Here is a 144,179-nt window from a genome sequence, read left to right on the forward strand (position 1 = left end):
CATCTTGGGATGAGTTTAGTTGGGGGGAAACTAATACATACAGAAACAATTTAGTATCACCCAATTATATCTTATAATCACAATGAGAAAATTCAAATTCAAAAAGTATAACAGCAACAGAATATACCCAGAACTGAATATAAACAAAATTTCTTCTCTGACTTTCCCATATGAATGAACTAACCAAGATTTTGATGGAGTGTCAATTCATAAAATAGGTTATGTGCACAATCCGTACTTAGAACAAAATAGTGAAACGTATGAATCCCAAAAGCTACCTGGTAACAAAAATCAAATGCACAATCAAAATCTCGAGCTATATCAAAATACAAACCTTATAATCCATCAAAATACTCTCATTTATAACCATAGTTCCTGTTAAGAACAAATGAACAAATCAAAAACTGAGCTAAAGTTATACAAAAGCAGTCAAATTTTTTTTACATTCAATTTTTGTGCCAAAAGGATCAGATTCCAAAATCAAAGATTAAGCTATATATTTAATCTTCCTAAACTATCTTACAAACCACTTCTTCTTTACTTATGACATAAAAAACGACTTAACATAGAAAGTAAATGTGGATTTCCAAGTTAACTTCTAATAGTTAACAAATATTTTCCCTAATTTGGCATTATAGCATCATCTTTAGTGATTAGTTGGTCAACAAATCTTGCCAATCATTTGGTTTGGAAATATCCTCAGGTGTCAGGTCACAAGAACCATAGTTAATGGCATGAAATTACCAATACAAAAGCACAATTAACAAAGGTAAAGGGTGAAAACATTTTTCGAAGCATTTCAACAATCATGTTGTGTGCTAAAACAAACAAAAGATATTTTCCAACTTTGAACGGTCGAAAATCCATCAAGTGGACTTACAATACACATAAAGTAAAGGCAGTAGGTCAGATTGAAACCAACACGATTGAATAAAAACATCAGAAATCGATATAGATATAAAGGCGTTTACCAAATCATATCGATGTGTAGGAGAAACATATCTGGTGATGAAGGCGCAACGACAGAGGAAGAAGAGAGATCTTAATCGTAGTGGAATAGTCCGATGATGATACATAAACAAGGGAAAACAGATGTGCAATAATGGCGGGCAAACCGATTCAAAATCAAAGCATCTTTAGTGAAGGTTATTCTATGAACAATGTGAGATCAAGGAGTGTGGCAGTCGACAGAGGTAGAGGTGGTCGGTGAAGGGAGGAGGGAGGCGATAGACACCGGATGATTGAGGAGGTTAGAGGCTATTTGACGGAGCTGAGTTGTCAGAGGATGGATCGTACGTTTGAGCGAGAGAGGAAAACGGGAGTAGAAAGAGAGAGAGAGAGAGAGAGATAGAGAGAGAGATGGAAATTTATTTTATGAGATATTAGATTTAAGAAATCATATAATTATACTTTTATTCATGTAATACCCTTGACTGAATGAATTAAGATACCCCTCCTTCTTATTTTGTCTACTTATTTACAAAAACGCCACATTGCATCTCGACCATTCTTTTTTTTGATCCAATGTTCCACCTTTAGTTCTCGGGTTCTCGGGAAACTTGGAGTTTTCAAATGATCATTCTTTTCTCTCTGTCCCTCTCTCTCTCTCTCTCTCTCTATATATATATATATATATATATATATATATATATATATATATATATATATATATATATATATATATATATATATATATATATATATATAAATGAAGGGTTTTTTTGCCATATGTCACACTCTCATTCAATTTGCTAAATGTTATTTTGTGGTTATTTTGAATTAATTTCTTTTCCACATATCATTTTATGAGTTTTTTCTATTTTAATAAATTTCATATAATATTTTAATGTAATAATTACAATAATGTAGTAATAAATAAATATCAATTTCATTAATGAACTTACATTCTTATTTTAAAATTCTAAATTAAAGCTCATTAGTTTATTTTGTTTATTTATTTAAATACAAAAGATAAAAAAAAAATTCATTTTAATAATTCATTACTTTTCTTATTTTTTTATAAATTCAAAGTTCTTAAATATTTAGACATTTATATTTAATTTTTGTTAATTAATCAATGTAATACATGAGTCTTTCACCTTATATATATATATATATATATATATATATATATATATATATATATATATATATATATATATATATATATATATATATAGGTTCAGGTTCATTTCAGACCATTCTAATTTTGTGAGACCGTGAGACCAAATCTAAAAATAATTTTAAAATGCAAAATAAATGGAAAAATCCAAAAATTCTTTTGTTAAATATTATTTTCGGAAATTAAATTAACTAAAAAAAATTAAAAAAAAAAAAAACAAATCCCGTTTTTTTGTTGAAAAATACGTGAAATATTCTAAATAGAATATTACACTGACAGATTCTAAAAAATAATTTTAAAATGCAAAATAAATGGAAAAATCTAAAAATTCTTTTTTTAAATATTATTTTCAAAACTTGAATTAACTAAAAATAAATAAATAAAAAATCAATAAAAAAATTTCTATTTTCTTTTAAAAATACGTGAAATATTCTAAATAGAATATTACACTATACATATTCTAAAAATAATTTTAAAATGCAAAATAAATGGAAAAATCAAAAAATTCTTTTTTTAAATATTATTTTTGTAACTTGAATTAACTAAAAAAAATTAAATTTTTTTTTTTAAAATAAAAAAATGCGTCTCACGGTCTCACAAAATTAGGCCGTCTCACATGAACATAATCATATATATATATATATATATATATATATATATATATATATATATATATATATATATATATATATATATATTTTTTGTGAGACTGTGAGACGCATTTTTTTATTTTTTTTATTTATTTTTATTTATTTTATATTTTTTTTAGTTAATTCATGTTCCGAAAATAATATTTAAAAAAGAGTAAATTACACGAATGGTCCCTATGGTTTGCGGTAATTTGCGTGCTTGGTCCCTAACTTGTTTTATTAACTCGGAAGGTCCCTATGGTTTGTTTTTGTTACGCATTTGGTCCCTACTGTTTGATTTTGTTACGCGTTTGGTCCTTATCTTATCTAAAATGACTATTATTTAAAGAGGAAAAAATGATGGGGTAGGTGAGGTAAGGTGAGGGGGTGGGATTATGGGTGTGTTTATTTAAATGAATTAAAAAATCAAGGGAAAAATAGTCTTTTTAGGTAAGATAAGGACCAAGCGCGTAACAAAAACAAACAGTAAGGACCTTCCGAGTTAAAAGAATAAGTTAGGGACCAAACGCACAAATTACCCTAAACCATAGGGACCATTCGTGTAATTTACTCTTTAAAAAAAGAATTTTTTGATTTTTCCATTTATTTTGCATTTTAAAATTATTTTTAGAATATGTACAGTGTAATATTCTATTTAGAATATTTCACGTATTTTTCAAAAAAAATAGAATTTTTTATTTATTTATTTTTTATTTTTTTTAGTTAATTCAAGTTCCGAAAATAATATTTAAAAAAAGAATTTTTAGATTTTTCCATTTATTTTGCATTTTAAAATTATTTTTTAGAATATGTCAGTGTAATATTCTATTTAGGATATTTCACGTATTTTTCAAAAAAAAAAAAAAACGGAATTTATTTTTATTTTTTTATTTTTTTTATATATATTTTTATTTTTTTTAGTTAATTCAAGTTCCGAAAATAATATTTAAAAAAGAATTTTTGGATTTTTCCATTTTAAAATTATTTTTAAATTTGATCTCACGGTCTCACAAAATTAGAATGGTCTCAAATGAACCTGAACCTATATATATATATATATATATATATATATATATATATATATATATATATATATATATATATATATATATATATATATATATATATATATATATATATATATATATATATATGTTGGTTTGGATAATGATAACCCTTCTCTATTTTAAGGTTCGTCCATCCATTACTTTTCTATATTAGTCGTACACACGGTTTAATATATATTTAATTATTATAAATTGCATTCTTTATTAGTTGCAGGCACGCTTTAATATATTTTAAGTATTCAATAAATTATATTAAAACCGTGAATGTTCTTTTAATTGCATAATTCAAGATTACTCTTAAATTGCTCTATGTTTGTTTGAAACAAAACTTAAACTATTAATCTAGAGAAATTAAATATCTTTATATATTTTATTTTTAATTTTAATTATCTTTCTAACATATCAAATAACATATCAAATGATAACAAATGGACTCACATATTATCGATTTCATTAAATGTAACAAATGTTATTATTTGATAGGGTTGGAAAATAAATTAGAATAAAATGTAGGAACATATTTAATTTCTCATTAATCTATTAATCTTTGATGGGGTTATTTCTACAAACAATTGAATATATATATATATATATATATATATATATATATATATATATATATATATATATATATATATATATATATATATAGAGAGAGAGAGAGAGAGAGAGAGAGAGACATTCACTCGAGAACTATTCTTATTTCGAGAACAAGTGCGAAAAAAATCACCCTTTTGATTTTACAATGTGATATTTTTGTAATTAACTTCAAAATTGGATGCAAACGTATGACATTTTAAAAATGATGGAGGTATTATCGTAAAAAGTTAGAATAACTGCTAGAACGTGTGTATACATCATCCCAATACATGGATTGTCGATATTCAAAACTTCATTTCTCTCTAATCGAAAACCCTCTATTCTCTCTACCATTTCAACTATTTTCACTAAATCATTCACGAAATGGAACAAAATGTCGTCCAAAACAGAGAAATCTCGATCGAAAGCTTCATGAAAAGGTATCAAAATGAATATTCGACGCTTTTTGCTCAATATTACTCAATTTTCATCATTATCGAGTTTTTCTACCATTACACTCGATATTCAAAAGATTTTTTGAACTAAAACCCTAGTTTTCGATGTCGAACAAGTTATTGAAAGTTTTCTATTTAATAACACTCAATTTTACACGAAATTGAATATAATGTCATCCAAAATAGAAAAATCACCATTAAAAGCTCCATTAAAAGGTATCAAAATAAATATTCGACATTTTTTTTTCAATATCACTCGATTTTCATGATTATAGAGTTTTCTACTGTTATACTCGATATTCAAAATACTTTTTGAACTAAAACCCTAGTTTTCGATGTCGAACAAGTGTTGATGATTTTATATCACTAATGTAATTTAAGTGTAATTGTGTTAATTTGTTGATCAATGTCACTTTGACAATTATTGAACAAATCGGTATGGTGTGGAGTGCACATTTGTTTAATTTTGTCTTTGTTAAAAGTATACTGCTATTTAGGGGCGAAGCCCCTAAACCGATGGGGGTCCGGGGGCAGTGCCCCTGGGAGCGGGGTCTAAGGGGCGGCAGCCCCTGGCAGGGTCCAAGAGGCAGACCCCCCGGGCTAGGATCGATATATGTACCCAGTTTTTGTGATCTATGTTCTAGATCCGGATTTAAGGTTGTTTGTGACCGTTTGTGGACAGTTTTAGGACATAAAACTGTCATGTGGCAGTTTTAAGATAGGAAGTTTTCTGTTATATGATCATATCCGAATATGTGGTTGGTACGCTTCTTCTTCATAACATCAAAACATTCTCTCTTTTGTTTTCTTTCAATTATGAGTCTTATCCGATTAAAGATTGAGAGTACTACCCAAATACTTTAATCTGAAAGTGAAAGCCACAATTCTCAGAATTTCCAAGTTTTTTCTATACCCCAATTCTAACAACAAGTTATCAAAGGTTTTTTGTTTAATAACACTCAATTTTATGACTATCAACGTTTATTTTCTCCATTTAGTATTCTGACATTCATGTATTACGTAAATAAAATCGATGTGAACTTGCAAAAACTATTAAAATGCTTGAAGAAAAAGTATTCCATAAAGAAAAGAGATCTAAAAACAATGAATGAAGATCATAAATTATCTTTTATGAACAACGAATTCTTATTTATAATGATTGTGTCCGAGTTTCTAATAATATATCTATTAAGACGTATCATTAACTCATAAGGAACAACACTCTCAATAAGGACTTACATAAATTAAATCATATATGATTTACCTATGTTAATCTAAAAAGTTTTAGTCATATTTTATTATACACTCTATTTTAAACACATGTGATTAAAAATATAATTAACAATGTCTATAATAATAGATTTGATGGTAGTTAATCATATATGATTTTTTATGCGTAATAATATATGATTTTCTAGTAATATATGTTTATAATTGATGTAACCTGAAAAATCGCAATGGAGCTGATCGAGTCTAGGTATTAGATGAATTCTTCATTGCCGCTAGCAAGTTCCATTGTGATTCATGTTACACTCATAAACGAGATCATTAGAGCCGCCCCAGGACTTGTGTCCCGGGAGCTGCCTCTGATGGTCAATTTAGTATCGATACGAAACGAGTTCGGGTCCTTCGAGTGGAAGGAACTCGATTATATGTAGAGAGGGGTTGGAACTTACTTTCTTATGTGGGCTGAGAGGTATATATATTTATATATACATACATACATACATACATACATACATACATACATACATATATATATATATATATATATATATATATATGCGAATGTACCTCTTTCTTGGAGAGGAAGCTTTATATTTGTTCATGAGGAGGATGATGTGAATTGTGTACTTTTTGTCTTGGGAAGGAGCAAACTGAAAATGGCTGAACCATAGGAAATGGTCGAACCATCATGAAACGACCGAGCCGTCGAGAAATGGACGAACCGTCTGGAAATGGTCGAACCATTCTGAAATGGCTTAACCATAAGGAAATGAACGAACCGTCAAACAATGGGCGAACCTTCCGAAAATGGCCGAACCATAGAGAAATGGTCAAACCGTCCGGAAATGGCCGAATTGTCGAGATATGGTCGAACAATTTCTAAAAGGTCGATGAGATATACATATCAACAAGTCTCCCAAGTATAAAGTAAGAGCGAGTCGGTGTATGGTCTTGCTTTGGACTGATAGAAGCACAAATATGCAATCAAATGTCTTCATGTGCATGTGAACGAGATTAGATTTATAACAACTCTGTTCATGTTAACATTTATTCACTATGACTTTATATGGTCATTAAGGTTTAGTAAATCGAAGGTGTTATATATAATCGATATGTCAAGAAAAGTAACATTGATCAAATTTTCTTAAAATGGGTTTGTCCAATAAATCTCCCAAGTCTGAAGTAGGAGTGATTCGATGTTCGGTCCTACTTCGGACTTATATTACTGTGAAATATATCGTGACTCATGATTTTGGCTAGTTACGGTGCTAACCACGACTTTCGATTAACTACAAACATGTATGTTTTTATTGTATATGGGCCCATTCAGTGTTTACCTTTATCCATTTTAGGATGGACCTCATTTTGATAAGCGTCGTTTAATGTCGATTTGATAAGTGTTATTTCGATAAACATTGTTTTTTGCGTTTTTTATGAATGATGCAAAGCAAGAAATTGATGTTGGTTCACATACAATGTCAACATTCAGTTTCTATGGATTTTACGAAGCACAGTGTTCATTTATACATGTATAATTCATTGATATTCTTCATGTGTCATTTCAATAATTTCCACTTCGATAAATGTCGTTTTGGCAATTGTATGACATCAGATGTAGCCTGATATTATTCGATAGTTTTTTCGACTAGTTGCGGTACTAGTTGTTTTGATAATTGCCATCTCAGTAAATTTTGTTTCAATAAATATGACGTTGGCTTATGGTTCATAGGGCTAAGCTTTAACTTAGGCTTTATGTAGGTGATATTGAATTTGATTAACCTTAGAATCTGGTGGAATGGACTAAAATATGTAACCGATCGGAACATTAGTGCTTAATGAATTGTATCATCATTTTAAACTTAAAGATGGCCTATTAGGCCAATCTAAATTTGTGATTCATATGATGATTTGCATTATTTAATTAGCAAAGAAGTTTTCAAGTCAATCCAAATTTGTAATCAATTGTGATAAAACAAAATATCACATTTAAATGATAGGGTAAGTTATCAAATCATACGAGAGTGGTGAGTATGTGGCACATCTTGTACGTTATCCATGTACATTCCTATTCACTTATTATTAGTGACATATTAAGAATACGTAAATTTTACCTTATGATCCACATGTATGATTCAAAGTACGAGATCCTTCGCTGGAAAGTAGCTTTGCTCGACTCTTGTAAGGATATAGCATAGGTTTTGTGATTCGGTCGTTTGTTTTCAAGTAATTAAAATAGGTTGCTCGTGATGTGAATAAATGTGAGCCTTTGGGATACTAAAACAGGGCGGTCCTCGCATGATTAGTTTGGTATAAGGATCTCGAAGACCATTGGATTGATACAACATGTTGAAGTTGCTAGAGTGGTGAAATAACAATCGAGACCGAGATGTTGTGGAAAAAGATTCAAGGTAGATTGACACATTTGATTTAATGTGTACTTGATTCTTTTTTTGCAATTGATATATCTGGAGCTCCGATAATCGTCTGAAGCGATGATAAAGATTAGATCAGAAATAGTCTGGAAGCGATTTAAGCATTTGTATAGTGTGCTACTGCAAATGTGAATTGAATTTGGGGGATTTAAAATGTTTCTACATGTGGAGACGAGAAGGTATGAAAAGTGGTCATAGTGAATGTAATTGAAATTTCAGTTCTTGTTTGAAGCCAGATACATGCTTGATTCGATCTTTAATAACCTGTGCCTGAACCAAATTTGTTTTTTTACCATTGTTGGAATCATTGTTGCAGACTTACACTTTTCTTGTGTGACAACCCGATACTTACCTAGTCAACAAAAGTCAAAACTGATAAATAAAATTTGAGTTTTATTATTTATTATGTTAAGTTCATGTGGGTTAGAAAATAATCTAAAAAATATAAATAAAGATTATATAAGTTTTCGAAACCAAAAACCTTTGAAAAAACCAAGATTCTCCTCGGAATCAACGAAACTTGTTCAGCCATCCATTTTCGGATGAAAACCCTCAGACTGAAAACAGATCCCGGCTGAGAACTCCATTCCGGCAGAAAACCCAACCGGTATAAAGGTTTTTCCTCGGAAACTTGATCATTTTTCACTCATTTCACCCAAAATCTATCATTTTGCTCCCAATGATCATCCATGAACACTCATATCTTCAAGAGGAAACCTTCAAATCTTCATATTTTTCACCAAGAACACCAAGAATAAACTTTACATCTTCAAGTGGCCGAAAACAACTGCAGATTCGAGAACTTGATTTCGGTCAAGAACTTGTCTTCGGTCGAAAACTAGTTCCCAATGAAAACCCCTCTAGACCGAGAACCTGGTTCTCGGATTGAATGTTGACTGAGAACCCTCCCATTCACTTCAAACAATTCTCAGTAACATTTCCTAACACAAAACAAGTGTTTTCTAACACTTTAAATAAATGGTTCATTAATTTTAAATACAATTATATGTTTAATTATCATTAGGATACCATTAATTTCGCGTACATTAACTCGAGGGTCATCTTTCCAGTCTTGTTGTCTAACACGTGCACAAACAACTGTGAGTTTACACCCCTACATTTTCACTGTTTTTTTAATGTTTTCAGAGGGGGGGGGGGATACAAGTAAAACACAAGGATTTGTGTTTTTTTATACAAACGATTTCAAAGCAGATTAAAAACTTTTGCAATTGATTAAAATTGAGGAATGACTACATTTTATCAAAATACTAAGATATGTTTATCCTTTCTGTAACATGCTAAGCATAAGGACAGTTTCAACATACAAACATAATTGCAAAGTTTTCAGTACAATACATAACATACAATCAAACTATAGTCGATATAGTTCGGGAATAGTACACTACTTTTACATAAATCAATACATGAAACGAGAACATACATACAAACTATAATAGGTATAGTTTGGGATACATTACATGATTTTACTATTTCAAGAGCTTATACAGTAACGATGATATAAATTATGGTAGATATAGTTTACTGTATACAATACTATTTTCCGAATACAAGAGTTCAATAATAAATAATTATTTAAGTATAATTATCTTGCTCTACAAGTTTATACATACAGTTTCAACTACAAGAGAACACTATAACACTACATGTAAACTAGTTAATACAGGGCTGTGAGGCACTACTTCAATTGTACCCTCTAGGGTGCGAAACTAAATCGTACCACAGTATAACCAGAGTCTCCTGGAGGGCGAGCGTGAGATTTGTGTATAGATCTATACGGGACTGACAATCCCACACCTGAACTGCTAGCTACAGTTAGGCAGACATGCCTGGGTTGACAAATTTCATACCGTTCCGATGCCTAAAGAACATCGTAGATGCCACTAGGTCATATCAAGCATGGTTATACCAAACTCACAACAGTATAAACTAACCATTTGTTTACATGATTTCAATTCTTCAAATAGTTTTGTTTTAAATAATAGAACTACTATCTGGAGGATTCCAAGGAATATAAACACATGGTTGTATTTTAAGTAATAAAATACTATACATTACTGGTGGCAACCAGCGTTTACATACAGAACATACTATACATTACCCGTGGTAGCCATGGTTTCTTACAAAACAATACTATACATTACTGGTGGTAGCCAGGGTTTTCATACAGAACATACTATACATTGCTGGTGGTAGGCATGGTTTTCCTACAGAACAATACTATATATAACTGGTGGTAGCTACAGTTTTCATACAAATGTTTTCGTACAAAGGTTTCCATACAAAACAACACAATACAAGATAATAGCTGGTAACTAGGCATACATACTAATACTTTCATATACAACTACAGAATACAATAATGAACGTACATTTGGTCTTAGGGTTTAAGACTATTTTATACTACAAAAGAAAATTTTGGATTTTCTTGAGAAACATACAAACAGTTTCACATATTCAAAGACGGGTTTTCATTACAAAAACTTTCTTATGAACTCACCAACTTAAATGTTGATACACTTTCAAAACACTTGTATTCTCATGGAACCGGTAGACAGGTATACCCACAGGTTTTGAGAAGACGGAGCTTTTAGAGTCGCGTCTTTTACACTTTTGTTATACATTTTGTTATCCTACAAGCTATGTATCGAACATATGTAAATACCTTAATTATTCAATGTAATGTTTGTGTTTACTTTTATTACTATGATGCAATTGTTGTGATAATGTACATGACATCCTCCGCCCCCGAACGTTCAACGCCCGCTGATCCGGGCTAGTCAAATTAGAGACTATAAGCATTAAAAATGAGTTTTTGATGGAACATTATTTAGAAGGATTAATCTTAACCAAGTTATAGAATATGTCTCAAGGGTTCCGTACATATAAAGAACTCCGAAATCCGAGTTATAGTGAAGAAGTTATGACCCGTAAAAGTTTCGCAACGGAACCAGCACAACACCGGGAAGCATAAATAATGAATTTATGATAGAATGAATTTTAGCTTTAGCGATCCAAATAAAAGTTGTAGAATACATTAAACCAAGAGCATCCATAAAAAGAACGCCCAAATCTATCTTCGTATGAGGAAGTTATGATTTTTCAAAGTTTCGGCTTAGCAGTGTACAGTCCGGAGTTCGAATATTAGATCAAGCGGTATTTAGCCGACACAATCTAAACTAGAAACTAAGATCTCGTTAATAGTAGCATAACGGTAAAAAGACAGGCAAAAACAGACGTCAGATGAAGAAGTTATGGATTTTTAACAGACCAATCCTATCCTAGACTGTTAAAAACATATAATTTAAAATAAATCACAATTAGCCAAAGGAGTCTAAATGAAAGTTGTAGAGTACGTTCCCGCCTACGCGTGGATATAAAGAACATCGAAAATGAAGCTGCTATGCGAAAGTTAAGAATTTTTCGGGTCGGGAAGGAACATTGCGAAACCTAATGCAAACCGATGACGTGGCCGTATCTCGGCCGTTGCTTGTTGATCACGACCTGACCTTTGGATCTTGACACTTAGCATCTTGGATGCCAAGCTCTAGCATTAGATGCCCCGCATATGAGTACGCATCGCGTACGAAGTCCCTACACTGCGTGGTCTAGCTTTCCTCGGTCCACAAGCCTCCACGTCGCCCCACCGAAGTGCCGCCACCTGTCTGCCTTATATGAAGCTACGCCCTGCGTAGAGCTTCTAAACGCCCAACGTAGCGAGGCCTCTCGGCCTATAATAGGGAATCGAGGGCAACCTCATTTCTTGCACCTTTCCACCTTCTTTCTCTCACTAGTTTCTCTCTCTACCACCCCTAACTCCCCCTAATCCTAGGTAAACCCCCTAGCATCCAAAGGAAGCCCCAAGGCTCCTATAGTTTTGAGAAAAACGGTCTTTCGATTCGGAAACACTGCTCCAAATGAAGCTCGATTTTCTATAAAACCCGATGTAAGTGAGCTACGCCTACACTATTTTTAATATAGCTTCTAATTAATTATAGTAACATTATTAGGACCTTATGGTAATTATTTAGACTATTATTATGGGTTCTATATGTTGGATAAGGTGTCTAAGTCCATAACTTATTTGGTACATACTTGACCCGACCCGACATGGTCCATTTGGGTTGCATTTCATCCAAACGATTTATGGATAATTTTATGAGAATTGTATACTTACGATTTATTAATATATTATAAGTTATAATATATTAATATGAAGTCATGTTATTTAATTAGTTTTAGTCTTAAATTAATTATGAATTAATTTAGAGATTAAAAAGAAGACTGATTAAATTATGGGCTATTATATTTTATATAGTGTGGGCTAATCCTCATTTGTTAATGGGCTAAGCTAATATGCAAGTCCATGGATGATCCATGGATCCTTGGAAAGGAAAATACATGGATTATTGGGTTTCACCCTAACCATGCACACTATATAAAGAAGCATATGATGCAAGAAATATGGCTCGAAGGGTAGACACTAGTTGTGTGAGACTTAGTGGTGGCCGATTCCACAAGAAAGTATACTACTCTCTCAAATTTTTCCAAGTGTTTGTGGTGATTTGTGATTCCATTTGAGGCATTCACATTATTGGTGCTAGGCTCTCAAACTCCAAGCAATCAACCACCATCAAAAGGTATGTATTTCTACTAGTAGTTTTATGATTCATAATCCTTATGTATGCTAGTTAGGAAGAAACCTTGGAAATTATTATTTGCATGTATTTTAGAAGAAAACATAGATCCAAGGTTTATTAGGGTTGCATGCACACCATAGGAGTGTTAGAATGCTCAAAACCCAACAATATAAGCATTGTTTAAATGCTTATATGAAAGTAATTACTTTCATCTTACACAAAGATATGAAGTATTTTATAAAAACTACATGCTATGTGTGCATATTATCTGTATACTTGCTATCTTTTTTGGATGAACGATTTTATACATGTTTTAAATAGTTTAAACTGTATATGTATTTTATATATACAAAATGAGTTGGGTAAAATATGGGTAGATGAAATAGTTGTTGTGTGACAAAAATGAAATGATGAGAGGTGATATAGACCATGAGATAAGGGTGAGAGGTGAGCCATCAGAGAAGCCTTTTACCCAAGTGTTGGCCCCGTCATCTAGCAGAGTATGGATGACAACCACGGACTATTCTAGACAGTCCAGTGGACACGAGCAAGCTCGCAACCTGTAGGTGTTATTTGAACTGTGTGTTCACCATGTGTACTCTAGAAACCCGTTGACATGTATTGCAAGTGGATTCTCGGAAACGATACTATCGATAAACGAGATAATAACCCATTGGCATGTATTTCAAGTGGATTCTTGGAAATGATATTGTCGATAAACGAGATAACCCTGGCAGCTATGGATTTAGTGTCTGTTGAGCAAACCATGGCAACGATGGATTTCATGCCTATTCCTTAGGATAATCCTTAGGAAAGAATGAATGAGGTATAGCTAATTCTTAGGGTGAATCCTTAAGAGTAAAGAAGATAACGGGGATGGGTAATTAGGTTAATTTTTTGATGATTAAACATAATAATTATATTATTGTGGGATGAAAACCCTATGTACTCACCAAGTTTCCCAACCTAACCCACTCAGTTTATTTGTATTACATGTGTTGATATGAAGCCACATTACACTGAGATTAAGGAGATATAAATCACTAGTGATAATGATTGTATGTTTTGTTTATGCTAATGTTTCTGTAATGATGATGACATCCCAAATGTTTTAAAATGAATAAAAATACTTTTCTTCGGAAATGCTTTGATAAGGTATTTATGGTGTTTTACTGGGAACAAATTCCACAACATTTTTATTAAAAGAGGTACTCTGATTTTTATAAAGGATAAACAAAATCGGTCTTTTCCTGGCGGAGAAAATGAGGATGTTGTTGGATAAGGTGTCTAAGTCCATAACTTATTTGGTATATACTTGACTCGACCCGGTATAGTCCATTTGGGTTGCATCTCATCCAAACTATTTATGGATAATTTTATGAGAGTTATACACATATGATTATTAATATATTATAAGTTATAATATATTAATATGAAGTCATGTTATTTAATTAGTCTTAGTCTTAAATTAATTATGAATTAATTTAGAGATTAAAAGGAAGATTAATTAATTGTGGGCTATTATATTTTATATAGTGTGGGCTAATACTCATTTGTTAATGGGCTAAGCTAATATGGAAGTCCATGGATGATCCATGGAGCTTTTAACCCATGGATCCTTGTAAAGGAAAGGTCATGGGTTATTAGGGTTTCACCCTAACCATGCACACTATATAAGCATGCTTATGGAGCATGAAATGGTGCCTAAGTGTAACTAGTGAACTAGTGTGTGTAAGCTTGTGTGTAGCCGAAATTATACAAGTGTGTATACTCTCTCAAAGTTTTCCAAGAGTTTGTGGTGTTTTGTGATTCCATTTGAGGCATTCACACTATTGGTGCTTGGCCCTCAAACTCCTTAGAACCAAACTCATCAAAAAGGTATGTAATCTCTTCTAACTCTTTTATGTTGAAATGTTCCCCATGCCATGTTAGATAGGTTATAAACCTTGGAAAATTATCATTTTGCATGTATTTAGATAAACATAGATCCAAGGTTTATTAGGGTTGCATGCACACTTAGGAAGTGTTAGATTGCTCAAAACCCAACAGTGGTATCAAAGCCTAGGCTTGCTTGTTTGATACTTGATGCAAAATAGTGAAAAAAGTTGAAATCGTTGCTGTCTGCATGATGGACTTGCCGAGTCCATGGGGGGGGGGGACTCGACGAGTCCAAGGAAAACTTCAACCTACTCGTCGAGTAGGTTCATGCACTCGACGAGTAGGATCGAGAGAGTGCATATTTTCGACTTTTGCTGCTGGAAATGGACTAAAAACATTACCCTAAACTGTTTTGGAGTTATAAAACTTATTTTAGTTGGTGTAATGGTTTTTCTTATCCATTTACAATAGCATATATCAAAATTCCATGATTTTATGTGTTCATATGATTCTTGAAATTTTGAAGATCATGTTCATGTTCTTATGAATTTAGGAATTATTTGCTGAATTGTTTAGAATTAATTCTTGATCATTTATGTGTTTTAATGGAGTCCATAATTTGTCCTCAAGTTATGGATTTCCAAAGGTCACTCTTATTTAACACACACGTAAAACACATAAGTTACATGAAAATGAAGAGTCTTCATTTTTATGAACCTTTAATTCATAAGTTATGAAATGAAAAGTTTTGGATGGTTACAAAAGATGAAGAGTCTTGTCCTTAAGTTATGGAGGTTCAAGAGTTACTTCATTAATAAATATATAAATAAAGTGTAACCTTAATTAATTCGATAAGTTATAAAATAAAGAAAAGTAATTCTTTTATTAGTTTAAAGTCTTCCATAACTTGTCCTCAAGTTATGGAACTTGAAGAGTTTTTGGATTAAAACTACTTTAAACACATAAATCATGGAATTAATTAGTTTTGAATAGTTTCAAAATTTGCCCTCAAGTTTTGGAATTTGGAAAAGTTTCACACACTTTAATAAACTTTAATTCCAACACTTAGAATTTTAAAAGTTAAAATTCAACACTTATACTATTTATAACATTAATGGTTAATTATATATATATATATATATATATATATATATATATATATATATATATATATATATGTATGTATGTATAAGAACAAGTCGTTTTACCGTTAGTAGGCCTTATTCACGAAGCCGGTCTATAAGGTGGGTATAAGGTTGTTGCCTATAAAATGGCGACTTAATGGGTGTCCACTCTCACCCACCGCTTGCTTGATCGGTGGAGGGTCGTTAGCCGAACGGGTAGGACAATGACTTTAAATTCTCATTAAAAGTATAATGATTATTATAAAGTAACTAAATATTTTTATTTAATTCCCAATCTTAGTTACTTTAGGAAAAATGTGAATTTGGTGCTAGCCCATGGAATTCACACTTTGTACCTTACCAAGTCGTTGGTGGAGCGTGTGTGGTTAACAAGCACACTAACTTGGACTAGTAAGGACCACGAAGGGTGACTTAATGTTTGTCATAGATCAATGGAGCGTGTGTGGTTAACCGACACATTGATTAGGTGATAATATTAAGGGTACCAAGTGAATTGGTATGGTTATTCACACCTTGTTTTGTGATCCTTGGCATCCCAGTCACAAAATTTGAGAGGGCACACTCGAGATTGAAACATGCCGTTGAAAAGTTCAATGAATCTCAAAAGATCTAGGAATTTCAAATCCAATTAAAACCTAATAAATTTTTTCGTTTTTCATGGTGGAAATTGGTGAATCGTCATTTACCTACCTTCAAATATTTTATAGCTTGAATTACGGCATCCCTCTTCCAAGTTATAAAATATTGTGTTGGGTCCTAGCCTTAATACTTCATATTGGGTGTTATATTAAGGACTTTGAATCAACTAACTTGATTTTCTCCCATAATAGATGTCTGGTTCAGATAAATATGATCTTCCCAAATCTCTTGAAGATGGTGTCCCTCAACATCATGCTTCACTTCCTCCACCTCCTCCAATTATTCTCCCTCACCCACAAGTTCTTGAAAGTTTAAAGTCACTCAATCCCTATTGGCAAGCATAGTCTATGTGTGCTCACATCTTGGAGATAAAGTCACATGTTGACAAGCCGGGAGAGTTGGGTGTCAAAGTCTCGTGAAAGTTGGATGTTCAATCACTTTCTTAGTAACATAGTGAGTGTCTTTGGGACTACTATGAGACAGACTATGACACGAGCCTTAATGATCTTATCTATTTGCTCAGTGCTGCAGATTCAGCAATGATTCAGAACACTAGTAAAGTAAATTTTATTAGAAGATTAACTTACCAAACCTTAAATGGACATTGGCAATGGTAGCATTGGATATCTAGAAAAGCATTTCTCTTCCCAATGCAATGGGATCGGCCATAGTCAACTCGGTTGACCAAATGGTAAAGAGAAAGGCTGAGTCTGAGATAGTCTCATGTGCCATTACCAAAGGGTCTATATGTTTTATTGGCAAAGGAAGGGGCATTGGTTGCGAAGCTGCCATATTTACCTGAAAGGTCATAAGATTGATCAAGTCAAAAAGTTTGAATCTACTTCAGTTAAAGTCCACTGCCTAACTCTATTAAGTTCCTATTTGGAGATTATTATTACATAATGTGAATGGGTCACATGTTGATGTTTTTAAGAATCAAAGAAAGGATAGGAAGCTTAAAGAAGTATATGCTGATTCTGATTGCGAAGATGGGTTTCGATCGCATGGTTCGGTAATTAGAATTTTGAGCTGTTGCTTAAGAGTTATAATATATTGCTTATGAATAGATAACAACAAGGTTTTCATGTGGATTGTAAGGATAAGTTTTTCCGCAAAGTTTTAAAATAAAAGAAAAAAGGGTTTTAATTTTATTTATTTAAAAAATATCCTTACAATGGCATCTGTGGAAAATTATTGCTTATATGTTTCCAGTAATAGCAATATTGGAAAGTGGATTTGATTCTTTCATTTGTGGTAGTGTCTGAATTTACCAAATGAAGAAAGTTTTTCATCACCCAAGTCTCAATTGGACAGAAACTTGGAATCATACAAGTTGTATTGTATGATGAATGAGAATTTTCATCTTTGAAAAATTAAGACTAATTCTTTGATCACATGTCTATGTGATTCAATTGAAGGACTAAGGAATTAGGTACACTGGGTGTGCGCTGGTCAAGGTCCACCACAAAGATTGATTTGTCATGATTTACTAAAGATTAGTAAATATGATTATACTTATGAGGTTAAGTATAATTTTGTAACATTAGAAAGGTTACAATGTATGACAAAACAAATGAGAAGAATCAACTTAGGCAGAAAGATAAAAGTTTCTCAAATTTGAAAAGATGGGAGAGTACTTTAGTATCATACCTCATGATCATCTTAATGATTATGAAACCATATCACAAATTCATACTCTAAGGACGTCTTAGTGCATTGTTATGGCTAAGAAGAGAGGTCATGAATTGTTGGATTGGTTAAAATCAAGAAGATGAGTCATACTTCGTTCCAAAACAATTCTTAGAGTCATACTCCAAGATTGTAACCTTGAGTGACATAAAGGAAGATTTATTAACAGTAGTCAAATGTAAGAGTAAAATGTTTTCTACTCTTGAACATTTGAGATTGGTAAGTTGTGATGTCTTGGATGAGACAAAGACCAACTAAGACCAATTGTGTGAAGTGTTAGTCTTGATAAGAATCCGCACTATCCCTTGAATATTTGTTTTGTCAAGGAATGGTTCTTGACTGGGGAAACTTATATGTCAAGGGGACAGTGGGAGCCTTAAAGATCCTGAAAGAGTTTCAAGATTTAATCAAGAGTAAAACCTATACTTTATCACTAGCACACGACTTAAGGTTCGCAACCTATCGTTTTTACATAATTCTTATTTCTCTACCTACTTCAAATAAGTTGAATTTGCATGTGAGTTATCAGAGTTCAACTTGGAAGTATTGGTGGGCCTTGTGCTACCAAGGTGACAAGAAACTAAGATTGAACAAGTTTAATCCATGTAAGGCTAAATTTGTCACTAACCTTATCTTTTGATTATGGCTTTGACAAATTCACATAGATAGGAACTCATACACTATAAAATCTAAGTGTCATAAGGTTGCTCTCCGATTCATGAAAATGATGGTGAGGAAACGCTTTCACTAAGTAGATTTTACGTAGATATCAATTGTGTTATTTGCATTTTCAAAAGTCGTTAATGGAGCGTGTGTGGTTAACTGGCACACTAACATGGACTTTTGAGAAATGGAAAATGCCTAAGCAATTGAGACTATGATTACGACATCCCTTTTCATAGTTCTTGAAATTGCTTAGACACACATGTGAGCTATCTACGGAAAGGTGTATGAATCTAAATTTCAGAAGTCTAGCAGATTTCTGGAAATATGTCACAGCTAGTGGGAGCATAAGTGTTATGCTGATAATCATCATGTTAGTGGGAGCATGATTATTACGTTTAGTGTTGCAAGTTGGCAATGTTAATTATAGAAAACAAAGTTTCAATTCGTGAAGTTGTAGGGGTTGAAAAGTTGTTTTGCTATAATTAAGGGAGAGAAAATTATACTTCATTTCAATTCTAAAGCTTAGATTGAGATTTTAATCATCTTTAGTCAAGAATATATATATATATATATATATATATATATATATATATATATATATATATATATATATATATATATATATATATATATATATATATATATGAGTTTTATGTTGGAATGGTTCAACTTGAAGAAATTCTATATATATTGCGTTTTCAAAATTTGATTATGATTACGACATCCCTCTTCATAGTTAAATTTTTGAGAACATGGCAAATAAAAAATATTGTAGCAAAAGACTTGTCTAGTATCATGTCTTTATGTCAAACATCATGAATCGTGTCCCATATGCTTCGGATATAGGATCGATTGCATGTGCTATAATATTCATCTTTTCTAAATTTTCCAAATGCTTAAGGCATTGAGAAGGGAAAAGTATAGAACTGGATATGACTAAAGTGATTAAGCAATTGTCGAGGACAATCTGAGGTTTTCCAAAGATTGGTTGCTCAAGGACATTTGGAAGTGTAGTGTTAATTTTGGCAGGACCATATTGACATTTTCTGAAAAGAGGTAACTCTTGTTCAGAAGTGATAGTCAAAATGGGACTATGGAAATGTCTCCATTGGAGGAAGTTATTCAATCTATGTAAGATTAGAAAACCTTAATGCAAGAAGGATGTTCAAAGTAATGTACTTTGAATATGAGACTTCCGTTCCATAGAAGTTGACCTTCTTTGGAATACTCTGTAATTACTGGTGACAAGGTTTTGGTGACTTTGTGCATAATCATTACAAGAGGAACATTGCATAAAAGTTTAAAATCTAACAGATTTTTGGTAAATGGTAGAAATTAGAAATTCTCACATTTACAATAAGGATTTGGGATTGTGAAATGAGTATCATTGGAATCGTGTTCAATTGATCTACATCACATTGTAAGGATCATAGACAAACATAGTGTGCATACCTGGAGTATGGCATAACTATTGTTTAGAAAAACAAAGTGTACATGCTAGGAGCATGGGATGACTGTTTTTATTCAAGTCTTAAGTTGATTATTTGAAACATTGAATAATGTGTAATAAATATGGTGATAAATAAAAGGTGGTTTTATTTATATTCAAAAGGGTTCTGAGACCATATCGGATTCGATTATTATTGTGTTTCACTTTGCATGTTTTGACTTCCAAAATAGCTAGGTTATTCTTTCCGAATGACTAAGTTATTTAAACACTCCACAGTCGTTCATATGTTGGAAGTAGGTATGAATCAAGACTGTCACGAATCGGGTTTGTAGATGGCTAAATGGGTTTAGTCATAGCAATGGTTGCTACAACATTCATGAGTGCTCATAAATTATGAGTATTGGAATAAACCCACGCTCACTTGTATCACTTCATGGAATTTATCTCGAGTGATCGTGAGACGGTAATATCATATAAATCTTCAAACCTAGAGATATGAGCTGTTACCTATGAGTTGGTTGTGCATTGATTGCACGTAAACGCATCAGTAACTTGATGTTATAAAACATGCCTTTGTGTACAATTCAACAAGTAGTAGAACAAGTATATGAGTCGAAGTTTATCTGTTCCTTCTAGAAATAGAAGCGATATCTGGGCCCCTCGATGATTTTGTTGTGACCTATGTACCGGCCGGTCAGAACTAAATTGATGTGTTCGATTAAGTTCTTTGTCAAACAAATCGGGAAATCGGGAAACAAATCGCTGGACAATAAGTACGACATTGTTCCATGTATTTGTCCGGCTGATATCATGAGGACAGAGGATTATATGATCACTTATATAAAATGGCGCTTCATAGTTCAACAGAGTCTTCATAGTTCAACGGAGTTTTCGAGAGCTACGATTGCCGGTTGGTTACTGAAGTAACATACGCAAATACAGTTATTAGACTTATCCAAGTGGGAGTCTGTTGGATAAGGTGTCTAAGTCCATAACTTATTTGGTATATACTTGACCCGACCCGGCATGGTCCATTTGGGTTGCATCTCATCCAAACTATTTATGGATAATTTTATGAGAGTTATACACATATGATTATTAATATATAATAAGTTATAATATATTAATATGAAGTCATGTTATTTAATTAGTCTTAGTCTTAAATTAATTATGAATTAATTTAGAGATTAAAAGGAAGACTAATTAATTGTGGGCTATTATATTTTATATAGTGTGGGCTAAAACTCATATGTTAATGGGCTAAGCTAATATGGAAGTCCATGGAGCTTTTAACCCATGGATCCTTGGAAAGGAAAGGTCATGGGTTATTAGGGTTTCACCCTAACCATGCACACTATATAAGCATGCTTATGGAGCATGAAATGGTGCCTAAGTGTAACTAGTGAACTAGTGTGTGTAAGCTTGTGTGTAGCCGAAATTATACAAGTGTGTATACTCTCTCAAAGTTTTCCAAGAGTTTGTGGTGTTTTGTGATTCCATTTGAGGCATTCACACTATTGGTGCTTGGCCCTCAAACTCCTTAGAACCAAACTCATCAAAAAGGTATGTAATCTCTTCTAACTCTTTTATGTTGAAATGTTCCCCATGCCATGTTAGATAGGTTATAAACCTTGGAAAATTATCATTTTGCATGTATTTAGACAAACATAGATCCAAGGTTTATTAGGGTTGCATGCACACTTAGGAAGTGTTAGATTGCTCAAAACCCAACAGATGTAACAGTTGGTATCAGAGCATTAGTTTAAGCGAACTAAGAACAAGGATCTATTTATAGACTTAAACTTAGAATGCTAAGCAATTATTGTGAGGAGTGTTTCGTAGGTAATACACTTGAATAGACACAAGCACTAGCTTATTTAGGGAAAATGTCTATCATGCTTTTATGTGGTAAATAATTTATGATGCTCAATGTATGATCGGATCTATGGTCTGTTGTCGACTGGATCTGGACACTTTATGTGTTTAGATTTCTAAACGTTTAATTACGATATTAGAACTACCAGGTAACTTTTCGGAGTGATAGAGAAATTTACATGTCAAATCATAAATAAAATCTTTCCTATCTTAGTTCTCGTCATTACACACCGAACGTCTGAATTGGTGTATAGATCAAAATGGAAAGAACCCGAAGTAGAGTCGGGAACGCAAATGGAAATAGGAATCAACCGCCCCTAGTCATTGAGCAAATACGTGTTGTAGTAGAAGCTGCACCTGAATCAATCACAATGGTAGGAGTACAAGCAATGATACAGATGATGTTGGATCGGCAGATGGAAGAGACAAGGCGTTTATTTCAACAAAGTAAGGATGGACTTACTCTGCCAGTATGCTAGACACCCACTTTGGACGCATCCATTTGGGTTGAAGTTAGCAAGAAGAGGAAATTTGAAGGATCATCAAGGTCCAACAAGGAGAGCAAATTACCAAAGTTTGGAGGAGGAAGAGGAAGTAAAACAGCATGGTGCGGGAAGTGCAAAAAGAAACACTCTAGAAAGAGCAACAAGGATGTGACTTGTTTCAAGTGTGGAAAGTATGGGCATTACGCCGATGAGTGTACATTTAACACAAAGGTATGTTATGAATGTAATGAGGAAGGACACATCAAGCAAGGTTGCCCAACGAGGAAAGGAGTTACAAAGCCAAATGTACCGCTGAAGCACTGTGGGAGATGATACGAAGAGGTGACTTGTTTTATTGTGGAAAGAATAGACATTACACCAATGTCTCTACATCCAATAATAGGTTATGTTACGGATGCAAGGACAAGGGGCATATATCAAAAGATTTCCAGAAGAAAAATGAAGTAGTAAGAGCAAATGCACTTCCAAAGCCAAAAAGCATCCTAGATGAAGTAACTGACAATGTAAGGAATCAAGAGTAAGGATGGATAACTAAAGATCAAGTTATGAACTAGTCATATAAATAGTACCACGTGGTGTAGACTATTAGAGGCATAGCCTAGGGTAAACTTGAACACCTATGTAATTGTTTTAAGGAATAATATAAAACCTTCGTTTTATTATCTGATGTGCGAAGTTTTTATGTATGGTGACTTGGGTGAACTGCGAGACAATACTTGGGACGGGTATGAGTAGGTGTGAAATGTAGTAGAGGCCTATACTGCCGGAAGCAGATGACTCACACTTGGATCAGGGAAAGTCACAAGGTTACCAAGAAACTAGTAATTGATTTTGTTTTATTCAAGTATGTCATTACCATTGTTTCGGTAATGACTAAGAAGATGATTTTTATTCCGACCCTAGTGGTCATATCGAATTGAGTCCGACTACGATGAGTATGTTACGTGGTTCAGAGAACCAAGTATGATGTAACATCTGACTTAAGCCGGAAGATTGAAATAAAAGATAATCAAAGAGATCGGTAGAGGTATAGCGGTAATTACTTGTAGCTAGAAATGCTACCTTTTAAGATGAGATTAGAACATGAAGGAAAGTATAGTCTGTTCTAGAAGACTCTAAAAGACCTGATTCTAAGCGTTGCAAAATATGATGATAGGTCATTAGAATATGGCACATCGTTCCATTGTAGTAATAAAATAACTTATCTTAAGTTTGTATCAAGTGAGGATCGATATTGTGACTTGAAGGTTATAATTTGGGGTCTAACGTTAGATAGGGAGCAAGTGCAACATCGAGCACTGCCTGCCGTAAGGAAGTCTTGGAGTTAGATACTTGTTCGAAGAAACATCACAGTTACGGTTATTACCTAGGATGAAGAGATAATGTAGGAGTCATTATACTGCCTTGTTCGTTGATGATTCCAGGACGTAATGATCCCAAGGGGGATATAATTGTAACACCTGCAGATCCGGGCTAGTCAAATTAGACACAGTAATCATCAAAAATGAGTTTTTGATGGAAGATTATTTAGAAGGAGTAATCTTAACCAAGTATTAGAATATGTCTCAAGGGTTCCGTACATATAAAGAACACCGAAATCCGAGTTATAATGAAGAAGTTATAACCCGTCAAAGTTTCGCGACGGAACTGGCACAACATCGGGAAGCGTAAATAGTGAATTTCAATAGAACAAATTTTAGCTTTAGCGATCCAAATGAAAGTTTTAGAATATGTTAAACCAAGAGCATCCATAAAATGAATGCCTAAATCTGGCTTCATATAAGGAAGTTATGGTATTTCAAAGTTTCGGCTTAGCAGTGTACAACCCAAAGTTCGAATATTACATCGAGCAGTATTTAGCCAACACAAACTAAAATAGAATCAAAGATATCATTAATAGTAGCATAACGGTAAAAAGACAGATGAAAACGAACGTCGGATGAAGAAGTTATGGATTTTTAACGGACCGATCATGTCCTAGCCTGTTAAAAATATAAAATTTAAAATAAATCACAATTAGCCGACGGTGTCTAAACGAAAGTTGTAGAGTACATTCTCGACTACGCGTGGATATAAAGAATGATGAAAACGGAGCTCGTATGCGAAAGTTATGAATTTTTAGATTCGGGAAGGAAAATTGCGAAACTTGATGCGAACCGATGATGTCGTCGCATCTCGACCGTTGCTTGCTGATCACGGTCTGATCTTCGGATCTTGACACGTCACATCTCGGACGCCCAACGCTCACATTGGACGCCCTGCGTACGAAGTCCATACGCTACGCGGTCTAGCTTTTCTCGGTCCATAAGCCTCCACGTCGCCGCACCGAAGCGTCGCCACCTGTCCGCCTTATCTGAAGCTACGCCCTACGTAGAGCTTCTGAACGCCCAGCGTAGCGAGGCCGCTTGGCCTATAAAGGGAATCGAGGGAAGCCTCATTTCTTGCACCTTTCCACCTTCTTTTTCTCACTAGTTTCTCTCTCTACCACCCCTAACACCTCTTAAGCCTAGGTAAACCCCTAGCACCCGAAGGAAGCCCCAAGGCTCCTGGAGTCCTGAGAAAAGGGTCTTTCGGTTCGGAAATGCTGCTTCAAGCGAAGCCGATTTTTCTATAAAACCCGTTGTAAGTGAGCTACGCCTACGCTATTTTTAATATAGCTTCTAATTAATTGTAGTAACGCTATTAGGACCTTATGGGAATTATTTGGGCTATTATTATGGGTTATATAAGCATTGTTTAAACGCTTATATAGTAGTAATAATAGCTAGACTATTAATTAGTCTCAGTGAATATTAGACTAAATCCTAGTGGTAAAGATACTAGGTTTTGGCGAAGGAAATTGTTTCAAGATTAACGAAGCGCTGTCTAAGTTCGGAATCACCACCTTAATAGGTGAGTGCATAATTACTTTCATGTCACACAAAGATATGAAGTATTTTATAAAAACTACATAATATCTGTGCATATTATCTGTATACTTGCTATCTTTTTTGGATGAACGATTTTATACATGTATTAAATAGTTTAAACTGTATATGTATTTTATATCTACAAAATGAGTTGGGTAAAACATGGGTAGATGAAATAGTTGTTGTGTGACAAAAATGAAATGATGGGAGGTGATATAGACCATGAGATAAGGGTGAGAGGTGAACCATGAGAGAAGCCTTTTACCCAAGTGTTGGCCCCGTCATATAGCAGAGTAAGGATGACAACCACATACAATTCAAGACACTCCAGTGGAACACTAGCAGGCTCGCAACCTGTAGGTGTTATTTGAACTGTGTATTCACCATGTGTATTCTAGAAACCCATTGACATGTATTGCGAGTGGATTCTTTGAAACGATACTGTCGATAAACGAGATAAAAACCCATTGACATGTATTTCGAGTGGATTCTCAGAAACGATATTGTCGATAAACGAGATAACCCTGACAACTATGGATTTAGTGCCTGTTGAGCAAACCCTGAAAACGATGGATTTCGTGCCTATTCCTTAGGATAATCCTTCGGAAAGAATGAACGAGTAATAGCTAATTCTTAGTGTAAATCCTTAAGAGTAAGGAAGATAATGGGGATGGGGAATTGGGTTAATTTTTTGATGATTAAACATAATAATTATATTATTGTGGGTTGAAAACCCTATGTACTCACCAGGTTTCCCAACCTAACCCACTCAATTTATTTATATCCCAGGTGTTGATATGAAGTCACATTACACTGAGAGATTAAGGAGGTATAAATCACAAGTGATAATGATTGTATGTTTTGTTTATTCTTATGTTTCTGTATTGACGATGACATCCCAAATGTTTTAAAATGAATAAAAATACTTTTCTTCGGATATGCTTTGATAATGTATTTATCCTGTTTTACTGGGAACAAATTCCGCAACATTTTTATTAAAAGAGGTACTCTGATTTTTATAAAAAAAAAATTGGTCTTTTTTGACCGAGAAAACGGGGATGTCTCAGAACGTTTCCGTCGTTTCGGTTTGGGGGTGTGATAGATTGGTATCATAGCATTGTTTATAGTGAACTAAGTATATCAAACCTTACATGGTATACAAGTAAGGGGCCGAAGCGCTCTGAACTAAAAGTATATTTTTAAATTTAAGTATTTTATAAGAAGTATACTAACTCTACAGACATACCATAATAAATATCACAAGAAGAACAACACAAAAGTATTTAGATGTTGGACACTACGGTTAAACTTGGATAGTTATGTAATCATATCTGGGATAAATATAGTATGATCAACTATCTTTATTTGAGATACGACCAACATGTGTTTGGGAGTGATAGTGGTGTTCCAACAACTCTAAAACTTACCAAACTCTATACAAAAGGGAGCAATAGAACAAAGCATACAAACTAAAATACTATAGGAGTATTTTATAGCACTAGAATACTAGAGCCAAACACATTGTACATATTTTATTTCAAGTGTTACTATTAATTTCATGGCGATTGTTTACTTGTATTAAGTAGACTTCTGATGTGTGTGAAACGAACTAGTTTTAATCCTACTAACTTAGACACAAAATAAACACACGAAAGGCAGTGCACCTATCGATTAGTAATATAGTTCAAGCAAGTAGGGTATCGAACACAAGGAACGGTAAACAATTAAAATAAATGCTAATATTATCTAAATTAAACAAGTAATAAAAAGGGGTTTCTCTAGTTTTGCAAGACTAGAAACTTACCAACTAATACTTAGACTACTTAACTAAAAACTAGATAAGCAAAGATCCAACTAAATTCAATAACGAAGGGAACTTCTATTTAGTTGAACTCAATTGATCCTATGGTTGATATTATCGTAATAGTGCAATGGATTAATTCTTCTATTGGCTACCGATTCAAGAGATTAGATTCACGTTCGCTACACTAATCCTTAGAGAACAAACTAACTCAAACAGTGGCCAGTTGTCTAATTTAATTCAATTCACTAAGTTATTTATTCGTGTTAATTTAGACTTGTAATGGTTAACTAATTTGGTCCTTTAGTTAACGTCTTGTTGATGGTCATCACACAAGCTCACACATGATTTTACCTATTTTTGTATTAATTCTAGTTTTACAGTCGCTAATCCTAGTCATATAACAAAGTGGTCACATAAATTATATGAGGTAGCATTTAAGAGATGTTTATACAGCTTAATTAACTTCCTAATAACAGAAAAATAGTTTTCAATCACACATAAGGTTCTTTAACAAGCTAGAATCAACAAAATCACCAATATTAAATTAATCCTACCATAAAATAAACCATAATCACAAAATCATCTATCCTAAACAGAAGTTATGAGTTTTTAGCTCATATCTACATAAAATAACAAGCTAAAAACATAATCTAATGATTGAAACATGGTTTATGCAAAAGATTAAGATAAACGTAGTGTGTTATTGCCTTTGATCTTCTTCCAAATTGATATCTAAGTTGAAATCTTGAAAACCACAGCTTCTAAGAACCCTTTTGGCCTCCAAAAATCATCCTAAACTTTACCCATTCGTTAGGGTTCGAATGAGAAGCTTTTCTATATATATTTTATGAAAAAAAGGGCTACTCGGCGAGTACAGTGACCTACTCGGCAAGTCCGTCACTTAAAATCCCGTGTACGGCAAGGCAAAGTCAAGAATCGCAAAACTTCTGACCAACTCGTCGAGTTGATGGGCTACTCGCCGAGTCCATTTGGAATCAACATTTTCTCAAAATATAAAAGTCGTCCAAAAATTGTGTCTAGTTTTTAGGACATTTTGAATCTTGTCAATCGGAGTTACGGTTCATGAGATATGGCCAAAACACTGACGAGGGGTCAAGCTGTCCATCAACATCCTTCTTTCTTCAAAATCCGAGATCCAAGCTTCCAATTGCTAGTTCCGCTTCCTTTTCCGTCCAAGCATGTCATTGTTGCTGAAAAATGAAATTATAAACTAAGTAAGCACCTTTTGTTCATTAAATGAGACAAAAACAACATAAAGTATTAAGATAATGCATGAATTTTATAACTAAATATGCTCATATCAACTTCCATTGCAAATCGCTTGATAGAACACTATAACTATCAGGATAAGATATACATTGTTCAATATCACCTAACTCCTGACCACTATAAAGGACTTACCATCATTTTTCTCTTAAATTATTTTAGAGAAAGACACCTCTGAAGAAGTCCATCCGAAAGAACAACAATCCTCCAACAAATATGTCGCCACCAACTCTTCTATACGATCCTGCTGTATTCCAAGCAGAAGTAACAGATGGTATGTCTGTCACACTGTCACAGATTAATGCCAATGGCACAAGCGGGGCGGGTAGTGGTGCCAGCCCATCTAACCTTGGTGACAGTCATGGACACACGAAGGAGTGTTCATACAAGGACTTCACTAATGCGCAACCTCGATCCTTCGATGGCACTAGAGGAGTCCTTGCACTAACCCATTGGTTCGAGAAAACTGAATCTATATTCGAGATATGTGCATGCCCTGAATCCAACAAAGTGAAGTTTGCAACATGTACCTTCACTGATAGAGCACTAACTTGGTGGAATAGCCAAGTTAAATCCCTGACTCTGCCGATAGGAAATGCTATGAGTTGGGAAGATTTGAAAGAACTAATGCTCATTGAATACTGTCCACGAGGGGAGATACAAAAGCTAGAGTAGGAGCTCTGGAGTCTAAAGATGAAGGGCTCCGATATTGCTGCTTACACTGCGAGGTTCAGTGATCTTGCTCTTTTATGTCCCGGGATGGTCACCATGGAGAGCCAGAAAGTGGATAGATTCATATGGGGATTAACTCCCCTGACACAAGGAAATGTCCTAGCTACCAATCCACTCACGTTTAATAGTGCCAAACGACTAGCGCAGACATTGATAGACCACGGGGATCGTCAAGAGCCCATGCTAGCCGTTCACGAACCACCTAAAGAGGGTGATGGGAAGAAGTTCTGGAACAAACGAAAGGGCCAATCGTCGCAAGAGCCCTCCAAGAAACAGCAAACAATGGCAGTCCGCACTGCTACCATTCCTACTGTTGTTCCCACTGCCTAAGCATCTGCCAATAGATATGTTGCAACCCTCCCAAGGAGCGACGAATGTAACTTCCATCGTCATGGACCCTGTCGTGACATGCAATGCACCAACTATGGTAGGAAGGGGCAGACAACCCGCTTTTTCAAAGCACAAGTCCAACTAACCAATCAAGTTCCTGGAGCTGGAATAGGCCAAGCCTTCTATGGCTATGGTGAGACCAGGCATTACAAGAGGAATTTCCCTAAAGCAACAATTGCTAGCAACACAGGGAAAGTGCTAGCAATGGACCAGGAGGAGGCGGTTTCTGATCCCACCGTAGTCACATGTATGTTCCTCCTCAATAACTTTATGCATGCATTTTCTTTGATAGTGGTGCAGAGAGGAGTTTTGTTAGTCATACATTTAAACACCTTCTCAAACAGAAATCCCAACCTCTAACAGAAACATTCACCATCGAGATGGCTAACGGAAAGAAAGAGAGCACTAACGATGTATTCATAGGATGCACCCTCACTCTAAACGATTATTCCTTTCTAATCGACCTTATGTCGATTTTTCATAAAAAGATTTGATATCATCATCGACATAGATTGGTTGAGTCCCAATCGTGTTGATATTATTAGTTACGAAAATCCATTCGCCTCAATCTACCAAACAACGCAGCTCTCGTTATCTATGGCAATAAACTCAACACGAACCTTCGCATCATTTCGTGCATCAAAGCTCAAAAATACTCGGAAAAGGAGTGTCACGCGTTCCTGGAGCATGTAGTCAGTGAAAAAAAAAGAAGTTAAAGACCTCGAGAGCATCCCCGAAATTTGCAACTTCCCTGATATCTTCCCCGAAAACGGATGTCAGATGAAGAAGTTATGAGTTTATAACGGAATTTTCCTGTCCCGGCCTACTAAAAATAATATAATAAAAATAAAATCAATATTAGCCAACGGAGTCCAAACGAGATTTGGAGAGCATAATCTTGCCTACACGTAGATATAAAGAACGTCGAAAACGGAGATCGTATGCGAGAGTTATGATTTTTTGAAGTTCAAGTCACGCATCCCAAAGGCGGAACGCCCCGCGTTCATAGCTTGGCCCCAGATTAGCCACATCGATGCTGACTCAACCGGATAAGAGATAAGACTGGAACACTGCTCCTACGCGTCGCATTCGATGGGAACGCCAAGCGTTCAAGGAGCTCTGTGTTCCTCTAGGGAACGCCCTACGTTCGAGGACCATACCCCTCCTAAAAATAGAAGTCGAGTCCAGCCGATTTGGTTGCTCAATTTTTTCCTCTCACTCCAGATTGCCTCGTTTTACGTGCAAGTTATACCCCCGAAGCCCCAGTATCATCCCGACACCCGAAGTGAGTCCCGAAGCCCCGAATATCCCGAGAAGAAAAGATTTTCGAGCCGAGACTCTGCCCACGTGAAGCCCGGTTTTGAGAAGATATCCCGGTTCCATCGGATAATATTACTATAAAGAGTCGTACTGTTGTCTGAGCATCGTCTAATCAAGTGAGTGTGTAGTTACTTTCTTCTAACACATAAATACGAAGTATTTGCTATTAAATATGTGTTATGTGTTTATATATTGTTTGTTTATTTGAGATGGATGTTGAAATAATGTTTTATACAGATTTTAAAAGATTTAAACTGTATATGTGTTTGCATCTACAAATATGTTGGGTAGAACATGGGTAGATGAAATAGTTGATGTTAGACGAAATATTAAGTATTTTGAACTCAATGTGTTCATTAGGTATTTTTGAATTCTATGTGTTCACTTGGTGTTTTTGAACTCAATGTGTTCATTAAGTATTTTGAACTCTATGTGTTCACTTGGTGTTTGAACTCAACGTGTTCATTAAGTATATTTGAACTAAGTGTTCAATGGATGTTTTGAACTTATGTGTTCATTAGGTATTTTCGAACTGAGTGTTTATAAATGTTTTGAACTATGTGTTTATCAGGTGTTTTCGAACTATGTGTTCATTAGAGGATTGTGTTCATTAAGTATTTTTGAACTAGATGTGTTCACATGGTGTTTTTGAATTGAGTGTGTTCACTAGGTATTTTAGAACTAAGTATTCACCAGATGTTTTGAATCAAGTGTTCACTAGGAGTGTTAGAACTAGGTGTTCGTTAAGTATGTTGAACTAAGTGTTTACCGGTTGTAATTCGAGGACCCGAGCAGTGATGGACTTTGTGTTAATTCCTTAGGCCAATCTTTAGGAATTAAATGAATAAAGGATAGTTGATTCTTAGGGTAAATCCTTAAGAAATAAAGGAGATAATGGGGATGGGTAATTTGGATTGATTGATTGATTTATTGGTTGATGATTAAATATACTAATTATATTGTTGTGGGTCGAAAACCATATATGCTCACCAGGCTCCCAAGCCTGACCCACTCAGTTTTCTTTGCATTACAGGTAATGACACAAGAGTATAAGTTTATTGACTTGACGAGAGATTTTTGATTATAGACCGGTAGTTGTAAATAACTGATGTAAGGTTAAATTGTACTATTTATGCTTTTTGGTCTGTACTGGAACACATCATCCCGAGGTTTTATTATTTAATGAAAAGTACATTGTATATGAGAAATGTTTTGATAAAGTTTTATCATATTTTGTTTGGGAACAAATTCCGCAACTGTTTTCTTTGAAATATTACTCTGATTTTAAAACAAATCATAAACAAATCGGTCCTTTCTAGCCATGAAATTGGGGATGTCACACACACTTAATGGCTACCTGGTGTAGATCTAGTTTTAGGATGTGTTTTGGTCCTATGGCTTGGACATTGTGAGTAAAATTTACTCCAGAACCATTAAGCATCATTTCTAGTCATTTATAAGGTCATTAAGTCATAAGAATCGAATCTTGTTTGGTATAATTCTCCCATTCATGAGTTATTGGTCGTTTGGTGAAGTTATGGAACTAGGATTTAGTTGTTGGTCCCATTGAACCATGCAAAAGGTTAAAGTTGTCAACTTTATTAGTTAATACATTCCGAAGATTAAGATATTTGAGTTGGACATTTGGTCTATTATGCCAGGCATGCCTTGCAGGTACGTAGGGCATAATAGGTTTGGCCCATGTTCCCTTTCTATCAAAGCACAGTACGTTTGGCGTAATTGGTTGGTATATGTGGCGTACTCACTAGAAGGCTATTTGGGATATTTTTGGGCCTTGGGTCATTATGGGTTTGGGCCATGGCTAGATGGATCTATTAAGGGAAGGGTAAATGGTCTTTTTACCCTTAACATTATAAGAATATGATCTGGACCATTTATTATGGGTAATTACCCTGATTATTAATTAGGATTGATTGTAGATATATTCAGCCCGAGGAGCCATGGTTACATTAGCTCGGGTGCGTGGTTTGTTTATTATCAAATTGAGGCGAGTCTCATCGCTGAACTCATGGGTTGAAGGCAATAATGTTGGCTCACTGGAATTTGTTATACAAGATGCTAGTTGCCTTTGTGACTCACATTATATTTTGGGTTGGGCCTATTGACATACATGTAGAGTTGGGCCTAATTTCAAGAGGGGTTAGGCCCATTGTATAACGGGCTAGGCCCAATTGTATATTGGATTGGGCCTAAAGGTTAGGAAGGGTTAGGGCCTTTATTATGGGCTAGGCCCAATTTGAAGGCTAGGCCTAATGATATGTATGGTGTGTGGTATTTTAGGGGAACTCGCTAAGGTTTGTGCTTACGGTTCTGTGTTTATGATTTCAGGTACTTTCGATTGCAAAGGGAAGGGCCCTACGTGACTGTATAACATCCCCCAACGTTTTCCAAATTGGCTATTTATGATTTTTACTCGTATGTCAAAATGATTTGTTAGGTCAAGATTATGGTTTATATTTTGCTTTTCTAGGCAATTGTATTCTTCTGTAACGTTTTATGAGTTTACGGTCAGGTTTACAGCCAGGGAGGTGTTTACGATCGTAAACAGGTTTACGACCGTAAACCCATTTACGGCCATAAACAGGTTTACGGCCGTAAACGCATTTACGGCCCATGTTATATATATATATATATATATATATATATATATATATATATATATATATATATATATATATAGGGTGAGGGGTTTGAGGAAGGTACATAATAGTAGAGAGAGAAAGGAGCTTATGTGTGTGTGTGTGTACGAATGTCATGTAAAGGAGCATCATTCCAATATCTATTCAATACGTTAAGGATTCAAGTTATTCTTGTTCAGAAAAATCAAAAAATCCAAAAATATTTTTTTCTGTTTTATTTTTTAATTTTTCCAGAAAATATGAAAAATCCAAAAATATTGTGTGCTAATTTTTCTTTTAGTTTTGTTTTGTCTTGAAAAGTGAATTCAGGTGTAGATGAGACTCATGGATACTGTATCGAGATTTTCTGAGCCGAAGCTTCATCCGTGATCGTCGAAGAATTCTCATTCCAAGGAGCAAGAAATGAAGATTATTGTTTCAACATTCAATCCTTCTACCCTAGAAGCTAGGTGAAGCTGTAATTGAAGATCTTGTGGCAGATTGCATTGAAGCCTCCTCAATCAGTCTGCTGCTATCTATGAACCTATTGAAGTGATCCAGAAGATTTGTTATCTCTAATATTCTCTCTAAAGATTCTCAAACTAAAAGCGCTATCTTTCAGAATCTTTTCAAGAAGCCTCCTCTCCCAATGTGCGTTCAATTTCAAATTCTGAAGAAAATCCCAACTGCTCAAGATGAATCCATTCATTAAAGATTCATCAAGTTCATCTTGAAGTTGTGAAGAATTTAAAGATTAATGCCGAAGCCAAGCTCTCGATGAAGATTGACAAGAAAAGTCAACTACTTTTTAGGGGGAGCTTGTTGGGTCAATTAGAAAAGAAAGTTATAAACCAAGGGGGAGATTGTTGCATCAATATTATGGTTTATACTTTGCTTTTCTAGGCAATTGTATTTTTCTGTAATGTTTTATGAGTTTACAGTCAGGGAGGTGTTTACGGTCGTAAACCCATTTACGGCCATAAACAGGTTTACGGCCGTAAACCTATTTACGGCCCATTTTTCTCATGTATATATAGGGTGAGGGGTGTGAGGAAGGTACGAAATAGTAGAGAGAGAAAGGAGCTTATGTGTGTATGTGTGCGAATCTCATGTAAAGGAGCATGATTCCAATCTATTCAATAATTTAAGATTCAAGTTATTCTTCTCTTCATCTCTTCTCTTTTGATATGGCATCATCTGTTTGATTGGTATTCCGCACCATCAAACGGATCTGATTGATACACAAGCAGATCAGGGACTTACAAGTGGTATCAGAGCTTGGATTGTATCAGTCAATTTTGTCAGATCTGGAGCTTATTTGATCTTATTTTGGAAGGATTTGTATAGATCTTGGCAAAATAAGGGGTGTTTGTTCTTTGTGTTTTTGATAAAAACGAGTTTTTGATCGAGTTTTGGAGCAAAAAGGGGTGAAAATTGATGTTTTTTTACGTAATCTACGAAGACTTTATGACCCGAAGATTTTACGGCCCACAGAGTTTACGGCCGGATTTTGCGGTCCTCAGTTTGCGGCCTGCATCGCACGTGTACAACTCAATTTACGCCCAACCTCGTACGTCATCGGCTCGGAGTTTCCGGTCGGCTTCGTTCTCGGCTTTACACCTCGTTCTCTGTCTTCGCTTCGGTCTCGGTCAGCGGCAGTCTTCACAAGCAGCATCCTCGCACGCATCATCAGCAAAAATAGGATTCGATTTTGGAGTTGCCAAGGATCGAAACCGGGATCTTTGGGAAATCAACTCAGCGCCTTAGCAACTCCTCTAGCATCCATGTTGTTCCATAATTCCCATTTTTTTATTCTTAAAGTCTCGCTTTCTCGGTTCATTTTTCGATCTTTGATACCTTTAACCCCAAAAATTCAATTTCTTTATTTTTAAATTACTTTTCACCCAAAATTATAGTTTTTAATTTTTGACTTTTTACTTTAAATTTTGAGTTTGACTTTTTAAATTTGACTTTTAAGGTTGACTTTTGAGGTTTGTAGTCAAAGGGTTTGACTTGTAAGTTTGATTTTGGCTTCTAGTTGTGCTTTTAATGGCTTTTGAGGTCAACCAGGGATATAGTTGAAAATGTTGAATAGTAGAGAGAGAGAAAGGAGCTTGTGTGTGTGTGTGTGCGAATGTCATGTAAAGGAGCATCATTCCAATCTATTCAATACATTGAATATTCAAGTTATTCTTCTCTTTTTCTCTTCTATAGTGATTTGTCATCATCCGTTTGATTGGATTCCGCACCATCAAACGGATCTGATTGATACACAAGCAGATTAGGGACTCACAAGTGGTATCAGAGTTTGGATTGTATGTAACGATCAAAAATTTCAACAAAATTTAAACTTTTCAAAAACAACCCATTTTAATAATGTTATTACAAAAAGGTTTTCAATACATTTATTATCAGAGTATTCCCAGAACCATGTCATAAACATTAAACACGAGGAGCGGTACGATCACGCCTTCGCCTTGCCTCGGTCTCTTGAAGAACCTGAAAAACATTAAACCACAACTGTAAGCCCGAAAGCTTAGTGAGATACCCCCAAAATACCAACCACATATACGCCCTTCCAGGCTACGACCTTCCGATCCAAATCATAATGCCTTCTGGCCCATAACATAGTGTCTTCCAGCCCATAACATAAATAGCATACATAACATAACAGAACATACAACAGCCATGCATATCGGGTCTACTGTGTGACTGGTCCGCCGTGTCGGGACTTCAGTCCACCGGGTCCATCCTACGAGTCTAATCATGTCCCTCGAGTCTGCAGTGTGGTTGGTCCACCCGCATCGGGCCTTCAACTCACCTGGTCCACTCTCTGAGTCTACAATATGACTGGTCCGCCCGCATTGGGCCTTTAGTCGGCCTGGTCCACTCTCCGAGCCTCGACACGTCTGGTCTGCCCTCGTGGGGCCTACAGCCTATCCGGACCGCTCGCTGGGCCTTCGGAACAACCGGTCCCCCTGGGTATCTTGGCCTACAGCAAAAAGCAGGACCCGTCTCAACCCAACTCCAGTCCAAACAACCATGTGCACATAAACATACAATCATATAATAGTCCACAGTCAACAAGCCGATCAAACAGTTCAAATAACATATCACCATCCTAACCAGGATACTGACCTAACCGGTCACTAGCATAGCATCACCCTACATATAAGGAAACCGACCTTAACCAGGTCTCTAACATATACCATCCTAACTACTTGGATGCAGACATATCAAAGCAATAACATAGCAACAAATACCTGGATCTCAATCCGATAGAGGCCTGACCTTGGTGCCTTAGACCCTGTTGATATAGTGAGGATAACTCACCTCGCGAATGCCGATACTCTGAACTGAAGAAGCAGACTCTCGAATCACCAACTCACCGCAAATCCTGAGCTAACCATCATAACAAATAAACATTAGGCCATTCATACATCCACTTATCGGGCCAAGACCAAGGTCCAAATCTCATACAAAGTCCAATATTGGCCCAATTTACCAAATTAGGCTCCCCTCACCAAATGGGCCTAGATCCAATGTCCATAACAATAATTGGGCCCAAAAATACTCTATCCATAATTTCCAGACTTGGCTAAAAAACCAACAACCCACAAACGACCCAAACTCAAAAGGCCCAATATTATAGTCTACACAGGGGGGAGTATGCTGGGCGTACCCACCTTGTTACGCGGGGCGTACACACTGAAACGCAATTCGGGATCGGGGCTCTGGCTCGCTACGCGGGGCGTAATCACGTGTTACGCGGGGCGTAACTGCTCTACTCATAAAATCAATATAACTTCTTAATGGCTTAAGCTATTAAGAGCAAACTTCAGATCCCTCGGCCAAATATGATTAGAATTCATAAAGTCTCAAACTTTATCACTTGGGACGTCCATAAGCTCTTAATCCAAGGTCTTAATCCATTAAGACCTATATATCTCACACATGGAACAACTACAACCCTTAGGACCTCATTTTTCTCACTCAAGACCTCTCCAAAGGTCTGAAAGGATAGGTAATCTCGGCCAACACAAAGCATGAATCAAGATGAGAACTTTGGGACAAGAAAGATGCTAAAAACTTCACAACACTTAGATCTATGCAAAATAAGTGGCAAGCAGGAAGCTTTATACCTCAAATAAGCTTCAAAGGATGATATCTCTTCAGATCTACAAGCTCCGATCGTTCCTCTTCTTCTTGGACAACTTCTCCTTTCTTCTTCTAGCTTTTCTTTTGCCAAAATGACCTTCCAAAGGCCAAACACACCCAACAATGGGGGGAATACGAGTTTCAAGGGTTTCTAAGGTTAAGGATGAGCTTATGGAGGCTAGGGTATGAACCAACATGTTCCTTATATAGTGGCTGAACCTAAATTAGGGTTTGGGGTTTCTGAGAGTACGCTGGGCGTACCTCTAGTACGCTGGGCGTACTCACCCGGCCACCCCGCACACTTTTCAGCATTACGCTGGGCGTACATCCAGCTTACATTGGGCGTACCCAGCCAAAACCCAAAACTCATGCATGCATGCCATGCATGCATGGGATTTTTCCCACTTATTTCACAAAGAGCTATAACAATGATCATCTTTAAAACACCGCAAATCCTCTACTCTAAACCCACTCCCAAATAACTTTACATTCATACGAGGGTGACGAGAAGCCCAATGCTTCTAACAACATACACCAACCCGAAACCTTCTCGGATGAAACCCATTTCCCAAAAAAGGACCAGAATTACCCCTCCTCTTAAATCTCAGGGACTCACAATTAAACATTTTAAGAATGGGTGTTACAATTCTCCCCCACTTAAATTAGGCTTTGTCCTCGAAGCCTGCGACAACTCTACTCCGAAACTACCCCTGCAATGCACCGCCTGGCATTCACCGGACCAGGCTACTCAAGACTCGACCATCGAAATCTGAAACCCAACTTTACCTTTCTTGCTGACAGGATTACACATGCTTCAGCCTCAGAGCAACTCCCACGAGTTCTCCACCGCAATCTTGTAACCACACTGAACTGGCTCTAGTGTCCTCTGATTAGGAAAAACTCGATACACTGGTGACACATCCACACATCCTTCCGGATAAATTTCCACCACATAAAACAAAGTCTAACTGGGAATCCGAAATTCCACCCATGCATTCCTGCCGAGCCTCAGCAACCATCCAAACCGAATGTGATCCCATACCACTACCGCAATCACGTTGCTCAATAACCATAGTTGGACCACTCCAATCATAACCCTGTGCTGCTACTTCCACTTCCGCAAATTTACACTCCCTTATTGCATAACCGCTATCCATGAAACACACATGTCCTGAATTTGCTCGCAAGGACTCTCGAGTCCATGCACTACCTCCACCAATCAAGATCAATACTCGGGGCCGGTCCTTCTAATGCTAACACATCACAACATACTCAACCCATTTCCTCGAACCGGTTCAATAATACCTGCAGAGTCTTCAGCATGGCTGGACCACCTTACCAGGCCTTCAGCCAATCTAGACCAGTCTCACAACCTTCAGCCAATCTGGACCGCCCTCCAGGGCCTTCAGTCTGGCGGGACCATCCCTCGAGCCTTCGGCCTGACTGGTACGCCTACCGGCCTTCAGTCTATCCAGACCGCTCGACTAGCATTCATCACTCTGAGTTATCTCTCCGGGAAATCCTCCCATGCACACTGTTCTAGCCCTTTAGGGGTTCCGAACTCTTTCCCCATCATACCTACTCGATCCCAGACGGATCCCAGGCCCTCCACAATTACTGCCATACGTCTATATCCCGCCCCTCACGCCTGCCACTCACCCATACTAGCCTGCTCTCGGCTGACAAAAATACCGCTGAAACCCAAGCAGCTAAACAATCTCACAAGCCTATCGACCATCCAGAGAATTTCCAATTCTCCCCCACTTAGGGCACTAACTATCAACCACCAGTCGCTATCACCGACCTCCCAAAACAACCTTGCACAAAAACCAACACTTACACGCGGACTGATTCCCACTAGCACTAGCAACCTTCACAAAATCACATTTCCACACTGATCACCCCGTTCGAAAGAAACTCAATCTTCAGCTAACCACTCCTCAAACTGCAGATGCTATCCGACATTCAAACCAACGCCATATTTCCACTAATAACCCTCACGAATGATAACCAACAAAATCCCGAAACACTAACCCATAACCATACCAGACCCTCAAGGAACAATGGATACCAAAACGAAAACCATACAAAAAGACTAGCATATAATAATACTCCACAATAATCACAAGATATCAAGATATCTAGAAAGGAACATACCCGCAGCTGCATTCGGCACTGCTCTGACCTCCTCTGCTGAAAGCTGAAAAGCACGACCTTGAGCCCTTGGGGGTTTCGCTCCACCCTGACCTCCACCTGTGATCCTCAAATTGGCCGGTGTTGGAGCCTGCACCGATCCTGCAGCAGGTTGTGGGCAGTTGACCCTCAAGTGCCCAACCTGATGACAATGATAACAAATCCTCAAATCTCGAACCGGCGCTGACTGCCGACAATCCCTCGCATAGTTCCCCTCCTTTCCGCACTTTCGGCATGCACCACCGGACTGACAAACTCCAGTGTGACCCCTCCCACACTTCCCACAAATGCGGCTGCCCTAATCTCCCACCCTGGAATCAACGGTCTTCGACCGTTTCGTCGCCGGCTGCGACTGCACCGAAGCTTGCCTCAGTTACGCAACTGCAACTCAATCTCTAACTCACGCCTCCTGGCGGCCTCCTGCAACTCCAACAAAGTCTCGCACCTCTGCGCGGACACAAACTATCTGATATCTCTCTTCAGCATACTCAGATATCGGGACATCTGAGCCTGCTCTGAAGCGAACTCAGAGCAAAACATCACCCTCTCAGTAAATATCCTGGTGATCTCCGTCACCGACTCCGAATCCTGCTTCAGCTCAAGGAACTCCTGACCCAACCTCTCCCTATCGACCTGCGGAACATAATGAGTGTTGAACATCTCTTTGAAATGATCCCATGAAACCGCAGCCCTTTGCGCATCCGAGTATGACCCCGTGGTCAATCTCCACCAATCCTTTGCCCCGAGCCTTAACATGTTCAAAGCACACCTCACCCTCTGATCAGTAGGGTAGAACACGTGAAGAAACACCCCTCCACGTCTGATAACCATCTCATAGCAATGATCGGGTCCTGAACTCCATCAAAGGTGGGAGGCTTTGTATTATCGAAGTCCCGATACTGAAAACCTCTACCCGCTCCTCCCCCTGCCACTGCTACAACCGTTGTAGTTGCCGCGGCAGGCGTCTCAGTGAGAGCCGCATAGCGCTCATCAAAATACTCCACCATGGCGGTCTTGATCGACCGAAAGAGTTCTGGCAGCTCGGCCCGGAACAACGCAGCAACCTCATCATGCAGGGTCTCACGAATCCTCGCATCCAACTCGCGCGTGCTCATCTGTCCGATAACCTCGAGCGGTACTAACCCGCCCGGAACTCCCTCTCCTGCTCCCGATCCTGACTCGGATCCACTCCCAGCATGCCTCGAAATCTCCATACTGAAAATAAACCACAAAATCTCAGACACTTCCCACTATCCTGGGAACCAACTCTCAACCCAACCCTAGAGGTCATGGTTTCCCTGATACGAGTATGGGTCATGTGCCTTCAGTAGTACGGGTCCATACTACCTTCCACACATACCCATATTTGTATGAAGTACTACCACAACACCCTAGTGACAAATATACATAGCAAGCGCTCAATCCTCACTCCTAGAGGAACACTGGAAATCTCATACAGAGGAAAACCCTAGGCTAGTAGGCATCATAAAATAGGCAACATTATCATGAAATCCTGAAGATCACTAGCCTAGTACTAGCATGCTGTTCTATCAAAGCTCGAAAACAAATATCATGTATGGTATTTTGGGGTTACTTACTGGCTCCGGTTGATCGTACCTCCGCATCCTCTTTTTACTTAATTTGAAAACCATTTTAAATTCTCTTTTAAAAACTCTCCTTGATTTGAGACTGGATTCACATGAATGTTCCTCTAATTCACTCAAACCAAGGCTCTGATACCAACTTGTAACGATCCAAAATTTCAACAAAATTTAAACTTTTCAAAAACAATCCATTTTAATAATGTTATTACAAAAAGGTTTTCAATACATTTATTATCAGAGTATTCCCAGAACCATGTCATAAACATTAAACACGAGGAGCAGTACGATCACGCCTTCGCCTTGCCACGATCTCCTGAAGAACCTGAAAAACATTAAACCACAATTGTAAGCCTGAAAGCTTAGTGAGATACCTCCAAAATACCAACCACATATACGCCCTTCCAGGCTACGACCTTCCGGTCCAAATCATAATGCCTTCCGGCCCATAACATAGTGCCTTCCGGCCCATAACATAAATTGCATACATAACATAACAGAACATAGAACAACCATGCATATCGGGTCTACTGTGTGACTGCTCCAATATGTTGGGCCTTCAGTCCACCGGGTCCATCCTCCGTGTCTAGTCATGTCCCTCGAGTCTGTGGTGTGGTTGGTCCGCCCGCATCGGGCCTTCAACTCACCTGGTCCACTCTCTGAGTCTACAGTATGACTGGTCCGCCCGCATCGGGCCTTCAGTCGGCCTGGTCCATTCTCCGAGCCTCGGCACGTCTGGTCCGCCCTCGTGGGGCCTACAGCCTATCCAGACCGCTCGCTGGACTTCAGAACAACCTGTCTGCCCTGGGTATCTTGGCCTACGTCACAAAGCAGGACCCGCCTCAACCCAAATCCAGTCCAAACAACCATGTGCACATAAACATACAATCATATAATAGTCCACAGTCAACAAGCCGATCAAACAGTTCAAATAATATATCACCATCCTAACCAGGATACCGACCTAACCGGTCACTAGCATAGCATCACCCTACATATAAGGAAACCGACCTTAACCAGGTCTCTAACATATACCATCATAACTACCAGGATGCAGACATATCAAAGAAATAACATATCAACGAATACCCGGATCTCAATCCGATAAAGGACCGACCTTGGTGCCTTAGACCCTGTTGATATAGTGAGGATAACTCACCTCGCGAATGCCGATACTCTGAACTGAAGAAGCAGACTCTCGAATCACCAACTCACCGCAAATCCTGAACTAACCATCATAACAAATAAACATTAGGCCAATCATACATCTGTTGGGTTTTGAGCATTCTAACACTCCTAAGTGTACATGCAACCCTAAATACCTTGGATCTATGTTTTCTCTATTATACATGTAAATAAGAACATCCAAGGTATTATCCTAATCTAGCATACAAAACAATGAGTGTAACAAGATAGAATACATACCTCTTTGATGTAGAAAGTCTTCATGAAGCTTGAGTGCCTAGCCCCAATAGTGTGGAAGCCTCAAATGGAATCACAATCATCAAAACGCTTAGAATAACTTGAGAGAGTTCTACACTTCATGAAATCGGCTAGCCCTTTTCTTCACTTTCTAATGTGATTCTAGTGTAATACTAGTGGCCGATTTTTGTCAAGAATAATATCTTTATATAGTGTTACAATTAGGGTAAATCCTTAATTGTCATGGCTTTCCATTTCCTTGGATCCATGGGTTCAAATACACCATGGAGCATCCATGGACCATCCTATGGGTTTTAGCCCAACTTGATTATCCATGGAGCATTAGCCCACTATATAAGTATGGATGATTTACACAATCAACCCATATATTTAATTAGTCTTCTTTTGATCACTTAATTAATCCTAGATTAATTCTTGATCAATACTAATTAAATAATCTTATTATTCTTATTATTAATACACTAGAACTTATAATATATTAATAACCATAAGTGTCTTATTTCTATCATTATAGTCTATCCAAGTGCATGATGGTATGCAACCCAAATGGACCATGCCGGGTCGGGTCAAGTCTTACCAATTATAGTTATGGACTTAGACATTAATCCAACAGTCTCCCACTTGGATAAGTCTAAAACTATTATTGCGTATGACTTCAGGAACCAACTGGCAATCGTAGCTCTCAAAAGCTTCTGTCGAACTCTGACCTTGTAGATGAACTCTGATCTTGTCAATGACTTGTCCATTAGATAAGGGATCATATAATCCTCTGTTCTCATGATATCAGCTAGACAAATACATGGAACAACGTCGTACTTATTGTCCAGTAGTTTGTTTCCCGATTTTCGATTTGTTTGACAAAGAACTTAATCGAACACATCAATTCAGTTCTGACCGGCCGGTACATAGGTCACAACAAAATCATCGAGGGGCCCAGATATCGCTTCTATTTCTAGAAGGAACATATAAACTTCGACTCATATGCTTGTTCTACTACTTGTTGAATTGTACACAAAGGCACGTTTTGTAACATTAAGTTACTGATGCGTTTACGTGCAATCAATGCACAACCAACTCATAGGTAACAACTCATATCTCTAGGTTTGAAGATTTATATGATATTATCGTCTCACGATCACTCGAGATAAATTCCATGAAGTGATACAAGTGAGCGTGGGTTTATTCCAATACTCATAATTTATGAGCACTCATGAATGTTGTAGCAACCATTGCTATGACTAAACCCATTTAGCCATCTACAAACCCGATTCGTGACAGTCTTGATTCATACCTACTTCCAACATATGAAAGACTGTGGAGTGTTTAAATAACTTAGTCATTCGGAAAGAATAACCTAACTATTTTGGAAGTCAAAACATGCAAAGTGAAGCACAATAATAATCGAATCTAATGTGGTCTCAGAACCCTTTTGAATATAAATAAGACCGCCTTTTATTTATCACCATATTGATTACACATTATTCAATGTTTCAAATAATCAACTTAAGACTTGAATAAAAACAACAGTCGTCCCATGCTCCTAGCATGTACACTTTGTTTTTCTAAACAATAGTTATGCCATACCCCAAGTATGCACACTATGTTTGTCTATGATCCTTACATTGTGATGTAGATCAATTGAACATGATTCCAATGATACTCATTTCACAATCCCAAATCCTTATTGTAAATGCAAGAATTCCAAATTCATGTCATTTACTGAAATTTGTTAGATTCTAAACTTATATGCATTGATCCTCTTGTAATGATTATGCACGAAGTCAGAAAGACTTGACAACAACCATTACAGAGCATTCCAAAGGAGATCAGCTCCTTGGGAACATCCTTCTTGCATTAAGTTTCCTAATCTTACATAGATTGAATAACTTCCACCTATGGAGACATTTCCATAGTCCCATTTGACTATCACTTCCGAACAAGAGTTACCTCTTTTCAGAAAATGTCAATATGGTCCTACCAAAATTAACACTAGACTTCCAAATGTCCCTGAGCAACCAATCTTTGGCGAACCTTAGATTGTCCTCGACAATTGTTTAATCACTTTAGTCATATCCAGTTCTAGACTTTTCCCTTCTATATGCCTTAAGCATTTGGAAAATTTAGAAAGGATGAATATTATAGCACGTGAAATCGATCCTATATCCGAAGCATATGGGACACGATTCATGATGTTTGACATAAAGACATGATACTAGACCAGTCTTTTGCTACAATATATTTCATTTGCCATGTTTTCAAAATTTAACTATGAAGAGGGATGCCGTAATCATAATCGAATTTTGAAAACGCAATATATATAGAATTTCCTTAAGTCGAACCATTCAGACATAAAATTCATATATATATATATATATATATATATATATATATATGTATATATATATATATATATATATATATATATATATATATATATTCTTGACTAAAGATGATTAAAATCTCAATCTAAGCTTTAGAATTGAAATGAAGTATAATTTCCTCTCCCTTAATTATAGCAAAACAAATTTTCAACCCCTGCAACTTCACGGATTGAAACTTTGTTTTCTATAATTAACATTGCTAGCTTGCAATACTAATCATAATAATCATGCTCCCACTAACATGATGATTATCAGCATAACACTTATGCTCCCACTAGCTCTGACATACTTTCAGAAATCTGCTGGACTTCTGAAATTTAGATTCATACACCCTTTCTTAGATAGCTCACATGTGTGTCTAAACAATTTTCAGAACTATGAAAAGGGATGCCGTAATCATAGTCTCAATTGCTTAGGCATTTTCCATTTATCACAAGTCCATGTTAGTGTGCCGGTTAACCACACGCGCTCCACCAACGACTTTTGAAAATGCAAATAACACAATTGCTATCTACGTAAAATCTACTTAGTGAAAGCGTTTCCTCACCATCATTTTCATGAATCGGAGAGAAACCTTATGACACTTAGATTTTATAGTGTATGAGTTCCTATCCATGCGAATTTGTCAAAACCATAATCACAAGATAAGGTTAGTGACAAATTCAAACTCATATGGATTGAACTTGTTCAATCTTAATTTCCTGTCACCTTGGTAGCATAAGGCCCACCAATGCTTCCAAGTTGAACTCTGATAACTCACATGCAAATTCAACTTATTTGAAGTAGGTACAGAAATAAGAATTATGTCAACACGATAGGTTGCAAACCTTAAGTCGTGTGCTAGTGATAAATTACAGGTTTCACTCTTGATTAAATCTTGAAACTCTTTCAGGATCTTTAAGGCTCCCACTGTCCCCTTGACATATAACTTTTCCTAGTCAAGAACCATTCCTTGACAAAACAAATATTCAAGGGATAGTGCGGATTCTTATCAAGACTAAGACTTCACACAATTGGTCTTAGTTGGTCTTTGTCTCATCCAAGACATCACAACTTACCAATCTCAAATGTACAAGAGTAGAAACATTTCACACTACATTTGATAAGTGTTTTAAACCTTACTTTATGTCACTCAATATTACAATCTTGGAGTATGACACTAAGAATTGTTTTGGAACGAAGTATGACTCATCTTCTTGATCTTAACCAATCCAACAATTCATGACCTCTATTCTTAGCCATAACAATGCACTAAGATGTCCTTAGAGTATGAATTTGTGATATGGTTTCTAAATCATTAAGATGATCATAAAACTGATACTAAAGTACTCTCCCATCTTTTCATATTTGAGAAACTTTTATCCTTTTGCCTAATTTGATTCTTCTTATTCGCTCTGCCATACATTGGAACCTTTCCAATGTTATTGAATTATACTTAACCTTATAAGTATAATCATATTTACTAATCTTTAGTAAATCATGACAAATCAATCTTTGTGGTGGACCTTGACCAGCGCACATCCAGTGTACCTAATTCCTTAGTCCTTCAAATGACTCACATATACATGAGATCAAAGAATTAGTCTTAATTTTTCAAAGATGAAAATTCTCATTCATCATACAATACAACTTGTATGATTCCAAGTTTCTGTCCAATTGAAACTTGGGTGATGAAAAACTTTCTTCATTTGGTAAATTCAGACACTACCACAAATGAAGTATCAAATCCACTTTCCAATATTGCTATTACTGGAAACATATAAGCAACAATTTTCCACAGATGCCATTGTAAGGATATTTTTAAAATAAATAAAATTAAAACCCTTTTTTTTCTTTTTTTTTTTTAAAACTTTGCGGAAAAACTTATCCTTACAATCCACATGAAAAACTTGTTGTTATCTATTCACAAGCAATATATTATAACTCCTAAAAAGTAGCTCAAGAATCCGATCTTCAAACTACACGATAGAAATCCATCTATGCGATCAGATTCAGCATATTCTTTCTTTAAGTTTCTTTACCTTTTCTTTAATTCTTAAAACATCACCATGTGACCCAGTCACATCATGTATCAAGAATCTCAGAATAGAAACTTAATAGAGTTAGACAGTGGACTTTACCTGAAGTAGAGTCAATCTTATCGACTTTAACATCCTTAGGTAAATTATGGCAGCTTTGAAACCAATGCCCCTTTCTTTGGCAATATAAACATATGGACCCTTTGATAATGGTACACGGGACTATCACAGACTTAGTTTTTCTCTTTACCATTTGGTCAACCGAGTTGACTATGGCCGGTCCCTTTCCATTAGGAAGAGAATGCTTTTCTGGATTTCCTGTGTCACTATTGTCAATGTCCATCAAGTTTTGAGGAAGTTGATCTTAACAAATAGATAAGATCATTAAGGGTCTTGTCATAGTCTGTTTCATAGGTGTTCCAAAAGAACTCACTATGTGACTTAGAAAGTGATTAAACCACCAACTTTCTCAAGACTTTGACACCCAACTCTCCCGGCTTGTCAATATGTGACTACATCTCCAAGATGTGACCACACCAAGACCTTTACTTGCCAATAGGGTTTGAGTGACTTTAAACTTTTCAAGAACTTATGGGTGAGGGAGAATAATTGGAGGAGATAGAGGAAGTGAAGCATGATGTTAAGGAACATCATCTTCAAGAGATTTGGGAAGATCATAAATGTCTAAACCAGACATGTTTTGGGAGATATTCAAGATAGTTGATTTAAAGTCCTTAATATGACACCCAATATGAAATATTAAGGCTAGGACCCAACACAATATTTTATAATTTGGAAGAGGGATGCCGTAATCCAAGCTATAAAATATTTGAAGGTAGGCGAATGACGATTCACCAATTTCCACCATGAAAAACGAAATAATTTATTAGGTTTTAATTGGATTTGAAATTCCTAGATCTTTTGAGATTCATTGAACTTTTCAATGGCATGTTTCAATCTCGAGTGTGCCCTCTCAAATTTTGTGACTGGGATGCCGAGGATCACAAAACAAGGTGTGAATAACCATACCAATTCACTTGGTACCCTTAATATTATCACCTAATCAATGTGCCGGTTAACCACACACGCTCCATTGATCTATGACAAACATTAAGTCACTCTTCATGGTCCTTACTAGTCCAAGTTAGTGTGCCGGTTAACCACACACGCTCCACCAACGACTTGGTAAGGTACAAAGTGTGAATTCCATGGACTAGCACCAAATTCACATTTTTCCTAAAGTAACTAAGATTGGGAATTATTAAGATTTTAGTTACTTAGTATTTATCATTAATACTTTTAATGAAGGGAGAATTTAAAGTCATTGTCATACCCGTTCGGCTAACGACCCTCCACCAGTCAAGCAAGCGGTGGGTGAGAGTGGACACCCATTAAGTTGCCATTTTATAGGCAACAACCTTATACCCACCTTATAGACCGGCTTCGTGAATGAGACCTACTAACAGTAAAACGACTTGTTCTTATACATATATATAATAATTAACCATTAATGTTATAAATAGTATAAGTATTGAATTTTAACTCTTTTAAAATTCTAAGGGCTAACTTGGAATTAAAGTATTCATAAGAGAAAACTTTTCAAATTCCAAAACTTGAGGGCAAGTTTTGAAACTATTCAAAACTAATTAATTCCATAACTTATGTGTTTAAAGTAGCTTTAATCCAAAAACTCTTCAAGTTCCATAACTTATGGAAGACTTTAAACAAATAAAAGAATTAACTTTTCTTTATTTTTATAACTTATGGAATTAATTAAGGTTACACTTTATTTATTTATTTATTTATTAATGAAGTGACTCTTGAATTTCCATAACTTGAGGACAAGTTATGGAGTCATAAAAAAAAATTCAATGACACAAGACTCTTCATTTTGTAACCATTACCAAATTTTATGAGTTTTATGAGTCTTTAATGTGACTCTTCATGTAACTTGAGGACAAGTTACACAAACACATTTTATACTCAACTCTTAGATTAAAATGGATTGAAAACAACTATTTCAATTAACTTTTTCTATTAATCTAAGCAACTCATAAGAACAAGATAATTCATATCAAACTTCTTCATGTAATTAGTCTAAACCTTAAACTAATACAAAACATGAATCTATTGACAATTATCTTTAAAAATGGATTAGCATGAACATTACCACATTAAAAAACAAGTTTATAAGTTCAAAAACAACGTAGGGTAATGTTCCTAGTCCATTTCTAGCCAAAAACCTCAAAAATATGTTGTCTGGGGTCCAACTCGTCGAGTGCATGAACAAAACTCGGCGAGTTGGATGCATTTTTCCTTGGACTCGTCGAGTCCCTTCATGGACTCGGTGAGTCTGCTGGGCTGACAGCATCAAAACTCGATTTTTCAGCTCTATTTGCAAGTATAACAAGAAAACAAGCCTAGGCTCTGATACCACTGTTGGGTTTTGAGCATTCTAACACTCCTAAGTGTACATGCAACCCTAAATACCTTGGATCTATGTTTTCTCTATTATACATGCAAATAAGAACATCCAAGGTATTATCCTAATCTAGCATACAAAACAATGAGTGTAACAAGATAGAATACATACCTCTTTGATGTAGAAAGTCTTCATGAAGCTTGAGTGCCTAGCCCCAATAGTGTGGAAGCCTCAAATGGAATCACAATCATCAAAACACTTAGAATAACTTGAGAGAGTTCTACACTTCATGAAATCGGCTAGCCCTTTTCTTCACTTTCTAATGTGATTCTAGTGTAATACTAGTGGCCGATTTTTGTCAAGAATAATATCTTTATATAGTGTTACAATTAGGGTAAATCCTTAATTGTCATGGCTTTCCATTTCCTTGGATCCATGGGTTCAAATACACCATGGACCATCCTATGGGTTTTAGCCCAACTTGATTATCCATGGAGCATTAGCCCACTATATAAGTATGGATGATTTACACAATCAACCCATATATTTAATTAGTCTTCTTTTGATCACTTAATTAATCTTAGATTAATTCTTGATCAATACTAATTAAATAATCTTATTATTCTTATTATTAATACACTAGAACTTATAATATATTAATAACAATAAGTGTCTTATTTCTCTCATTATAGTCTATCCAAGTGGATGATGGTATGCAACCCAAATGGACCATGCCGGGTCGGGTCAAGTCTTACCAATTATAGTTATGGACTTAGACATTAATCCAACAACATCCACTTATCGGGCCAAGACCAAAGTCCAAATCTCATACAAAGTCCAATATTGGCCCAATTTACCAAATTGGGCCCACCTCACCAAATGGGCCTAGATCCAATGTCTATAACAATAATTGAGCCCAAAAATACTCTATCCATAATTTCCAGACTTGGCCCAAAAACCAAAAACCCACAAACGGCCCAAACTCAAAAGGCCCAATATTAAAGTCTACATAGGGGGGAGTACGCTGGGCGTACCCAACTTGGTACACGGGGCGTACACACTGAAACGCAACTGGGGATCGGGGCTCTGGCCCGTTATGCGGGGCGTAATCATGTGTTACGCGGGGCGTAACTGCTCTACTCATAAAATCATTATAACTTCTTAATGGCTTAAGCTATTAAGCCCAAACTTCAGATCCATAGGCCAAATATGATTAGAATTCATAAAGTCTCAAACTTTATCACTTGGGATGTCCATAAGCTCTTAATCCATTAAGACCTATATATCTCACACATGGAACAACTACAGCCCTTGGGGCCTCATTTTTCTCACTCAAGACCACTCCAAAGGTCTGAAAGGACAAGTAATCTCGGCCAACACAAAGCAGGAATCAAGATGAGAACTTTGGGACAAGAAAGATGCTAAAAACTTCACAACACTTAGATCTATGCAAAATAAGTGGCAAGCAAGAAGCTTTATACCTCAAATAAGCTTCAAAGGATGATATCTCTTCAGATCTACAAGCTCCGATCATTCCTCTTCTTCTTGGACAACTTCTCCTTTCTTCTTCTAGCTTTTCTTTTGCCGAAATGAGCTTCTAAAGGCCAACCACACCCAACAATGGAGGGAATACGAGTTTCAAGGGTTTCTAAGGTTAAGGATGAGCTTATGGAGGCTAGGGTATGAACCAACATGTTCCTTATATAGTGGCTGACCGTAAATTAGGGTTTGGGGTTTCTTAGAGTACGTTAGGCATACCTCTAGTACGCTAGGCGTACTCACCCGGCCACCCCGCACACTTCTCGCCATTACGTGGGCGTACGTCCAGCTTACGCTGGTCGTACGTCCAGCTTACGCTGGCCTTACCCAGCCAGAACCCAAAACTCATGCATGCATGCCATGCATGCATGGGACCTTTCCCACTAATTTCACAAAGAGCTATAACAATGATCATCTTCAAAACGCCGCAACTCCTCTACTGTAAACCTGCCCCCAAATAACTTTACATTCATACGAGCGTGACGAGAAGCCCAATGCTTTTAACAACATACACCAGCCCGAAACCTTCTCTGATGAAACCCATTTCCCGAAAAAGGACCAGAATTACCCTTCCTCTTAAATCTCAGGAACGCACAATTAAACATTTTAAGAACGGGGTGTTACATTGTATCAGTCAATTTTGTCAGATTTGGAGCTTATTTGATCTTACTTTGGAAGGATTCTTGTGTTTTTGGATAAATCTTGGTAAAATAAGGATGGTTTGTTCTTCGTGGTTTTGATAAAAACGAGTTTTTGATCAAGTTTTGGAGCAAAAAGTTGTGAAAAACGCTGTGTTTTTACGTAATCTGCGAAGACTTTATGGCGCGAAGAGTTTACAGTCGGAGTTTACGACCCGCGTTTGCAGTCCTCGGTTTGCGGCATGCATCGCACGTGTACGGCTCGGGTTGTGGCCAGCCTCGCACGTGTTCGGCTCGTAGTTTCCGATCGGCTTCGTTCTTGATTTCGCACCTCGTTCTTAGTCTTCGCTTCGGTCTCGGTCAGCGGCATTCTTCTCAAGCAGCATCCTCACATGCAGCATCAGCAAAAATAGGATTCGATTTTGGAGTTGCCAAGGATCGAACCCGAGACCTCTGAAAAATCAAGTCACCGCCTTACCAACTCCTCTAGCATCCATGTTGTTCCACAATTCCCGTTTTTTTATTCTTAAAGTCTCGCTTTCTCGGTTCCTTTTTCAATCTCTGATAATTTTAACCCAAAAAATTCGATTTCTTTTATTTTTAAATTACTTTTTCACCCAAAAATTATAGTTTTTAATTTTTGAATTTTATTTTTGAGTTTTTACTTTAAATTTTAACTTTGATTCTTAAAATTTGACATTTGACTTTAAACTTTGACTTTCGCATTTAACTTTTAAATTTTCAAATTTATCTTTTCGGTTTGACTTTTAAGTTTGACTTTTGAGTTTGACTTTTTAAATTTGGCTTTTAAGGTTGACTTTTGAGGTTTGTAGTCGAATGGTTTGACTTTTAAGTTTGATTTTGGCTTCTAGTTGTGCTTTTAATGGCTTTTGAGGTCTACGAGGGAAATGAAGACATGAAAGAGAGTCAGGATATGTTAAGATAAAAATTCAACATGTTTAAATATATCCCTGGAGAAACCATGTAAGCTCAATTGCAATAATTTACTACACTTACTACTGAGATGAATATAGTTGGGCTCTTCTTAACTAAATCTGAGATACACAAAAACCTACTAAATTCACTTCTGAAATCGTGGGATATGAACATGGCTGTCATCAAGAAGACAAAAGATCTCAATCGTCTTAGTCTTGCTGTTGTAACTGAAGAACTTGACACTTTCAAGTTTGGAAAAACAATGTGTTCCACAAACAGCCCGGTAAATCAAGTTTCATGCTCTCGATCATGTGAAGCTACGATTAAACTTCTTTGTGAACATAATGATTTGCTAAAAAGGGAAGTCAAGGAACTAAAATACGAAGGATATCAACTCAGGAAATGACAGAAACCCCTAAAGGCTGAATTAGAAGCAAAAACCAAAGACTTTAGGAGGCTTCAGGAAGACTATAGCAACAAGTGTGAAAATTATGACTATGTTAAGAGACAACTTGCTGAATTAACTGCTGAGCTTGACAAATTAAAAAGCAAATTTGAAACAACAAATTTTGATTTTAAAAAATTTGATGTGTCAAGCGAAGTAGTTGCAAACGTGATAGACCATTCTCTGCAATTCAAAAATAACCATCAAAAAGGTCTAGGGTATGATAGTGTTCCTCCACCTTTCAATCATAACTACACATCCATCCCTATGACACAGGAAGAAATTCACAGGGAGCCACATCTTCAATATGGCAAACCAGCTGGATTTGTGTAAGGAGGTATTCATGTTGAAAATACAAATGCTTCTACTTCCTATGCATATCAACCACTATGCCAATCCAAGCAAGCAGCTGCAGAGAGTGTGGCTGATAGTAAAGTAGCAGAAGATGAGAACAAGGAGAAAACCATTGAACAACCCAACATCTCCTTGAGCTCTGAATATGTTGCTTCGAACTCAATTGCTTCTGATCAACCTACTGTTGAGAAATACAAGCCACCAATTCCAGTGAAACAGAGTGCCTGCAGCAATTGTGCTCGTGGGAAAAATAAGGGACAAGACAAGGATACGCCACCTGGGGCAAAAAGAAACAACTTCACAGTGAAGAAAAAGATATGTTTTCACTGTGGAACACCTGGGCACATTGCCATAAATTGTCCTAATCGCGCATACATTCCCTACTATGCACAATGGTGGCAGAACGCACCAAGATGGAGATACTCCAAAAGAAACCCCTCAAGGCCACATTCAAACAATGGCGACTGGAATGCCATGAAGGACAAGAACTCAATCTCCAAGGCCAAGAATCCAAATCCCAAAGGAAAGAAGGGAATGCCGGCCAAGAAGCCAAATCCAAGAGATGCTCCCGTGAAGCCAAAATCAAAGTCATCTCAACGGCCAACATCAAGATCAAAAGCAAATACTGAGCCACCCATCAGATTGAAAAAGAAACGGGTTAAACCCAACTACAAATGGATTCCGAAGGCTCAATATCCCAAATCAACAAATGACTCTAATATTTCTTCATCTTCTGTTTGTGATAAATAGGATATGTCACGGGAGAGAGTACCCTGCAATGATGACAAAGGTCGACCCGATTCAAAATGGATTGGTTTCCAAAGACCAACTGATCCCGATCTGTATCAGAGCAGCTGTGGAGGCATATCATCGGACTTCGGTTTGTTGATAGTGGCTATTCCAGGCACATGATAGGAGGTATCTCTCAACTGTATAACATTCAGAACTTTGTTTGAGAGTATGTATCCTTTTGCGGGAAAGGAGGAAAGGAAGAGATCACAAATGGGGTTAGTGCTTAATGACATGAAGAATTTTCGGATCTGTTCTGAGATCATGTGTGCTGTTCTCAGACCTTCTGAATGCAAATTCAATCGGTGAATTACGGTTTGCATTTTCTTCTCTATACTCCTTATCTTACTCTGATTCGTTTTAAAGACACTTTTTGATTTTCTTAAAAGTTTTTCGTTAGTAGTTATTACTAGGAAGTGATATCAAGAAAGTTATAACGGGCAGTCTAAAACATGTCTAAAGGACTAAATATGAATTGTCTAGACTCTGTGATCAATGTGTTGGTAGGCACAAAGGATTTGAAAGTGTGGATTTAGATAGGATTGTTTGGACTGACCATACGACGTTCGGGTAGACTGAGCAGTGAGATAAACACAAGAACCTACATGCTACACTAAATTAATAGGCATCTAGAACAGTGGTTCGAATTTTCCTTGATGTACGGACTTATGTCCTTAATTCTGGCTTTGATAGGGTGATTGGGTGGTTCTGATAAAGTAGATATGTAGGAAATTATTTTCTTTCTTTCTATATGTCAGTCATATGTTGCTTCCTCTACGTGATCGGAGGATCGGACCTGGAATGCAACATATGCAACTCTATTTCTACACGCCTTCTTATCTATGAAACTATTTCTATCTATTAGCCATATGTTGTCCCCTCTGCATGATCGGAAGATCCAACCTGGGACACACTATATGAAACATTATACCTCTCAATCCCTTTATCCCAGTTAGCCATATGTTGTCCCCTCTGCGTGATTGAAATATAGATGACTTGGGACACAACATATGCACCTATTTCGAAATCTAACTTCCTCCTTAATAATTTTTTACTCACATAAAGTAAGGAGTCCTTTGGAAGTTCTTGATAAGCAGGGTATATCGGGAAGTGGGGAACATGTTCTAGTGAAACTAAAATTGAACCATTTAGAGGTTGTCTATAGATCTCACTGCTAATTTAAGTGGACAACAATACTCGTGGTCGTCATCAGCTAAATGGTTTATTTAAAAAAGTTTGTCAATATCCTTCGTGTTTAAATGACCTACAATACCGGAAATTGACCAGATCTATTCATGAAGGTGAAGGTACAGATAAACAAGTTAAGACTGTCTCACAACTTTGATCCCAATATTTTTTTTGTTAAACTTGTTAATAGTTTTCCTCTATGCACAAATTTAGGGGAAGAATTAAAATTTTAAAACCAAACAAAAATAAAAAAAATTAAAATCAAAAATCAAACAAAAATCAAAAAAATTAAAAATCCAAAATTAGTTTTATTTCTTGTTCAGAAAAATCAGAAAATCCAAAAATATTTTTTTCTGTTTTATTTTTTAATTTTTCCAGATAATATGAAAAATCCGAAAATATTGTGTGCTAAGTTTTCTTTTAGTTTTGTTTTGTCTTGAAAAGTGAATTCAGGTGTAGATGAGACTCATGGAGACTGTATCGAGATTTTCTGAGCCGAAGCTTCATCCGTGATCATCGAAGAATTCTCATTCCAAGGAGCAAGAAATGAAGATTATTCTTTCAACATTCAATCCTTCTACCCCAGCAGGTAGGTGAAGCTGTAATTGAAGATTATGTGACGGATTGCATTGAAGCCTCCTCAATTAGTTTGTTTCTATCTATGAACCTGCTGAAGTGATCCAAAAGATCTGTTCTCTCTAATATTCTCTCTGAAGATTCTGAAACTAAAAGTGCTATGTTTCAGAATCTTTTCAAGAAGCCTCCTCACCCAATGTGCGTTCAATGTCAAATTCTGAAGAAAATCCAAACATCTCAAGATGAATTCATTCATTCAAGATTCATCAGGTTCATCTTGAAGTTGTGAAGAATTTGAAAATTAATGCTGAAGCCAAGCTCTCGATGAAGATTGACAAGAAAAGCCAACTACTTTTTACGGGGAGCTTGTTGGGTCAATTAGACAAGAAAGCTATAAACCAAGGGGGAGATTGTTGGGTCAAGATTATGGTTTATACTTTGCCTTTCTAGGCAATTGTATTTTTGTGTAATGTTTTATGAGTTTACGGTCAGTTTTACGTCTAGGGAGGTGTTTATGGCCATAAACCTATTTACGGCCATAAATAGGTTTACGACCGTAAACCCATTTACAGCCCATGTTTTTCATGTATATATAGGGTGAGGGGTGTGAGGAAGGTACAAAATAGTAGAGAGAGAAAGGAGCTTATGTGTGTGTGTGCGAATCTCATGTAAAGGATCATCATTCTAATCTACTCAATACATTGAAGTTTCAAGTTATTGTTCTCTTCTTCTATTCTATTTTGATATGGCATCATCCGTTTGATTGTGATTCCGCACCATCAAATGGATCTGATTGATACACAAGCAGATCAGGGACTTACATGATTCAATCACTGTAACCGGTTTTGGAACAACTCAATCATATGATTTAAGTTTTTTTAAATGAAAATTTTATTTGGAATTTTTAAGATGTTATAAGTTGGTATCAGAGTCTTGGTTTGAGGGATTTTGTGATGCTCTCGGGTGTGTCTGAACACAAACTAAGGAATTAGTAATCTTTTGGAAAGAAAATAACTTTTCTAAAGGAACTTTAATGAAGAATAAGGGTGTGATGCATGCAATCATATGATCTCAAGTGAGTGATTCCTAGAATACCCATACATGCTTGTTATGTTATATGTTATGAGAATTGCATGCTAGATTAGGGCTAAGGATCTTCTCAGGAATTCATGTTAGGAAAGATGCCTTTATAATCGTGTTGTTGAGCTTTTACAATTGCATGCTTGTATGGATAATTTGATACTGGGAAGAATGGGCTAATTAGGTGATGTGTCGGTTAGAATTTTCTGGTGCCCGAATGTTCCTTGATTTGGGCTTTGTGGGAATCATATTGATGTGAGCTATGTACTTCATGAATATGTTAATATACATGCATTAAAGGTTAAAGAATCTAATTGTGAATGCCATGACAGTATTGCACAACTCTTGTTTGAGTCAAACCATTGTAGGATTGAATATTTTAGTCGAAGGATTACCTAAGCTTTGTTGCATGTAAGTGTATTCATGAAGCTGTTAGTTGGAATTAGTAAGGGGCCTTCAGCAGCTGATGGAAGGATAGGGTGAGGAACCTAGGATAGCCTAGGAAGTGTTTTAGTGGGATTGGATGTGTTGTTTAGCAAGGTTCTTGGAGTGCTAGTTTGAGAAGATAACTAAGAAGATTCAGGATGATTCTAAAGGAAAGTATAGATAGGTGTGGAAGGTAGTATTGGGCTTGTACTAATGAAAATGTAGGATCCATACTCAAATCAAGGGAAGTCACGTAGAATCTAGGAAGTCTGTGGATGAGGATTCTTCGGGTATGTTCTGATCTTTGTATCTTTTCTTTTCAGAATGGTGATGAGCATGCGAGTAGTAGGTTTAGGTTCTGGTTCAGGCTTGGCCACTAGAGCTGAACAGTTTGAAGGGAAAATGTCGGAGTACATCCCGTCGGAGACCACCCATGGTATTTTGGAGGAGACCCCTATGATCTACGGTACCGAAAATGAGGGGATTATAGAGATTATAGATGAGAGTTTGGGTACTGTGAAATCCCCAAATTTATGGTCATCTTAAAAAATTATTTATGTTTATTTTAAAATAGAGTATTTCTATTCTTGCATAATTGCTCCCAAAACTCGGAATGTCATCGTCAATACAAAAACATACACATAAATAGAGATACAATGTCTCAATATTCTAATTTTCGTTAATCTCTCATACATCCTTATTTGAGTAGATTTATTTAATAACCTGTAATTCAAATAAACTACATGGGTGAAGTTGGAAAACCTGGTGAGACACACATGGTTTTCAAGCCATAATATTATAATCTTTAATTATATATTCTTCAACATTCAAATAACCCCATTACCCTATTCCTATTCTTACTTTCTAATCCTAGTATGGTGATCTCGAGAGATCTTCCCTAAAGGATCTCTATTGGCAGTATGATAACATTTTTGGTAAGCACGACAATACAAAAGTACTTGAATAGGAATGAGATTATAATAGTACTTGGATAAGCACGGCAGTACAAAAGTACTTCGATAGGCACGACAATACAATAGTACTTAGATAAGCATGATAGTATAAAAGTACTTGGATAGGCACGACAATATAATAGTATTTAGATAAGCACGATAGTGCAATAGTACTTGGCTAGGCATGGCAGTACAATAGTACTTGGCTAGACACAACAATATAATTATACTTTGGATAGGAACGCCAAGTCACGGCTTACTAATTTGCACAATTCTCACTTAACCTATCAACCAACTAAATTACACAGACCTAGCACCACCTCTCATTTATTATTATACACAACCCTTTACTACCCAATTATATTATTAAGTATATGATTAGATCAAGTAATAATATTATCATATTGTACAAATGTATTTAATCACAAAAAAAAATAGCGCACATAGAATTTAAGAAATTAGAATGCTTGTATCTTTGTGTAAGTTTGAAAGTAACTATGCAATCACTACATAAAGTGGATGACTGATGATTTTGGTTGAGCTTCATTTCACACTTTGAAAAGACCTAGACGCATCGAGTACTAAGCCTTAGTCTAGTTTCATAATCCTAGTGACCATAATAATTAGACTCTAGATTCCTCACTAATACCAATGTCTACATCAAGATTTATCAAGTATAGATCAGACAGGCAGGATAGTTGGGAGGCACCACCATTGCGGCATACTAGCTTTTCTGAAATCCAAGAACCAAGTCAACTTGATCATTCTAGAAACCTCTTCCGTAAGTAGATTAATCAATATAATGACATGCATTTACTGATAAATCTTATTTATAGGCTCATAATAACGACTTATGAATATAAATATAAGTTACACTCAAAAGACTAGAGTGTAGCTTAACTTACATAGGTTCTTCCTGAAAAAAGTTAGAAATTTGCACAGGCAGAGCTTCTACTCGCTAGCTACTACTACCTCAGGGGTTGCATGGCTTTTTTACTTATCTACCATGGATCTAGGGTCTACACATTTGAGCAGGATTTGCGGGGTTCAATGGGTTACTAGGTTCGCCTTATCTTATGGGGTCAATACTAGTGGGATGGTCCCTATGCCTATCCGGGAGCTGAGTACTACCGCTCTTGGTAAGATGCATGCGTTGGTTAGGGAGGTGGGGCAGCTGAAGAGGATATTATAGGATGACATTGTGTAAGGTCACACCTTATGATCTAATATGTCAAACACTCTACACATCTGTCAGTGTTAGTGTCTTCTCAACTATCAAAACCAGCATATCAAGCTTATCAGCATCAACGCATAGTATAGCTATTCTATTGTAATCTTTTGTATATTAGATAATGTATAAATAAGTATATAATAGATAGCAATTTCGGTATCTTTGTTATTAAGATCGGTTATTAGTATAGATAAGATACATTACCTTAAATCATGGGATTCACATGTATATATTAGTATATAATCTACATTAGGGTAAACCTTAATGTAGAGAGTTCAGCTTTGTGTCACTCGTCTTTATGACAACTGGTCTTCTTGGTGAAGACAAAAATCCTTTCTTGGTGAAAGAACAAATTGGAGAACTCACTATGTTATTTACTTTCTGTTCTTTATTTTCATAGATTATGTTTTACTTTTGTCTTTATACTTGTAGTGTATCGAATCGATACAAACCTTCAATTGGTATCAGATTGGGTTTTTGATATACTCAAGTAATTGTGTCAACCTTCCTCACTCCAAAATCAACCGACTGCAACAAGATCCCTCCGTTTGATAAACCAAACTTCTCTACATGGTAATCAAAGGCCACAGAAGCTCTCGAGTTCATGAACTTTGATATGCTCGATGTCACCAATAAAGGTCCTATTACCGCTATGCATCAATTATCTAATGATGGTGCCTCTGTCAGTAAGCTGAAAGGGAAATTTTTTCTTGGATAGAACATGGAGGAGAAAAGGATGTTGAATCTCGATGTAATGGTGAGAACTGTTATTGGAAACTCACCACCTTTTTTATCAATCGCTTGGTCCAAAACTGCTCTACACAAGAGATGATGACCACTCTATCATCTGCTTTTGAAAAGTAAAAATCCTCAGATGATGAAGGTAAGTATCTCATGGATAGGATTGTTGAATCTCCCACTGACATTTCACATGAAAGCGTTGAGATCCTTGACCGTGATCTTCCTCATGCTTCTAAAAACCTCAAGTTAGAATGAGACAACACCCCATAATATCAGGTAAAGATTTTTGAATCTCCCACTGACATTTCACATGAAAGCGTTGGGATCCTTGACCGTGATCTTCCTCATGCTTCTAAGAACCTCAAGTTAGAATGAGACGACACCCCAACATATCAGGTAAAGAATCTTGTTAATTTCTCCTCTGTTGAAATATCAAAAAAAAAATGAAACGATCGATCACCTATGTTTCGGTTTATAACTCTCAAATAAAGAAAAATCGACTATCAGTCTTGAGTTAAAGAAACTCAAAGAAGAAACTCTCTTTTCTTGAAAAATCTCTTTCTGTATAAAAAAGGGAAAACACTTGTATTTTTCTGACAAATAATTTTCTTCACAATGAAAAAGAAAAAGTTATTGATCATGCTAAATACATTCAAACTAATTTGAAAAATTGGGCCTCTTCTCACATCAATTTCACAAGAATTATAAATGTTTAGATCCCATATCAGTGTGAGAAAGTTTTTGGAGGTGATATAGAAGGTGCAGCTCCTTAACCAAAGTTATTAAAACTAAACAAACCTTCTATAAGGATGTCTGTTTAAAAGAATATTTTAAGAGTAGATTTGTAAGTTCTTATTTTATAAATCAAACTTTAATTTATACTCATTGCTTTATTGATTTAAACGTCATAACCAAATGTGTTTCAAAATTATCTACTCTTGATCCTTCTCACCAAACTTTTCATCGTGAGTATGTTCTTCCCTCCACTAAGATTTTGCTAAAGTTTCCTATATGTAATGGTGAAGTTCATCTTGTAAACAAAATTCTTAGCATGTTTCCTTAGTGCTCAGTTAGAAATTCTAAACCTGAAGATCAATCAAAGTCTTCACCTTATATGACTCTTCAATGCATCATGAGCCTCGTGACAAGATAATATCTGAGCATACCATCGATGGCATTCCTTGTTCTAGAACTAAAACAAGAAATATTAAATCAAATAATCAAAGTTCTTTGGATTTTTCAGATTAAAAGAAATCAAAATCTAATGTTAAACAAATGTTTGTCAAGTTATTAAGTTTAAAAAAAAAATAGTTGATATGTCGGATGCGATTGGTTTTGAAGAGCAAGGGGAGAGACATAGTTATTTATGAATTGTCTCTCGATCAACATTAAAGGAACGGATAATTTAGATAAGAGAACATGGGTGAGATCCTTGTGTCACAAGCATAAGGTGACCTTTTTTTCTATTCAGGAAACGAAATTAAAGAACTTTGATGACATCTAGGTTAGATCTTTTTGGGGTAATTTTTCTTTTGCGCATGTGTTTTCTCCCTTTCGTGGTTCGTCGGATGCTATTTTGGCCATTTGGAATCCTTATTGGATTAGAAATTCTAGAGTTATTACTTTTAATTATTTTGTTGCGGTCGAGGTGGTTTAGGTTTTGACAGGTTTAGATGTTATTTTTGTTACTATTTATACTCCACAAAGACTTGATGCCATGAGACAACTTCGATTGGATATTCTTTGTTTGATTGATTCTTTCATGGGGGAATGTATTTTAATGGGAGATTTTAGTGAAGTTCATGAAGAGTCCGGGAGACTGGGTTCTCATTTTTGTCCAACAACTGATATAATATTTAATCAGTTCATTGATGACGCAAATCTTATTGATTTTCCCTTGGGTGGCCCTTGTTTTATGTGGTGTTATAGATGGGGTTCTAAATTTAGTAAGCTCAATAGATTTTTGGTTTCGCATGGCATTCTTGATACGTTTTCTCATCTTTTGGGTTTGGTTCTTGAGAAGAAAATATTGGATTATTATCCCATACTTTTATTAGAGCATGTGGTGGATTATGAGCCTTTCCTGTTTTGTATGTTTGACTCTTGGTTTGAGATGGAGGGTTTTGATCAGATTATGATAAACTCTTGGGCGTCTACTTTGGAAGGGGTAGCTAGAGTCGACGTGGAAGGTAGAAAAAATAATATTCAAGTTTAAATTGATATTCTTGATTCACTCCTTATAGAGAGTAAGGGCGATTTGGTTAATAAAGAGCAACAAATTACTTTGTTTAAAGAAATTGTGGGGTTAGATCATCTCTCGCAGATGGTGTTAGCAAAAAAAAGCTAAGTTTCAGTGGAGTATCGATGGTGATGAAAACTCAGGTTTATTTCATGGTGTTTGGAAATGGAATAGATGACAGTTGGTTATCTGGGGTATTCAGGAAAACAGTATTTAGGTTGTTGATTGTGTCAGGGTAAAAGATGAGTTTTCTCTTTATTACCAAAACTTCCTCTCTCGCAAAGGTGATAGGAGGTCGGTGACAGACTCCAGGCTTTTTTTTTTCTCTTTCCGATTCTCATGTTTAGCATTTACAGGCTCTGATTACTGTTGATGAGATCTGGAATGTAGTTTGCGATTGTGGTTCCACAAAAGTGTCGGGTCCTGATGGTTTTTCCTTTGGTTTTTGAAGCATTACTAGGATCTTGTGGCTAATGATATTGATGCTTTTGTGTATTATTTTCATGGACACCCTTTATTCCCAAAGATTACAATGCTTCTTTCTTCACAATTATTCGTAAGCTGTGGGACCCGAAGACTATTTTTGATTTCCAACCTATTAGTTTAATTGGGTGCTAATATAAATTTATTTGTAAACTTTTAGCTAATAGGTTAACGGAGGTTATTGATAGTATCATTAGTTTGGAGCAACTAGCCTTCATTAAAGGTAGACATATTTTGAGTGGTCCATTCCTTTTGAACGAGGTGGTAGTTTGGAGTAGGGCTCATAAAAGCCCCTTATTATTTTCAAGGTAGATTTCCAGAAGGCTTATGACTCTCCTTCATGGGAAACTCTTCTTGAGATTATACAGATTATGGTTTTTGGGACAATATGGCATGGGTGGATTTTGGTTTTACTATAGTCAACTAGGGTTTCAGTTTTATTTAATGGGTCTCCTACAAACAAGCTCCCAATCTAGAGAGGTTTACGCTAGGGAGACTTGTTATCTCCTTTTCTTCTTATTATTTATATGGAAGGTTTGCATGTTATGATAGAACGTGATCATTTGGCAAATGATTTCAGCAGTTTTCCATTTGGTTGTATGGGGATTTGTCATCTTTTCTATGTAGATGATGCAATTTTACTATCTTATTGGTCTATTGAAAATTCCAAGAAGATTGTTTGTACTTTGAGATGCTTCCATATTATGTTCAACCTTAAAATCAATTTACTTAGAATTAAATTAATTGGGTGGGAGTTTTTTTTACTCACATGGAGGAGGTCGCTGGTATGATGAGGTATGAGCCAAAATACGACTTATGTTAGTGCTTGGTTGCATTTTTTTTGGAGTGTTTCAGGAGTAAGCTTTCAGTTTTGAAACCTAAAGCTTTGTCTATTGGTGGTCATCTTACCTCATTGAAGTGTGTTTAGGGTAGTTTTGGTAGCTATTGGATGTCGATGTTCCCAATTCCTTTTTCGGTGCTTTGGTATCTTGAATCTATGATAGCTATATTTTTTTGGGGCGTTGATTTGGATAAGAAGAAATTGCATTAGGTTAGGTGGGAGAGAGTTTTGGCGAGTAGAAATGAGGGTGGTTTGGGGGTCGGGAGTCTCTTTTCCTTTAATAGGTCTATGTTCGAAAGTTGCGGATGGCGGGTGCTCTTCTTTGATTCAGAAGACGACTTGGGGTTGTCCTTGGAATGGTATTATTTGATCCTTGCATAATATGAGATATCAAGGTTTTGATCTTCAGTCCTAGTGTCCTATTTGGGTTGGTAATGGGAGATTTACTTCCTTTTGTGTTGAAACAAAAGTGAGCCTCTTTATCTAAAAGGAACTGCATACGTTTTGCCTTGATGATATCATCGAGAACATCCTATCGGAGACTGTTCTAATCTATTGTGACCCGCAAAATTAAATATGAACCACAGAGAGGCGTTATGCATGAAGATAGTTTAATTTAATTTACTGACATTGCTTGTATTCTGTGTAATATTCGGTGTACCATTCATGATCACCGTAGTTAGTTCTTTTATGTTATTTTAATCTTCGTTGTAACTTTTGGGACTCCATAAATAGAGCCTCCCACTTCATGCATTCCTTACCAATTTACAAAGAATCAATCAATCATTGAAAGGTTATCAATATCGGATTGCTCATATATATCTAAAGTTATCTTAACTAATACTTAAACCAAGTCCCTCTTCACTTGTATTGTTCATCATGCACTAACTTATGTTTGCATACAAATCTTGTTACGATTCAACCTTATGTCTACTTGTTTATTGTTTATTGATATAAACTTGTTGCTATTTATTTTCCTTAGATTTCTGCAATCTAACTATTATTATTGTTGAGCTAATAAGATCCACTGAGATTAACTTTAATTCCCCAACTTATTATCTCATTTCTAATGTTTGTTCAAGTTTTTTCTCTCAATAATTGGTATCAGAGCCAAAGTGGTTTCCTTTTAAAAGGCCTTCTATACCACCGAAGCTCATAAAAAAATTCAAAACAAAAAAAGGAATATGGCACAAGCTTTTTCTTTAAACGTTTCAAACAGTGTTGGTGGTTCTAACAGAGCACCAATACTTGTTGCAAGTGAATATCAAAATTGGTCCCAACAAATGGAAGGATATCTAAAGAGGCTCGGTAGAGATGTGTGGAGATCTATAGTAGAAGGACCTCTTGTCCCTATTCTTACTCTAATTAAAGTAGATGGTACTCAAGCAAGACTTGGTGGAGGTCTAGTAGTCATGAATAGACTTACCAATGATGATCTAGAGAAAATGGAGAAAGATGCAATCGCTTTCTACAAAATCTCGAGTGGTGTTGCTCTTGACAACTTCGACATTATCATCAACTGTGAATCTATTAAAGAGATTTGGGATGTTCTAAAAAATCTCTATCAAGGGTCTGAACAAGCTCAAGACAAAAAGCTTACTATAACTCTCAATGAGTTCACCAACTTTAAAGCTTTAACCGGTGAAAGTCTTGATGAATCCTTCAAGAGATTCAACCTCATCATCACAAAACTTTCAAACGTTAACACTATAAGAAGCAATCATGAAACAAACCTGCAAGTGCTGAATGGTTTGGGTAGACATTGGACTACAACTAAGATAATAGTCCAAGGAGACAAAAAGATTCAAACTCTCTCATTATTCAAGCTATATGGTGAACTTCAAGCCCAAGAATCTACGGTATTAAAAGAATGTGTAGTCCTAGGTGGACCACTCATGTTGATGGCTCACACTCCAAAGTTTACTGTCAAAACTCCTCAATATCCCAACTTTGGAGAATCATCCTATCAACATTCATATCGCAGTTCACTGCAGTCATATGAAGCATATGTAGAGCTTGATGACGAATAAGAGTTTCAAAATGCCATTGCCCTGGTAAACAAATAGCTCAATAGACTCAAACCAACCTCGAATGAATTAAAAATTCATCAAACCACCTTTTAATCACAACTTTAACCCGTAGAAAAATCAACCAAAATATCCAAGAAATCCTCGTCACCAATCTTAGCCATAGAATGTTCCTCAGGCAACAGAAACCCTGTAGAATAAAAAACCTTTAGACTACGGTACCATTATCGAAGACAAAGACGTAGTTCTTGTTTGTCATCAGTGTCATAAAGAAAACCACTCTGCCAGAGACTACAAAGCAAATGTGGTAAAAGACAAAGCATTCTACCTCAGAATGGCTCAAGAAATGGAGGACAAAGAGAAAGAAAAGGCAAGATCTTATGTTGCGCATGTATGAAGGGATCATTAGGTATGGTCCTCGGGTGATGAAGATGAAGAGGTTCACAACAATCGGAAGAAATGGAAAATATGCATGGTGACAGCTAGTGAGGAAGACGGATCAACAAATATGTAGAGGAATTATTGCTACATAGCAAAGTATGGAACACTCAGCATCATTGAACAGGTAAAAATTATGATTCAATCTAATGATTACAACATGAATGATTGTGAACCATACATAGAAAGACTTAATGACACATGTGTTACCATCCTTAGAAACTACAACAAAGCCCTAGATGAAAAGAACATAGCAACCCAAGAGTTGTACCATGTAAGAGGATGACTAGAAGATAAGAAGCTTAAGGTCACTATGTTAGAAAAAATATCTGTTGTAAGGAAAAGATGCTAGAGTGTTAACTGAAACTAAATTAGATATTGCTTTGAATCAACGAGATCTTGCCCGAAAAGAAATTATACGTTTGAATCATTTAATAGAAAAACTATATAATGAAACTGAAGCTATTGACGACCTAGTTAACAATGGGACCGTAGACAACACTTATAATTGGGAATGGTCCCATGGGTACTCCACCGATGAGAACTCTCATCCACAGTTTGATGCCAATCGTCCCTATGTTCCACTAGACTGTACTTTTCATTATCCAGTCAATGACAATACTTTTCCTGAGGATATCCAATGTCACTTCGGTGGACTTCATAAACTTAGCAATAATTGTATCATTGAGGAAATTCTTCCAGAATCCTTGGGTAACTTAGTTAACTTCTTACCTATCATTAGGACGATTTGTCCCAGCTCTCAGTCCAGTTCAATTGTGGACGAAGAAATTGTTAAAGACTGTTCATCCTTGACTTCCAAGATATGTCACGAATAAAAGTCACCAGTGACTTACTATGCGGTACTACAATCTTCTCTAGCAGAGACCGCGGTCAAGTACACAATGACTCTTTAGCCTATATTGCATGAAGTTCCCATCGATAGTTTTGAATTTGGACAATATTCTCAAAGTCATGAACTCACTAGTGGTAATGACTCAAGTCATCAATTTTAACAACGAACAAAGAATTTCAAAAAACCTCAACTAAATGTTTCTGATGTTGTTCCACCAAAGTTTGAAGAAAAGTTGGCTCTGAAAAAAGAGACCGGATCCAACATGAAAAGTGGGAAGTTGATTCCAAAAACAAAACTTTCAAAAATCAAACCAAGTTTTCAAACAAAAAGAAATTTGAAAAACCCATCACGGCAAAAACCTTTCCAAAACACACTGTAGTTGATAGATCTCGCAAAAAATACATGTACAATGACAAAATCTATTGACACTAACAATTCTAAAAATTTTCAAAAAAATTCAAGTCACCATCACAAAATTCCTTAAAAGGCACAAAAATGAAGGGTATTTTACACACTTCACATTCCTCAAAGTCCCTTCCATCAGTCAAAAGCTCAAAACCTACGACAAAATCTTTTAACAAACCTTTTCAAAAACCAGTGGAAAATTCCAAGAAACCCATTCCTTGGACCAGTCCAAAACAAAATACCACACCCTCCAAACTGTCGACTAGGTATGGTCTCTGGACTAATGAAAAGACCGTATCTTTTTGTTTACATCCACTAACAACTAAGACTAGTCCAATCCCAACTCGAAAAACTCAAAAGCATTAAACACATCCTCATCCCAAACAAACATTAAAAAGGAAATCTGTTTCCAAATCTCATATGCATGCATATGTTAAACAGGTTTCCCACATTACCACAGGATCCAAACTTGTTTGGGTGCCCAAACTAACCAACTGGTTGTACAGGAAATGTGCGAGGACGAACATAAGGAAGAATGGTTAATCGATAGTGCTTGCTCCTTGCACATGACTGGAAGGTTAAAATACCTTCGCGATTTCAATCCAATCAGTGGTAGTGGACACGTCATCTACAGGAACAATGCAAATGGGATTATCAGGGGATACGGAGTATTGACTATTGGTAGTTTCTCTAATCAAGGAGTTGCGTGAGTAGTGGTTCTAAAACAAAATCTTATCAGTGTTGGTCAATTGTGCAAAGCTGGTCATTGGGTTGATTTCGACAGTGAGTATTGCTACATCATGATGAATGCAGAAACACATGCTTGATCAAGTATAAAGCCGAAGGGAAAATGCATCTATTGGATGTCTCTCTAATCATCGGCAAGTTGCAGTTGTGTTTTGTGTCAAAGGCAGTGTCTGAAGTGATTTGGTTATGGCATCAAAAACCTACTTACCTCAACTTCATATACATCAAAAACTTGGTTACTGGAGAGTTAGTCTGAGGACTACCAATTCTGAAGTTTAACAAAGATACTCTTTGCCCAGCATGTGAATGTGGTAAAAAAAAACAAGGGAAGCCATCCTCTGATTATTGATTATTCAAATTTTGAACCTCTAGAGATCCTTCATATAGATATCTGTTGTCCATCAATTATATCCCATCTTCATCATAAGAAATACATTCTGGTTATAGTTTATGATTTCACTCGCTTCACCTGGGTCTTCTTTCTAAGACTAAAATCAAATGCACTGCAGATCATGAGTAACTTTATCAAGGAGATAGAGCTTCAAATCAAACTAGTAGTCATATGGATAAGAAATGATAATGGCATTGATTTTACTAATCTGCTCTTAAATAGCTTTGTAGTCTCCAAGGGAATCAGCCACAACTTCTTGGCACCTTACACACCACAACAAAATGGAGTAGCGGAGAGAATGAATCGAACATTTGTCGAAGCATCTAGATCGATGCTTAATTTGGCCAACTTACCTCTCTACTTATAGGTGAAAGTAGCGGCAACTGCATGCTTTGTTTAGAATAGAAGCATCATTTGTAAACGCTTCAACAGGACTCCCTATGAAGGACCCAACAACCAAAAACCCAATGTACGTTTCCTTCATAATTTGGTTGTAGGTGTTTTGTGGTCAACAACAAGGGTCATCTTACCAAGTTTGCACTAAAGTGTGATGAAGGCATCATCCTGGGTTATTCTACAAACAAGGTTGCATACAGGGTCCTTATACGGATTACCAGACTAATAGTCGAAATCTTTGACATCAAATTCGATGACTATTATATCTGCAAGACTGCTCCTTCAACAGAAACAAAGTTCATTGTGGAAAGTGATATCCCCGCCTCCTCGGGTCTGTTAAACATAGTTCAAGTCAACTATGATGACCTCTTTAATCCTGCAGAGATAGCATATCTCTCAGAAATCTTTGTGTCTCTGGTAGCACAACAACAACATGCCGAACTATCTGGACCAACTGGATCTGAAAGAACTTCACTCAATACTTCCATCTCGCTAGTTGAGGGAGAAAGTTCAACTCCTTTTGAAGTTATAACCATCAAGGTTCCAGTGCTTGAAGATGCTACATCGACACCTACATACAACATGGTCAATCCATCAACCGTATCTGAAGACTCTGAGGATGAAGAAGTTGAAAATATTGATACAAGAACGGATCCAAGGATTATTAATCACTCGTCGGTCTAGGGGGAACCGACGTCACTGATTCAGGGAAACCGTCATTGGTTCAGGAAAAACTCCGATCTTTAATCCACGGGGACTCTTATTACCAATCGTAGGACCGATCCCAACAATTCAAGATTCATCTGCGTGCTGCTATCAAATTGACGGGGAACTACCTTCCTCAAATAGGACCGAAGACTCCTCTAACATAGAGGATATCCCGTCAAGTGCAGCTAAAGACCATCAACAATCCCATCTACACATTTGGACAAAAGATTACCCACTGGGTCAAATCATAGGCAATCCATATTCAGGTATTCAAACTTAATCCTCTTCTGATTTAAATAACCATTGTCATTATGCATCATTCATGTCTTCGGTCAAGCCCAGAACCACAAAGAAGCACTTATGGAGCCCGACTGGATCACTGCAATGCAAGAGGAGTTGGCTGAGTTTGAACGAAACAAATGTTGGAAATTGGTATCGAAGCCAAAAGGTCACACAGTTGTCAGTACAAGATGAGTTTACAAGAACACGTTTAATGAATCCGGTGTAGTGGTACAAAACAAAGCACACTTAGTTGTAAAGGGGTATAATCAACTCGAGTGTGTTAACTATGACGAAAGGTATGCACTAGTTGCAAGGATGGAAGCCATACATATTTTCGTAGTCTATGTAGCTCATAAAAACATCAAGGTCCATCAGATGGATGTGAAAAGTGTTTTTCTGAATGGAAAACTGATAGAGGAAGTATATCTGCAACAAACTCTAGGATTTAAAAGCTTAGAATTACCAAATAATTGTTACAAGCTGGAGAAAGTAGTCTACGGATTAAAGAAGGAACCTAGAGCCACTACTAGAAAAATCAGCCTTCTATAACGCGCAATGTGTGTCATAAAATGTTCAAACGACGCGCAAATGCGTGTCAAGGAAGGCATTATCATAATGAGAGATGACACGCTTTTGCACGTCGTCTATAGACGACGCATAGTTACGACACACATTTACGACACACTATGCGTATCAAGGAAGGCCCTGTCATAAAGGAAGACGACACACATTTGCGTTTCGTAACCTTACGACTCGCATTGTGCATCATTAAAGCCCTTGTCAAGAAAGGCCATGTAAAAAATGAAGATGACACACCTTTTTGCGTATCGTAATGTTAATTGTTTCAAAAGAATATTATTTATAGATTTAATAATTTTCAAATTAAATTTGCATTTAATGTCTCATAATAGGAAATAAAATATCATATACAAAAAGTGCTATCCATTACATAAAATTTAATGTTATACAAATAATTCTCCCATGGAAAGATAAAACAAATCAATAAAAGTTGTAACAAAAATTTACAAACTAATAGTTCTAATAACTTAATATATGCCTTAGTGTAAACATGATTTTTGCTGATTTTTTTAGTTGTGTGCCTTACTTGTCTCCACTCTTCCTTAATAACACCACTCAAGGACTCTAAATCTATGAACTTGCTCAAAGTATCTATATTGCCTGCAAACAAAACATAACTACAAAATAAGTGTGAAGATGGATTATTACAATGTAAGAGAAGTAAAGAACCTTGAGCTTCCTCCAATGAGACACATGGGTAGTCAGACTTGATACACTTTTCAACACATATATCTCCCAATGAAAGATCAACTTTATTTCAAAATTATTTTAATGTTGGAATTTTCTCTATACTTGGGGTAGTGTTTGATGGTTTTCATGTGACCATACTGATGAATCAAACCATAAAATCATCACATCACAACATATGTAGACCATACTTGACCTTTGTATTTTATGTTAAAAAGGAAAAAAGGCATGACATTTGTAGAGCATACCTGACCACAAGCTCCACATGTAAGAAGTGACCATTCTCTAAAATGCCACCCCCACTCTTCCTCATCGAAAGCTCAGAAAGCATGCAAGAGCAGGACATAATGAAGTTTATCCACTTCCATATCATTAACATTTTTTTCCTCTACCTGTGAACTGAAGTTCATAGGTTAAATGTTATACAAGAAAAAGAAAAAAAAAAGGTTGACTGGAAGTGAAGAGTAAAAGGAGACCCCTTCATCAATGATGACCAGCCAGGTACCTGGCCAGAAACAATGCAAGCTATTTGGTTGATGTGTCCCTTCACATAGCCAACAAAAAGTGTTAATTGTTCATAAATAACAAATATCAAGATTTCTAAGTGAAAAACATGTTCAAAAGAGATACTCCAGATTGAAGCTTGAAAAATATCACAACTTTTCCATCTATTCCTGCAATATTGATGAAAAACAATATCATCAAACTGATAACCAAACTGTGTTGTGTCCTTATTTATGCAACGAAGTTACACATTTTTATAAAAAAAATATGTAATGTTGTAGTTTTATAAATGCACAAAATAAAAAATTGGTAATATTGGCTTAATTTTTTCCCCTTATCTCAACAGTGTAGTTAGATTTCTATTTTGATGACTATTCCATAATTAGCAAGATATTTAATGTTGTAAATGGTTATTGGTTTAAAATAAGGGAATTGTGTTTACCTGAGGTGCTAAAGCTTGTCATTTTTTTTTACTCCATGATGATGTCTTGAAAGGCACAATGCAACTAGAAATGTCAGATACAAAAATTGATTAAACAAGAGTGAAAATGCCATTATGTCTTCACAACATTAAAATTAAGAATAATAAATTAAATTAGGAAAAAAAGTAAGAATGGTGATATATACTTGAGGCAGTTGTCATGAACACCACCACGAGATTTATCATTGTTGGTTCCCTGTTTTGAGCTTCCATAGAACTTCCCAAATGCTTCTGTTAGCTTCAAATCAAAAAAATGTTAATAAAGGGCTTTTGGTTGGTTTATATGAATGTAATCTATCAAAGGAATTGTAAAATACAGGGGACTTACAACAGCTTGATCAGCCTGTTTTAAGCTTCCATAGAACTTCCCAAATGCTTCTCTTTCTTTTAGGCAATCATCTTGTTTATTGAGTAGAACAATTTGTTTCAAATAGAACAAACCTAAAAAATGTAACATAAAACCTTAACCAATTTCACAGATCTGTACCTTATCAACTCGAAAATGTAAACATACAACTAAAAAACAACTAAGATGGTCCCTATGGTATTCACATTTTTAGTCCCTGATACCAGCACCCTGATTATATGCATGCAAACTGACTATTTTGCCCTCTATTTCATATTTTTCTTATTAATGATTCACAGGTGAAACAATTACACAAAAATTTTAAACTTTGTGGTCCGCCATCTAAAGAGTACTGGAGAAAATCAAAGTTGCCTCATGCCACTATTTTTAAACCACAATAACCTTACAAACGGTGTGTGGGTGAGACAATTACACAAAATTTTTAAACTTTGTGATTCCCACCATCGGCTTTAATGCTTTTGGATTGTCTCCTTGCAGTTGAACCTCATAACTGAGGATCTTCTTCTTCTGTACTACATAGTGAGGTACACTAAATGACCATCTTACCCTTACTTTCCGAAGGAAAATTTTCACAATACTCATCAATTTTGACTTGAAAGGATAAAAAAGAAGGGCAAAATAGGTCAAGGGTCAGTGTCTTGATACGTTAATCCATATTTTTTTTTGGGGGACAACAAAGCCTTTAGCTTGCCACCCTTCAAGTTTTCCCAAGTACCCACCAAGTAAGGAGTTTGATGCCAAAATATTGCAAGTTTTTGTGAAAATATTGAAAGTTTAAAGCTCATCCAAGGTCATATAAGTAGGCATATAAACAAAGTTGACTTTTTTCATCAAGAAAGGCGTAAATGATTTGAGTGTAAAAAGAACCTGTAAGCCATATCTTGTAGTAGAAGATGATGACTTTTTCATCAAGGAACCTCACAAAGCTCCTAATAACATAGATCAAAGAAAACAAATGAAATTTTATTTCTTTGTCTTGCAATTAACCGTGAAAACTAAAACTCAGAATTGTACCTTGATCATATTCCATCAGCTGCAAAAACCATGGGATTGCAGTCATACCCCACACCAATCACAAGTTTCTCAGAGACAAAAATAACCTGAAATAAAATGTTGTTTATCAACATTTTAATAAGAAGAAGTACAAAAACAATGCAGAATGATAGAGAGGATGCTGACCCACATCACGAAGAGGCAAATCACGCAGTACTACACTTTCAGCAGAAGGGGACGATCCAATTTGGTCAACAAAGTGTATCATTGAATTATGACCTGTTTTTTATGCCAACAAAAACATGGAAGATAACATTTTTTTTAGTTATTGTAGATTTAAATTGCCTATGAACACACCTTTATTTCTCCATCACAGAACAATCACCAAACATCATATCCCCGATTTGAATTTTTGCTGCTGATTCTTGTGCTCTGGACATGTAAGATATACCTTAAAGGGGAGAGTAAAAGAAAAGCAGGCTTAGATAGAAGCATGTTAATCAGAAATCAGACTGTTTTGAGGAGGAATAAGAGATAGGGGTTACCATCATATATACATATATTGAAGTCAAAAGCATCTTGAGCCATTGAAGCTAAATACGATGGTTGACATGAAAAACTATAACAGGGCATCCCTGCTTTCAGTTCATCCCTCGATAACAAATAGAACTTGATCCTACATATGAATTGAGAAAACAGTGTTGAGGTGAGAGGATGTCGCCAAAATATTGTAGAGAGCACTCCTTTATATTTTGAATGGTTCTTGAAAAAAGCCCTAGAATCGTCCCTTCAATTTTGTGTATGTGTGTTTGAGAGAGAGATAGAGATAGAGATAAAGATAGAGATAGCGATAAGTCTGTGTGTGTGTAAAGTCGGCAAATGTTTAATAGGGTTCTTGAAAAAAGAAGTAGAATCGTCCTTTCAATTGTCCCTTTCCTCTATTTCATGTATTTGGATTATGTATGCAGATCGTTATCATTGTCATTGTGAGGCATTTGATCATGAAAGCAAGAGCAATTCTACTATGAAGACGAAGTCCTTGGGTTTTTTCTTGCTAATTGGAAGAGGTGGGGGGTTTTAATTTTTGGGATCCAATATGCGGGTGAAATCCAGCCTTAAAACGCGTATTTCATTAAAAAATTATAGAGCGACACACACAGATGACACATTTTATGAAAGGTGCCCTCCACATTTTTTTTTGACACTAATTTTAGGGCATGCACAAATGTGTGTCCTCTATCCTTCAAATTTTGTAAAAATATCATTATTTTTTAGGGAACACACAAATGTGTGTCCCCTATCAACGCGTGTCATTGTTTGCATGTCATTAAAGGATTGTTTTCTAGTAGTGTGCATGGTATGAGACTCTCTCTAGTTTCTTGTCACATCCGAGTACAAAAGAGGCATGATTGATCCCACTCTATTTAGACGAGCAAATGGAAATCACTTGATGTTCGTTCAAATTTATATGGATGATATCATCTTCGGTTCAATGGATCAAGGAATGCTGGATGAATTTGCAAGTCTCATGACACACAAGTTTCAAATGAGCATGAATAGAGAGATTAACTTCTTTCGAGGTGTTCGGGTTAAACAGGTCCCTTAAGGGATATTCGTCCATCAGTAGAAATACAACACTGAATTGTTGAAGAATTTTTCAATGGATAATTGCTTTGTGGTAAAGGTCCCTATGGCCTTTCGGTATAAAATCTCATCAGACCCTACCGGAGAGTCAGTTGAACACAAGATTTACCAAGGAATGATTGGCTTACTAATGTACCTCACTGGTAGTCGATCGGATATAGTGTTTGCAATGAGTTAATGTTTTATATACTAGGATGATCTTAAAGTATCTCACTTGACCGTAGTTAAGCAGATCTTCATGTATCTAAAAAGGAGTAAATCCTTAGGTATTTGGTACCCTACGGGTATCGACTTCATTCTTCAAGCTTTTACAAATGTAGATCATGTCATGTGGAGTCTTGATCGAAAGATCACATTGGGTGGATGTCAGTTGTTAGGTGGAAGATTAGTTATTTGGTTTTCAAGAAAACAAAATTGTGTTTCATTGTACACCACAGAGGCCGAATATGAGGCCGCAAGTAGTTGCTATTCCCAGGTCCTTTGGATGAAGAAACAACTTTTGGACCACGGGTACACGATGCTGCGGGTACCCATATATTGTAATTCAGAGAGTGTAATAACGATTTCTCATAATCCTATTCATCACTCAAAAATGAAACACATAGAACTACGATATCACTTCATCAAAAAACACATCCTCAAAAGTACCATTGAACTTATTTATCTTCCAACTCATGAGGAAATAGCTGATGTTTTCACCAAGGCAGTCGATTCTACAAAATTGAATGGATTTTTGGAGGTGTTAGGGATGATGAACCCTGACCCGTAGTTTTTCTTGAAAGGATAGGCACTGTAGACCTCGGTATCACTGTAGACCTTGTTAGGTCTTCCATTGTGATTAAACTGCTTCTTTTCTTTTTCTAAATCAAAACTCGTGAAGCATTTTACTCATTGTGGTCTCTTTCTAGAATAAATGATATAGTATATACTTCATAATTGCTCCCCGGAACACTTTGTATAGTGAATTCACTTATGATATGTATACTCTTCGAGTTTATTTATTTCTTTTATTTCTAACCTTTATGATCTCGTTTGTTTTCCGCTTTCATCTACCGCAGACGCATTGAATGAACCCGTAAGCATCACTTCACAAATGCTTTAAATGACATTGTATGCTACTTAATGAAAATAAAACATTATTCAAACATTCATTTTTTCACACATGATTTTCCAGTCCATTTTCAAAAGATTTTCCTCTGTCAGGCCTATTTTTGGATAAAAATAAATAAAACAATTTGCCTTAAAAAAAATCTTTTTACTCATCCAATCACAACATGCAACCGCTGGGGTCTAATCCATTCCACTTCCCCATTTTTAAAATGGACAAAACCATTTCTCACCCGACGATTTAACGACGTATCATCATGGGTCTGCAACACATTAAATGCTCCTCTTTTCCAGAAATAAACATTTCTTTTTTATTTAATTTAATTTAATCTGATAAGGGTCAAAACCCAACGGTTTTTAACTTTAACAACTGTAATTAAATCAATATCAATAAATTTTTGAAATCCGAAGGTATAAAACCCTATTTTCTTCCCAAGATAGCTTTTATGCTTTCTAAACTTTCAACAAAAAAACTTCATATTCTTCACATTCTTGCAAAAATGCTATCAACAAACAAGTTCTACAAATCTTTTTCTCTTCAACCATGGTGAAATCCAGCGTATCAAAGAAACACTCAAAAGCTTATGGTTCTGCATGACCAACTTGGTCTAAATCAACGATCAAAGACCTAACTCCATCAATCGTAGCTAGTAATTATAGAGGAATCTTTGAAGATCACCAATCGTACAATGAAGCAATCAAACTTATGATCAAGTTTCTCCCAACTCACCCTCTGTTTGGACCCTTTGATTCCTTTACTGAAGCGGTGCCATAAGCAGTTCTTTTCAAGTGTGCATTCTCTACATTTAGACCTAATCGCAAGCCACAAGAAGTTCATCTCAATATCATCAATGATTCTTTGGTGGTTTTTGACAAAAGAGAAATTTCTTACTACAATCAACTTACGGGTGCTACCTTCAACAAAGTTCTACTCTCCAAGCACCTCAGATGTCTTTTCTGCACTTTACCAAATGGGGTACTAGTTTAAACTCAAAGGAGTTGGTGAATTCATGAAGAGAAAATTGCTCACTGTTTGGCAATTTGTGTGTCACTTTGTGATTCGTTGTCTCTCAGGAAGAAATGGAGGGATAGACAACATGGGAAAGAAACTACTGGACATAGTATGGAGTATTTTCACTAGCAATGCTTTCAACTATGGGCAAATCATATGGGATGATTTTTTGCAGTACAACTCTAAGGATGCACCGAAGGAAGGCATGATATAACTCACATTTGCTAGGCTCTGGTCATTATGCCTTGTGCATCTTCACAGAGATACTCATCTTAGCAAGGGAAACGAAACCAATATGTTTTCCTGCTCGCGATCTTAAAATGTAAATCTTCCAAGGATCAATCTATTTTTGGTCCCATTCGTCGTTTGCCTATGTATATTCTCGAGTCCATTGGACTTACTACGGTTGAGGTAGCTGATCACATTGTGGCTACGAGTGATATTGCCCATATCACTCTTCTTCGCCAAGGCCCATTCAGCTTACCAAAGACAAGGTCCCATAACCAAAACCAAAAAAGATTAAATCCCTATCCATATCAAGAAAAACTCTTGTGAATGTTGTTATCAAGGGAGTTGGTCCCTCAAATAAGATAAAGGCTAAGACCGCAGATCCTACTCCTACAACTCAACTTTCTCCTTCCAAGGTTCATGACCCACCTATAAATGTCATTAATGACATTCAAGATGAGCCTTTGAAATCCCAATATGTTTTCAGGAGGAAAAAGTTGAAGCTCACCCCCATTCCTACCCAAATTCAAACCACGACACATGTCGGAGTATCAGAAAAGACTCCCACGACCATTCGAATCACCACAGACTCATTAATAAGAGCCCTAACTCACCACCATGATACGTCAAGTGTATGAGTTAATCTAGAAATGGAGACAGACCGCTATCTGGATCCCAGGTGGATCCACATGTTAATACTTTCCCTAAGGTCTCTATGGCTGCACATCTTCACGCTTTCTCTCCCGAGGAGTTACACTCCATATTTCTTCGTGTCACACATACATATCAAGCATATGTTGCACCGCAAGGCCCTTCTTAAGAGGTTTAGTCATGGTGAGCATCAACCTGCAAGGATCCATGAACCCGAGGGACACCTCGGTGCGTAAAGGATTTGACAGTTATGCATCCGACGACTCATGGTCCCGATACCTCCCAAAAATTTAGTCTGGGATGAGGAATTTTGAAGCCTCCAATTCACTCAAACCAAGGCTCTAATACCAACTTGTAACATCCATAAAAAAACGTACCAAATTTATATTTTTCAAAACATTTAAAAATCATTAATCATTACAAAACTTGTTTTCAAAATAGTATAATGTCAGAGTATCCCATAATCAAATCATAGGAACATAAAAGATGAGGAGTTGTACGATCACGTCTTTGCCTTCCCACGATCATCAGAGGTACCTAAAACATAATCAAGAAATATAAGCCCGAAGCTTAGTGAGTTTTCCCAAAATACCAACGACATACAAATATAACCATATCATATAACTCATAAGCAAATAGTATGCATAATGAGCCATCAATCTGATCGGACCACCTCCCCAAACTCTCAGTCTATCTAAACCACTCTCCGAGCCTTTAACACGTTTGGACCGCCCACTTGGGTCCTTCAGCCTATTCGGACCGCTCGCTGGGCTTTCAGCCTGACTAGATTTGTCCGGCCCGGGATTGCAGTTTACCCAGTCCGCCTAGGGTGTCTTGGCCTACTGCACACATTAGGGTGTTCCTCAACGCTTCCCCCAAACCAATAAACATGTGAACATATATATAAACAAGTAAGCATGCAGATCAAACGAATCACTAATCATGGCAACCATCCTATTCCTAGGCTACCGATCTAACCGATCACTAACATAACAACCATCCTATAACTAGGATACTGATCTAACCGATTTCTAATATAGTAACCATCCTATAACCAGGATACATATCATAAAGCATGACGTGCAATAACCCAGATACAGATCCGAAAAGGGTCGACATTGGTGCCTTCGACCCTATTAGTATAGTGAGGACAACTCACCTCGCAAATGTCAACTCAATGTGATAAAATCAAACTCTCGAACCACGGCCACGAAATCCACCACATGTATTTACCATAAGGCCATTTCCATAAATTTCCAATTTACCAAAGTACCCGAGAAGTCAACTAGTCAACCCTTGGTCAAAGTCCAAGTCCATGGTCAAGGTTAACAGTCTATGTTGACCCGACTCATCAAGTTCAGTTCACCAACTCGTTGAGTCCTTCCTGGACTTGAGAAGTCGTGAAATACCCAGTTGACTTGTTGATTTTCCCCGCAACTCGCCGAGTTCATGCATGCTCAAATGTCGAGAAAACCCTAGCTGAATCACCGAGTCACCCTACTGACTCGTCGAGTTCGTGCAGAAATCCTTGCACGGCAATTTTCATCGGACTCTCCGAGTTGGCCATGCAACTTGTCGAGTCCCTTCAGTCCTTTCTCCATTCTGATGCTTTTTAAGCCACTCTAAAGCTCCATATTGTGGATCAAGCTTCCCAAGGCATGTTTATCACGTAAAGTTTGCAAGGCTCTAAAGGCTTAGAATGTCAAATCCAAGCTTATAATGGGGTTTAACTCAAAAGGGAAGGTCCATACTTGCTAAAGCTAGAGACTTTATAGCTATAGAGACCAAGATAAGCTCAGATATGAAGTTGTAACTACAGATCCTTCCATACCCAAAAATGGCTAATATATATGCTAGAAAATCCCTATTCTTCAACATAAAGAGATCTAGAAATAGGGAAGGTCAAGCTAACGAATTGTTACCTTAAAACTGATGCCAATAAGCAGAAGTGTCAGATCCACTAGCTCCTCTTGCACTACTCTTATACTTCAAGTCTTCTTCTTGCAAATCACCTTCCAAGCTTGAAAATCACACACGATTGGAGCCCACACATGAATTAGGGTTTTTGGACTCACAAGGGGCTGTAAGGGGAGGCTAAGGAGGCAAAGGATTTTTTAAATAGGGTGCAAAACCCCAAAATTTAGGGTTTCATCCTTCAGCTCCAACTCATCGAGTTATGTCCTCCGACTTGTCGTGTTGGTCAGTTAAACACATGGCCAAAAACGTTCCTACTCGACAAGTCATGGCATCCAACTCGTCGAGTAGACCTTTCAATATGAAAAATAAAACTGTAAAATTAATACTTGAGAGTTGGGGCGTTACAATTATCCCCCACTTGACCCGCATCTCAGCCTCCGGCTCCCATGTCCACTCAGACCCTCTATGGTGCTCCCACTGTACCTTTACCAAGGGTATCTCTTTGTTCCGCAGAACCTTCACCTTCCTCTCCAGGATGTCCACGAGCCTCTCCATATAATTCAGGTGCTCATCGACCTGAATGTCATCCAATGATACTACTGCCTCCTCATTCGAAATGCATTTCCACAATTTCAAAACGTGAAAAGTGTTGTGGATCTGACTGAGCTCCTCAGAAAGATCTAGTCTGTAAGCAACTTTTCAAACCCTGGAAATGATCCTAAATGGCCCAATGGAACGGGGCCCCAATTTCCCCTCCTCCTAAAGCGGATCACACCCTTCCAAGGTGAGACCTTCAGGAGTACCATGTCCCCGACCTGGAACTCTAACTCTAATCGACGTCGGTCGGCGTAGCTCTTCTACCTACTCTGTGCAGTCTGAAACTGTTGTCTAATCTGCTGAATCTTCTCAGTAGTTTATAAAACTACCTCTGTCCGCCCCATCACTCTGTGACCAACCTCACCCGAATAGACCGGGGTGAAACATCTCCGCCCGTACAACAGCTCAGAAAATAAGGCACCAATAATGCAATGATAGTTGATGTTGTAGGCAAACTCTGCAAGGGGTAGGTGGAAATCCCTTCTCCCACCAAAATCGATGACACAAGCACTCAACATGTACTCGATGGTCTGTATATTCCGCTCGCTTTTTCCGTCGGTCTGCAGATGATATGTTGTGCTAAAATGTTGTCACACCCCCAAACCAGAACGGCGGAATCGTTCGAGGGCAGATGATTTCATGTAGTATCGTAACAATTGAATACATAGTAAAGAAAGTAAATCAACCATCATATATATAATTTAAAAGTTACATTGTTGAATGATACTTGTTCAAAACAAATTACAATATGATGAAAAAAATGAGTTTAAACTGACGACTTAGCGTCACTTCTCCAAAAGTTGGGGTTTACCTATATTACTAAATCCCTGATAAATACAAGTAGTTTTGAAAGAGTGCCAACAATTAAGTTGGTGAGTTCATAAGCGTTTATGTATAAAATTTGTAAGTTTGGTATAAAATCACTGAGTTTATTTCCGAAAAATCCAATATTTTTCCATGAGTGTGTGGTAGTTTAAAATTTCCAAAACTGTAATGCATTAGTAGTTTTTCATGTCTAGAATAATAGATTTAAGTATGTATAAAATTACTAAGACATTTGTTAACCCCGTAAATCATCGTGTTTTTAATACTCCATGTGAGTTTTATTTCTATGCTATTGACCTAGACTTCTTGTAACAACATTCTTCAGGCGTTGGAATGTTACGACATTTGTCACCCCATACCTGTTGTTCTAACAGTAGCTAATAGTTTAGGTGCTGGATTGTCAATCCTGTATAGATCTATACGCAAATATCACGCTCTCCCTACAAGAGATTGCGGTATATAATATTGGACTTTAACTGCATACTTGAAAGTACGTGAAGTTGAATGTCTCACAAAACTTAGTATGAAATAGATTTATGTATGAAAACTCCATTTGTTCTTGTATATAAAAGTATTTCCTTGATATAGTACTTATAGTATGTAAAATCTCATGAATATCTGTCAAACTATACTTATTATAGTTTTTCCAAAAGTATGTTTCGTTTGTATGGTAAACCCTACTGTAGTGTCGACTTTGTATGTAAAGTATAACATTATTGAACATTTATACTCAAAATATAAATAAAGTGTTTTATATTTATATAACAACATGTTTCATTCCAAAAAGACAAAGTGTTATCATGATATGTTGTATGAGAATGTTTTCGTATGGTAGTTATAAGTCACATATGTTTGATTATAACAAAAAATATAGAAAGAGATTGATGTTTCTCACACAAGGATAATCGTGTGTTTACTTGTATTCCCCCCCCCCCCCCCTAAAAGGCTATAAAAGCATTTACAAAGCATTTGAAAATGTAGTTATAGGGGTATGAACTCACCTGATAGAGTGAAGATGGTGAGATGAAAACTGAACAAAACTTTGGTAGGAGAAAGCGGATTTCTAGGGATTTTCGGGAATCTCAGGAGCGTAAAACTTCCTTCGGGACTTGAGTATGAAAACCAAGGCTTCGGTATATTTATTTCACGCAAAACGGAGTGAAAACGTAAGAGAAGGAGAGAAAATGAGCAATTTTGCCCGGAACCCTCGCATCTCTTTTATAGGGGGGCTGAACCACCTCGGTACGCTGGGCATACGAGATTACGCAGGGCGTAGTGGGACGTCATTTCTTACGCACTTCGGATGGGTGGGCTTCTTTCCGATGTCGGGGGGTAATCCTTTACGCGGGGCGTAAATGGATTTTTCCAACTTCTAAATTGCATAACTTTTGCGTGCGAGCTTTGTTTTTTGCGTTCTTTATATCCACACATAGGTGAGAATGTACTCTACAACTTTCATTTAGTCTCTGTTGGCTAATTTTGACTTTATTTTAATTATATTATTTTTAACAGACCGGGACACGAAAGGTCCGTTAAAAATCCGTAACTTCTTTATCCGATGTCTGTTTTCGATAGAATTCTTACCGTTGTACTACCATTTTTGAGGTATTCGATTCTCATTTAGGTTGTTTCGGTCAAAAATCCATCGATCTCTATTTAGAGTTTTAGTTGTCTACTGCTACATCCGAAACTTCGAAAAAACATAAATTCCCAATACGAACTCAGATTTGGGCGTTCTTTTTATGTATGTTCACGGTTTAATGATATCTATGATTTTCATTTAGATACTTAAGGTTAAAAAGTATTTTATTAAAACTTCACGTTTTACTTTTAAACATATTGACGGTTTTATTGTGAATCTTAGGTTGGTCATAACTTCTTCGTTATAACTCGGATTTTAGTGTTCTTTATATTTCTGAAAACTTTGATATGATAACTATCATTTATGAAATCCAGTAGATGACTTTTAAACATTTTATTTTTGACAATAATTTCATTATATTAAAAGGGGTTACAATTCTTGACTTTTTAGGTCATTACATTGATTCGAAATATCGGGTTGTCACATCTGATGGGTTTTGAGCATTCTAACACTTCCTAAGTGTACATGCAACCCTAATAAACCTTGGATCTATGTTTGTCTAAATACATGCAAAATTTGGTTTCCAAGGTTCATAATCCTATCTAGCATACATGGGGAACTTTTATCTTAAAAGATGGCTAGAATTATATACCTTGAAGTTGATTTTGATTCCTTGAAAACTTGAGAGCCTAGCACCCCAAGTGTGATGCCTCAAATTCTTCACACAACACCAAATGCTTTTGGAATGAATTTTGAGAGAATATACACCCTAAAATTTAGCCTAGCCCTCTTCTTTCTTAGTGTAGCCAATTTTGGTTGATAGTATGTCCCTTATATAGTGTGACACATCTAGGGTTACACGATGTAAACCCTAATGTCTCATGACTCTTCATTTCCACGACCCATGGGTTTGTAATTCCCATGGAGCATCCATGGAGCATCCTACGGGTTTAACCCAACTTGATAATCCATGGAGCCTCTTAGCCCACTATACAAGTTATGGATGATTTACATAATCAACCCATATATTTAATTAGTTATCTTTTGATCACTTAATTAATTCTAAATTAATTATTGATCAAACTAATTAAATAATACTATTAATATATTAGAAATTATAATATATTAATAAACCACAAGTGTTATTTATCTCATTTAGTCTATCCAATTGCATGGTGCCATGCAACCCAAATAGACCATGCCGAGTCGGGTCAAGTACATACAAGAAATAGTTATGGACTTGGACATCTTATCCAACAATCTCCCACTTGGGTAAGTCTAATAAATATAACTGCAAGTATGACTTCACGAACCGATCAACAATCGTAGCTTTTTCAAGGTTTCTCGGAACTGAGAAGATGATGATACGCTATTTAAGATAAGTGATCATATAATCCTCTGTTCTAGATATCAGCCGGACAAATACATGGAACAATGTCTTACTTATTGTCCAGCAGTTTGTTTCCCGATTTTCGATTTGTTTGACAAAGAACTTAATTGAACACATCAACTTAGTTCTCACCGGGGCCGGTAAATGGGTCAAAACAAAATCATCGAGGGGCCAAGATATCAACTTCTAATCCAATAAGGAACAGATAAACTCCGAATTATATGTTTGTTCTACTAGTCATTGAATTATACACAAAGGCACGTTTTATAACATCGAGTAACCAATGCATTTACGTACAATCAATGCATAACCAACTCATAAGTAACAAATCATATCTCTACGTTTGAAGACTTATATGATATTACTGTCTCACGATCACTCAAGATAAATTCCATGAAGTGATTTCAGTGAGCGTGGGTTGAGTCCAATGTTCAGACCTTATGAGCATTCATGATTATTGTAGCCATGTCCAACACCTTAGACCTTTTCAACCAATCATGATAGTCTTGATTCATCCCTACTTCCGATATATGAACGACTGTGGAGGTTCGAGTAATATGATATATCAAACATAATTATTCTGGAAGTCAAAACATGCAAACGAAATATAGTAAACGATCGACAAAAGATAGCAACGCTTTACTAATAAATAAAACACCTTTTATTCATCATCTAATGTCAATTACACTTTACAAATTTCGAGGTTATCTAACTACTAAACCTAATATCATCCTTCAGCCCTATGCTCCAAGCATGCTGGAGATGCCTAACCCAAGTCAGTCCCTTCGTGAGGGGATCTGTTGGATTCTCATCTGATGATACCCTCTTTGCCACAAGGAGTTCTTCTTCTATTCGATGTCTGATGAAATGGTATTTTCTATCAATGTGTCTGGATCTCCCTTGATCCCTTGGTTCCTTGGATAAGGCAACAACACTTTCACTATCACATAAAATTTCCATTGGCTCCTTAATAGCTGGTACAACTCCAAGGTCTCCAATGAAGTTCTTCAGCCATATCGCCTCCTTTGCTGCCTCACTCGCTGCTCTTTACTCTGATTTGCAAGTTGAATTAGCCATTGTTTATTGCTTGGAACTCTTCCAAAAATTTGCTCCTCCATTTAAGGTAAAGTCCCAACCTGACTTAGAGCGGAAATTATCCCTATCTATCTCGAAGCTAGCATCACTATACCCTACAACTCTCAAGTCATCACTCCCACCAAGGGTAAGAACCCAGTCCTTAGTCCTCCGTAGGTACTTGAGGATGTTCTTTACCGTAGTCCAATGTTCCTTTCCAGGGTTCCCTTGATACCTGCTAACCATGCTCAAGGCACAAGCCATATCAGGTCGAGTACACATCATAGCGTACATGATCGATCCTACAGCCGAAGCATAAGGTATTCAACTCATTTCTGCTATCTCAGCGTCAGTACTAGGGCTTTATGTCTTACTCAATCTAGCGTTACTCTGGATGGGTAACTCTCCTTTCTTGGAGTCTTGCATGCTAAATCTCTTCAGCACCTTATCCAAGTAGGTACTCTGACTAAGTCCAATTAGTCTTTTACTCCGGTCTCTCAAGATCCTTATGCCTATAATATAGACAACTTCTCCTAGGTCCTTCATAGAGAAACACTTCCCAAGCAAGGAATTAACTTCCTGCAGAGTTGGGATGTCATTTCCTATGAGTAGTATGTCATCCACATACAATACCAAAAAGCTAACTATTTCATAATCATGAAATGCAGCTATGGCTAACAGAACCTAATAGACTTAATCTTGGCCACTGGAGAAAAGGTCTCATCATAATCAACTCCCAGAGTTTGTGAGAAACCCTTTGCAACCAGTCGTGCCTTATAAGTGTGTACATTACCATCCATGTTGGCTTCTTCTTGAAGATCCGTTTTCACCCTACATTCTTACGACCTGGTACATTCTCAACCAAGTTCCTAACTTGTTTGTCATACATGGATTGTATCTCGTTGTCCATTGCCTCTTTCCATTTGGCTGACTCAGGGCCTACCATGGCTTCCACGTAACTGATAAGTTCATCCAGACCTATCAGTGTCTCATCATTGATAAGTGTATCACCTTCCGCAGTAATATGGAATCCATAGTAATGCTCAGGTGCATTCCTAACCCTTGTGGATCGCCTTAGAGGTACAGACTTGTCAATTGGCTCAACAGGAGTTTCCTCCTCAAGTTGAGTGCTAGGGTTTGAAGTTCCTTCACCACTTTACTCTTGAATTTCTTCAAGGTCAACTTGCCTCCCACTGTTTCCTTGGGTTATGAACTCTCTCTCTCTCTCTCTCTCTCGACAGCCCTTCTTGCTACAAAGACCACATTTTCACTAGGTCTGTAGAAAAGGTAACCAAAGCATTGGTTCGAGCTTATCATGAGTCTCGTGTCTCACGAAAGCCTCACAACCCCGAATCTTGATGTGGTCTAGTTTGGGTACTTTACCAGTCCACATCTCATGAGGAGTTTTGGAAACTTTCTTTGTAGGGACCAGATTAAGGATATGGGCGGCAGTCTCTAAGGCATACCCCCAAAATGAGATTGGTAGCGAAGCTCGACTCGTCATGGAACGAACCATGTCTAACAAGGTTCGATTACGCCTCTTAGCCACACCATTCAATTGCGGTTTCCTGGGAGGTGTCAATTGTGAGACAATCCCACATTCCCTAAGATAGTCGAGGAACTCTAAACTAAGATACTCATCACCTCGATCGGATCGAAGCATCTTAATGTTCATGCCCAATTGATTCTCGATTTCCTATTTAAACTCATTAAACCTTTCGAAAGTCTCTTACTTATGCTTGATTAAGTAGACATATCCATATCTACTGTAATCATCAGTAAAATTCAAATAATAACGATTAGCATCCCCTGTGGCATGTTTGAAGGGTCCACACACATCCGTGTGTACGAGATCCAACAAACCTTCACCCCTCTCACACGAACCTGTGAAGGGTGACTTTGTCATTTTTCCAAGTAAGCATGATTCGCAACTATCATCTGACCTTAGATCAAATGACTCCAAGACTCCATCCTTTTGGAGTTGGCCTATGCGTTTCTTGCTTAAATGTCCAAGACGACAATGCCATAATGACGCTTTATCCAAGTTATTATCATTAACAGAATCAATACACAAAACATTATTTCATATGTTATCAACCACAAATATAGTTTCATACACACCATCACAAGGTAATGCTTTAAAATAAAGAACATTATTAAAGAAAGCATTAATCAAACCAACTTTATTATCAAATGAAAAGGTAAAACCTTGTTTATACAATGCATGAAAGGAAATAATATTTCTTGCCATTTCTGGCGAATAAGAACATTTATTCAAATCTAAACTAAACCCACTACTTAGCAATAAATTATAAACTCCAATCTTGGTGACAGGTAAAGTTTTTCTATTCCCCATGATTAAGTTTATTCTTCCTTGCTCCACATTTTCACTTCTTCTTAGTCCCTGCAAATCAGAACAGATATGAATACCACAATCGGTATCAAGGACCCAAGAGTTAGAATGGGGTGAGTTTTTAGATAAGATAGTGTAAATACCTGCATGGTTGGGTTTAACTTTCCCATCCTTCACATCTTGCTGGTATTTTGGGCAGTTCCACTTCCAATGTGACTTTTCAAGGCAATAGAAGCATTCAGCCTCCTTTGGGTCAGAAGAAGGAGTGACGAAACCTTTCTTGGTTCCACTTGAAGAAGATCCATCAAGGGTCCCAGCCTTGGTACCCTTCAAAGAGCTCTTTCTCTTCTTCCCTCGACCTTTCCGGATTGCCAAGACAGGGGCGGAGTTTGGAGTAGGAGTGTTAACAACCGACTTACCCTTAAGACCTATTTCTGCATCTTGAGGAGTCCCTGAAGTTTTCCGAGTGTGGCCTCTTCCTTATTCATGTGATATGTCATGTGGAATTGATCATAGCACGATGGTAAGGAGTGCAAAATGATATCTATTGCAAGATCCTCAAGGAAGTTCACATTAATCTTCAGCAACCGATCCATATACCTTTTCATTTCTGCATGTGGCTCGTGACGGACTCTTCGTCCTTCATCATGGTTGTTATCATGGAGAAAATGATTTCGTACATCTCTTCTCATGCACTTTGATGGTATCTTTCCATCAGATCTTGGTGCATTTCAAAAGGGTAGAAGTCCTCATAGGACTTTTGGAGTTCCACTGTCATGGTGGCCATCATGATGCATGCTACGTTGGTAGCATCCCTTTCATGTGCCAGGAAGTCAGCGATCTCCTGGGGAGTTGCAGTGGTCTCATCAATCTCATTAAGCTCCTTATCGAGGACATATTCTTTGTCCTCGTAGCGGGTAATCATCCTGATGTTTCTGATCCATTCATTGAAGTTGGATCCATCAAAAGTGACTTTCCCACATAAGTTCATAAGGGTAAAGGAGCTATTAGGATTAGAGCCAGAAGAAGCGTTGTTTGAAGACATCTGAATGAAAAGAACAAGATTAGTTTAAATATTAAGAGAGTCTTTAATAAAACACCCAAATGTAATATTAAGGTTAAGATCCAATCACAATATATTATAACTTAGAAGAGGTATGTCGTAATCCAAGTTATAACTTTGAAAGGTAGGTGAATGACGATTCACCAATTTCCACAATGAAAAATGAAATATTGATATTAGGTTTTTAATTGGTTATTAGGAATTCCTAGATTCTTTGAGATTCATTGAACTTTTCAATGGCATGTTTCAATCTCGAGTGTGCCCTCCAAGTTTTGTGATTAGGATACCGAGGATCACAAATCGAGGTGTGAAGTAACCATGCAAATCACTTGGTACCCTTAAAGTTTATCACTTAATCGATGTGCCGGTAAACCACAGGCGATCCACCGATACTATGATAAACCCTAAGTCACCCTTTACCTACCTTGTTAAGTCTAAGTTAGTGTGCCGATTAACCACACACGCTCCACCAATGACTTAAACGAAGTGTAAAGTGTAATTTCATAGATTAGCACCTTATTCACATTTTTCCTAAAGTAACTAATATTGGGAATTTAATAAAAGCATTTAGTTACTTTATAATATTCATCATACTTTTAATGAGAATTTATAAGTCCTTGTCTTACCCGTTCGGCTAACTACCCTCCATCGATCAAGGAAGCGGTGGGTGAGAGTGGACACCCATTAAGTTGCCATTTTATAGGCAACAACCTTATACCCCCCCTTATAGACCGGCTTCGTGAATGAGGTGTACTAGCGGTAAGATGAGTTAATCTTATACATATATATATATTATTAACTTATAATATAAAGTATAAGGGTTTAATTTGAACTTTTAAAATTCTAAGGGTTGGAACTAAAGTTTATTAAGTGATTTTACAAGTTCCAAAACTTGAGGGCAAGTTTTGTAACTTTACAAAACCTTTCACATTCATAACTTATGAGTCATTAAAATGAAGACTCATCATTTTATAACTTATGTGTTCTTTTAATGGCTTTTAACACAGAGACTTTTGGTTATCCATAAATTGAGGACAGATTATGGACTCGATTAAAACATATAAAGATCATGAATTAATCATATAAACAAGTAACTCCTGCGATCTATCAAGAACTCATAAGAACATGAATATTCATATCAACATTTCACGAACATATGAACACATATAATCATGAAAAATTGATATTCGCCATTGTAAATGGATTAGAACAACCATTACACCATCTAAAACAAGTTTTATAATACCAAAACAATTTAGGGTAATGTTTCCCATCCATTTCCAGCAGCACAAATCAAATTTCTGCATTCTGCATGACCAACTCATCGAGTGCACTAAAAAACTTGCCGAGTTGGTTTCATTTACACTTGGACTCATCGAGTCCTCCCCATGAACTTATCGAGTCCCCTGAGCAGACAAAAAAAAACTCGATTTTAACACTATTTTCATCAAGTATTCACAAACAAGCCTAGGCTCTGATACCACTAATGGGTTTTGAGCACTCTAACACTTCCTAAGTGTACACGCAACCCTAGTAAACCCTGGATCTATGTTTGTCTAAATACATGAAAATTTTGGTTTCCAAGGTTTATAATCCTATCTAGCATACATAGGGTACTTTTATCTTAAAAGATGGCTAGAATTACATACCTTGTAGTTGATTTTGATTCCTTGAAACCTTAAGAGCCTAGCACCCCAAGTGTGATGACTCAAATGCTTCACACAACACCAAATGCTTTTGGAATGACTTTTGAGAGAATACACACTCTAAAAATCGACCTATCCCTCTTCTTTCTTAGTGTAGCCGATTTTGGTGGATAGTATGTCCCTTATATAGTGTGACACGTCTAGGGTTACACGGTGTAAACCCTAATGTGTCATGACTCTTCATTTCCATGACCCATGGGTTTGTAACTCCCATGGACCATCCCTGGAGCATCCTAAAGGTTTAACCCAACTTGATAATCCATGGAGCCTCTTAGCCCACTATACAAGTTATGGATGATTTACATAATCAACCCATATATTTAATTAGTTATCTTTTGATCACTTAATTAATTCTAAATTAATTCTTGATCAAACTAATTAAATAATACTATGAATATATTAGAACGTATAATATATTAAGAAACCAAAAGTGTTATTTCTCTTATTTAGTCTATCCAATTGCATTGTGCCATGCAACCCAAATGGACCATGTTGGGTCGGGTCAAGTAAATACCATAAATAGTTATGGACATAAACATCTTATCCAACAATATCTTCCCCCGTTAGAGGGAATTTCATCCCGAAATCTAATGTAAGATAAATATTTGTGGATTAGGGAAAGAGATACGGGTATTTTTGTTTCATCTTATATTCGCGTTCCCAAGTATATTCAGGTCCCCGCTTTGCATTCCAATGGACCTTCACAATAGGTATGCAACTTTGCTTTGTTCTTTTAATTTCCCTATCCATGACCTCAATTGGTTCCTCTATAAAGTGGAGACTCTCGTTGATTTCCATTTCTTCTAGAGGGACGACGAGGGTCTCATCGGACAAACATTTCTTCAAGTTTGACACGTGAAAGGTAGGATGTACGTTATTGAGTTCCTGCGGTAGTCGAAGTTTGGATGCTACCAGACCGATCCTTGAAAGGATCTCGAATGGTCTGATATACCTTGGGTTTAGTTTCCCACGTTTTCTGGAACGTACTAACCCTTTCCAGGGCGAGACCTTCAATAGCACTCGATCCCCGAACTGAAATTCCAATGGCTTCCATCTTTTTTCCGCATAACTCTTTTGTCTGTCTCTTGAAGCCTTTAGTCGTTCCTGAATCTGAATACTCTTGTCAGTTGTTTCACTTATGCTTTTCGGGCATATGAGAGCGCTATCGGGTACTTGTCCCTTGGCTTGTTGTGTGTCACCCACTTCAGCCCATCATAGTGATGATCTGCACTTACGGCCATATAGGGCTTCAAATGGAGCAACTTTAAGGCTGGGGTGATAGCTATTGTTGTATGAGAATTCTACTAGTGGTAAATAGGTATCCCATACCAAAATCGATTACAAAAGCTCTTAGCATATCTTCCAAGGTTTGTATGGTCCTCTCACTTTAACCATCGAGTTATGGATGATAAGCGGTCTTCATGTCTAGCCTCGTTCCTAGAGACTTTTTCAGCGACTTCCAGAATCGTGAGGTGAACTTACTATCTTTGTTGGAAATGATGGATATTGGTACACCGTGTAGTCGTACCATCTCTCAGATGTATGTTCGAGCTAGCTTCTCCATCTTGTCGGTTTCCTTTATGGGTAGGAAGTGTGTGAATTTTGTTAATCAACCGACAATTACCCAAATGGTGTCTAGTCCACCTGCTATTTTTGCTAATATGCTTAGGAAATCCATGATTATCCGCTCCTACTTCCACTAAGGTATTTCGGGTTGTTGTAGTAATCCTGATGGCTTCTGGTACTCTACCTTGACTTTTGCTTAAGTCAGACACTTGCCCACATAGGTAGCGATCTCTGATTTCATGTTCGGCCACCAATATAGTTTCTTGAGGTCCAGATACATCTTATCTGAACCTGGATGCACTGAGTATCGAGTTTTATGAGCTTCGTTCGTTACAACATCTCTAAATCCACCAATCTCAGTGTCAATATCCGATCCACGAAGTAACGAACTCCCTCGCCCTAGACCTCAAGATTCTTATCCATTCCCCTTAAGGCTTCACCCATCACATTCTCTGATTTCAAGGCTTCCATCTGAGCTTCCTTGATTTGTGTGGACATGTGTGAATGGATCGTCATGGTTAAGGATTTCACTCAGCAGCCCGAGTATTCCTTTCGACTAAGAGCATCAGCCACCACATTCGCTTTTCCTGGATGATAACGAATTTCACATCCGTAGTCATTCAACAGTTTGACCTATCGTCTTTGTCTCATGTTAAGTTCCTTTTGATTCAAGATGTGTTGAAGGCTCTTATGATGGGTAAAGATCGTGCATTTCGTGCCATAGAGATAGTATCTCCAGATCTTTAGCACGAATACAATGGCTCCCAGTTCAAGGTCGTGTGTAGTGTACTTGACCTCGTGCGTCTTGAGTTGTCTCGAGGCGTAGGCGATGACCTTTCCTCGTTGCATTAGAACACATCAAATACCTTGATTAGATGCATCACAGTAGACCACGAAGTCTTCTATTCCTTCTGGCAAGGACAATATAAGCGCGCTGCATAATGCCTGCTTCAGTGTTTGGAATGCAGCGTCTTGTCTTTCTTCCCAATTGAAAATTACACCCTTCTGCGTCAAGGTGGTAAGTGGTTTAGCAATCTTTGAGAAGTTTTGTATAAATCTTCGATAATAGCCAACAAGCCCCAAGAATTGTCGGATTTCCGTTAGGGTTCTTGGTGCTGACCAATTCTCTATTGCCTTGATTTTGGAAGGGTCCATGTGTATCCCGTCTTTGCTAACCACATGACCTAGGAAATCTACTTTCCGTATCCAAAATTCGCACTTTGAAAATTTTGCGTATAGCTTCTCTTTTCTTAGGGTTTCCAAGATTTTTCGGAGGTGTTGACCATGTTCCTCTTTACTCTTTGAATAAATGAGTATATCGTCTATGAACACGATTACAAATTTGTCCAGGAATGAACGACACACTCGGTTCATTCAGTCCATGAACACCGTCGGTTCATTTGTTAATCCAAAGGGCATCACTACAAACTTGTAGTGACCATAACGGGTTCGAAAGGATGTTTTGGGAACATTTCCTTGCAAGACTCGAAGCTGATGATACCCAGATCTCAAATCGATCATTAAGAAATAACTCGCTCCTTGGATTTGGTCGAACAAGTCATCAATGCGTGGTAGGGGATATCGGTTCTTGATAGTGAGCTTGTTGAGTTCTCGGTAATCGATGTACATGCGGAAAGATCCATCCTTCTTCTTTACAAACAGAACTGGTGCTCCCCAGGCTGAAAATCCCGGTTTGATGAATCATTTGTTGAGTAGTTCATAAAATTGGTTGGATAATTCTTGCATCTCAGCTGGCGCTAGACGATACGGCGGCTTAGCTACTGGGGTAGCTCCGGGGATTAAATCGATTCTGAACTCAATTTGTCGTGCTGGTGGGACTCCTGGAAGATCTTCAGGGAAGATATCGGGAAAATCGCAGACCTCTGGAATGTCTTTGAGGTCTTTCTCTTCTTTTTCCTTATCTACTACGTGGGCTAAGAAGGCATGGTACTCCTTATGCAGGTATTTTTGGGCTTTGACGCAAGAGATGATTTGTAAATTGGTACCGGGTTTGTCACCATAAACAACAAGAGTTTTGTCGTTTAGCAGATTTAGGCGAACGGCCCTTTTGTGACAGAGTATATCGGTATGGTGTAGGCCTAACCAATCCATATCGATGATGACATCAAAGCTCTTTATAGTGATCGACATTAGATCGATTTGAAATGAATGTTCGTTTAGAGTTAGAGTGCAACCTATGTACATATCGTTTGTGCTTTCTGTTCTACCGTCTTTCATTTCTACTGTAAATATCTTATTGAGTGATTGCGGATTCTATTTTAGTATGTGTTTGAATTTATGACTCATAAAACTCCTCTCCACACTACAATCAAAGAGTATGCATGCATCAACGTTTTTGAGGAGAAACATACCCGTAACCACCGTGCGATCAGTTATTGCTTCGTTCTGCCCAACACTCTTCCTATGCCGCCAGCATTCCTTGCCTTAGGGCAGTCCCTCTTGTAGTGTCCAGCCTCCCAACACCCATAACACCCCTGACCCACACCGACTCCAACAACTTGGGTGATTGGTCGTGTCGGTGCCTTATAGAAACGGTTAGTGTGTCGTTTCTTATTGCAGTTGTTGCAGTGCATCTCCCGACAATTTCCGTTGTGATGGAAATTGCATTTGCTGTACTTCGGTAGGTTCCCAGCGTATTGCCTTGCTGGTGCAGAGGTAATAGGAGCAACAGTGGGGGTAGTAGCAGCATGGACTGCCACTATTTGTTGCTTCTTGGAAGGTTCCTAGGAAAATTGACTCTTCCTCTTGTTCCAAAACTTCTTCTTACTGTTGTTGTTGGTACTGATGTTGTTGTTGTTTCCTATGGTTTACTCCAGGACAGCAGTTACGAGGCCTTGACAGATTCCATAGTCAACTAGAGCTTGTGCCAACTATTTGGCGCTATCAAAAGTGACTGGTTTGGAAGCTAGTACACTTCCTCGAATCTGGGGTGACAGTCCCCAAATGTATCTTTCGATCTTCTTGCTCTCTACAGCAACCATGCCTGGGAAAAGGATTGTCAAATCACTAAACCTATTGGTATAGGTTGTGATGTCCGAGCCTACCATAGTAATGCCCCAACGTTCCTACTGTAGCTTTTGTACTTCGCCCCTTGGACAATACTCTTGCATTAACATTTGCTTTAGATTCTCCCAGCCCATAGAATTTGCCACTACCAGAGTTAGTGACTTGACGTGGCCATTCCACCATGTCAGAGCTCTCTCGGAGAATGTGCAAGCCGAAAATTTTACCTTGCTCACTTCCAGACATGCACAGATCTCGAAAACCGCTTCTGTTTTCTCTATCCATTGTGATATAGCCATTTTCCCTACGGATCCGTTAAAAGTTATGGGTGTGCTATTGGTGAAGTCCTTGAAAGTGAAATCCCCTGAACGACCCTAGTGTTGGCCATTCGTAGAGCTATTTACTACACTTCCGGACCCATTATTACTCATATGTGTCGTTGCTGCTATCACTGCAGCTGTTACAGCAACTATCAAGGTATCATTATCCGTTGATGGAGGTGGTGGTGGTGGAGGTGTTGTGTTGTTGACACAACGTGTAGATCTTCGAAGCGGCATTATCCTGCTAAATAAATAGAATGAAGAATGTGAGTTTTTAATGATTGGAAGTTGTGCGTTAATACATTTTTTATGTTATCAATTTATAAATTCGAACTGTCCTACCCAGGGTTTTAGAGCTTAACCCATAACAAAAGTTTGCATAGTGATAGATAAACTTATGAATCTAAGTGGTATTCAAAGAATTAACACACAAATGAATTTCTACATATATATCAAACATACGTTGAGTTACATTTGAAGTTAGGAAAATTTCGACCCTTCTAAGGATCTCCGATACAGAAGTTAAATAAAAGTAAGACTTTTAGCCGAGTTCCTATTCTATAACAAAATTTTAGGATTTGGGCAAGTTCTACTTGCGACGTAGGTTGCGCTTGGAGCTCGACTCCGTGTTTGATTGCTTTGCTTCCATAAGTCGCCAATCGAAGGCGGCTTTCTGTTCCCTTATCTCAGAGAGGGCTGCAATTAGTTGTGCTTGGAATGTGTCGGCGTCATCCTGCAACCTGTCCAGTCGATGGATGTCGGAAGTGGGAACTTGTACTTCCACCTTGACTTCGCGAATCCGGTTTGCTTGAACCCAGGATTGATAGGTCTGGTTGGATAGTTTTCCTACCATGGCTACGAGTGTTCGGCCGGCTGAACCTCCATCCCTGACGTCGTAGAAGTCCCGACACATACCGTAAGGAGGATGTACTCCTTGCTGTTAGCTCCAATGGTGAAGGTGACTTCACCAAATGGGAGTTGGTCCCTAAAAGTTCCTCCTAACTGCGGGAGATTGGGCGACTGGTTGGTTGTTTACTTTTGGTTCTGAATCTATCCCATAGTCATCCCCTTCCTCCAACTTTATGGGTTATTCGTCTTCTTCGTGGTCCTCCTCTACCCATTCTCCATTGCCCTGATTCGGGTAGTAGGGATCCCCTGGTGGGTGGAATCCAACCATTGTGTTTGTGCGAGAATAGAGATATGAGAATTGTCTAGAATTTAAAACATATACATATAAATACGTAAGTTAAACTATTGTATTTACCAAATACTCATATAGTATTTAAGTTTGTAAGTTTGATACTAGTGTGATTTCGGTAAGTTTTGACTTGTTGCTCACTACGACCATTCCTCGACATACATTAGTCCGATCTTGGATAAATTTAGTTGATCAGGCTATATTCATCCCAAATCCGATTACATATTCCGAGACCTTGTCGTAGTGTCCAACTTGTCTTAATACTTCTTGTATAGTTCTAACTATGAAAATGACTCGTGGTATACATGTATTTGTGCTTTTACGACCCAAATAACTTAAGCTAAATGAAATGCGGTCTAGGTGTAAAAACATTTTGTCAGAGAGTTTTAGTCCCTATGCATTTATAGTTTGTATATCTTATGTGGTTCGATATACTTAGTTCACTATAAACAATGCTCTGATACCAATCTGTCACACCCCCAAACCAGAACGGCGGAATCGTTCGAGGGGGGATGACTTCATGTAGTATCGTTACAATTGAATACATAGTAAAGGAAGTAAATCAACCATCATATATATAATTTAAAAGTTACATTGTTGAATGATACTTGTTCAAAACAAATTACAATATGATGACAAAAATGAGTTTAAACTGACGACTTAGCGTCACTTCTCCAAAAGTTGGGGTTTACCTGTATTACTAAATCGCTGAGAAATACAAGTAGTTTTGAAAGAGTGTCAACAATTAAGTTGGTGAGTTCATAAGCATTTATGTATAAAATTTGTAAGTTTGGTATAAAATCACTGAGTTTATTTCCGAAAAATCCAATATTTTTCCATGAGTGTGTGGTAGTTTAAAAGTTCCAAAACTGTAATGCATTAGTAGTTTTTCATGTCTAGAATAACATATTTAAGTATGTATAAAATTACTAAGACATTTGTTAACCCCGTAATCATCGTGTTTTTAGTACTCCATGTGAGTTTTATTTCCATGATATTGACCTAGACTTCCTGTAACAACGTTCTTCAGGCATTGGAATGTTACGACGTTTGTCACCCCAGACCTATTGTTCTAACTGTAGCTAATAATTTAGGTGCGGGATTGTCAATCTTGTATAGATCTATACACAAATATCACACTCTCCCTACAAGAGATTGTGGTATATAATACAGGACTTTAACTGCATACTTGAAAGTACGTGAAGTTGAATGTCTCACAAAACTTAGTATGAAATAGATTTATGTATGAAAACTCCATTTGTTCTTGTATATGAAAGTATTTCCTTGATATAGTACTTATAGTATGTAAAATCTCATGAATATCTAGCAAACTATACATATTATAGTTTTTCCAAAAGTATGTTTCGTTTGTATGGTAAACCCTACTGTAGTGTCGACTTTGTATGTAAAGTATAACATTATTGAACATTTATACTCAAAATATAAATAAAATGTTTGATATTTATATAACAACATGTTTCATTCCAAAAAGACAAAGTGTTATCATGATATGTTGTATGAGAATGTTTTTGTATGGTAGTTATAAATCACATATGTTTGATTATAACAAAAAGTATAGCAAGAGATTGATGTTTTTCACACGAGGATAATCGTGTGTTTACGGAGTAAAAACGTAAGAGAAGGAGAGACAATGAGAAATTTTGCCCAGAACCGTCGCATCCCTTTTATTTGGGAGCTGAACCACCTTGGTACGCGGGGCGTACGAGGTTACGCGGGGTGTAGTGGGACGTCATTGCTTACGCACTTCGGATGGGAGGGCTTTTTTCCGATGGGAGAGCCTGTGGCCGATGGGACGAGGCTCCTATCCTCTGGTACACGGGGCGTAAATGGATTTTTCCAACTTCTAAATTGCATAACTTTTGCGTACGAGCTCTGTTTTTTGCGTTCTTTATATCCACGCATAGGTGAGAATGTACTCTACAACTTTCATTTAGTCTATGTCGGCTAATTTTGACTTTATTTTAATTATATTATTTTTAACAGACTGGGACACGAAAGGTCCGTTAAAAATCCGTAACTTCTTTATCCAATGTCTGTTTTCGACAGAATTCTTACCGTTGTACTACCATTTTTGAGGTATTCAATTCTCATTTAGGTTGTTTCGGTCAAAAATCCATCGATCTCTATTTAGAGTTTTTAGTTGTCTACTGCTACATCCGAAACTTCGAAAAATCATAAATTCCCAATACGAACTCAGATTTGGGCGTTCTTTTTATGTATGTTCACGGTTTAATGATATCTACGATTTTCATTTAGATACTTAAGGTTAAAAAGTATTTTATTAAAACTTCACGCTTTACTTTTAATCGTATTGACGGTTTTGTTGTGAATCCTAGGTTGATCATAACTTCTTCGTTATAACTCAGATTTTAGTGTTCTTTGTATTTCTAAAAATCTTGACATGATAACTATCATTTATGAAATCCAGTAGATGACTTTTGAACATTTTATTTTTGAGAATAATTTCATTATATTAAAAAGGGTTACAATTCTTGACTTTTTAAGTCATTACATTGATTCAAAATATCGGATTGTCACAAATGTAGCCCCGTGCCCAGCTCCTCGTGGAACTTCTGCCAGAAGTAGGAGGTGAATCTAACATGTCGGTCGGAGACAATAGTGATCGGAACTTTGTGGTGAGCAACGATCTCGCAGACATACACGTCGGCTAGCTTTTCAGCTAGTGAACTCTCTTGTATGGCCAAGAAATGGGCACTCTTGGTCAATCAATCCACGATGACCTATATAGCATCAAATGCCTTCATCATCCTTGACAACTTGGTAATGAAGTCCATTATGATCTGTTCCCATTTCCACATGGGAATCTCCGGAGGCTGCAGCTTGTCGTGCGGCCTCTGATACATCTTGGTGGCTCCTAGGTGAATAAAGAAGTGAGACTTATGAGCCTCCTCCATAATCGTCTGCCTGACCCCACCAGACATTGGAACCCATATCCCGACCGCATCAAGTAACAATCCCCGACTATCCTACACATATCAGGTGTTCTCACCCCTGATCCTCTCCAGTTTCTAGTTCTCTGGTTGCATGCTCTTAACGTGAGCATCTCTAATCAAACTCACAAGTGGAGAATACCCTGATATCCTCATACATTTCGCTGGTATGGATGAACCAGCTGACTTGCTGCTCAAAGCGTCCGCCACCATGTTTTCTTTACCTGGCTGGTAAAGGATCTCACAGTCGTAGTCCTTGACTACAACTAGCCACCTACATTGTCTCATATTCAGGTTTGGCTGATCCATGATGTGTCTCAGGCTTTTGTGATTCATGTATATGGTATAGTGTACCCTATAGAAGTATTGTCTCCAAATCTTGAGAGCGAATACCACCATTCCTAACTCCAGATCATGAGTAAGGTATCTCGTCTCATGTAGCTTCAACTTTTGTGATGCGTAGACTATCACCCATCCACTCCGCATGAGGACCGCACCCAGTCCCGTGATGGATCCATCATAGAACACTATAAAATCCTCAACTCCCTCCGGGAGAGTCAAGACTGGAGCCTCACATATTCGTTGTCGGATGGTCTCAAACGCCCTCTGCTGCTCAGGCCGCACCGGAAATCCACCCCTTCCTCGTCAAACGAGTGAGGGGTACTGCAAACTTGGAGAAATCCTATATGAATCTCCGGTAGTAACCTGCCAATCCCAAAAACTCCTGATATCTGAAGGGGTTTTTGGAACCTCCCACTACATAACCGCCTCGATTTTGTCCAGGTCGACCAAACTCTCCTCCTGGTTAATAAGATGTCCAAGGAACTGAACCTCTTGTAACCAAAACTCACACTTCAAGAACTTGGCATAAATTCGTTCCCGCCTCATAACTTCCAATAACTCCCGAACGTGTTCCTCATGCAGCTCTCAGGTCTTGGAATACACCAAGATATCATCTATGAACACGATGACCTAGCGATCGAGCATCGGTCTACAGACTCGGTTCATCAGGTCCATGAATACTGTTGGTGAATTAGTGAAACCAAACGGCATCACCACGAATGTGTAGTGCCCATAACGAGTCTGAAACGCGTTCTTCTCCACATCCTCCTCCCTAACCCAGATATGATGGTACCCGGGCCTCAGGTCTATATTAGAGAACCAAGATGCTTCGTGCAACTGATCAAAGAGATCATTTATACTCGAGAGTGGATAACGCTTTTTCACCTTCAGCTTGTTCAACTCTTGGTAATCAATGCACATCCGTTATGAACCATCCTCCTTCCTGATGAAGAGAATCGGTTCTCCCCATGGAGAACTGCTCGGTCGAATGAACTGCTTGCCCAGCAGTTCCTACAGCTGTGATGACAACTCTTGCATCTCTGGTGGCACCTATCAATATGGCTCCTTGCCGATAGGGGCCGCACCTAGCATCAGGTCGATCCAAATCTCGGCCTGTCTCTCTGGAGGTATCCCTGGTAATTACTCCGGGAACACAACAACAAACTCCCTGACCACTGGAACCTCTAAAACCAAAATCTAATCCCCCACTCGCGTATCCACCACATACGCTAGATAACCAGCACACCCGTGTTGAATATATTGGCGAGCCCTGGCATCTGAATAAAACCACGATCCCGCTCTGGTACCCACACCATAGATAGTCAACTCTCCCCCACATGGGGTTCGAACCACTACCCGCTGACTCTCTCAATCGATCATGGCACCCAATCGACTAAGTCAGTCCATTCCCACAATCACACAAACATCCCCCATGGGGATCAAAATCAATTTGATCAGAAAATATACCCCGAAGATCTCTAACTCACGCCCCGAGTAGATCGACGAAGCAAAAACCCCATGTTTGTTGGCGATAGAGACTCGCAATGACATTCTAGCTCTCCTACTGGCACACTGAACCCCCTACTAAATGTATAAGATAGAAACGACTGACGTGCCCCCGAGTCAAATAAAACCAATGCGGGAAAGGAGTTCACTAAAAGCGTACCTAAACACAGACATAAACAGATAAGCATAAAACATATATAATCAATAATATAAGGGATAGCAACATACCGTCAACCACATCTGGTGGTTCCCTGGCCTCCTCTGCTGTAAGCGAGAAGGCGCGTCCTTGAGCCCTTTGGGGCACTCCTCATCACTGACTCCCATCAGTAATCCTCAGTGTAGCCGGCGTTGGAGCCTGCGCCGTCCTGGCCGCGAACTGTGGATAATTGGTCTTCATGTGACCAACCTGGTCACAGTGGTAGTAGATCCTCATATTATGAACTGGGGCAGTCTGCGGCAATCCCACGCAAAATGCCCCTCCTAGCCGCATTTATGGCACCCGCTACCCGATCTACAAACCCCGAATGACCCTTCCCGCACTTGATACAAGTGCAGCCTTGTTTTCCCCCTGCTCTGGAATCAGCGGTCTTACACCGCTTTGGCTTTGGCTATGACTGTGTCGGGGCCCTCTGTTTTTCCCTCAACCGCAGCTCAATCTCCAACTCGTTCCGCCTAGTAGCCTTCTGTAGCTCCAACAGAGTATCACAACACTGGGTAGCAACAAACTGATGGATTTCAATCTTAAGCACGCTCAGATAACATGCCATATGAGCCTACTCAGAGGAAAACTCCAGGAAGAACATTGCCCTCTCCGTGAATATGCGGGTGATCTCCATCACCATCTTACTGTCCTGTCTTAACTCCAGAAACTCTTGAGCTAGCCGCTCCCACTCGGATCGTGGAATGTATCGAGCGCTGAACATATCCCAGAACTGCTCCCAAGTAACTGCAACTCTCTAATCATCCCAATAAGCTCCAGTCATCAATCTCCACCAGTCATTTGCCCCAGACCTCAGCAGGTTCAGGGCACATCTGACCTTGTGGTCAGTAGGAAGTGAGCATGTGAAGAAACACCCTTCCACGTCAAACAACCACCTCATGGCTTTGATGGGGTCCTGAGTCCCATCAAAATTAGGGGGCTTCGTGTTGTCAAAGTCCCGATACTGGAATGCCCGACTGGATCCTACCCCTGCCGTCGTTATGGACGATGCAACTACGACAACAGTTGTCTCTGCAAGGGCTGCATAATGCTCACTGAAATACTCGACCATGGTGGTATTAATAGACCCAAACATCTCTAGCAGTTGTGCCCAGAACAAAGTGGCAACCTCATCATGCAGTATCTCTCGAATTTGGGTGACTAGCACATCTGCCCCCATTTGTATCACAACCTCGGGTGCTACCGACCCCACCTGGCTGCTATCTCTTGATCCTGATCCTGATCATGATATGGATCCAGCCACAAAGCATCCCGTAACCATCATTCTGAAAATATACTAGAAAGATATCAGATAATCCGCATAATAATAGGGAACCAACTCCCAACTAAACCCTAGGGGTTGTGACTTTCTTGCTATGCGTATGGGTCCTTGCTTTCAATAGTACGTGCACATACTACCTTTCACACCTACCTATATTTGTCTCAAGTATCATCACAACACCCTAATAATATACATATGCATGGTGGTCACTCATTCCTCACTCCTAAAGGAAAGTTAACTATCTCACAACTGGCCTACCAGCCTCACACAACCCACCCATGAAACTTCCACCAACTCTACTACACTCATGTATGCTAGCTATACATAACGTTGGACCCAATAGACTTTCAAATACATGATCCTACCCTAAGCCCTTCATCAAACACGAACAGGAAATAAGGCTAAACCAAACATTCTCAGGCTATAAGATCTTAATTATATACAGCTGTGATGTGTACACAAGCAACTACAGTAATGATGTCAATTTCATATAAGAAAACCTTAGGCCAACATGCAACATGTAATCAGCAATTCTATCATGCAATTCCTGAAGTTCCCTAGCCAAATACTAGCATTCTGTTCTAAGATATCACAATATCAAATAACCATATGTCGTTCTAAAGAAAATAACCATATGGTATTTTGGGGTCTACCCGCGAGCTCCGACTAATCGTACACTTGCATCCTCCTTTATTATTTTGAAAAAAAATTTAAAAATTATCATTTTACAATCTTGTCCTCAGTTTGAGACTGGAGACACACAAGTGTTTCCTCCAATTCACTAAAACCAAGGCTCTAATACCAACTTGTAACATCCATAAAAATCATGCCAAATTTAAACTTTTTCAAAAAAAATTCAAAACCATTAATCATTACAAAACTTGTTTCCAAAATATTATAATGCCAGAGTATTCCAGAATCAAATCATAAGAACATAAAATATGAGGAGCTGTACGATCATGTCTTCTCCTTCCCGCGATCATCAAAGGTACCTGAAACATAATCAACAAATGTTATCCCGAAGCTTAGTGAGTTCTCTCAAAGTACCAACGATATACAAATATAACCATATCATATAACGTATAAGCAAAAAGTATGCATAATGAGCCATCAGTCTGACTGGACCTCCTCCCTAGGCCCTCGGTCTATCTGGACTGCTCTCTGAGCCTTTGGAACGTCTGGAACGCCTTCTTGGGACCTTCATCCTATTCGGACCGCTCGTTGGGCCTTCGGTCTGACTAGATTTGCCCGGCCCGGGACTGCAGTCTACCCGGTCCGCCCAGGGTGTCATGGCCTACTGCACATAGTAGGACCTGCCTCAACCCTTTCCCCTAACCCAACAAACATGTGCACATACATATAAACAAGTAAGCATGCATATCTAACAGATCACTAATCATGGTAACCATCCTATACCCAGGATATCGATCTAACTGATCCCTAACATAGCAACCATCCTATAACCAGGATACTGATCAAACCGATTTCTAACATAGCAACCATCCTATAACCATGATACATATCATAAAGCATGACGTGCAATAACGTGAATATAGATCCTAAGAGGGTCGATATTGGTGCCTTCGACCCTGTTAGTATAGTGAGGAAAACTCACCACGAAATTGTCAAATCGAAGTGATAAACTCAAACTCTCGAACCATGGCCACAAACTTCACCACCTATATTTACCATAAGGCCATTTCCATAAATTTCCAATTTACTAAAATACCCGAGAAGTCAACTACTCAACCCTTGGTAAAAGTCCAAGTCAATGGTCAAGGTTACCAGTCCATGTTGATCCGACTCGTTGAGTGCATTTCACCAACTTGTCCACTCCTTCCTGAACTCGAGAACTCATGAAATCCCCAGTTGACTCGTCGAGTTCATGCATGTCCAAATGTTAGGAGAACCCTAGCTGACTCGCCAAGTCACCCTATTGACTCGTTGAGTCCATGTAGAAATCCTTGCATGCCATTCTTCATCGGACTCGCCGAGTTGGCCATGCAACTCGTTGAGTCCCATCAATCCTTTCTCCATTCAGATGCTTTTAAAGCCACTCGAAAGCTCCATATTGCAGATCAAGCTTCCCAAGGCATGTTTATCACATAAAGTTGCAAACTTTACGTGCATGCAAGGCTCTAAAGGCTTAGAATGTCAAATCCAAGCTTATAATGGGGTTTAACTCAAAAGGGAAGGTTCATACTTGCTAAATCTGGAGACTTTATAGCTATAGAGACCAAGATAAGCTCATATCTGAAGTTGCAACTTCAGTTCCTAGCCCATACCCAAAAATGGCTAATATATGCTAGAAAAGCCCTAGTCTTCAACATAAAGAGATCTAGAAAGAGGCAAGGTCAAGATAATGACTTGTTACCTTCAAACGGATGCCAATAAGCAGAAGAGTCATATCCACTAGCTCCTCTTGCATTACTCCTCTTATACTTCAAGTATTCTTCTTGCAAATCACCTTCCAAGCTTTAAAATAACAAAAGAATGGAGCACACATATGAATTAGGGTTTTTGGACTCACAAGGGGCTGTAAGGTGAGGCTAAGGAGGCAAATGATCCTTTAAATAGGGTGCAAAACCACAAAAATTAGGGTTTCATCCATCAGCTCCAACTCGTCGAGTCGTGTCCTCCGACTCGTCGAGTTGGTCACTTAAATAGGTGGCCAAAAACGTTCCTACTCAACGAGTCAAGGAATCCAACTCGTCGAGTAGACCTTTCAATATGAAAAATAAAATTGTAAAATTAATACATGAGAGTCGGGGTGTTACAAAATTTGATCATATTCTCGATGTAGTCTCCTCTAGGACCCCACACAGCACTGACGTTCTAACACCGCAATCGCTCATTGATCGTGTTGAAATGTTAAAGATAAGAGAAATAATGACTGTAGAGAGGGTTCTTCTGTGGATACAAATGGGCATCAGGAAACTCGACAATCAATGGACATCTGATCACAAGGAATTCACGTCCAAGGACAAAGCATTCATCAAGTAAGTGAATGAATTAAAACCGATCTTCAACAAACCCTTCAAAATCAAGCAAGCAACTTGAAGCAGCTTGTTGATGAAACTCACACCGCATATGAATCAGGGTTTGCGGTACTTCAAGAAACAATCAAGGGATTAAGAAGATCACTCATTGCCAAACAAAGTGTTGATGAAATCTTCAAACAAAGGAGATTTATCAACACCTTTTCTATCTTGAGATCCCCAACAACAAAGTAATGTGTGCCTAAATGAAAACACACTTCGATGCCAAGTTTCAGAAAACCGATGGCTTAAAGTAGTGGCTTGAGGAGTAGATGGTGTATGCTTCCTCAAAAGGGAGAAGTCATAGTGATCCGAACCAAGGGATAAGGATCAAAACTGCTTCGGCATCTGAATCGTCAAAATCCAAAACCCCTCTAGTTCAAAATTCTAAAACTCCTCCTCTAGAACAACCTCCAACCGCAGAGCTCAACAAAGAACCAACGCCTCTGTCATCTCCTAAAATCCAACTCCTTAAGGGTCACCACAAAAAAATCTCCTCCAAAGTCAACTTCTCTAGATTCTCCCCAACCATCAACTTCTCCTCTCCACAAGGAATGGTAAAATGAAATATCTTCAAATCATTCTAATGACTCCCCTATCACTGCCCAAAAGAAACGTGACTGGAGAGCTTCTAAACTTGTAGAACACATCATGAAACAACAAGGATTTGATGCTACGTTTGATGATTCTTTGATCAACTCCTAGGTAAACCCTACCCGAAGACTGCTGGATTCTGATTATAGACCAATTCTCACATATGTTGAACCACTATCAGATAGGTATTTGGATATTACAATTTCACCAAATTCCAAGTTTTTCCAAGTATTTCAACCTCTTGATCTCAGCATTTCTGATAACCGTAGAGTCCCAATGGAGTTTGAACATTTGAATCTCTTTCACACAAAGCATGGTGGAAAGTTTGAGGATAGTTGGTCTAACGATAGGCCAAATGGGGTGAAAAACTATAAAGTTAGGAAGTTCATGAAATGTGAATTTCCAGTATACCCTGGCCCAGAGAGGAAATGAATATATCAGATCTCAAGCTAATTTCGTGTGCATGAATCCCAAAGAAATCTTTTTGATTGCTCGAGTATTTCAGCTTAAGGCACAAAAATACCCAAAGATGAAACTTGCCTTCAAAAGGGATTGTGAATTCTTTAAGGCTTTGGTATGTGATTTTGGAAAATCAATGCTGAAATACATGTTGTCCTTGCTAACAAATTCGATTTTCCTCTTTTCGATTATGTACCATCCATCACTGTAGGATTCCAAGAAATGTCCCTTGGTGCAACAAGCTACCCTAAGTTATGGATTGTGTACAAACGAAATCAAGATAGCCCGAAGTACTTCATTCCGGTAACCACAGTCTGTCGTCTTACAAATAAACAACTGGATGTCACTCTACCTTTGATGCAAAGATCAAAGCACACATCTGATGAAGTCAAGTTCGAGATTACAAGAAGGATCCAGTGGCTTTTTGACGTCAGAAAATTTTGGTGGATCATCATCAAGTTCCTTAAAATGAACAAATGAATAAAATAGCTAAGAGGGCACTTTGGGGGAAAATTTTGAAATAAAAAGTGACCCTCTTCAACTAAAAGGAATCGCAAACCTTTTGCCTTGATAATAACGTAGAGAAGATCCTACGGGAGATTGTTCTTGTCTTTTGTGACCCGCAGAGTTAAAGATGAATCGCAGAGTGGAGTTATGCATGAAGATTGTTACTTTACTGATATTGCTTGTATTCCGTGTAATATCCGGTGTACCATTCATGATCACCGTAGTCAGTTCTTTTATGTTATTTTAATCTTTGTTGTAACTTTTGGGACTCTAAAAATAGAACATCCCACTTCATGTATTCCTTACCGATTTACAAAGTATCAATCAATCACTGAAAATTTATCAGTATCAGATTGTTCTTCTCTATCTTAAGTTATCTTAACTGATACATAAACCGAGTCCCTCTTCACTTGTGTTGTTCATCATATACTAACTTGTGTTTGCATGCAAACCTTGTTTCTACTTGTTTACTGTTTATTGATATGAACTTGCTGCTATTTATTTTCCTTACATTTCCACAATATAACTATTATTATCGTTGAGCTAACAAGATCCACTGAGATTAACTTTAATTCCGCAACTTATTATCTTGTTTCTAACGTTTATTCAAGTTTTTCTCTCAACATTTTGGCATCACGTTTGGGCAGGTGATAAGTCTATGACTATTATGTTTCAAAGGATTTTTGCCCATGATAATTTTAAGCATATGTCAGTCATTGATCGTTTTACTCAAGGGTGGGAGTTAGATTCATTACGACCCCCCCCCCCCCCCCCAAGGGAGGCATCGAGCATACTCAGTGGGCTGATTTGATGAGTATTTTGCCCGATGTTCATTTGGGAGACGCTCGAGACAGACTGGAATGGTAACTTGATATTTCATATATGTTTTCAGTTTCTTCGACTAGTATGTTTTCAGACAAAGGTTTAGTTCATAATGGGGGTTGGAGTCTCGTTTGAATAATTGGATCCTAATCAAGGTGAATATTCTCTTATGGAAGGTGTCCTCGAATAGGGGTATTATGTTAGATTCGATCATGTGCCCGGTTTGTTCAGATACAATGAAATCAATTGACCATCTTTTTACGAATTGCACTGAACTTACGGTTATTTGGACTCGAGTTGCAGTTTAGTGGGGGTGCAACTTCCTAATCCGGTTTCCATTTAGACTCTCTGGAGAGCAACATAAAGCTTTGGATGCCGTGATGATGACGGTTTTGTGGTGTATTTAGATTTTAGAAATTCCACTATTTTTGAAGCGACTCTTCTCGAAAATCCTTTATTTTTTACGAGGTTGATGATCATTGTTATTTTCGAATTTTGAATTAGAAAAGCTAAAATTCGTTAGGTTTCTTAGTTGTAAAAGCCTATTTTTACTTCTATTTTACTATAACAACGATTATTTTCTAACTTTTTGCTAAGTTTTAATAAAATTACGTAATTCCAAAAAAAAAACCTGAACTTGTTATAGTTTACGAATAATAATCATAGTTTTTTATCGTGTCGTATATTAGTGAATGTTGAATATAAATTTGAAAAAGTATATAAATAATTCAATAGAAGATATTTTTTTAGCTGCTTGAATATGGGGAGAAAAAGCCAATACAAAGATAAGAAACACGAAAGCGTCAACTATTAAATAATGAATTACTAAAGTATTCAAGAATTGAGTGCCGAAAGCTATCCAATAATTTGATTAATATATATATATATATATATATATATATATATATATATATATATATATATATATATATATATATATATATATATATATATATATATATATATATATATATATATATATATGTATGTATGGGTAAAGTGAATATACCTAACAACCTTATATAAGCTTAGGTACCTAACCACATCATACTATGTAATTTTGTATCATATTTGCATTGTAATCATATAATGTTCTTAAAATTCAACCTCATAACTTGATTCTTTCCAAAATCTTTAGACTTTCACCATTATCTTCATTTAAATGACGTTTTTCTATCGGAGACCCCCTGGTGGGCTTCATGTACTACCGTTACAAATCAAATGGTGTAGGAGGAATATAATGGTGAATGTCTGAAAATCTTGGAAGTAAATCAAGTTAAAGGTTGAAGTTTAAGAACCTTAGACGATTGCAATGGAAATATAATGCAAAACAATATAGTATAATGTGATTAGGTACCTAAGCTTATATAAGGTTGTTAGGTATATTCACTTTTCTCTCTCTCTCTCTCTCTCTCTCTCTATATATATATATATATATATATATATATATATATATATATATATATATATATATATATATATATATATATATATATAGGATGAGGTTTAATAGAAAAACATATATATCTAAGGAATCAATCTTTTTTTCAACTTTTAGAACTTATTTTTTATGAAAAAAAAAATATAAATAAAAAAACTAAATTTCCAATGATATAAAATTCGATTTTTTTAAATCAAATTCACAATGTAAATCTTTGAAAATTCACAACGTAAATCCGGATTCATACGGTAAATCCGAAAAATATTTTTCACATTCTAATTGTTAACATATGAATTTAGATATTTTTTAGATTTTTTTCCGATAAAGAATAAGCTCCAGAAATTGAAAAAAAAGATTTGCTTCCTTGAAGAACCGATAATTATGGTTCTCTATTGAACTTTTCCATATATATATATATATATATATATATATATATATATATATATATATATAGTATATATATATATATATATATATATATATATATATATATATATATTCAGGTTTTGAAAAAATATTTTCGAAAAAAAACTTAGAAAGAAGAGTTTTTATAAAAGGAAAAGGGTGTGGTGCATGCGATCAGCCGAGCTCAAGTAAATACTCCCAAATTACCATACAAGTTATAGTATGATTATCTATTTCAGTTTCAGTAGAACAACATGCTAGAATAGGACTAAGGATCTAGGAGGATGCCTTATGTGCCTGCTATATGTGTTTCAGCTTTATGAGAAATTGCATGCTAGTTTCGAGTATACAGCAAAACGATAGCCTGTTTAGGTTATGCTTGAAAGTATGAGCTTAGCATTGTATGCTAGTATAGTTTCTTGTTAAGATGATAGAATTGCTTGAGTAGTCTCATGTGTCTGAATGCTGCTTGCTTTGTGCTTTGTGGAACTTTGAGTGATGGGAGTTAGCCATTAGGTGAATACGTCACGTCACATGTGAACAGCGTTGAATAATCTCAGAGTGCTAGATTTGGCCCTATTGGGCAGATCTTGTTTGAATCTCACTGTTATAGGGACGATTCTTTTACTCGAAGGATTATCTGAGCCTCACCGCATGTGATGGTATTCAGGTGATGGCTAATTGGCATCACAATGAGGCTTTCAGCAGTTGAGGACTGGATCAGGTAGAGTCAGAGATTTTCACTAGGGAAAGCCTAGGATAAGAGTAGCAGAGATCAGTAGCAGTAGTAGTGACTTGGTGGAGTCGAGGCATTTCTTGAGGAAGGTACGGATAGATGTGGAAGGCAGTAGGGGCCCATACTACTGGAAGCAGAGGATCCATACTCGAATCGAGGAAGCTGAGATGAGACCAGGAAACTTGTGGTAATAGTGATTCCTCGAGATATATTAGTCCTCCTGACGTTTATTATGTTGTGTTTCAGAATGGTGGTATTACGCCCTAGACCAGCAGTCGGCAGTTCAGGTGCTGGAGGGGGTCAGGATCAGGCCCGAAGGTCGGGCAGTTGGATGAGCAGACTAGGGAGTTTCTCTCTTTAGAGATTACTCGCACCATACTTGAGCAGACTCATGTGATCTTCAGTTTGATCAAGGAGGGTATCTTAGAGTTGATGGACGAGAGGTTGTGCACCTTCCGTTCTGAGGTGGTGGCCATGATGGGGTCGCACACGCTTACTTTTAGGGAGTTTCGGGCATGCAGAGCTCCGGATTATCACGGGGCACGGGATCCCATAGCGAGTACCAGATGGTTGGCAGATGTGGCCAATGCTTTCCGCACTAGCAGATGTCCCGAGGGGGACATGGTCAGATTGGCGTCGTGTCTTCTAAGGGACAGGGCACGGGATTGGTGGGAGGAGGTTGGTCATGCCATTGGAGATGACGCAGCTTTGGATGCTATGACCTGGACTGATTTTACTACCAGGTTCAGAGCTGAGTTCGTACTGGTCATTGAGGTGCAACAGTTAGCCAGGGAGTTTCAGGATCTTACCCAGACTACAAAGACAGTGGCGTAGATTACCGCCAAGTTTAGGGAGACGACTCTTCTTGTTCCTCAGTACGCGGCTGATGAGGAAATGAAGAAGGCTCATTATCATGAGATGCTGCGGAGTGATATCCTCCAGTTTGTGAGTCGGTCCAGCTGTAAAATGTTGGATGACATGATTGTTACGGCGAGAGAGAGAGAGAGAGAGAAAGAGAGAGAGAGAGAGAGAGAGAGAGAGAGAGAGATTGACCTTGAGATAGAAAGAAAGAGGAAGCCGAAGGCGGCTCCAGGTACAAGGAGTGCAGGAAAAAAGCCCAAGGGTTCAGATCACACAGCTAGGAGTCAACAGAGCCATGCTCGGTGTGGCAAGTGTGGGAGATTGCACGATGGGGCATGCAAGGTAGGGAGTGTTGGCTGCTACAAGTGCGGTCGGACTGGGCATATGAGCATAGATTGTACAACCACTACTACCATCGTTGCGGCATCAGACCTGATTTGCTTCCATTGCAATCAGAGGGGACATAAAAAGTCCCAGTGTTCAAGTTTAGCTGCTGCAGGAAAGGTGTCAGCACCTGCTCCTGCTACTTTGAGGATTACAGATGGCCATCAGGGCCGAGCTGAGACGCCATTGCCAAAGAGTAGGGATTGTTAGTTGACAGAAGAGGAGGCACGAGCGACTCTTGACGTGGTGAAGGGTATGTATTTTTCTCCTTACCTCTACATTTATTATTTATTGTTTCTTATGGTTATAAGTTTTGTATAGGGTCGTTCTCCATGAACGGCATATCAGCTACAGTATTGTTCGATTCGGGGGCTAACCGATCGTTTTTTTCACTTGCGCTTAGCAAGAGATTTAGTAGAGCTCCGGGGGAGATAGATTGTCCACTTGAGGTTGAGATAGTAGTCGACAGGACCGTTAGGGTGGCAAGAGTACACAGAGGATGTTCTCAACAGTTGTTCGATGAGCTGTTTCCGGTGGACCTGGTCCCTATTCCCTTGCGAGGGAATAAAGTCATAGTGGGCATGGATTAGCTGAGCCCCAATGGGGTGGTGATAGATTGTGAGCTGCAGTTGGTGAGGGTTCGCACTCCCAGTGGGGGAGAGTTAGTGATTCAGGGTGAGAGACCACAGTGTGGACCATTTTTGTGTTCAGCGGCAAGGGCGAGGCGCTATTTCCAGCAGGGTTGTGCCGGTTATGTTGCCTATGTTATAGATGCTCGAGAGAAGGGCAGGATGACGGTTAATGATGTTTCGGTAGTGCAAGACTACCCGGATGTATTTCCAGAGGAATTGCCTGGAATACCTCCTGAGAGGCAGGTCGAGTTTAGGATTGACCTGATTCCTGGTGCAGCTCCGATAGCCAAAGCACCGTATCGGTTGGCTCCCCCAGAGATGCAGGAGTTATCTACGCAGCTGCAAGAGCTGCTAGACAAGGATTTTATCAGGCCGAGCAGTTTGCCTTAGGGTGCACCGATTTTGTTTGTGAAGAAAAAGGACGGGTCGCACCGTATGTGTGTAGATTACCAGGAACTGAATAAGGTAACGCTGAAGAACTGTTACCAACTTCCGAGGATAGATGATTTGTTTGATAAGCTGCAGGGAGCGTCTTGGTTTTCCAAGGTCGATTTACGCTTCGGGTATCATCAGATGTGATTCAGAGGCGAGGATGTGCAGAAGACTGCTTTCAGGACCCAGTATGGTCATTATGAGTTCGTGGTGATGCCGTTTGGGCTCACCAACGCTCCAGCCGCGTTCATGGATCTCATGAACCGCGTGTGCAGGCCGATGCTGGATCGGTCTGTGATAGTATTCATAGATGATGTCTTGGTGTATTCCAAGACTCATGAGCAGCACGAGGAGCACTTGAGAGAGGTGCTAGAGATCTTGAGGACGGAGAAACTATACACAATGTTCTCCAAGTGCAAGTTCTGGTTGCGCGAGGTGCAGTTCCTTGGACATCTCGTCAACCAGAAGGGTATTTTGGTAGATCCGGCCAAGATAGAGGCCGTGATGCAGTGGGAAGTCCCGAGATCTCCATCTGAGATTAGGATCTTCCTAGGTTTACCAGGGTACTACAGGAGATTCATCCACGATTTCTCAAAGATAGTTGTTCCGCTCACCCGACTGACTAGAAAGTCGGTGGTGTTTCATTGGGGGCCTGAGCAGCAGGCAGCATTCAAGACCCTCAGGCAGAAATTGTGCGAGGCACCGATTCTTACCCTACCAGAGGGAGTAGAGGATTTTGTAGTCCACTACGATGCATCGATCGCATGTATGGGAGCAGTGTTTATGCAGCGAGGTCGTGTGATAGCTTACGCCTCGAGACAGTTGAAGCCTCACGAGGCTAACTATCCTACGCATGATTTAGAGCTCGGGGCAGTGGTGTTTGCCCTCAAGATTTACAGATATTACCTCTATGGGGTCCGTTATACCATTTACACGGATCACAAGAGCTTGAGGTACCTCATGGACCAGTCGAATATAAACATGAGGCAGAGGCGATGGTTAGATGTGCTGAAGGATTACGACTGTGATATCCTTTATCACCCAGGGAAAGCCAACGTAGTGGCCGACGCCCTGAGCTGCAAGGCAGCAGCAGCCTCGATCATAGACATTTGTTTGAGGATGACAGTGATTACTCCATTGCTAGAGCAAATTAAAGAGGCTCAGGCCGAGGACCTCAAGGAGGAGAGGCAGAAGTGTGAGAGGATCATGGGCCGAGTAGCTTCATGGGAGGGTCTGGGTGCCATACTGGGGCGGAGTACGGAAAGTGCTGATGGACGAGGCTCATAAGTCTCGATTCTACATCCATCCAGGGGCAACAAAAATGTATAGAGATCTTAGACCTGATTATTGGTGACCCTACATGAAGCGGGATGTGGCCTGGTGTGTGGAAAGATGCCTAACCTGCAGGAAGGTTAAGGCTGAGCACCAGAGACCTCACGGCAAGATGCAACCATTAGACATTCCTGTGTGGAAATGGGAGGATATCACCATGGATTTCATCACTAAGCTTCCCAAGACCGCTCGAGGAGTGGATGCGATTTGGGTCATAATGGATCGGTTGACGAAGAGTGCTTATTTTATACCGATCCAGGAGAACATATCGGCTGAGAAGCTAGCCGATATTTATATACGAGAGGTGGTGGCACGACATAGGGTTCCTGTTTCAGTGGTGTCAGACCGAGATGTCCGTTTTACTTCTAGATTTTGGAAGCGGTTTCATGACGATATGGGTACTCGTCTCCGTTTCAGCACCGTTTTCCACCCCGAGACGGGCGGACAGAGTGAGAGGATGATTCAGACCCTAGACGACATGCTTCGGGCATGTGTCCTAGATTTCGGTGGCAGTTAGGATACGTATCTTCCGTTAGCTGAATTTTCGTATAACAACAATTACCATGCGAGTATTGACTGACCTCCCTTCGAGATGTTATATGGGAGGAAGTGTAGGACCCCGATTTTTTGGGGAGAGGTTGATCAGCGTGTCATCGGGAGCACCGAAGTGGTGCTCAAGATGACAAAGTTGATCCAGCAGGTACGTAGTAGGCTGCAGACTACGCAGAGTCGGCAGAAGAGTTACGCCGATAGGAGGCGATCAGACTTGGAGTTTCAGGATGGAGACATGGTCCTCCTGAAGGTATCACCCTAGAAGGGTGTCATCAGGTTTCGGAAGAGGGGCATGCTGGGCCCCAGGTTCATTGGTCCTTTTGGGGTTTTGGCCCGGGTGGGTCGGGTTGCTTATCAGTTGGATCTTCTGGCAGAGCTTAGCCAGATCCACAACACATTCCATGTTTCCCAGTTGAGGAAGTGTTTGGTGGATGAGTCAGTAGTTGTTCCCTTAGAGGACATTCAGGTTGATAGCAACCTGAATTATATTAAAAGGCCGGTCGCGATTCTGGACCGGAAGACAAACACCTTGAGGAACAAGGTAATTCAGCTAGTGAAGATGCAGTGGCAGCACCGGAAGGGTTCAGAGTGGACATGGGAATTAGAGGAGGAGATGCAGGAGCATTACCCGGAGTTATTTTCAGATTCAGTAGCAGCAGACTTCGAGGACGGAGTCTGATTCAAGTGGGGGAGATTTGTAACGATCATTTCTGAGGTATAAATTTATTTAATTCTTCAGTTTATTTATTGGGCTATAATTGAATTGTTATTGAGAGTGGACCTCTTTTCGGGCCGAAGTGTAAGCAGCCCCTAAGCCGTACGCGGGGCGTAACCCCCTTGTACGCTGGGCATACTGATTAAATGAAACGCGGGGAGGCTGAGCGTACGCGCAACGTACCCTATGGTACGCCCAGCGTACGCGACCAGGTAGCAAACCCTAATTTTAGGGGTTGTGGCGTATTTAAACCCCATTATAGCCTCCCATTTGGTCTCCTCACTTATCATTAACTCTAGAGAAACCCTAGTACGTCCCCTTTGCTCCTTGTTTGTGTGTGTTTGATCTTTGAGATTATTTTTGTGAAGAAGGAGAAGAAGAGATGTGGAAGAAGAAGAACTTGAGCACCTTGAGCTCATAGATTTGGGATCATTCCTTCATTTGGCATTCAAAAGAGGTATAAAGCTTCCAACTTTCCTCTTGTAAGTTTAGATCTAGGAGTTTTTGGAAGTTTGGACCTTTTAGGTTCAAAGGAAGGACCTTTATATTGCAACTTCGTTTTTGGAGCTTGGGATTGCTATCCTTGAAGCTCAAGAGTCCCTATAGCAGTAAAGTTTCGATCTTTGTGGCTTATATGGAACCATGCATGAGATCTAGTTAGCTTTATGGAAGTAGAATGTTATTTTTGGAAGTTTGAGCCTTTATGAGACTTGTAATCCATCAAGTAAGCAACTTTATGGCTTAAGTCATGGAATAAGCTTAGGATTTTGATTTGTGGCTTCTAGATCGGATTATTAAGAACTTAATGAGATGTTGGCTTAACAGAGTTGTACACTGGGGGTACAAGGAAGTACACGCCGCGTACAAGCCAGCAGCTGGTACGCTCAGCGTACCTTGGTGTACGCCCCGCGTACGCTACCAGTTTGGGCTTCGAGTGTTGGGCGTCGGTGTGGGCTGGGTTTTAAGCTTAGGGTCCTTGGGATTTTATGGCCCATCAGAATTTAGTTGCTAAGGACCAAGGAGTTAGTATTGGGCTTGAGTATCGCCCAATAAAAGGGATCTAGGCCCAATATAGCAAATTAGGCCATTAGTGGGCCTATGGTGGGGCTATAGATGGACTTAGAAGGAATTAAGGATTAGGGCCATGTTTGTGTCCCACACCATAGTAGGGGTAAAATGGTTATTATACCCATAGAGGAATTCCTATTCTAATTTAGTATTTTATTTCCTATTATAGCTGGGAAGCAGCCGGAGTAGCAGTCAGGGATTTCTCATTCGGGAATTCAACAGTCAGCATCACGAGGTGAGTTTCCTTCCAGTGGGAACGGGTCTAAGGCCACAATGCCGGCCCGTTTAATTAGTAGTAGTTTCCGATCTCGGTCTGATGTCGTAGTTAGCTTGTTTGATGCCTTCGTGGCTCAAACAGTGTTTATGTGTTATGTGTTTCGGGCTACGACCCGCTGCAGTATGCAGTTTATGTGTTCATGCTATATTATGCTTAGTTAGTTTTCGGACTTCGGTCCGATGCAGTTAGTTCCATACTTCGGTCCGATGCAGGGGACAAGGTCCCAGTCAGTTCCGGATTTCGGTCTGATGTAGTTAGTCTCGGACTTCGATCCGATGCAAAGGGCAAGGCCCTGGTTAGTTCCGAACTTCGGTCTTATGCAGTTTCTGAACTTCGGTTCGATGCAGTGGGCAAGGACCAGTATGTGTTATATGTTATCGTATGGTATGTGGTAGTTTGGGAGAGCTCACTAAGCTTTGTGCTTACAGTTTCAGTTTTGGTTTTAGGTAGTTCCGCAAGTAAAGGGAAGGGCTCGGGTTGATGGCATCGCACACACCACAGCTTCAGATTGTCCCATGAGTTGTTTTAGTTTTTCATAGATGTGATTTGATACAGTCTTGATATAGTTTTCTCATGATACTTTGCTATAGTTTTGAGTTATTGACGTATCGGTTTTATTTTATGATATTGACATGATGTTTTCAGTAATTATTAAACAAAAATTTTTGGGTCGAAATTTTGGGATGTTACAATTAACTGATGGAGTCTAAATGAAATTTGTAGATCAACTGATGGAGTCTAAAGGAAATTTGTAGATCACATCGAAGCTTTTCGGGGATATAATGAACATCAAAATAGTGTTTGTATGAAACAGTTATGGAATTTACAAAATCTGCAATTTGCGCCAAGCGTAGTGTGCGCCAGGTGCGCAACACACTCTTCTAGAAGGTGAAAACGGCGACCATGGAGAGGTCGAAATGTAACACAAAGTGGTTAGGGAGACATAGACTTAAAATGTATGGCGTGCACCCATTTTCATGTCGGGCATGCCAAAAATGGATATAAATAGGAGGCCAAGCCTCACTCCCTTCCCACATCTCCCAAGATCTTCTCTTTTGAGTTGCTTCCAATTTTATTCTGTTTCCCATAGTTAAGGAAAACCTCCATCTGAGTGAGGCACCACAAGTAGAAAAGATCCCCTAAAGGAACCTTGTCACACTCCAGTCTGTGACAAATGGTAGAAGTGACCAATCAGAGAATGAATGGATAGATAGGAGAACGGAAGGCACTCTCCTTCGTTGTCCGGGAGACATAAGTCCCCTAAGCATGGGCCCAAACTGTTGGATTAGTGTATAAGTCCATAACTATAATTGGTAAGTACTTGACCCGACTCGGCATGGTCCATTTGGGTTGCATGGCATCGGAACATTTGGATAGACCGTTTATGAGAAGAATACATTTGTGACATATTAATATATTATAAGTTCTAATATATTAATATGAGATCATGTTATTTAATTAGTTTTGATCAAGAATTAATTTGGACTTAATTTAGTGATCAAAAGAGACTAATTAAATATATGGGGATTGATTGTGTAAATCATTCATTCTTATATATGTGGGCTTATGATCCATGATTCCTTATGTTGGGTTTAACCCATATGGTGACCCATGGATACTCCATGGAAGTTAAAACCAATGGAGCATAAGGAATGGGTAAAGTCATGGGTTACATGGTCTAACCCTAATGTGCACACTATATAAAGACCCCTTTAGTTCAAGAAATTGGCACTAGTGCATAGTATGGAGGGCAAGCCAATTTCCAGGTGTTTTGACTTCTTCTCATGGTTATTCCAAGGGTAGTTGATGTTGTGTGAACCATTTGAGGTGTCACACTTGAGGCACTAGGCTCTTGAGCTACATGGAGTCAAGCTACATCAATAAGGTATGTATTCTAACTTGTTATATTACCCAAATATCAGAGATTATATGCTAGATAGGGTAATACCTTGGAATATTCATATTTACATGCATAATAGAGAAAACATAGATTCAAGGTATTTAGGGTTGCATGTACACTTAGGAGTGTTAGAATTCTCAAAACCCAACAGTAGTATCAGAGCCTAGGCTTATTTTCACTTGTACTTGATGCAAACTTGTTTTGTTCAAAGCTGAAACTGTCCAGACCATAAAACTCGAAGAGTTTATGCAAAAAACTCGACGAGTTCATCATTTTTGGAATGAACTCGACGAGTTCCTCAAGGAACTCGATGAGTTTTGGGTGCCGACAGCTTGCTATTTGATGTTTTTGGCTGGAATTAGACTAGGAACATTACTATAAGCTATAGTGAACCCGTAAACTTGTTTTTGAACCTGTAACTTGTTTTTGATGTGGTAATGTTCATGCTAATCCAATTTCAATGATAATTGTCAATAGATTCATGTTTTGTATTAGTTTGAGGAATAGGCTAATTACATGAAAAAGTTTGATTTGAATTATCTTGTTCTTATGAGTCGCTTAGATTAATTGAAAAGTTATGTGAAATTGTTGTTTCAATCCAAATTAATCTAAGAGTTGATCATAAAATGTGTTTTTTTAAATTGTCATCAAGTTATATGAAAAGTCACATTTAAGTTTCATAAAACTCATAATGATTTTCATAAGTTATGAATAAAGAAGAGTCACATTTTTTAATTGTTTAAAGTCTTCCATAACTTGTCCTCAAGTTATGGAACTTGAAGAGTTTTTTCATTAAAACTACTTTAAACTCATAAGTTATGGAATTGAAAAGTTTTTTAATAGTTCAAAACTTGCCCTCAATTTTTGGAATTTTAATAGTTTCTTTCATGAACACTTTAATTCCAAATTAAGCCCTATGAATTTTAAAAGTTAAAATTTAACCCTTATACTTTATAATATTATAAGTTAATATATATATATATATATATATATATATATATATATATATATATATATATATGTGTGTGTGTGTGTGTGTGTGTAAGAGCAAGTCAGTCTTACCATTAGTAGGCCTCATTCACGAAGCCGGTCTATAAGGGGGGGGGGGGGGGCGGGGTATAAGGTCACTGCCTATAAAATGACAGTTTAATGGGTGTTCATACTCACCCACCGCTTCCTTGACTGGTGGAGGGTCGTTAGCCGAACGGGTAGGACAAGGACTATAATTCTCCCTACATTAAAAGTATTAATGATGAATACTAAGTAACTAAATTCTTACTAATAGCCGATATTAGTTACTTAGGAAAATGTGAATTTTGTGCTAACCCATGAAATTACACTATGCACTTTCCTTAAGTCGGTTAGTGGAGCGCATGTGGTTAACCGGCATACTAGCTTGATTTAACAAGGTAGGTGAAGGGTAACTTAATGTTTATCCACTACTAGAAAAACAGCCTTTTACGACGCTCGTTGTGCGTCGTAAAAGGCTCAGACGACGTGCAAATGCGCGTCAAGGAAGGCCCTGTCATAAAGAGAGACGACGCGCTTTTGCGCGTCGTCTATAGATGACGCGCATTTATGACGCACAATTACGATGCGCGTTTACGACACGCAATGCGTATCAAGGAAGGCCCTGTCATAAAGCAAGACGATACACATTCACGTGTCGTAACCTTACGACGTGTGTGTTAATGACACGCAATGCATATCAAGAAAGCCCCTGTCAAGAAAGGCCATGTCATAAATGAAGATGACACACATTTTTGCATATCATAATTTTAAATGTTTAATAAAAAATTATTTATAGATTTACTTATTTTCAAATTAAATTTGTATTTAATGTTTCATAATAGAAAATAAAATATCATATACAAAAAATAGAATCCATTGCATAAATTTAATGTCATACAATTCTATTTCTTACAATATATAAATTTACATCTAATCTACTATGTACATCAAATTCCAACTAAGTAAAGTTGCATCTTGCTTTTCATAATTCTTTAAGACGAATTCTCCAAACAGCTGATTATATGGATAAGCAATTGTACATTGGCCCATCTCACTCAATATATGATACCTCGAGTTGCTGCTCCAACTCTTCTTCTATCCTCAGAAGCTTTAGTTTTCAAATTAAAATTATAAATATATTCAAGTAACTCATTTACATAAATACAAGTAAAGATGAATTTGATTACCTATTTGTATTTTGCAAGTCGTTCTAAACAACAAGGGGCTCCAGTTTTAATCTGACCATGTTTCACATACAAACTCCCATAATAAGTATCATTTATAAGTTATAACATAACAAAACACTACCTCAAATTCTGTAAAAATATTAATTAATATTATTACCGTTGACAAGCTAACTGAAAGATCTGCAACAAAGGTATCCTCTGTTTCACCACTTCTATGGCTGGCCATCACACCCCATCCAACACACTTCAACATTCTCACTGACTTGATGTTTTCTGTAACCGACCAAACCCCACCTGGGTGGAGGAAAGGTCATATGAGATAAGCTCACCTTCAAAATCATATAAAGAAATTTTGCTATCAAAAATCATAAAAGAAATTTTGCTAGATGATTCCAAAAAAAACGTCTCACCAAAAAAAATTATTGATATAACATAAATCAGTAAATACAAAATCCATAAGTTTTGATCACTTCATTGTACAATACAATTATTGTAAATAAATTTGTATGATAACTTAATACTAAATTATATAAATTAAGTTTCATCTAAGAAATGCAAAGTCAAATATTCCTTCTCCATTTTAATGTTTGTTTTTTCATTGCTTCCTCTTCACTTTCCTTTCCCCTATTACCAATCTCTTTCTCTCTTTCTCTCTCTCTTTCTCTCTATCTATCTCTCTCTCTCTCTCTCTCTCTCTCTCTCTCTCCTCACACACACACACACTACCCTTTTATCTTTCACATACTAGAGTGAATTCCAAGAACTGAAAAAACTATCAATTCCACCCTCAAGTTTCAATCTTTCTTACTTAATTCTTCAAAACCAGACACCCATTTGGAGATTTTCCAAGAAAGTACAATCCCATTTGGAAGTCCAGTTCAATTATGGAAAAGGAGAAGTTTTTCACCAATGAAGGAAATGGAATCCCCCAAGGCTGGTATTCCATCTTTGGAATGGGAATTCAAGGAAGTGAGCTGAATTGTAGCTCAAAGCAGCTTCCTAATTGCTTCTTTAACCTCAATTGTGAGAATTCATTGGACCAGAGAGATTTCTTTGAGGTAATGGTGCTCAGAGCATTGTTCTCAGGGAATTGGTTGGTAGGATAGGAAGTATATGCAATTCCCGAGAGATTTCACCTCAATCCCGCATTAATCGAAACACCAGCACCAACAATTTGTCCTATAACAACTTTTAATCCTTAGATGGATGTTAGTATGGAAGCACTGTCAACTAAATTGGGTTCTCTTTGGTTGTAGTTCGTGTCAATGAAATTAGCAACTGTTAATCCTCAGATGGATGTTAGCATGGAAGCACTTTTATCCAAAGATGTAAGCTTTTTTAAACTGTTTTTTTATCAATTCTTTCACAGATTAAAAGGGTTTTTTCCTGATTTTGAATTGAATAATGACAAATGCAATACATGTATGTCCATGTGGTGAAAGCTAGGGATTTACCTGCAAAAGATGTTACTGGTAGTTGTGACCCTTATGTTGAAGTTCATTACAAGGGTACAACTCATCATTTTGAAAAGAAATCTTACCCTGAATGGAACCAAGTGTTTTCCTTCTCCAGAGAGAGGATTCAAGCCACTATGCTTGAAGTCGCTGTAAAAGATAAAGAATTTGTGAAGGATAAAAGCCAAAATTAATTAATTAAAAATAAAGAATATTATAGGACCAAAAAAAGAAGACATGAACACGGTAAAAAATAGAAATATTAATAAAATAAAATGCCAACCTCGTAGTTTAAGGAAAATGTTTGACAAGATTATCCCCTGGTGCATCTGGCCATTTCTTTACCTCAAGTTCTGTTACTAAACCACCCTCAAGATTCGTAATAACAACCTAAAAACATTAAAATTTAACATGAATATTATTAGTATTGTAAGCAGTTTGTGGGGAATAATATAAACATAAATCACATAATCATCACAAATATAAAAAAGGATAAAAGTTTATTACCAAAAATAAAAATCCTACAATTAATGCAAATGCCAACCCAAATTCATATTACACATACCAATACCATAAGTTGACTTGTTTTATATTAATCTCACACAGACAAACATAGAGAAAGACCATATGCTATAAATACACTAAACTCTATCATATTCAAGGCAAAATATGGAACTAAATAAACATTCTAGATTTGCCCCTCGAAATCTAAAATGACCATATATAATCAGATTCAGACCAAACTCTAAAACCCTTGGGCTCATTTCTTATATCACCCTAACCAGCTATATCCTGCTAGATAATCAAATAACTCGAAAAATCTTGGAAAAAAAAAAACAAAACCCAACAACTAAAAACATTACTTTATCGTTTGTTTGTATGTTTGTCATAGGATTAATGGATTATAAAACTTGAGTAGCTAGCCAGCAACCACAACATCAGCCCTTGGACTTGAGTCAAGAAGTTGACACGTGTTTGTGTTTGTGTTTATGATTGTGTTTTTGCTAGTTTCATATAATTCTCCTGAACTGTTATCCACTCTTGATATCAGGTTAGTACTGCTCAGAGACGATACCTCCTTCCACTTATTTTGTAACATAATAAAGGTATATATTTAGTCTTATCATTAATTCAGCATTTTGAAGCTTCAATTTCTCTGAATTATCAGTTAATCGGTTAATTTCAGACCTAAGCTTCAATTTCTATGAATTATCAATTAATTTGACCTGTAGCAGATTAAAGAAACTAGATTTGACAATAAAACTAGTAAAAAAATTCACTTGATTGGTTAAAGTAAAGTGAAATAAAAAATAAATAAAGTGAAGTAGAAAAAATACTAACCAGAAAAGGAACATGTGCAAGAATAGTGTATAAATTATTCCTAAGATTTGACCTTAGGAATAGTAACAAACATTTTTTTCAAATGTTAATGTTTATAATAATACAGATGCAGCCTAGGACAATAAGGGAAAAATCCAACCTTTGTTAAACATGTGTTGCCACTTGTATACATGATCTTTGCAACATCTTTCTTGATAGGAAGACTAACAGCAGCTGGACTTGCCTGCCCTAGTTTCTCAACTTCTCAGAAAGCAGAAACTTTCCAATAACTGAGATTAGTGGAAACTTTAATATTATCACTTTCAAAGTATACAAAAATTTTAAATATCACATACTAAGGACAAAATTTCCTTCCTATTTTACCCTCCTTACAATACTGGTGATGCCAAGTTTGATGAATCTGCTAGCATATATGGTTGTGACTATCGTACATAACCTACATAATCCAATAAATCACATATTAGAATCAAAATTAACATGAAATTAGGTAGTAAAACAGAAAAGTAACAAATTTTGAGTATAATTTTGACTCTGATGATCAAAGAAATCATAAATAAGCCAAAAAAAACTAAAATAAAAGATATTATGAACTTAGGTTGTAACTTAAGAATGAAAAAATACAGGGTGTTCTTCTCATAATTATTTTTACATGTCAGAAACAGGAAGAGGAGTGATTACCTTCAGTTTCAATCGCGATGCGAAATAGCACTAGATAAAATAGAAAGTATTGAACCTTAAGAAACTTGGAAGAAAAGAGGTTTCGTGCCCTAAACTTAATAATAATAATAATAATAATAATAAAAAAAGAACAACAACAACAAACATGTGTAAATTGATAGAAGAATCAGATGAGGCTCGATGATATGGTTTTGCCCAATGTAGTTTACCATTTTCCTTCCTTGACACCAATGATGCTCTCAACACACCCAAATACTTAACCTCTTTATCATGGATATAAGATAACAAAATCATGAGAATCTGATAATAAGCTTAACCCATTAAAGTTTTTTATTATGTTTTATATTAATATATATTTTATAAATAAATTAAGTTTGATTGAATTTGGTTCATCCAACAATAATTTTATCATTTTTTATTTGTAAATAATTGATACGTAAGATATAACTTAAAAACTACAACAAAATATAGTCCCAAATTCTAGCAAAACGATTTACACATTTGTAAACATTATACGGTATTTGTTTAAATCTGTTTAATTTGTAGCTATATATATATATACATATATATATATATATATATATATATATATATATATATGTGTGTGTGTGTGTGTTTATGTTTTATTTAACCTTTTTAGTTCCCCTCTGTTTTACAGACACTTGTAGAAATGGCAAATCACAAACATCAAGACTAATCATCACACAAAAAGTAAAAGTATCTAACTAATCTCAACTTTTAAATCAAATATTCAAATGACTATCTAATATATAATCCAATAGTTCAATGTATTACTCAAAATTAATTCGAAGTTAAATCATATTCGACTACGGGTATTTTAAAACAAAATGAAAAGTAGCTTGATAGATGGGACTATAACAATGGCTTCCTCCAAAGTTTCAGTAAAGGACTTCCAATAACACAATGCTCAATTTCCAGTAACTTGTAGCTCTGTAATGTGAATGTTGGTTGAAAAAATCAAACTTTATCAAGTTCATACCGAGCCACCAAAAATTCACTTTTATTTTCATTTTTATGTCATTATTTTAAACTATCTCGGAAAAGCAGCAGAAGGTTCGACATCAAATTAAAATAATTTTATAACTTCGAATGAACATTTACAAATAAACCAATGAAGCATACTCCAAATTTGGTTGTTTACACGAGAAGAGAAATACTAATTACCCGTGCTTCCCTCTGAAAGACCTCCTGCTTTTCATCATATACATCTTTTCCTTTCTATTAGAGCTCCCTTCAAGCTGAATTCCATTATAGTTTCTTGTTTTATCATCTTCCAGTGTCTTATTCTCCTGTCAAAAGTAAAACTAAACATAAACATATACATATTATGATCAAAATTTGAAGACAAAAAAAAATGGAGATTAAAAAAACCCTACAATGCATTTCAGCAACAACTACAAAATCCAGAAGATATCCATTTTCTTCATTAATGAGTCCAATTTTATCTTGATTCTGTCTTTTTGACCGAGCATTGACAACTAGATGGGTATCTTTCAGCTCAGTAGGTTCATCTTCAGCAACTTGGGGAACATTTACAGGTATCACCACTTTTTCTCTAGGTTTCACCTTCTTTCCCTTTGGAAACCTCGCCTTTTTTTTCCTGCGAATACAGAAAATAAATATAATCCCAATGAAACAGATAAAATTTTTGCATAAAGTACCAAGCTAAATTACTCCTAAAAGCAAGCATTTGAAGCCCTAAATTATTAAGAATCTCCCATTGCTAGCCCGAAGTCAGGGATGAATAGGTCAACCAATCAATCTCAAATGAAACAAAATTTTCCTACAATAAAAAATCTCAAGGGAATTTACGCTGCAAAACATATATACTAACATAATTTATGTAAACAGCTCAATATAGCTAAGGATGGACGAGTTTTCCATCAAAAAAAGACGAAATGCACCTTTTCAATTCCACTTCATCCATTCTATTGATTTGCGAGCAAATAAATTCAAAAACTAAAGAAACTCGAACAACTCGACCTCTAATTTATGGAATCAATTGATGTTTTTTCAACAGAGAAACATCATTCAGCAGAAAAGGGAGAATAGAAAAGGGAGAATGGAGAAGAAATATCAAGAAAAATAAAAGAGAGAGCGAGAACGAGGGACCATTAACTTACCTGATGGGAGGAACAACGAAGATATCTAGCGAGTTAATTTGTGGAGAAGGCAAGGCCACCTTCACCCTACACGATGCTTGAATCATAACTATCTAGGGCTTCATTAGTTCATAGATGGCGATAGGGAGAAGGTAGAAAACCCTTAATCTCTTTGCAAGTCTGACACAGGCACAATGTAACGAACCCTAAATTGGCTCTTAAATGAAGCCTTGTAAACTCGAGCAGTCATCGCAGTCTCGGTGAGGTGATCTCGAGGTTGCCCACGGGAAGATGTGAGCAGAGGTTGCCAGTGGGAAGAGGTGAGCGGGGATGAGAGGAAATGAGAAGACGTAGCGAACCTTGTAGAGAGCATCCTTTAAAAAAAAACCTAGATCCCAGCGATTTTGTTATAAGATAAATTGTCAGCGCGTTCATTTTAAGAATTATAAAGCGACATGACTGCACGACACGCTATTTTAAATGGGCCCCCTCCGTGTTTTTTTTCTGACACTATTTTTAGGTCACGCAAAAATACGTGTTCTAAATCCTTCACATTTTGTGGGAGATGACATTATTTTTAGAGCACGCACCTTTACGTATCATAAAACACTGCATGTCATGTTTTGCGCGTCGTTAAATGCCTGAATTCTAGTAGTGATCATAGTATCGGTGGAGCACGTGTGGTTAAGCGCCACATCAATTAAGGGGTAAATATTAAGGCTACCAAGTATATTTCATGCTTATTCACACCTTCTTTTGTGATCCTTAGCATCCCAGTCACAAAACTTGAGAGGGCACAATCGAGATTGAAACATGCCATTGAAAAGTTTAATGAATCTCAACAGATCTAGGAGTTTCAAATCCAATTAAAACCTAATAAATTATTTCTTTTTTCATGGTGGAAATTGGTGAATCGTCATTCACCTACCTTCAAATATTTTATAGCTTGGATTACGGCATCCCTCTTCTAAGTTATAAAATATTGTGTTGGGTCCTAGCCTTAATATTTCATATTGGGTGTCATATTAAGGACTTTAGATCAACTATCTTGAATATCTCACAAAAGATGTCTAGTTCAGACATCTATGATCTTCCTAAATCTCTTGGAACTTCACTTCCTCCACCTCCTCCAATTATTCTCCCTAACCCACAAGTTCAAGGTCACTCAAGCCCTATTGGAAAGCAAGGTCTATGTGTGATCACATCTTGGAGATGAAGTCACATATTGACAAGCCGGGAGAGTTGGGTGTCAAAGTCTTGAGAAAGTTGGATGTTCAATCACTTTCTATGTCACATAGTGAGTCCCTTTGGAACTACTATGGAACAAATTATGACATGACCCTTAATGATCTTATATGTCTGCTTGGTGTTTCTAGATCAGCAATGATTTAAAGGACTAGTAAAGCAAATTTTATTAGAAGATCAACTTCCCAAACTTCCATGTAACATTGACAATGGTACATGGTAAAGGGGCATTGATTGAAAAGCTTCCAAATTTACCTAAAAGATCATAACTATGGTAAAGTCAAAAGTTTAACTCTAGTTCAGTTAAAGTCCCCTATCTAACTCTGTTAAGTTTCTATACCGAGATTCTTATTACATGATGTGACTGGGTCACATGTTGATGTTTTAAGAATCAAAGAAAAAGTGAAGAAACTTAAAGGAAGTATATGATGATTCTGATCGTGAAGATGGATTTCGATCACATGGTTTGGTGATTAGAATTCTGAGTTGGTCTTATGAGTTATGATATATTGCTTAGGAATAGATAACAACAAGTTTTTCATTTGCATATGCACTGTAAGGATAAGGTTTTCCGCAAAGTTTTAACATAAAAGGAAAATAAAAGAAAGGTTTTGATTTATTTATTTTAAATATCCTTACAATGGCATTTGTAGAAAAAAATAGTTGTTTATATGATTTCATTGATAGCAATAGTGGAAAATGGATTTGATTCTGTAACATCCCGGAATCGCAAGAGTAGAGTTGAAGGGCTAAAAGTGTAAGTTTTAGAGGGTGACTCGGCGAGTCCATGGATAGACTCAGCGAGTCATGTCGCGACTATGGTCACGTATCAAGTGGCCTACTCGGCGAGTAGGTGCTGTAAGGAGAAATCCCTAATTTTCGGGATTGAGCCCTATATAAAGAGCATTATACCCCTCCACAGCCTCCCTTATTCCCTCCTTGAGTTCCAGAAACCTTAAATTCATGGAGAGTCCATTGGTGGAGCAAATTAGAGCTTGGAGAGGTGTTGATTGAAGGAATCTTGAAGGAGAAGTGGCTTGGATCAAAGGGCTTTGCTTGGATTCGAGTTTGGTTGCTATTGAGGCATCTTTTGGAGGTAATACTTTCGTTCTTGGGATGTATCTTCCTAGTTTCTCATTTTGGGGTTGTGTAGGGTGCTTGGTTGTGTGACATTTTGATGTTGGAGGATGGATCTGAGGTTGCTACCTCAGATCTGGAGTGGAGAAGACCTTAAGAGCATTAAAGCCCCTGTTCTTGTGTTGTTAATGAAGCTACCATGTCCCAAACCTTGGTTCTAAGGTGAATAAGGCTTAGATCTCTTTAGATTCACGTAAAGTTTGCCACTTTATGTGATGGATGGATTTTAGGAGGTTGGATCTATGTTTTGGATCAATTTCATGGCCTGAGATGCTTCTGTATGGATTCAGACCGGTGGTACTCGACGAGTCACATGGGTGGACTCGACGAGTTGCTTGAAGATGGTCTGGAACTCGACGAGTTGGAAGAACAACTCGGCGAGTAGGTTGAAGATAGCCTTGGACTCGGCGAGTCTTGTCGAGGAAGTTCCAATATTTCTGGTTGAGTCGATGAATCGGTGAGTCAAGGGATGACTCGGTGAGTTAGGTGCGAGTGGACTCAAAGTTGTTGGACTCGACGAGTCTTGGGGTGACTCAGCGAGTTGGGTCGCTAATTGAAGGAAGTTCTGAGCATATGGACTCGGCGAGTCATCGGGTTGACTCGGCGAGTAGGGTCAGTCAGGGGTTGACTTTGACTTGTCCAAGGTTGACCAGTTGTCTTCCAGGGGTATTTTGGTAATTAAGGGTATTTATTGAGTTGTATGTTTTGATGTTCAGTGGAGGAGTTCGTGTCAGAGTTCGGAGCAGCGGGATCTTACCCTTTCAGCCGACAGTTTCGAGGTGAGTTATCCTCACTATATCAACAGGGTCTAAGGCACCAAGGCCGACCCTTTATTGGATTGAGATTCAGATATGGTTATTATGTTATTGTTTGATGTGTCTGCATCCTGGTAGTTAGGGTGGTACATGCTAGGAGACCTTGTTAAGGTCAGTTTCCCGATATACAGAGTAATGCTATGCTCGTGACCGGTTAGGGTAATGATATGCTATGTGATCTGCTTGCTCGGTTTGTTGACTATGACTGTTATATGAATGTATGTTTTGTACACATGGTTGTTTGGACTGGAGATGGGTTGAGGCGGGTTCTGCTTTGTGATGTAAGCCAAGATACCCATGGCGGACCGGTTGTTCTGAAGGCCCAGCGAGCGGTCAGGATAGGCTGTAGGCCCCACGAGGGCGGACCAGACGTGCTGAGGCTCGGAGAGTGGACCAGGCCGACTGAAGGCCCGATGCGGGCGGACCAGTCACACTGTAGACTCAGAGAGTGGACCAGGTGGGTTGAAGGCCCGATGCGGGCGGACCAACCCCACTATAGACTCGAAGGACATGACTAGACCTGGAGGATGGATCCGGTGGACTGAAGGCCTGATACGGTGGACCAGTCACACAGTTGACCCGATATGTATGGCTGTTCTATGTTTTATTATGTATGTATGTTTTATATGTTTTGGACCGGAAGGTCGCAGCCTGGAAGGGCGTATACGTGGTTGGTATTTTGGGGGTATCTCACTAAGCTTTCGGGCTTACAGTTGTGGTTTAATGTTTTTCAGGTTCTTCAGGAGACTGTGGCAAGGCGAAGGTGCGATCGTACCGCTCCTCATGATTTTGTAGCAATGTGATTCTGGGAATACTCTAATGATTTGTATTGAAAACCTTTTTGTAAACATTTTAATGAAAATCGGGTTGTTTTGAAAATTTTAAATTGGTTGTATTTTTCGGATGTTACAAGTTGGTATCAGAGCCTTGGTTTGAGTGAATTGGAGGAACACTTGTGTGACTCCAGTCTCAAATCGAGGAGGGTTTTCAAAAAGAGAATTTAAAATGGTTTTCAAAATAGGTAAAGGAGGACGCGGAGGTACGATCAGCCAGAGCCAGTAAGTAACCCCAAATTACCATACATGACAATTGTTTTATTGAGCCTTGATAGAACAGCATGCTAGATTTAGGCTAGGGATCTTCAAGATTTATTGATGAGTTGCCTGATTTATGATGCCTGCTAGCCTAGGGTTCCTTATGAGAGATTTCTAGTGTTCCTCTAGTTGTGAGGATAGAGCGTTGTTATGTATGTCGCTAGGGTGTTGTGGGAGTACTTCATACAAATATGGGTAGGTGTGGAAGGTAGTATGGGCCCGTACTACTGAAAGCACGGACTCATACGCGTATCAGGGAAACCATGACCTCTAGGGTTGGGATGAGAGCTGGTTCCCGGGATAGTGGAATATGTCTGAGATTTGGTGTTTTATTTTTGAGTATGGAGATTTCAGGGCACGCTGGGAGTGGATCTGGGTCAGGATCAGGAGCAGGAGAGGGAGTTCCGGGTGGGTCTGTGCAGCCAGAGGTTGTCAGTCAGATGAATACGCACGAGTTGGATGCGAGGATTTGTGAGATCCTGCATGATGAGGTTGCTGCATTGTTTCGGGCTGAGCTGTCGGAGTTGTTTGGGTCGATCAAGACCGCCATGGTGGAGTATTTTGATGAGCGCTATGCGGCTCTCACAGAGACGGCTGCCGCCGCGGCTACAACAGTTGTAGCAGCGGCAGGGGGAGGAGCTAGCATAGGTTTTCAGTATCGGGACTTCGATAATACGAAGCCTCCCACTTTTGATGGAGTTCAGGATCCGATCGTTGCTATGAGATGGTTATCAGATGTGGAGGGATGTTTCTTCACGTGTTCGTGCCCTGCTAATCAGAGGGTGAGGTGTGCTCTGAACTTGTTAAGTCTCGGGGCAAAGGATTGGTGGAGATTGACCACGGGGTCGTACTCGGATGCGCAGAGAGCTGTGATTTCATGGAATCGGTTTAGAGAGATGTTCAACACTCGTTATGTTCCGCAGGTCGAGAGGAAGAGGTTGGCTCAGGAGTTCTTGGAGCTGAAACAGGATCGGAGTCGGTGACGGAAATCACCAGGATGTTTACTGAGCGGGCGATGTTTTGCCCTGAGTTCGCTTTGGAGCAGGCTCAGATGTCCCGATATCTGAGTATGCTAAAGAGAGACATCAGACAGTTTGTGTCTGCGCAGAGGTGCGAGACTTTGCTGGAGTTGCAGGAGGCCGCCAGGCGGCGTGAGTTAGAGATTGAGTTGCAGATGTGTGAGCTGAGGCAAGCTCTGGTTCAGTCGCAGCCGGTGACGAAACGGTCTAAGACCGTTGATTCCAGGATGGGAGATCAGGGTAGCCACATCTGTGGAAAGTGTGGAAGGGGTCACGCCAGGGTTTGTCGGTCCGATGGAGCATGCCCCAAGTGCGGAAAGGAGGGACACTATGCGAGGGATTGTCGGCAGTCAGTGCCGGTTCGGGATTTGAGGATATGCTATCATTGTCATCAGGTTGGACATTTGAAGGTTAACTGTCCACGGCTTGCTGCAGGACCGGTGCAGGCTCCAACACCGGCTACGTTGAGGATCACAGGTGGAGGTCAGGGTGGAGCGGAGCCCCCAAGGGCTTAGGGTCGTGTTTTACAGCTTGCTGCTACAGGTATGTTCTTTTGCTGTTTTTGATTATTTATGATTATTGTGGAGTATTGTTATCTGCTAGTTTCGTTGGTTGGTTATGGAATTGCGTTTCGGGTTTTCGTATGGTATCCGTTGTTCCTTGAGGGTTTGGCGAGTTGTGATCGAGATTTCGTTTTGGTATCCTTTGTTCCCTGAAGGATCGTTATGGTTATGGATTAGAACTTCGAGCTATCGTTGATTATCTTTGTGAGGATTGGTGGCGGATGCGGCGTTGGTTTGAAGGCCGGGTAGATTCTGCAGTCTGGGGAATGGATATTTGGAGATTGGGTTCCTTTCAAGCGGGTTGTTCGGTGTGGAAACATGATTTTTTTTTATGAAAGTTGTTGGTGCTGGTGAGAAACATTTTACGTGTAAGTGTTGATTTTCTGCAAGGTTGCTTTGGGAGATTGGTGATGGCGACCGGTGATTAATTGTCAGTGTCTTAAGTGGGGGAGAATTGGAAATTCTCCGAATGATCGTTGAACCTGAGAGGTTGTTTAGCTGCTTGGGGAATTCAGCGGTACTTCTATCAGTCGAGAGCAGGCTCGTATGGGTGAGTAACAGGTGTGCGGGGTGGAATACAGACCTAGAGCAGTTGATTGCGGAAGGCATGGGAGCAGGCCGAGATTGAGTAGGTATGATGGAGATAGAGTTCGGAACCCCTAGAGGGCTAGAACGGTATGCACGGGAGGATATCCCGAAGAGATAGTTCGGAATGATGAATGTTAGTTGAGCGGTCCGGATAGACTGAAGGCTGGTAGGCGTACCAGTCAGGCCGTAGGCTCGGAGGACGGTCCAGTCAGATTGGCTGAAGGCTCTGAGAGTGGTCCAGATTGGCTGAAGGCCTGGGGAGGCGGTCCAGTCATGCTGAAGACTTTGCGAGTATGTTGGATCGATTCGAGGTTATGGGTTGCGTATGTTGCAGTGGGATTACATTGGGAGGACTGGCCCCGGGTAGCAATTTTGAGCAGTGAAGGTAGTGCATGGGCTTGAAAGTCCCTGCAATGAGAGTCAGCGTAGTGGTGATGCATGGATGTCGGGTACGCTTTAAAGAGGTAGTGTAGCGTGGGATGAGCACCATAGCGCCTGTCATGGTGACTGAGCGGACGAGTGGTTTCCTTGGTAAGGAAAGAGGGAGGGATGAAATTCCAGAAGGGAGTGCGAATTCACGGAAGTGAAAGCGGCAGTGTAAAGTTATGATTGGAGTGGTCCGTCGATGGTCTTTGAGTAGTGTGTTGCGGCGGTAGAATAAAAGCCCATTCGACTTGATATGTTGCTCTGGGCGCGGAGGGAATACCGCGGCGTAGAGCCAGGGAGAGGGGTTCGAAGGGATACAGAGAAAGAGTCTTGGACTCTCAGTGAGATTCTGATCAGGATCTTGGGTATGTATCAGCGGTTCATCCTGGAAGGATGTTTGAGGATATCATCAGTGTATCAGGTTATCCAAACCTGAGGGTGCTAGAGCTAGATCAGCATGTGTGTGTAATTGCGAGAGGAGAACTCGGGGGAGTTGCTCTGAAATGGAAGAATGGGTCTTTCGGTCGACATGGGATGGATAGAGTGGAATTCGGATCGGGGATCCGATGGTTCGTGGTTTTATAACCATATGATTCAAGTGAAAGATGAGAATTGGAAGCAGTAAGGCATCATGGGTAATTCTCGGTTGTTGAATGTGGTTATCAGAGGGTACAACTGGTGCCGGTTTGAGTAGGTGGTGGGGACACCGTATGGAAGGAGAAAGTGAGCTTCTAGTTTCTATGATTGTACCTTGAGGGACTTGGTTCAGTCAAGGTCAGGTTGCCGTAGGCTTCGAGGGCGAAGCCTAATCTAAGTGGGGGAGAATTGTAACATCCCGGAATCGCAAGAGTAGAGTTGAACGGCTAAAAGTGTAAGTTTTAGAGGGTGACTCGGCGAGTCCATGGATAGACTCGGCGAGTCAGGTCGCGACTATGGTCGCGTATCAAGTGGCCTACTCGGCGAGTCCAAAGATGGACTCGGCGAGTAGGTGATGTATGGAGAAAACCCTAATTTTCGGGGTTGAGCCCTATATAAAGAGCATTATACCCCTCCACAGCCTCCCTTATTCCCTCCTTGAGTTCCAGAAACCTTAAATTCGTGGAGAGTCCATTGGTGGAGCAAATTAGAGCTTGGAGAGGTGTTGATTGAAGGAATCTTGAAGGAGAAGTGGCTTGGATCAAAGGGCTTTGCTTGGATTCGAGTTTGGTTGCTATTGAGGCATCTTTTGGAGGTAATAATTTCGTTCTTGGGTTGTATCTTCCTAGTTTCTCATTTTCGGGTTGTGTAGGGTGCTTGGTTGTGTGACATTTTGATTTTGGAGGATGGATATGAGGTTGCTACCTCAGATCTGGAGTGGAGAAGACCTTAAGAGCATTAAAGCCCCTGTTCTTGTGTTGTTAATGAAGCTACCATGTCCCAAACCTTGGTTCTAAGGTGAATAAGGCTTAGATCTCTTTAGATTCACGTAAAGTTTGCCACTTTATGTGATGGATGGATTGTAGGAGGTTGGATCTATGTTTTGGATCAATTGCATGGCCTGAGATGCTTCTGTATGGATTCAGACCGGTGGTACTCGACGAGTCACATGGGTAGACTCGACGAGTTGCTTGAAGATGGCCTGGAACTCGACGAGTTAGAAGAACAACTCGGCGAGTAGGTTGAAGATAGCCTTGGACTCGACGAGTCCATTTGGACTCGGCGAGTCTTGTCGAGGAAGTCCCAATATTTCTGGTTGAGTCTATGAATCGGTGAGTCAAGGGATGACTCGGTGAGTTGGGTGCGATTGGACTCAAAGTTGTTGGACTCGACGAGTCTTGGGGTGACTCGGCGAGTTGGGTCGCTAATTGAAGGAAGTTCTGAGCATATGGACTCGGCGAGTCATCAGGTTGACTCGGCGAGTAGGGTCAGTCAGGGGTTGACTTTGACTTGTCCAAGGTTGACCAGTTGTCTTCCAGGGGTATTTTGGTAATTAAGGGTATTTATTGAGTTGCATGTTTTGATGTTCAGTGGAGGAGTTCGTGTCAGAGTTCGGAGCAGCGGGATCTTACCCTTTCAGCCGACAGTTTCGAGGTGAGTTATCCTCACTATATCAACAGGGTCTAAGGCACCAAGGTCGGCCCTTTATTGGATTGAGATTCGGATATGGTTATTATGTTATTGTTTGATGTGTCTGCATCCTGGTAGTTAGGTTGGTACATGCTAGGAGACCTTGTTAAGGTCAGTTTCCCGATATACAGACTGATGCTATGCTAGTGACCGGTTAGGTCGGTAACCCGGTTAGGGTAATGATATGCTATGTGATCTGCTTGCTCGGTTTGTTGACTATGACTGTTATATGAATGTATGTTTTGTGCACATGGTTGTTTGGACTGGAGATGGGTTGAGGCGGGTCCTGCTTTGTGCTATAGGCCAAGATACCCAGGGCGGACCGGTTGTTCCGAAGGCCCAGCGAGCGGTCCGAATAGGCTGTAGGCCCCACGAGGGCAGACCAAACGTGCCGAGGCTCGGAGAGTGGACCAGGCCAACTGAAGGCCCGATGCGGGCGGACCAGTCACACTGTAGACTCAGAGAGTGGACCAGGTGGGTTGAAGGCCCGATGCGGGCGGACCAACCCCACTATAGACTCGAAGGACATGACTAGACCTGGAGGATGGATCCGGTGGACTGAAGGCCCGATACGGCGGACCAGTCACACAGTTGACCCGATATGTATGGTTGTTCTATGTTCTGTTATGTATATATGTTTTATATGTTTTGGACCGGAAGGTCGCAGCTTGGAAGGGCGTATACGTGGTTGGTATTTTGGGGGTATCTCACTAAGCTTTCGGGCTTACAGTTGTGGTTTAATGTTTTTCAGGTTCTTTAGGAGAATGTGGCAAGGCGAAGGCGCGATCGTACCGCTCCTCATGATTTTGTAGCAATGTGATTCTGGGAATACTCTAATGATTTGTATTGAAAACCTTTTTGTAAACATTTTAATGAAAATCGAGTTGTTTTGAAAAATTTAAATTGGTTGTATTTTTCGGATGTTACAGATTCTTTCATTTGTGGTAGTGTCTAAATTTACCGAATAAGGAAAAATTCTCATCACCCGAGTTTCAATTGGACTGAAACTTGGAATCATGCAAGTAGTATGATGAATGAGAATTTTCATCTTTGGAAAATTAAGACTAATTCCTTGTTCACGTGAATATGTGAGTCAAGTGAAGGACTAAGGGATCGAGTACACATTCTTGTGTACTGATCGAGTCCACCACAGAAGATCGTTAAGACCATTCGCCATGATTTACTAAATTTAGTAAATATGGTTATACTTACAAGTTTAAATATAATTTTGAAACATTGGAAAATTTTCAATGTATGGCAGAACGGATGAGAAGAATCAAATTAGGCAGAAAGATAAAAGTTTCTCAAATCTGAACAAGACAAAATAGTACTTTAGTATCATGTTTTGTGATCATCTTAATGATTAAGAAACCATATCACAATTGGTTATCTAAGGACATCTTAGTGCATTCCTATGGCTAAGAAGAGGAGACATGAATTGTTGGAATGGTTAAATCAAGAAGATGAGTCAAACTTCGTTCCAAAACAATTCTTAGAGTCATACTCCAAGATTGTAAGTTGAGTGACATATCTTAAAGAAAGGTTTATAAAACTTGTCAAATGTAAGAGTAAAAGTGTCCAACTCTTGTACATTTGAAATTGGTAAATTGTGAAGTTTTGGATAAAACAAAGACCAACTAAGGCCAATTGTGTGAAGTGTTTGTCTTGATAAAGAATCCGCACTATCTCTTGAATATTTGGCAAGATAGTCTTATATGTCAAGAGGTCAGTGGGAGTCTTAAAGATCCTGAAAGAATTTCAAGATCTAATCAAGAATAAAAACCTGTACTTTGATACTAGCACATGACGTGAGGTTTATAACCTATCGTGTTGACATATTTCTATGGCCATTCCAGCTAAAGTTGGCTTTTCATATGAGTTCTTGTGACAACCCGGAATTTACATACATACAAACCCTATAGTCAAACACTTCAATTAAAAGTCAATTACATTTCTGATAATTGTTAGCCAGTTTAAAGTCTGTTTGAGTGTTTTTAGCATTTATTCTTCAAACGAACGAATGAAAGGGAGTACCATCTCGGGTCTTGGAGTAGCAAACCCACCATTAACACCCTAATAAGGAGTTCATGGCCAAACTTTTAAATTTTGGGCCGTAAACTCCCATGTGGCCGTGAACGCAGGCCTTAGTCATGAGTTTACTCCCCAAACTCTTCATTTCTCACTTCCACCCTCAAGAACACTCCCCATTCTCTCTCAACTATCATCCCGTTCTTCACCCGATCTTCCGAAAACGTAAGTATTTCTCGACTTGATTTGTTGTTATAAAATAACATCTAGTTGTTATACATAATTTCATCCATTCATTATTGCTTTTCAACTAGATCTTCAAGTGTTCTTCAAAACACCAAGAACACACACTAGTGTTCTTGGACCTTAAACACCCAATCAAGCTTCTATCTTGTAATTACACTTTCCCTAGCTTCTTGTGTGCTTAATATGAACTTGATAACACTTGAAAATCATCAAGAATCATAAGAACAAAGGAGTGTACAGCCAAGGATGTTCTTGGGCCGTAAACCCTTCTTAAGGTGGTTAAATGGACCCTAGTACCTTCCTAAGCCTTGGATGTCAACCTTGATCCTTCTTAGAAGTGTTTAAGATCTTAAATAACAATCAAAACAAGTCCCCATAAGATTTTACGGCCGTAAACACATAAGGATATGGTCCTTAGGCTGTAAACTCTACAAAGTAGTCTTATTGTGCCCCTAATGCTTTCCTAAGGCTTAGACTTGATCATCGGATGCTCAATCATGACTTATATGACCTCAAAACACCAAATGACACTTAGTACCATGATTTTATAGCCATAAACTCATGGGGAAATGACCATGGGCCATAAACTCCATAAGGAGTGGTCCTTGGGCCATAAACTCCAATGCCGTTCCATACAACTTTTAGATGAAACCCTTCGGTACCTATAGCACTTGAATCAAAGTGTTTCCATGTCCTAGGGTGTCTTAACTTGATTAAATAGTTGTTAAATGACTAATTAGATACATATGTGTTTATATTATATGTTAACTAGGACCATTGTGTGTTCAAGTCTCCACTTGACAACTAGCACCTTGTCCAACACTTCTGTACGATCCACTCACAACAGGTGAGTTCATACCTTTTAAACTTTTTTAAATGTTTATAAATGCTTTATGGGGGGGAATAAAAGTTGAATCGTTCTAGTTATTATATCAATCACATGTGATTAATAACTAGCATACAAATGGATTTACTACACTTTTAGCTAGTTTACCAAACATATTACTTCAAATGACTTTCTCAAAACGTTTTTACATGTTAAAACTCTTTATCAAACTGTATTACTTACTGTATGTTTCCTTTCAAACTTTGCTACAATTGTGTTTCACACAAAGGTTTTTCTTATACTTAAAACTATCTTATCAAACAAACTACTTTCAAAATCGTTTTATAAACTGACATCAAGTCATGAACTCTTATTTATTAAACTTTTCAAAGGCTTTACCAAAACTTCTTTTATACTTTTATATGTCAAATGCATGCCCATATATGTATAGTTATATAAGTAATGTTTAAAGGACTTAGGACAACTAGCTCGCTTTATTTCCTATTCCTCGTTGGGATGTGGCCTTAGTGCATCGGTTATTCGTCCGAATGTCGTCTAAATCTTACTTATATATTATGTATACATATATAGACATAAAAATTCTATCAGTTAGTTCAGTACCTTTGGGAAGCAAAGGCATACTTGCAGTTATTCACATACATTACTAGTAACTATAATAGGTATAGTTAAGAGATACTATTTACTATTCCTAGTACAATTGTTAAAATCATGTCTATATATGTATAGTTATATAAATAATGTTTTAAGGACTTAGAACTGCTAACTCGCCTTGTTTCCTTTTCCTCGTTGGGATGTGTACTTAAGGTATCGGTTAGTTGTCCGAAGGTCGTCTAAATCTTACTTATATATTATGTATACATATGTAGATATAAAGGTTCTAATCAGCCAGTTTAGTACCTTTGGGGAGTAAAGGTATACGTTCATATATATGCTTACGTAACATAAATGTGGATTTCGACCTAGCGATTCGTTGCGGAAGTCACCTTTAGTTTCCCATAATCACTTCTAAGGAGAACTTTTAGTATAGGGAATATCAATCACATTATTACCTACTTTTGATAATTATAAGAAATCCCTAAGTAGGATTAAGATAAAGGATTATAACTATCAAATGTAACATAAAATACTTATATTGAGATAATTATAGGAAAGATTTAGATAAAAGATAAAAAATAAAGGATAAAAGATAAATACATAAGTTCAATACGTTAGTGAGCTGTTAATTTATCCAAAGGCCTTGTTTAAATTCAACATTCCCCAAATACATATAATCATTAATCTTGCGAGAGCTAGAAAGATATGTATAGATCTATACGGGCTCTAACAACCACACCTGCGATTGCTAGCTACAATCCTGACAGGATAACTTGCTAATTATTCACTCTTCGACTTTCAACGAAGCATCGTCGCAAGGCACAATTAGTCAAACAGTGTCAATTATGGGTCTTATGGTAATACATTAGATTGCCTTAGCGTATGACTACCATTAGGGACACCTTGGAATGGTATATAAAATATGTTAGGATTAAATAAAAATCCTAATTAAATACTAAGATAGGATCGTTAAATATCCCAGAGGTAATAAGAAAGGATTGTTAGATGTCCTAGAGATAATATGAAAGGATCATTAAACATCACATATAAAATACTTTAGGATCGTTAAATATCCCGTAAAGATAGTGAATTAGGATAAATAGATATATCCTAAAAAAAGATTCGTTAGATATCCTAAAATATAGTAAGCTAAGGTTGATGAAATACTTTATAAAAAGTTCTTATAAAAGAAAGAGGATTCTTAAAATAATATAACCCGATAAAAAGCCAAAAATAATAAAAACATGTGTACTCACCAACATTATGTTGACATTTTCAAAAATCGCATGTGTTCCTAGGAAAGCGTAAGAGATAAAGTCATGAAAGGATTATCAGCATGAAGACTTGTAGATTTTCTTAATATATTGGCACTCTTTGATTTTAGGAAATCTTTATACCATCACCACTCGACATTTTCCGCCATCGGTCGGGGAGGGTGTGAAAGAGCTTCCAAGGTCTCGTAGGGTATTAACGGAGATTTATCCAGGATTTCTCCAAAAGTGCAGTGTCATTGACCCGCTTGATGAAGAAGAATGCTACTTTTCGATAGGGACTTGATCAACAGTTACTTTTCGATAGGGACTCGATCAATATGTGCACTCAATTCTTGTTCTCCAAGAAGGTATGTATGATTTTATGGTTTATTGTGATGCCTCTATATCAGGTTTGGGAGATGTTCTTTTGCAGAGGGGTCACGTGATTGCTTACGCTTTGAGGCAGCTGAAGCCTCATATGGTGAAGTACCCTACACACGATTTCAAGTTGGGGGGCCATGTTTTTTTCCCTCAAGATTTAGAGGCACTAATTGTATGGGGTTAGGTGTACTAGCTACACTGACTACAAGATTTTGAGGTACCTGATGGATCAGTCGAATTTGAATATGCGGTAGTGGAGATGGTTGCATGTGGTAAAGGATTATGATTGCGAGATCTTGTACCACCTTGGGAAGGCCAATAGGATGGCTAACGCCTTGAACCACAAGACAGTGAGTACACCTATTGGGTATATATGTCTGAGAATGGTTATCATTTCTCCTTTCTTGGATTTGATCAAGAAGGCTCAAGGGGAAGGACTGAAAAAGGAAAATTAGAAATCAGAGAGGATCAGAGGGTGGATTTCATTATTTGTCAAAGACAATTGAGGGTTCTTGACTCAGTGTGGTAAAGTTTGGGGTCCGACTACTGGTGGGGTGAGGCAGATTGTTCAGGAAGAGGCTCATAAGTCAAAGTTTTATAATCCATTCGGGGAGCACGAAGATGTATCGAGATTTGAAGTTGAGTTATTGGTGGTCATGTATAAAGAGGGAGATAGCAAGGTTCATGGAGTGGTTGACTTTTAGGAAATTCAAGGCCGAACATCAGAAACCCCACATCAAGATGCATCCATTACCCATTCCCATGTGGAAATAGGAAGAGATTACCATGGATTTCATCACAATGCTGCCAAGGACGACACGTTGAATTGATTTTATCTGGTTGATTGTTGATAGGTTGACTAATAGTGCACATTTCATATCGATTCCTGAGAGTATATCTTTTGAGAAGCTAGCTGACATTTACACTGGGGAGGTGGTGGTTCGGCACAGTGTGCCAGTTTCGGTGGTTTCGGACTGATATGTTTGTTTCACCTCCAGGATTTGGAGGAAGTTCCATGAGGATTTAGGTACTTAGCTGTATTTCAGTACATCATATCATTCCCAGATCGATGGGCAGAATGAGCGGATGATTCAGACGCTCGAAGATATGTTGAGCGTGTGCATGTTAGACTTTGGAGGGAGTTGGGATACTTACCTCCCACTGGCCTATTTTCCTACAACAATAGTGATCATGCCAATATTGATCGATTGCCATTCGAGATGTTGTATGGGAGGAGGTGTAGGATCCAAGTTTGTTGGGTCGACGTTAGCCATTGGGTCATGGGAAGTACCGAAGTGGTACTCAAGACTAGTGATTTGATTCTGCAGGTGTGTGAAAGGTTATGAGTCACGCAAATTTGGAAGAAGAGTTATGTAGACCGACGATGTTCAGACCTCAAGTTTCAGGTAGGGGACTTGGTGCTTCTGAAGGTGTCACCTTGGAAAGGTGTCATCTGATTTTAGAAGTTGGGCAAGCTACACCCCTGATTTACTGGTCCCTTTAGGATTAATGCCCGGGTAGGCATGGTAGTGTACCAGTTGGATTTGCCTGATGAGCTCAGTCAGATCCATAACACTTTCCACGCGTCTCAATTACGAAAGTGTCTAGCCAATGAATCTACGATGATTCCCTTCGATGATATTCAAGTTGATGAGTGCCTGAATTATGTAGAGAGACCAATTTTGATTCTTGACCGAAA

Source organism: Lactuca saligna, chromosome 4 (assembly GCF_052625555.1).
Source record: "Lactuca saligna cultivar CGN05327 chromosome 4, ASM5262555v1, whole genome shotgun sequence".
NCBI lineage: Eukaryota > Viridiplantae > Streptophyta > Magnoliopsida > Asterales > Asteraceae > Lactuca > Lactuca saligna.